This window comes from Micromys minutus (genome assembly GCF_963924665.1).
Source record: "Micromys minutus genome assembly, chromosome: 17".
Classification (NCBI taxonomy): Eukaryota; Metazoa; Chordata; class Mammalia; order Rodentia; family Muridae; genus Micromys; species Micromys minutus.
The window spans coordinates 45,337,649-45,481,827 of NC_137952.1; the positions used below are offsets into that span (position 1 = coordinate 45,337,649).

Below are 144,179 nucleotides of genomic sequence, written 5' to 3' on the forward strand. Positions count from 1 at the left end.
GATGCCAGAATTTGTAAAACATTATTAGAGCTTTTGGTAGACCAGTTGGCTCCTATAACTTAGCAGGGAACTTTTTTGATTCTTTGTTGGTGTTTAAGGGTGTTTATACTAGTAAGCTGAAGTGAATTTAGTCAATGCACTTCCTTTCCCTTTCAATGAGCCATTTTCTAAGGAATGTCTGTTTATGAAAAATAGACCCAACATTGAATAGGCCTTCTACGAGATGCTTCTTGACCTCTTTTTCCTTTGTATTTGTTTTCTTTCTTTTTACTAACATTATCCTCCCATATCTCCATACCTTTAAAAAGTAAAGTCCAACCTTCAACTATTACAGTTTTTCAGTAGAATATTATTCTTGTCAGCTCTTTGAACATTCGATGCTCCTCTGCATCTTCTTTCAAAGGTAACAGATACATAAAATCTTAGCTCTTGTTTTAAAATCTAGGATCTGATGAATACTTGAACTACCTTGAATACATACTTTGATTTATGGCAATCATAATTTTGGAAATTGTGACAATATATGTGTACTCTATTCTTCTAGAACACCACACCCTGCTGTGTAGTGTTCTGTAGATCAGGAAGGGGGTATTTCCCTGGTGCTGGGGAGAGAGCCCATTGGTAAAGCATTGCCTGTGTAAGCATGTGGATCTATCTGAGCTTACTTACACAAAAATTCAGTACTTACATAAAAAGCCAAACATGGTAGTATAAGCTCATGATCCTAGGGCTGGGAAGGCCAAAGCAGGTAGATTTCTGGTACTTTCTGGCCAATCTACCTTGCCTTATTGGGGAGTTCTAGGTCCTTATGAGAGATCTTCTTTCTAAAAAATAACTGTACAGCTCCTGAGGACCAGCACTTAATGTTAACCTCTTGCCTACACACACACACACACACACACACACACACACACACACACAAACACAAACACACAGTAGACTATTTCTAGACAACTACTGTAGCATATCATCTAGTGGTATTATAAAATGAAGTATATGGGGTGTAAACATAATGTTTGTTTAACTAAAACATTCGAGATGACCAGTTTCACTTTCTTCTGCCTGTAAAATGTTACTTTAATAAATAAATCACTAAAATTGACAATATAAAAATCATAAATGTTTTTGTGTTGGTGTCATTTAAGTGAATCTGGGATGTTGGGGTGACTGGAGTAGACATTTGTGTCTAGGAATCTTACTAGAGGCAATTGATAGAGGCAGCTAGGGCTAGAGAAGCATGAGCTTTCATGAGAACCAGTTGTGCACAGCTCCTTCCAGTTCCTTTGGTGACATCACAGCAGGAGCTTGGAAGTGACCACAGTGGGAGAAGTGATACCACAGAAATCAGCAAACACTACAAATCACAGTTCTGGAAGACTGGCTTTTAAAATGTCAGCCATAGACCACTGAAACCACACTCATTGGTACAATGAATGTACAATAGTATGATAAATAAACATTGATTTATAACACAGACCTCAGTCAAGTTCAAGTGGAATCATGAAATTAGGTTGTCCCTTAACACTATCTCATACTGAAGGGGGAAAAAATGAGCTTCCCATTGACCAAACAAAGCTCCCAGGAAGAAGCATAGGATGTGGCATTAGCACAACCGAGTTAATTCTGTTCATTTGAAGAGAATTATCATGATATCTCACCTATTATTTAAGATTTATTTCTGAGATAGCCACTTAAAATTAATAGTGGAAAAAAATAAACAGTAAAATAAAATAGCATGGTGAACCCAATCCACCTATCCCCACGCTCTAAGCATTTGTGACTGGTCTTTTTACCCCTCCCTTTCACTCCTCCTCGAATTAGATTACTTTAAAGTGAACCCTGGAAATCATTTCATTTCATGACTAAGTATTTCCTGGAGTCTTTTGAAAAGGCAGTGATGTCTTAATTTGTTCCTCCTTTCAACCTCATTAGAATACAACTCTTTGCAATAACATCAGCATCAAAATGAATCAGTCATAAACCCTTGCTGTCTCTATCTCCTTAGCAACTCAGGAATTCCATGGTTCAAAACTAAGAATACATTCTGAAATAGCCATATGACGTCCTGAGAGCTAATCAGCCAATCCTCTTTTACACACTGCTAAGCATGTCTATGAACACAGTCTCCTGGGCATTGTTGTATAAGTTAACAAAAATGTCTTGGAAGCCATTCAGTATTCATTCACAGAGCAGAAGGAGGAGTTCCAGGACTCTGGTGGTTGTTTTCCTAGGCACATGCCCTCTTCCTTACAAAAGGGACTTTCTTTCAGGGTTATTTCAGTTAATCTTTGCATATTAGCAAAGGTAACTCAATCAAAAATGAAAGAACAAGTCAAACTAGTTTACTCGTTGGGAAAGGTTGCCTATGCCAGTTTGGGATTAAGGTAAGACTTGTGATTATAATTCTGCTTTCAGCCTTTGGTTCAAATGAGGAGCTGAAAGCCAAAATTTGCAAGTCAACTACACCAAAACCTTATCATCGAAATAAATCAGTAAAATACCTAACAGAAGGTCAGAATAGAATGAAAAGAGAACTTTTTTTTCCTGCAGCATGAAACAGTACAGCCTTTTATTCAGGCCAGATGCTAATTTTTATATCAAAAATATTGATTGAAGGGACTAGTGATTTTGGCACACACCCAAGTTTATTCAGGATCTTTCTTAATTAGGTTTGGGTCGGCTGCAAATGCCCATGGCCAAGGGTAAGTCTGGCTCCAATCACCAAGATGTGTTCTCTACTTCCTCACGGGCCAAGGACTAAGGCAAGGAAATTGCAGCTTCTTTGTTTCTCCAGCCCCAAAGTTTGTTTTTTCCAGATTCAAAGCATGCATGGAGAAAATTTGTAAGGAAGACCAAAATGAACAGAGTGGTAGTGGATTAAATGTGGTGAGATCGGTCTACCCTGCATCTTAGAGGTGGTGAGATCAGTCTACCCTGCACCAAGCAGATGTCAACACCCATTTGACATGATTTGTACAAGTCTTTTTAAAAATGTTGCACACACAAAACATAGATAAATCGTGACCACAAATTATAGACAGCTCTAACAAAATGAATTTTCCACTGCATGTAAAGTAGCAGGTTGATGTTTGTGTATAACTTCTATACACACATATGTATGTGTGTGTATAACTTCTATATACACACATATGTATGTGTGGGTATAAATTCTATATACACACATATGTATGTGTGGGTATAACTTCTATATACACACATATGTATGTGTGTGTATAACTTCTATATACACACGTATGATTGTGAGTGTATAACTTCTATATACACACGTATGTATGTGTGTGTATAACTTCTATATACACACGTATGTATGTGTGTGTATAACTTCTATATACACACGTATGTATGTGTGTATAACATATATACACACATATGTATGTGTGTATAACTTCTATATACACACATATGTGTGTATAACTTCTATATACACACATATGTGTGTATAACTTCTATATACACATATGTGTGTATAACTTCTATATACACACATATGTATGTGTGTGTATAACTTAATTCTGCTAAAATATTCTGACAAAATAGCTATGACTTTTTGACTCTAAAAAAATGTTAAGTACATCTTCAAAATAAAAACTTACAAGATATTTTATTAATAAGAAAATTGAAGTAGGACCAGCTAAACATTATACATTTCTTTTTTTTCTTTTTTTTTTTTAAACGATTTTATTTTTCAAAACAAAGATAGATGTAAAGATTTTAAACATTTTTTGCTTAAAATTATACATTTTTGTCAGTACTGTTTTTTCAGACATTAAAATAAATTTTACATAAAACCATGTGAATGTGTTTTTTAGTCGGTACTTGATTTTTTTCAAGGGCTTGACAGTATGCATTGAAAACGTACTAGTTGCAATAAGCGTAAAGTACTCACTCAGGATGATCTTCTCTAGATGCAGCCATTTTCTTAAGAATTTGGTTAAGTCATTGTTTCTGGTGGCTGAGTAGTATTCCATTGTGTATATGTACCACAATTTTTGTATCCATTCGTCTTCTGAAGGACATCTGGGTTCCTTCCAGCTTCTGGCTATTATAAATAGAGCCGCTATGAACATTGTGGTGCATATATCTTTGTTGTGTATTAAAGTGTCTCTGGGGTATATGTCCAGAAGTGGAATAGCTGGGTCTTCAGGTAGTACTATATCCAATTTTCTGAGGTATCGCCAGACCGATTTCCAGAGTGGTTGTATTAGCTTGCAACCCCACCAACAGTGGAGAAGTGTTCCTATTTCTATACATTGCTTATATAAACAATTCTACAACTCCTACATACCCATACATTGCAATATTTATTATTTTTATTAATTATGCAAACATAAAATATTTTACTAAAGTGGATCTATTTATATGTAGTAAGATGAAAACATTTTTAAAAAATAAACAAAATTTTTCTTACACGTGTTTTATTTATAAGTGCCAAACAGAAGAAAACATGACTGATTAAATTGCATTAATCAATACGGTCCTTTATTATAAGGATAGAAGTTCAGGGACTTTTAGATATTTGAGGGAAATTATCAACAGCCAAATGAGTAGCCAAAGTGAGAAGGAAAAACGTTCACTGGCAGACACAGACAATTTGAAGAAAGGAGAACTTCCCGAATATTCCAAATATGAACCATGTAAATTAATCTTATCAAGATACATCCATAAGGCTGTCTAAAAAGGTAACAGAGCTCATAAAAATAAAAAATAAAAAATACCTAGCATTTAAAAGTGTGATGAACATGAATCAACAGAAAGCAAAGATGTATATTTAAATCTCTCTTAGAATATAAAGCTAAGGACAAACAAAGAAAAACATGGAAAAAGAAAGGAGAGCAAGCATCCATCTGAGGAGTTAAAATGGATGAACAGGAAGCATGGAAAACAGGGGGGAAAATCAAGTAAATAATAAAAGAACTGTTTCCCTGGTGCTGTAACAAAACAAAAAGAAATGGGCTGGGCTAGTAGGTGCTAAGATGGAGACTAAAAGGTTCTCACATAAATATGTGTTCAGGAATTGTTTGCTCCCAAGAATAAACAGAAGGATTTCAATGTTTATAGCTAGAGAAACAGCAAAGCAACCACACACAAGACAGGTAACTGGTTTTACTATTGAACATTATAAGCGTGTCCTCCAGACAGTTCATATCAATGTTTCAGCCCCTTTACCTTGTGTGGAACAGTCACTCCCTCCATATGCACCAGTGCCACTCCCACTTTATAACCATTGTCAATAGAAAAAGTGGCTTTCGTTGATGCCTGGTGGCCCTTTAAAAGGGATAACTTTTTCATACGTATGTTGCCTGCTTGTCTTTTTGCAAGTTTCTTGTTTGTCGTTCCCAATAATATTTGTACTACAAAATCTGATGCTAGAAGACAGGGAAGCGATGTCTGCAAAATTCAGCTGAAGATGGGATTCAATTTAAAATTTTTCATATAGAAGTATTTACCTAATAAAAGGAGGTAAAATGGGAACATGCACATACACTGTGTGCGGGCGTGTTTTTGTGTGTGCGTGTGCACATGCACTTGTATGTATCAAAAAAAATGCTCTAGACCACTACATTCAGATTTCACTTATTTTTATATGTGAACAAAAGTTGCCCAAGCCAGCCTAAAAAATCAGAATGGCCCTGAACTTGCATCCTTCCAGCCTCAACTTTCTCAATAGCTGAAATCACTGGCCTCTGGCACCAAGTTTAGATTTCTAACACAAATACATCCTTCATTAAAAAGATTCACTTAGATATATTCCAATAAACACTTCCAAGCTAGAAGAAGAAGTAGCCAAGATGTCAAGAGTAGAATCCAGTAAAATGCTATATTCAATGTAAAGGTTCCCTCAGAATAATCATGTGTAGTTTTTTTTAAAGGGGGTGGGGCTATATTTTGCTCCAAATGGAATTGTAACTTGGTATCCCTGGTTGTAAATCCTCATGGTCCTCCAGGTCCATGGAATTTCTAGCCTGTGGTACCACCAGCCCTGATGCCTTGGGGCCTCGAGTGCATGACTAAGACTCCCATTCCAGTTTATGGAAAAGGAAACGTGGGGGAGACAGCTGGTTATTCCTTCCTGATGGCTATCTTACCACTGACACTGGGCACGTTTAGAAAGAATAGACCAACCCTGATTCTATGATCTAAAAGGTAATACTCTAGTACCTAGAGATCCAGCTGGCTTTTCCAGTACTGCTGCTAGACCCACGTCATTTACTGATGTGAAACATGAAGGCCTGCAAGTTCCCTCCATCCAAGGTAACTGTCATTTGGGCATGCTCACAACAAAAATACCTTAGGAAAGCTTGTCTGGAGAGGAGAAGGTGACACTGTATCTGTGATATCTTAGTGACCAGATCCACGAACGTACTCTGTCCATCTGGCCCATATGCTCAGTGGGATATGAAAAGAGAGGTGAAAGTATTCTCACTTCTGTGATCTCCCCTCCGCTTCTCAGATTGTCACACCTCACTGCAGACACTCCTGGCTTTCATTAGTTATGGGGAAAGCAAGCAAAAGGGTCCCCCCACCCCACTCCACCCCCCGCTCATGCTTGGCTCTTTCAAATTTCACTTTCACAGGGTAATAGTCTGGAGTCAGCACTCCGGTGAAATGCTAGAAAAGAGAAGGCACAGTCTACTTTATGGCTTGTTTACCCATCTGCATCATCCATGCACACGTTCCTAGAGTGCCCTGCTCCTGGGTTGTGACCTTTCAGAGTTTTGCAGCTGGCTTCAAGCTGCTCTTCAGTGACAGTTTTAGAGCTGGGAGAAGTAGGCACTAAAAAATAACAGCGCATACAAAATGACGCTTCTGCCCCCATCCCTCTGAAGTGCCTTCCTGTTGTCATCATCTGGCGTTCAGCATGAATATATGGGGTTGATCAATAGAATTTCTATGTGTAAAATTAATAAAATTTCTATGGGCCTCACTTTGTAAAAGTAAATATATGGGTGGGTGTTTTCACGGAGTTTCTGCTCCTCATAGTCCCGTGGGCATGTTCAGGTATTTTGGATTTATCCTTCCGAAGTTTATGATGAAACAGATGTTCTATGAAGCGGTAAAATGTCAAAGAAGAGAGAAACAAGTTGAATCCATGAGGAAATTGTTTAAAAAGCTCTCCCATGCTCATCATTATGTTCTTGAATTATTAAATACCACAAAGAAGACAGAGCCTTCTGGGTTCTATGGGATTTATCATTTCTGTGTATAATGCTCAAAGTGTGTCTTTCAAATGTGCAAACCCATTTCTGAACATTTGTTTAAAAATACTCAAGGGGGAGAAGTGCATATGTATGTGTACATGTGTATGTATATGCATATGTATGTAAAGCGGGTCATTATGGAAGAAGGAGTGGGAAGACTGTGAGAGTCAGAGGAACAGGAAGCTTTAGTCGAGGTTATGTCTCCTGGAAATGTCAAAAGCTCTACCTAGAAAGTCTCACCAACATGATGCTCAGTCATTACCTGTGCAAAAAGGACACCAACAGACAGTGCTAATATGAACTGGAGGAAAGTTAGGAGCCCTCAGCCGGACAATTACAGGCAACTAAGGGATGTTGAACATGGGAGAAACAGTCCTCCTCAGAGAAGTCCGTAACAATTGGTCGGTTATCCAATACTGAATAATTAGCCCTGAAACATACATGAAAGTAACATTATATGTACAATTTTTTAAAAAGAGGTCATGAATTTGAAAAAAAGAGCAAGAAGAAGATTTGAAGAGAAGAAAGGAAGGGCAAAAATGACGTAATTACAATGTCAAAAGCCTAAAAGAACGAATTATTTTTAAAAGTGCATTAAATTCATATGTAATAATGAAAGTCTGCTATTTTGTACAACTTATATAACCTATTTTTAAAAGCAATACTTAAGAGCTTTAGCTATATAAAGCAAGTTTCTGTTAGTACTATTGTCTAAATAACCATAAATGCTCCCAGTACAAAGAGAAATACTAGGCCACTGTCACATTCATTTAAATGTGGGGACCTGCAGGAAAGCTGGAAAATCAGTGGTGGTGAGAAATAAAGAAACTAAAAGTTTAAATGGTAGCAGAGGACCAGAATATGAGAAGTTAGGCTCCAATAATTAATTAATTAAGCATCATGAATGTGGTGATAAAATAAAGGGTTTTTTCAGACTAGACTTTAGATTGAGGGGGTGGGGGGAATGACATAGTTTGAGAAACCATAACCATGTGGGTTTGATTTGAATGTTGGAGAAAAATAAATAAATGTATAATATGCCCTATATTGTAATGCAGTTGGAAGAGGCCAAAATTCAGAAGAGAAATAATCCACAATGAGCAAGAGGAGTAGAAAGAGATTTGAAAAATTATCAAGATATCTCCCCGTAGACAGGATCTCTCCATACACAGTTAAAGAAACAAAGAAGAAACAGAATCGATGTGTAAAATAAAACTTAGTAACACAAAAAGATGTGCTTGAAAGCACAGCCTTAATAGGCCTCTAAAACAGAAGGTTGGGCATAGTTTAGTAAAGACTGAGTGCAAGAAACAAATTCATTCAGAGTTGATAATTCGGAGAGCTAGAGAGAAAAATATAAGCGTCTAAGAGAGAAGGAAATATATAAACAAAGATTTAGCAAGAGAAACCACAGTCTTTTTTGCTAAAAGCTAAATGTTTGAAATCAATGTAAGTTTCTACTAATAGAAGACTTCTTTTAGTTTTAATAATTTTATTTAAGATTTATTTGGATTTACCTAAAAGTACTTACCTATGATTTGATAGTTCTGAAGATACACCTATTAGTGTTGACAGTATCATCAGTTTTCCAAACTAAAGATTTCAACTGTACCTAAGGGCTGGGAAGACAGGGCTGTCAGAAAATTGTTTGCCATGCAAACATGAAGAACCTAGGTCAGATGCCAGATCCTTCTCCACACCTGCCCCCACCCCAAAAACGATGGATTTACTGGTGAACTCTTGTGTTCCCAACACTGAGGAAGTAGAGACACAAACATCACTGGGGCTCTCTGGCCATCCAGTCTACCTGACTGATGAGCTCCAGGCCAGTGACAGGCTGGATTTTGTTCCTGAACATAAAATCTGAGGTTGTCCTCTGTTCTCCACAGGTTCATGCACACACTCATGCACACACGTGCACACAAGCACATGCATGCACACTTATACATGTCCATTACAAATAAAAGGGCCTAAGAGATCATACTATTCTTGCTGAAGATTCAAATTCTGTTCTTAGTATCCACAAAGTTGGGTAATTCCCAATGGCCTGTAACTCCAGTTCTTGTAGATCTGAGAACTTCTGGCCTCCACAGGAACCTCTCCTCACGTGTATATTCCCGTACATATACATAGAGACATACACATACAATTAAACAAATTTTTAAATCCTTTAATAAATGAAATGTGTTGATGTAACTACAGAGCGAAAGATCTAAATTTTTTCATTTCCCATTTTCTCTGCATAAGTAGGAAATTGTGTAAGTGTGTGTTCATGTGTGTGTCCCTGTCTTTGTGTATCCATGCACACACACACATACGTGTACCAGTGTGTATGCGACTATCTGCAATTATAAAATAAAACAAATTTTGAAACAACTGAAAATGCTGTCTTCAGATTTGCAGTTCTTTCCTGACCCAAGTGGCTGGGTGTTGAGCCCTGAGGATTGTAGTTTTGTGCTGCTCTTGGTTTTGTGGCTATACATTCAGAGACAAATGAGTAGAAACATTTGTCATGGCTTCATGTGTGGAACCATGCAGACCTCAGATATGGAGTAACTCTCACAAAGAGCTACCATCTAGATTCTGTGGGACGCCTAGCCCTCTGCTCTTGGGAGCCTCCTGTAAGTTTTACAGGATGTGTAGGTTCTGTGCCGGCACTCACGGCCATACCCCACCCTGCTTTGTAGAATGAACATCATTTCCCCAGTGCACTGAGTTCCCCTCATGTTAGAGTCTGTCTATGCGATAGGGGGACAAGAGGGGCTACTTTCGGGGTTCAAAGTCTTCCTGGTAGTCACCACCCCTCTTTGCTATGGCTAGGTTCTTGCACTCTTTCTGAATCCATATTCCAGGCGATGAGGGTACCTCATGAGCAGCAAGATGCTTGCAAGAAAGAAACCTATAGGGGAAAACTGAGTTCCAGGTATAAATTCTGCCTGGAATAAGAAGCTCCCAAACTCTGCCCTAGGTACCTAAAAGCTGTAGCTGCAGTACCCAAGGGTGTCATAAGGGTCTCTTCACTGTGCCCACTAGTCCTTCACCAGCTGTATTTTTTTTTTTAATCTTCAACCAAATAAAACCCAATCCCTGCTTTTTCTTCCAGTTAGGTTGCTGTCATCTCTCAATTTTCTAGATACTGGAATTCTAAAGCTGCCAGAAAATGCTTGTTAACTCATTTGTTTTACTGTAGTTTTATGGAGTTTGTACTGTTTTCTTTATATATTTTATGCCTATTATTATTATTATGTCCTATGATACTGATGATGTCATCATGAGGCCAGATTGCTTTACATACACATGGAGACACCTAAGAAGCACACAGCTAAATATTTTCTCATGGATGTGTAAACCTTAAGATGAAATAATAAGAAGGCCTGTTTGCTCTCATAAGTTTTACTTTAATGCAATTCCCTGGCCATGTGTTTATTAGAACATGATGATTTAATTGGTGACAACCAACCAAGGCCCATCCCTAAGAACAGGAGCCATCGCACAAAGAGAGCACACTGCACAGCTGTTCTGAAGGAGAGGGGTGGGCTGGGGTGCAGGGAAGGCGGGCAGGATTTCCCCCAAAGTCCCTGCATTGCCTCACCATCTGTGAGCACAGTAGGAGTCCTCCTTTATAACACATGACTAGTAAGCCTTACTCAGCCACCCCTCAAGGGCCTCAGAAGGATAAAATAAGACGATCTGCATAGCAGTGCTTGATACACTGTAAAGCACTGAGCAGTGAAGCAAGCTTCTGGGTGGATTCACAGGGTGAGCACTGCACAGCTGTTGGAAGTAACCTATGCAGATACACCAGGTCTTTCTCATTCCTCTGAGCATCAATCAGATGCCAACTGCAGGCACCCAAGTCCCTTTGTCCGGACGCTAGCCCAGTGAGATTCTGTTCATGTGCATTAAAGGTGCTCCTAACCCAGGAGCAGCAAGGCTGTGGCAGAGATAGCTTAGCATGCATTTCTCCAGAGCACAGACAGTCCTGAGACACGATCTGTAGTGGAACAGTATGATGAGGTGCTCATGTTCCTTTGCATGAATTATGCATATATATGTGTATATGTGTATGTTTTTTGTTTTTATTGTCATTCTCTCCTGATGTGATTCCTACCCCTGCTTCCAGGGACAAACACCAAAATCAACTTCTATGCTTCTATTCTGATCTTGGAGTTGGCTTCTGAAGAATAAAAATATATATTTCAAACTAGTCTTACAGAGATAATAGAATGATGATTGGGCATGAACATTGTAAACCAGACGATTAGTCCAGACTATATCCAGCACTTCTTTTTAAGTTATTTCTGAGTGAGTTTTCATTGTCTATGTATAGGGTACCTTTGTTTCTAATTAATTCATTATGTTGCTGGGCTGAGGGTCAGACTTGGCCTGCCTCCAGAGAAAGATAAAACACAAGCAATGGTACCCAGATGTATTTTTCTCAAAGCCCTGTCCTGAAGATAGATAATGCTATTAGAAAGTAGAACCTACAATTAGTATATTTATCAGTAAAATACCCACTAGACTGTGATAAATTTGTGTTTGAAGGTAAAGGAGAAAATACATTCAAGATGCATTTACTTAGCTGCCACTTTAAAAAAAAAAAAGTTCTGCTTTGCACTGAGCTCATTTCTATTGTAACAAGCCATTAAACTATACTGAACTAGCCTTTTAATTGAGGTTCATAAGAAATGATGGCTGGCCATGTTTTGTGAACATTTTAAAGGTACAATTTAATTTCCAGCAAGAATGCAAAGAAACATTGTAAAGTGCTGCATTTATTGTCGTGTTTTATAATTGAATTCAATTTTGTTAAACCTTTATCTATCCTCAGACTGGGGATCTTCCTTCTTGCTTTGCCCTCCATCTGGAGTGTGTGTCTCTAAATTACTGGTTTTCGGTAACAGTTCATCTTTCTACTACCTAAAATTGTGGCCTCCACTATAGTAGTCATTTGCCACATTGGGGGGGGGGCATGGTGGACGTGCCATATATGTTTGTATGTGTGTGCACATAATCTGATGTAGATTGGACTTGGAAGACAATGTGAAGAACTAGTAATGTGGGGTTGGGTTCAGGTGTGTGTATGTATACATGCTTGCACATGGGGACACAAATGTTAGATATGGGTGTAAATGGAGACCAGAGGTTGGCCTTGAGTATCTTCTATTGCCCTTCACCCACCCTATCTCTGGAAGCTTCCCACTGAACCCGGGGCTCACTATTTCATGGTAGCCTAGGTAGCCAAATTTCTCTAGCAATTCCTGGCTCTGTCTCCCATACCCAAGAAACCATCCACAGAACTTATGAAGCTCAAAAAGAAGAAAGACCAGAATGTGGGTGCCTCAGTCCTTCTTAGAAGGGAGAACAAAACAGAGGAAGAAATACAAGGTCAAATAGAGGAGCAGGGATTGAAGAAAAGCTCTACAGAGACTGCCTCACCTGGAGAACCACTGCATATGTAGCCACCAAACCCAAGCACTATTGTTGATGCCAAGAAGTGTTTACTGGCAAGAACCAGACATGGATGTCTCCTCAGAGGCTCTCCCAGAGTCATATAGATACAGACGAGGATGCTTGCTGCTAACCATCAGACTGAACATGGAGACCCCAGTGAAAAAGCTAGAGAAAGGACTGAAAGAGATAAAAGGTTCATGGAAAGAACAACATCATCAACCAGCCAAGGCACTGAGGTGGAGAAGGTGATTGAGAGAGGGAGCATCTTCATGGAAGTAAGTTGAGGGGAAGGAGGAAGAGAAGTGGGGGGAAGGGTATAACATTTGAAATGTAAATACAGAGAATATCCAATAAAATTGGGGGAGAAAAGTGCTGAAATTATAGGCATCTGCCAAGCCTGCTCAGCTATATGTGGGTTCTAGAAATTCAAACTCCAGTTTTCATGTTTGAATAGCAAGTGCTTTATTTAGTGAGTCATCTACCCAGCACACTAGTAAGTTTCAAATTGATTATATGTTGAAATACTTTGGGTTACACTAAGTTTAATATTTATAACCTCATCTCTTTTTTTTTTTTATTGATATGGCCCCCAGACAGTTTTAAAGTGTGGATGTGGTTCTTATTTCTGGGCAACGTCGTATTTCTGCCACTCGGTGCAGACCTTAAGTAATTCCCAAACCACCTTACAGTGTCTTTAGCTATGAAAGCACTGATCTGTCTCAGGAGTGGTGCATATAAATCACTAGTTGTTTATCCATTGAAGTTCCAGGGAGCTTGTCCAACAAACGTATTCTTCATTAGTGACTGGCTCACAGCAGAATGGAAAGTATAGTTCATAAAATAAGAAGTAGACAAAATAAAGGTATGAGTGGCCAAAGGCTGATAGCTCTACATCTTTGATGTGCTCAAGGGTTTAATGGGCTTCTTTACATGTTCCTGGAAGGATAGCGGGTAGTTACACAAAAGAACAACAATGTGTTTTCTGGCCATTAGTGAATTATATTTCATTGTTCTCTTTATAATAACACACTAAAAATGTAAAGCTCTTGACTTATCTGGTAAAACATCACCCATCCACCCAACACATATGCATTTCAGCAAAGACTATCAGTTCTGTGGAAGTCAATGACTCAAAAATCAAAAACTAAGATGATCAATTGGGATCAAAACCTCTCTCTTTTCTACAAAGCCAACAATGATCACAATCACAAAGAAAGGAGAGGCAATAGACTTTGGGCTAGAAGAAGTCACCACGAATTGCCAGCTTATATGCCCCATAACAGCCCTGAATGATCAGCCTCATGTTATGTACGTGATATAAATAAGCCTTCAGAGTTGACACGCCTATTGCACTGAATGGAAAGGTTCACACTCTGATGGGAATTACACTTTACTTTTAGACATTCTAGTCTGCAGACAAAGACTGTCTAGACTAGCTCAAAAACCTACTTACTTACACTTTGTTCCAGTGAGCTCTATTCTGTGCAGAAATAGAACATCCTGGGCTGGTCAAGAGTTCTATATATCACATATAATAAACTCTCCATTCCCTGCCATTATAATCACAGCCTCCCAAAGATGTAAAGTGTTTCAAAAGAAAAATGTTAAGCTTGCCATCTATCCTGAATAAAAAGAACAAATCCTCTTTACAGAGTTTTGGCCAGTTGATATTAGAAGCCTGGAAATTTTCATCCTGTTATCTTAATATTAGCCTCTGTGTAATAAACATTGAATTGCCTGGGAATGCCGACATGTTTTAAGTGTAGGATGAGCATTGCCAGCCAAAACTATTACAAGCACGTACCACAGGTTAGGAGGCTTACAAACACGGAGATTTATTTCTCCAGCTTTGAAGGATGAAAATTCAGGAGCAGGGTAACACTGCTGTCCAGTTTCCATAAAGGCCCTGCTCCAGCGTGTAGACTGCCAACCTTTCATTCTGATAAAGTTTAAAAAAATGAAAGAAAGATAAAAAAGATAAGAAGGAAGACAGAAAAGAAAAGAGAGAAAATAATATGTTCCCTGTGCACGTTCTATACCCCATTTCTCGGTGCTAAACACCAAAGCCAGCGCATAGTATATGCCAGGAAAATCCTTAGTCCTGGGTGTCCACTTTCCAAAAATACGAATCTTCAGAGCTCTTCCCTTGTGAGCTAATTGCCACCAAAAGTTACTAATAACATCACAAGGATGGACATGTGCAATGCCACCTGAATGGAGAAGAGAATACATGCACATGGCCCATTCATACATTGCAAACATTTAATATGGCAGATACCTGCTTGACCAACTTTAAATAAATACTTATGATTTCTACACCATCTCACAGTCTTTATTATAACTCCTGTTTTTTATGAATGGTCTCTATTGAGTAACAACGGGGCATAAATTATTCTATACCTCTATCAACTTCTTCCATGAATGCATCCCCAACCCTAACCAGTCTGCTACCCTAAACCTAAATCTATTCTAACCTTAATTTTACCCTAACCCAAGTCTGATCTTAACACTAGTCCAACTATAACATTCACCTGACCCCAACCCTAGCACAAATGCTAACCTTAACCCTAGCAACACATAATGCTTTACACTTTCATGCATTCAGCCCCACCAGTGAGTATAAAAGACCTGGATCCTACACTCACTAGACTGCTCTATTGGGAAAGAAAAACAAGCCTGTTTGTTTTGTCTCTGCATTTAACTCAATGCTCCTAGACAGGAAGGACCACTTTCCATCTTCCAGGATAAAGATTATCAGAAATGCCTCTGAAGGGGTGACTAGGTAGCTCAGTGGTTAGGAGTGCTTGTTGCACTTTCAGAGGACTTCAGGTCAATTCCCAGACCCCACACAGTAGCTCACCAATATCTGTAATTCCAGTTCTAGGGGATCCATGTCCTCATCTGGCCTCCAAGAGCACCAGGAGTGCCTATGCTACCCATATTTACATGTAGGCAGAGACACACATACATAAAATAAAATAAATATTTGAAAATAATTTTAAGGTACTATCTCTGACAATGGCCAATAACTGATAAGTGGATTTTCCAACTACTTTCAAAACTAATTTTATCTATTAGCCTCTATGACTGCCAATTGAGATTCTTAGGGAAGATGCTGTCTATTGGCACTGGAGTTCCAAGGTGGGTTTCTGTGACAGTCTTCATTTGTTATAAAAAATAAAAATAGAAATAAAAGCTTCTTTGATGAGAGATAATAGCTACCCTTATCTGTGGATAACAGGATAAAGTTTACAATGTAGTTAGGAATTAGGCTCATCAATTAAAGTGGTGGTAACAGATTTTCTTCTACAATCCATGAACTCAGTACCACTGAGGAGTTGGCTAGGTTTCCAGTACCAGGTATGATTTCCCTCCATTGTAGTGAACCCAGAAGTCCAATTAGACAGCTGTTGGTTAACACCACTAGGAGAGTGCCTCTCGCTGCATCTTTAGATAACTTGACATCCGGTTATTGTTGGGGTCCACTGGCATCACAGCTTGGCAGAACTGAGTTGCTTCCTTGGCAGATTACATAGAGTTCTTTCTGATGTTGATGGAAGGCATACCAATGAAGGTTTGCAGATCAGATCCAGCTTGAATCATCCAAGTCCCTTGTCTCTTGGGTCACAAGCATTCATTATCTTCAGCAGTAGAGACTTACCTTCAACTTCTGAGAGGCAATCAAGGGTAACAACAATGTCCTGTCTGAAGCACACGGATTGTCCTTACAATTACTCAAGAGGAGCTCTCTCATGGGTGGAACTTGAAGCTTTGTGAGTATATGGTTCTTATCAGCCCCAGTTACAACATAACTTCATTTAGGACATATATATAGAGATAGACGGATGGTAAATATAAAATAGTATGAGTCCTGAAGGTTTTACCCAACAACCTTGGCGTTATTTGTCCATTCTCACTCCTCCTTCAGTACTGACCTTCTTCCTTCCTGTCCCAGTTGGTGCACCCTCCATGTTTTTAGATACATCTTCAGCACAGTTCCTGCTTCTATGACTCAGACAATTATCACAGAAGAGTGACTGGAAAGACTGTAAGAGCTAGACTTCTGGGAAGTCTACTGTGAGACTCCTACCAATGGCTTCATAAACAAGACAGGAACAATGAGACTATCAACAGACAAGCTAATGAGAATGGGGGAGAAATCTCAGGGAGTCCTACTGCTAGACAGAAGACTACAGGAAATCAATGATCACTGTGTGAGGGAGGATTAACCTCTCCCAAGAATAAACTCCATTATTGGGTAATCAACACAAAGTGGTCAGCCCTGAAAACCATATATAAATAACAAAACCAGACTCAGTAGATTGTAATTTTGAGCATACATACAACATATAAACAATACATATGTAACAATAATCAAAGAAAAAGAGGCTATAAATCTGAGAGAGAAGTGGGAGATGTGGAAAGATTGGAGAGAGAGAGCATAGGAGGGGCTTGGGGCAGAAAAAAGAGAGGCCGAAGTGATGTAATTACATTTTAATTATAAATACATTAAAAATAAAATCAAAACTAACACACACATTATTTGCTTGAGATGGAAAAATATCATTAAAGAACTGAAGGTAAGCCTTGGGAATGGAGTGAGGGATACGGCAAACGTGAAATGGCCAGAGCCTATACTCACAGCTGCTTGGCCTGGACCCTACAGCCTAGAGACTAAGAGTCAAGCTGCTGTGTCAGGGTTTCTAGCTTGCCGAAGGTGTTCTGCACGGGCCTGTTTTGATATCATCCATTCTGATATCATCCATTATGCACTGTTATGAGAGCCCCATCCAAGACACCTAGGAGTTACTCAGCTTTACCTGAGTCACACAAAACAAGGAAGCTCAGTCACCAGCTGACTGTTGCTCCAGAAGTTCTCTACAGCTAAGATTTCCCTCTTCAAAAAGATGCTAAATAAACAAACCAGCAAGATTCCTCGAAGAACACATTATCAGTTTGCTTTCCTAAACTTAAAAGATAGATTTTTTTTTAACTATGGCTTTACCTTTGTGCGGAGCTGGGAAGCAAGCCCCCAGCATCTTGTGCTTGCTAAGCAAGCACTCTAGCGCCTAGCAACAGCCCAACCTTAGCTTTTTGAGACAGGGTCCCACTACACTGCCCAAGCTGACCTTCAACATGGACTCCTTCTGCCTCCACCTCCTGTCATGTTAAGCTGCGCTTCTCCTAACCCAGGGACACCATGAATGTGTCCTCTAATGCAATTAACCTTAAATTCTTTCCTGAAGTTGAGCAATCTCACGGACAAGTATTGATCCTCAGCAACTCAAAAACCATCGCTGTCAGTCTCCCAGCCTCACTTTCAAAGGATCCTCTCCGAGGCCATGTGACTCCCTCTGTCCTGCTAAGGAAGCTGTGGGGTGCAGTATTTGTGACTGAAGAAAAGCACCCTTCATGACTAGTTTGAGTTACTTTGAAACAATCGTACTCAATCCTTCTAAATCTAGCTCATAGAGTAAAATAAATATATAAAAGCGCAATGCATCAGTAAAGTCATCAAAGAAGGGAAGTGTCATTTGGGGTGAATTTGTCCCAATTGAGATTCTGTTGCCCAGGGCAGCTCTAGTGCCACATATCCCAATGAGAAGGAGGAGAGAGGCTGAGACTTCATTAGCCGTAATGATAATTGCATCCCATTTTCAAAGAGGTTATTATCCCCAAGGCTTGAAGTGTGCCATAAACATTAATTAATTTATGCTCTGGATAGCCCAGTACCATTCTGCCTTTTGTAAAGCAGAATAAACAGAAGCAAGTAGTGATCAAAAGTTAAGTGGCTTCCCAGGGCTCATTCAGCTAGCCAGTGTAGGTAGCTGTAAACAAAACCCAACCTGAAGGACAACCCCAGTGGCCTTCAATGGCCCAGGAGGCCAGTGGCAGAGGCAGAGAGAATGAGGACATAGCTGTATTTTAACCAGACTTGGAATAAATGTCACTATTGTATTTAATAGTGAGCAAACACCGTGACCGGACCAATAAAAAGGACCGCCCTTGCTGCTAACTACTACCTCCTTTTTCCAGTTTCTTTTTAAAGCAAGACTTCTCCAACTTGAATCTGCATCCACATCATCTGGGAGTCTTATTCATCTGCAGATCCGGAGTCAGTATACTGGTAACAAGGCCAGCGTCTACAGAGAGGTATGCACCTGACCATGCTGATGTTGCTGGTGGATGCCTTGTGTAACAACTTCCTGTGTTGTTTTCTTTCTTGCTGGGTTTTTTTATTCTCTCTATCCAACCGTGTTCTGTCTTTTTCCAGTATACACGTGCTATAGTTTTATGCCTGCTACCCCTTCAAAACTGGTATATCATATTTATAGAGGGGAGCAGGTCTTCGGAGCTCAGTTCTAAGAGTTTTGACCTTATTTGGAATTTAGAGAGAGTTGCAAGCATAGTGTGCTGCTACTATCAGGCTGAGATCTGGCTCACCTGCCCTTTGATCCCACCGTGAAGACTGCCAGTCCTTTGAGCAGCTCTGCCTTGGCTCTTCCTACAAAATGCACGAGGGGAATTTCACTTTGTGATATTTATTATACAATATAAGTATTTTTAGTGTTTCTTGGTCTTTCCCTTAAAGAGGAAGCACCCAGTTAAAAAGACGCATCAGAGAGTACACAAAGTTGTATTCTTTGAGTAATGAACAAATATTATTAAAAAACAAAGTTTTTAACAAAGCATTTAAACAATCTCAAGGCAAAAAGATGGGAAAATATTTAACAGGCCGGTCATGGTTCTTCTTTTTTTTTTTTTTTCCTACATGAAGTTCATTGTTTGGTCATTTAAAAATATTTGAGTAAAACTTTCCAGTTTTTCACCATACACAAATTTACCAATGACAGAGTTATCTATAACAGAAACAGCTAGTTGTCCAAGATACAGAGTTGACTTGAGCTCAGAAAAAAACTAATAGTCTAGTTTATTATCACATGCATAGAGGTAAGAGCTCTCAGAAAGACCCCCACTGAGGAGTGGGGTGGACCCTCATAGGACACACTGAGCCTAGAATTTCCCAAGCAAGGAGAGAATGGAGCCAGATGAGGTGGAGCCTACTCTCACACTACAGAGAAATCCTTGGTTAGCTGTAGCGGCTCATTATTATGAATCATGCTTCATTCACTACACCAGCAAGGGAGAAGGTAGAGAGGCAGAGTACTGAGGGAATCCAGGTCAGAGATGGCAAAGACCTGGCTTAAGAGGCCAGCCCATGGGACCAGATGATGATGAATTTCAATTCTGTCTAGAAAGAAGCAAATCATGAGAAAGACTTCTCATAGATGAGCTGTGTAGGCTGCAGAACTGCCCCTTCGGGTTTTACACATCATGATTGTTAGCACAAAGCTTTAAACACTGTCAATCAAGTTTAGAAGAAAACCAATAGTACCTGATCGGTATAAAAAGTCTCCACATGCTGCTTGTGCTACTAAAAGAACAAATGGTTATGTGAAAAGAAAGACAATGAGGAGAAGAAATATAACCAGATATTTCCCTGTGGGTGCTCAGAAATATCTCACCAAGATGTGTTTAACCTTCTCTGAAAATATAAACTGTAGTAACTTAAACACGAAGAAAACTTTGGGATGAAGCAGTACAAAATTATAGCTTGTTAGTAAGGTTTTGAAGGTATCCGCCATTCCTGACCAAAGTCTACCTGCAGCCCTGATCCAGACAGACATGTGCCGAACAATATCCAAGAAGGTATGCGGGGGAACACACTCGTGAGCCACGGCTGGTGGCAGTGCTGATTGCTGTAGTACAGTTATCTGAATCTCCCATGACTGACTTCGGACTGTCAACAAGGTATCCCTAGACACAGCATGGGGAAGCAGTGTGAAACCCTGCAACACTGTCTAATGTCTCCCTTAGACACAACAATTCCCAATATGTTCAAGAGTACAAGACAATCACAACATGCAAAGCAATGTGGAAATATGGATTTGGCCTTTGACCTTAATATAATTTATTTAATTGCACACTCTTTGGAATTCAGCTCTGAGCAATGGGGCTGGTTTAAAAGAAGCCTGCCAACTTTGGGGAAATTGAACAGTTCGCCTTCAAAAGTCAGGACACCACTGTAATTTTACTGACAGACAGGATTGTGTGTTGACTAGGTTTCTTTGGACTCCCTCAGCAAATAAAAGTATTAAGCTTACTCTTGGATTCTAGAAAAGGTCTGTCTTGCCAGAATGTTTACGGATAGCACCTGGTCAAATTGAACACACAGCAACTAGTCGTGTTATGCTAAACAAATGTGTTGAATGTTGAGGTCATGGTTTCAGATTAATTCACATTAATTCAGATTCATGCACACAACACCCAAATGAAGCTATTATCATCCCCAGTTTGTGAAGAGAACTACAGTAAAGAGGTTGTTCTGACATTAATAATGCTACTTTGAACCCGCTCTCTAAAGTCAATCGATAAATTAAAATATAGTAATATCTCTTCTATCTTAACTGAGCCTGTATCTGGATCTGCAATGCAAACACCCATTTCACTATTTATGAACCAGGTTTTAGGCTCTTGTAAAGCTACTGGGAGAATTTCCACTTTCACCTGCCTCAGAGCACTTGAAATAATCATCCATTTTAATCATGCGTATCTTTATCAAGAAAAGGGATTGCAACATGACAACGTAGCTATTTGATTCCACTAATGTGGAAAATAGCTACAGGTTTAATTAGGAGCAATTTAACATACATTTTTATGACTGATGCCTATTTCCCTTCATGCCACAACTTGCAGGGAATTAAGTTATAAAAATAGTTTATATGCCTATAAAACCCCGCAAGCTCTGCTAAATTAAAAACAAAGAAGGTAATTTGTACTGTCAAACCATCTTCTTAAACTTCAAATGACGGATGGGGGTTGGAGGTGCCGGGTGCTTTAGAGTAAGAGATTTAAAGTTTGTAAGGATAAGCTCACCTTTTGAAACAAGTTTCGATTCAATTCCTGAAACTCAGTTCTCGACGCTGCAATAAATGAAGTCTCCAAAGGCTGAAAATTTGCAAGTGGGTATGCACAACTTCCCAAGAGACTTACGAATGCTCCGAGATATATGAGTCCTCATGAATATAGTAACTCAGTATTACTCAATATGTTCAAAGACAAACTTAATCTTCTGAGTGCTAATTGCCTTTGGATTCCCCTAGATTTATTTCAGGTGCTTTAATTTCAAGTTTAAAATTACCCCACCACTTTCACAACAGAATCCCTCCCCACTTGAAGGGAGGCAGGTTACAGGAACTCCGCAGAGTCGACTGTCCTTCCTATCTGAATTACTTGGTTCAATAATTTTACATCTACAGCTCAGTCTTCCTTTGCTATTACCAGGATCCCTTGCTGACCTTTCTCCAGGGCCTGTTCCAGCTATTTTTAAAATTAAAAAAAAAAATCTTTTCTTTTTTTTTTTTTGGTTTTTTGTTTTTTGGCTTGACCACAAAAATACTGCTGGAGCCACCTTTAACAATCATAACAGTGTTTTGTATGAGAAGGTATTTGTTTTGTGTGCTGGGAGTGTGGGCAAAACATCTTCATCCTCGGAGATTGTATTTTCTTCCAATGCACATGCATTCCACTATGAAATTGAGAGGAGTGGTTGGTAGGTTAAAGGCCTTAAGTCAAGATAGGGCCTAAGATACTGTATCTGAAAAGCAGTGAGGCACCCTTCATCAACCCAGGGCTACCTTCAGGAGAACCTGACTGAAGAACAGCAGTGAGGCAAAGTAGACACCAGTGGCCATCACTGGGCCCAAAGGCAATGGGCTTCATCGGTTCTCCTTGCTTCCTGGCGAAAAGGTTTCCATATTTTCCAGAAAGCCCTATTCCTGAAGTCTTCTCCCGAGTCCCTTTTGAAACAGTAGATGCCCCAAGGCAGAAGTTCAATTATCACACTTTCTTCTTTTTCTTCTTTTAGGTCTAGACTCAGCACTGTCAGGCCATGGATTCTACTCACATGGCCAGCCAGTGTCATCCAGAGAGACACAGCCAACAGGCTGTGTATATGGTTAGACATTATGGCCATAGACACCGGCATTGGCATACATACAGGTAGAAAACGTGTCACAAGGAATTGAGTCATATAAACATGAGCTTAGAGGTCCCGTTCTGTGCTGAGAGAGCTGACAACCCAAAGAAGCCAGAAGAGGAATGTTTACTCTCTTCTTGACGGGTGGAGCCAGGACACTATGCCATCTGTTCTTCAGTATGGTAGACTGTAAAAGCAAGCACCTCCTCTCCTCTTTTTCTGGATCTATAACGTAACTTCACAGCTCTTCCCTTATGCTGAATGGATGCTGGGAAATCACATTGTAAACCATAAGCCTAAAGCAAAACTGAGCTGGAAGTACGGCACAGCTGTTAGCTCTCAAAACCTATCTCATATCTGTCTCATAACTAACCAATTGCTGTACTTCCCCCAATAAGCCCATACCTCCTACTGGTGGGCTACCTACTGGTACCACCAATTGAAAGCCAGGTGTCCAAATGCCTGAGCCTGGGGACACATTTTTTTTTCTTTTAAGCCACCACATGCTAGTCACACAAACATAGCCATTATTGCTACAGAGAGAATACATCATACCAACCCTCCACCTGTACAATGTGCTAGTGTAGATCAAAAGATGTGATATATGCTCAAGCTTTAAATGTGATAACATAGGTGGAGAGGCCTCTACCCTAAAGCCCAGCTTAGGAAGCTATTGTTTCTTCTCTGTGTGTCCTGAAATGCAGGCACAAATAAGCAGACTTGAAGACTAGATACCTGTAGTACTCCCTGGACCAGCAAGGTAAGTCTGATCAAATTCATCTGAAGGGGTGTGTGTGTTTTTAAAAATGTTTGGCTTTGTAATCTGCTGAGATTTTGCTGTTTTTTAATGTCCCAGACATTGCTTTATTTGATTAAAAACTTTTATATCCATGGATGTTTTACCTACATGTGTGGCTGGTCACCACATATGTGCAGTACCCACAGAGAACAAAGGAGAGAACATTGCATCCCCTAGTATTGCATTTATAGATGGTGTTGAGCCACAATGTAGATGCCGAGAATCAATCCCTGTCCCCTGAAAGAGCAGACAGTTCTGCTCATTTTTACTAATATTAACAAAACAGAAACCTATGTAATGAGAATGGCCCTGTGGGCTTCTGTGTTTGGATGCTTGGTCATTAACTAAGACTTTGAAAAGGATTGAGGGTGTGGCTTTGTTAAAGGAGTTGTATCACTAGGAGTACCCTCCTTCCCTCCTTCCCCCTCCCTCCCTTCCACCCTCCCTTACCCCCTCCCTCTCTCCCCACCCCCACCCCAGCTGCCTGTTGCCTGTGGATCAGGATGTAGCTCTCAGCTATTCCTCTGTATGATGCCTGCCTGCCTTCTGCCATGCTCCCTCCATGATAACAGTGACTAACCCTCTGAAACTCTAGCAAGCCCCCAGTTAAACGCCGTTTTAACACTTGCCTTGGTCATGGTGCCTCTTCATAGCAACAGAACATAAAGATACTAATATAGAGTATTTACTATAGGATACATATTATGATGATCCATAAACTACCAACATCTTTGAAGACAAAATGCAATTACTTAATATTTAAATTCCTCCAAGTGGATCAAATGCAGGTCTTCACACATGCTAGGCCAGCACTCTACCACTGAGCTTCCTCAGCCCCACACTTACTTATTCATTATGCCATAACCGAATTATCCTAAGAATTTTTGGAAAATAAAGAATCCTACTGATAGTCAACTTTAATACCATAGTTCCTGGAACATCCTCAGTTCTACTGGTGTTTGACTTAAGATCTCACACAGTCAATGTTAAATATGTTGTTCTGCTGACAAGGAGGAAGTGTTCTAGTCAGGACTCACCAGCAACTTTATCATCCTTCCGGAGATCAATCATCACTCCATGTACCACTCGGATTCTGTCCTTGATCTAATGTACCAGATTTATGAGACAGAGATCATACATTTTTCAGGGAAAAATATCATTTAATTCAATTGTCATTTTTTAAATGTATGAGCTCATTATATTATAAAGAGCTAAGAGAGAGCAACCAGACTCTTACCTTCAACCAGGAATCACAAGAGTGTTTGCCTTTGTTTCTATGTGTTGAAGTCAAACTTGTGTATGCTCAGTGAAAAGATCTGTTAGACAACTGATTTTCACATATAAGCACATTAGCATTATATCAAGACATGAAACATACTGGGTACTCAGAAAGTTTCTTTGTAGTCCAAGCCAGTTATAGCCCCTAAAAGTCTATTCTGATCTCTCATCTTCCAACTTGCTACACCTTCTCTTGAATTTCACATAAACAGAATATACCAAATGTATTCTGATGTATGATTTTTCCATTAAACACTATGTCTGTGAAAATCACACATACTGTTCTATGTAACAGCCAACTGCTCTTTCATATACACTGACAATTGGTATTTTACTGTGTGGATATATATTGAAGTGTGTTTATCCATTCTAAAATTGATATATACATCTGGATTGCTCCCAGCTGTGCAGTATTATAAAAAAAATCTGCTATGGATATTCTTACTTGTGTCCATTTGTTCTTATAAGCATTCATTTAGTTGGGCATATTTTTCTTAATTATATTTTAATGAAGTCAATTTTATACATTAGTGTCAAAACATAGCAATTAAGCAAAGTAATTCATGATAATCATAAAAAAGAATATGCTGCCACCTTAACAAATCTTTTTTATAAGATTTTAATAGTCATGTACACTAATAATTCAGTCATGTCTTTAGATTATAAAAACATCTAAATATGTATGGGTTCCATACATATTCATATACGCACATAAATGTATGTGTTTAAGGTACCATATACCCAGCATACACATTTCTCTCTATAAGAGACCAACATCTGCTCAGGACCCCCAAGACCAAGTTCTCAGCACAAAGGAGATTGATTTACCACAGCTGGATAGAGAGCAAGGAATGAGAGACAAAGACAAGAGATACAGGACAAGAAAGAAGGGGATGGGAAAAAAAGAGGGGATGAAGTATTTATCCCTAGGAAAAAATTCAGACTGCCTCTGGATAGAGGGGAGATAGACATGGTCCACAGACAAATGGTGGTTTATAAAAGTATAATGGGAAACCCTGTGTTAGGATGAGGTGTTGAATTTTAATTGGGCATATTAATTAGGTGAGTCAAAGGGGGCTTCTGATTGTTGGACTTTAATAGTTGGACCTTGGTAGTCGGTCCTCAGGAGGAGAAATTGGCCAAATAAGAGAATAGACCTTGGGGGCTAGCTTTAGGAATGTAATCTAATGGGTTTTAGCAAGGCAGAGGAAATAAGGAAGTAGTTCAAGGTGCAACAGAACCACATGCTCCAGTGAGCTAGTGTTCTTCTCTGAATCTCCTAGGTATGTAGGAAGTCTGGATCTCCTAAGCATTTTTATAGCTGGGTGCTCCCTCTGAGTCCTGGCTTGAGCATCTTTCCATGGATCTTTGTAATCATTGTGAAATAACCAACAAGTAAGCTCATGGCAAATTAAGGCTTTGAGTTTGAGGAGTTGTTTACTACAATTAGTTTCTCTTCTCTGAATAGTACAATATTTTTTCTAACATTGCTATGCCTTATATTACCACCATATATTGCATGAACAAACACACACATAATGACACACCACATACACGTACAAACACCTACACACACGCTAACATACACCACGCAGACACACACATACAAGTACACTCATGCATAACGTGAAAATAGCTTCTCCTTCAGTTTTCGGTGAACACTTGAAACATCCCTCTAAAGTATTATTTTACTTTCTAGGCACCAAAACTTAAATGTACATTAGAAAGCCCCCCCCCCCGTTTTTTTGGTTTGCCAATAACTCCAGGTGAAGAGCCAGCAATTATCCATCGAACTACACTTTCAGAAGCAAGGTAAACTGAGGTAAATAAGGGGAAATTCTTGACCTTCGTGAGTGACAACCAGGCCACATATCAAAGGTTTCTTAACAATGATGCGGGCACTCCTCCACAGGCTATTTCTCATCTAACATTCCTCCTGCTCAGAGTTTATGAGAGGGAATCTTCCGATTTTAGTTTAGACACATCTGGTACACAAATGAGGCACCAGAGCCCTCTGTCATTGTGAAATCCTTGCCGTAGCCTGGATGATGAGGTCCTGTGTTTATTAGTAAAGATGTTAGAGAGAGTTGACTGCACTGCTCTTTTGAGTGGCGACATCTCAGAGGTGGCATGTTGGAGGTGTTAGTTTTTTCTTTCTTTGCTGAGGAACCACTGGATTCATTCTGCTTTTAACTGCAAGCTAAGCAGTGTCAGCTTTCGCTCCGAGCGAGCCCAGATTATCTCAACTGACTTTACTATTAGAGTTAACATTCCCAGCTTGGGTTATTATCTTATTTTCTTTTCTTCTTTTTTATTTGATGGAGTTCTTAACTCCCATGAAATATATTTAGATTTGCTTTTTACAAAAATTGCAAATATAAAATGCTTTTTAAAATCCATGAACATAACCAATATTAGTAACAACTTTCTCTTTTGTCTAAAATAAAGTCTCTCACTCGTTTCTAAAACTAAGCAAAGAATTTCAGGCCAATTTATTATTCCTATTGATAATGACCTTTGATTAGAACCACCAAAATAGCTGACTCAGAGTTCATACTGAGGACATTCAGCCTCTCCTATGGTCCAAGTCACTGCCCTGAAGGAGCTGGGACAAGGATGACAAACATCTTGGAAGAAAACGAAGTGCATTCCCAGAGAAGTAGATAAATCCATGCTTCCTCTCTTTCGGCACTTGAAAAACTCAAGAGCACCAACACAGTCTCCATCAGCAACACTGCCGAATTTAACCCCCAACAAACAGAACTCTGGCTCTCTGTAACGTGAGTCATATTCCCCAGCAACTGGTAAAATGAGCACCGCAGAGTCCACATGATGTCTTCAGAAGAACACAGAATTCACAGTGTTCTTCTGAAGACATCCTCCCTCAAAGTGCACAGCAAGAAATGGGTCCTGGAGAAGCAAATGTAAAACCTGAAGGTCCTGCTGCACATTCAGCTGCCCATACATAACAGTAGAGACACATAAAAGGGGGAGGGGCATGAGAAACCATTGTATGCACTATTGGAGTGTGCGTTTGTATTTTAAATTAAATGATAAGGTGCTGAAGCGAAATGTCTTGCGGATGAGAACTATATTTTGATGATGGGGAGTCTCCTTGTTCTTAGGAGGTAGAAAGTGAAGTATCTAGAGCCAAGCACTCTCAACAGTTCTGTGCTAAACTATCCCGTACAACAATTATTTATTTAGCTTGTTGTCTATTTAGACTAGGCTCATCTGGGTGGTCTTCTGAGCTGGCCGGGCTTCCTTCTGTGTTTCTGATCAGATATTGTGGCTCTGTTTCTGGAGATGGGCTGTGCTTGCTCAGTTGCAAAGGAGGCTAAGTCCCTGCTTAATCTAACCAGAGATTATTCACATGGAAGAACCAACACATCACACACACACAGACACACACACACAGAGAGAGAGAGAGAGAGAGACAGAGACAGAGACAGAAACAGAGACAGAGACAGACATAGAGATACAGAGAGAGACAGAGACAAAAACAGAGACAGAAAGAGAGACAGAGAGACAAATAGGAGTAAAGACAGAGAGACAGAAATTAATAGACACAGAGACACAGACAGACACAGAGAGACAGAGAGAAAGACAAAGCAGAATTCGCGAAGCCTAGCTGCAGACCTCATGCTTTGCTCCACTATTCAGAGTAAATACCAGGGTCAGTGTGTGGTTAAGGACGATGCTCCCACCTTGTAAGGGAAGGGTCTGCTAAGTTGCTTCATAAAAAGCCGTGATAGAATGCAGGGCGGGGCTACCAGCAGAATGCAAGAATCTGCATTCATAACTTCTCCATGTGTTTGAAAATCTCCAGCCCCTAAAAAATGTGACGAGGAATAGAAGGTAGGAAGAGAAGCCATTCACAAAAGCGTGTGTATCCCATGTATGTTCATTTTTCAAAAGGCAAATCAAAGGCAGGCTTACAGAAATCAGAATACTAGCAACATTTGAGTGCCAGGTTCTAGAGAGAGAAACCTTCTGGATCTGAGTCATGAGGATTCCACCAAGTTACACACCTAAAAGTGCTCTCTTTCTTTTGTATAAGAACCATGTACAGAAAATTACCTGAAAAAGAGGAAGAACATTAGTCATCTGGTTCCTTCTCAGATACTGCCTCTAAGTCCCTAAACTCAAGGCCTCATTTGTAAACTGACCTCTCCACTCTGAGTTTAAACTGTAGCTCAAGTGTATGCTTTCTTCTGGGCACAGACCTTTTCAGAAGTTCGAGGAAGGCACGTCTGATACATAACATCAGTTGTAGTTGAAAAGTGTTTTCTTCCTCCAGCTAGAACGCGTCACTGTCCTGTTTTGCTTTCCAGAATTTATACAGAAAAGTGTTCTCATAAAGCAAAAGCAGCGTAAGGAATTTTGTAGTTCAGGTAAGACACTGAAGGGATAGGTGTTCGAAGAAGCCAGAGTAGGAACAGAACCTAATATATTTTAACGTCATTGTACCAGAAATAATACACATGGGGCCTCCCACATAAGGAAGAATCGTCTCAGAGTTTCCAAAACTCTCAGTCAGATTTGTCACCGGTCAGCTCTGGTTTCTGAGTCCTGACATCCTCAGAGAAAAGTACTCCGTGATCCGTGATCTCTTGAGGTCTTGTACATCATGGTCTTTGTGGGTAAAGCAGAGAGAGCCACAAGTGTCCCCTCAGTATTCTAACATTGTGTGTGTGTGGTGGAGTGCTGGGAACAGTGTCACCAGAGCCACAGGTGTCCAGCAAACCCAGCAGCTGCCTTCAGGGGAGGAGCCCCTGAGTGTGCCTCAGATGGCGTGAGATTTTCTCACTTCTGAGCACTCTGACCCCTTCCCAGTTCAAAGGAGAGAAGAAACGGAACAACATTTCAGCTGTGTTGCTTGCATTTCCTCCAGGGCTTTGAGTTTACCTCCAGGGCTCATTTGAACTGTGATTTCCAGAAGTTTTGTGGAAATTTGTATTCTTTGACTAGCTATTTAAATGCCCTCCACTATGTGTATGTAGAATCGAAGGAGGCAAACCAGCCCCACCAGCATGGGCAGAGCATGGGATGCTTTATCTAATAGAGTCACAGGATGACTTGGCCTTCTTATACCTGGACAGGACAGCTGAACTTCACAGCAGTCCTGAAGAGTCTTAGCCCCAACTTACAGACAGGGAAACCAGGACTCAGTAGAGCGTATGGCTGGTGGATAGAGTCCCTCTGAACTTTACTGTAATATAATGCCTTTAAGGAACCCGAAGTGCTTAGACACACTAGTCTCCCATAACAGTTACAGTCAAACTAAGTCACAGGCCCCACTATCTGTTTTATCAAAACAACTTTACCCATTTATACCCCTTTAATGGCTGTGTTCTTATTGAAACAGTGAAGCCGCATCTTTGAGAACCTTGTCTCCTGCAGTAGTCAATGTCTCCAGAGCAAGCATCTATAACAAACTCTCAAATATCAGTGACTGAGCACATCAAAAGGAGTTTCCTTTTAAATCACAAAATAGTTCCTTCAGCAAACATAGGGTTGGATAAAATATCTGCTCTGAGGACTCAGCTGATAATGCTCTAAAATTACCTGGGCAGAATAAACACACAACCAACAGACAAAGAAAAAGACCACCCCACCTGCTGGGCTTTAAAGTCTAGGTCTGGAAGGGGTACCCATATAACCTCCAGTCACCATCTACTGGCCAGATCCCAGTCACGTGACTAGCTAACTACACAGTACACTGGGGAATGAAGTCAATGGGTGCTAAGGAAGAAGGGAAAGAGGTTGTGGTGAACACTTAACAGCCTCCTCTCATCATTTATATACTCAGAGGAAGACTGGTTTTGATATGACTTCCTTCAAAGCCTAAATAAAATATGCACATTAATTTTTACTCGATTACACACGTTAGATAAATACGAATGTATGAAACGCTATGGCATAGTTTGCTTTACAATAATCTTAAGAAGTTTGTGAGAACTCAGTGATACCTATTTATCCCCCAATGGGTGCCTGAAACTCCAAAGATACCTCAGATGATCTTTCCTATACACACATTTCTACACATAAATTAAAACTGAACAAGTATAACAATGTACAATAACAGCTTCCTATGGACATCATCAAAATACCTTATTTTACCTTACTCACTCTCTCTGGGATGGAGCCAGATGATGCTGTTTCTTACGATTGGACAGGGAGAGGGGGTAGGAAAAAGGAGGGGAAATGGAAGAGGAGCCAGGGGGAAAAAAACGGAAGAGGAGGGTAGTAATCTCTGAGTTTAGACTCATATTGTTTGTTGGAATACCGTTCAGCCCAAATCGCCAGTTTGTTGCAATATTCTTTTCAACCCAAATAAACCCATTCAATGAAAACACAGCTAAACTCAGGGGTTGCTACCCTCCTCTTCCGCTTCCTCTCTTTTATCCCGCCTCCTCTCCCTGTCCAATCATGTACTGACTTAACATAAATCTACACGTCAGATCAAAGACAAAACTCTTGTGACATAGTGTGAGACTGCTTCTAGTACCACACAAATGCTGGAATAACAAGGGAGATGATCTGATAACCAAGAAGAAGCTACTATGTTACTGATGACAAGCAGAGCTTACCCAGTGGTCCAGTGGATAGAAAGATGCTCCACCTCACTTATCACTTAGAATGTAGTAGAACACTCAGAGATTTCACCATGCTGCTCAGAATCACCCACCATTGGAAAATCCTCAAATATTTATTTCTGGACTTTACTAATATTTACTAATATCTTCAGACTACAGTTGATCTGAGATCACTAAAACTATAATTAAAAAAAAAAAGTACAAGCAAGAAGGTAACAAAACCAGCTGTGATTTTTGTTGAAGTTTGTCGAAGTTATGAGAATTACTTCTGTTTTTCCCTTTGCTTCTGCATATATTTATAATATGTGAGATACATGTGTGTGTGTGTGTGTGTGTGTGTGTGTGTGTGTGTGTGTTATAACTGTCTTTAGGAAAATTTAACATAAAAACATTAAACTTTCTACCTTAAAAGACCTTAATGAAACCATGGTGTCATCGATGACAACATCTGCAAGCATTGTGTCTTGATCTTCTTTTACTTTCAAGAATTAGAGTCAGGTGTGCAGAGCTGCCCTGTAAATGCGATTGATAATAAGTATAAAAACAGCTATGGAAGAACATACAATAAAGGCACAGAAGAGTTAGTAGTATTAATATTCCAGACAGCAACAGAAGAGATCCCAGCAAGAGCTGATTCACTAAGCAGGGTTGAAATGCCAAACCTAGAATACCCAATGTCCTTTGCCATCAAAGAAAAGCAAACCAAAACCACACTGACATTTCATCTCACACTGACTAGAATGACTGTCAATAAGGACACAAAGAATATCCTAGATTAACAAGGACATGGGGAAATAAAAGTCAGTCTGACATGATAGCCACCAGTATGGAGACTCTATCAAAAAATTAAAATAGAATTATCATATGATCCAGACATAAATACTTGAAGTGTGTGCATACATGTAAGTCAACATACCATAAAGATAAGTGCATATCCAAGTTTACTGCTGCACTATTAACAACACCCTAGATATAGAACCCGGCCTAGGTATTCACCAACAGATGAATAAATTAAAAAAAAGATATTTGTGTATGTGTGCACAATACATATATAACAAGTTCTATCTAACCACAAAGATACCTATCCCATTAAAGTGAAAGAAGCCCCATTAGGAATGTAAAAAGACATGCTGGTTAGACTTTTGTCAAGGTGAAACAAAGTAGGACCATCTGGGGAAAAGGAACTTCAGTTGAGAAATGACATTCATAAGACTGGCCTGTGCTCAAACCTTTGGAACATCTTTTTCCTTTCTGATTAATGATTGCTGTGAAGTTGGATTGATGTGTGGTGCTGAGATGGGCCCACCATTCCTGTGCCGGTGGCACCATCCCTGTGCCGGTGGCACCATCCCTGTGCCGGTGGCTTGCATAAGAAACTAGGTTTCACAGCCTTGGAGAGCAAGCAAGTAAGCAGCATTCCTCCGTGGCCTGTTTCAGCTGCTGCACTGAGGTCCTTCTCTATCTTCTTTCCGTGAAGACTCTAAGGTGACACGTGAGCTATAAAGTGACATCAACCCTTTCCTTCTTAAGAGGCTTGTGGTCATGCTGTTCATCTCAGCAATGGGAGACCTAACGAGACAGAGATCTTCCTCAAATAATCTGATGAAGAAAATTCATACCCATCAGAAGTTATAAAATCCCACTCTGTGTCAGCCAGTGTCTTCACTTTTAACTGACCACATCCTCTGAGCTTGGGGCTGGAAGTGTCATTGTCACACAGTCAATCTTAGAAAGAGGGCTTGGATTTGACATTCAACAACTTGAGCTGTATGGCTGCTGGGAAGAAGATGCCCTTCCAGGGCACAGTTAGAAACTTTTAGACTGTTTATGTGCATCTGAAGCCAGTTAATTTTATCACAAACCCATTCTTTTCCTTTGTCACTTCATCCCAGATGCTAGAAGCCACCAGCTTGCATCATTAGGCTCCTGGGTTTTATTTTTTTCACAAAATATCAAAAGCTTTACACATGCATAGTGTCACTAGACTCGATCCTCGCAAGAGGCGAATACAGCTCAAGCGTGTTTATCTAGATGGCATCTATAAATACGTGAGATCTGGTGAATTATTTTAAAGAAGCTTACTGTTCAGTAATGATGCATTTGGTTGTCAGGTTGACAAAGACTCAGTTGTGCTAGTTAACTTTTTGTCAACTTGACACAAGTCAAGATCATCTGAGAAGAGGATCATCTCATTTCAGCTGAGGACTTGTCTCTATCAGATTAGCCTGTGGTTATCTCTATGGAATTTTCTTAATTGCCAATTGATAAAGGAAGGCCCAGACCACTGTGGGCTAAGTACCATCCCTGAACAGATGAGCCTAGGTTATACAGCGAAGCTGACTGAGCAAGCCAGAAGAGGCCATAAAGCAACCCTCCTCCACGGCCTCTGTCTGCCTCCGTTCCTGCCTTGGGTTCTTGCCCTGCCTTCCCTTCATTATGTACTGTGAACTGTAAGATGAAATAAACCCTTTATTCCCCAGGTTGTGTTAGTCATGGGGGTTACCATAACAATAGAAATCTAACTATGGAAAGGGGGAAAGGTAGGAGGGACAAAGGATAGAAAGGAGTAACAAAGGTCTGACTATGATCAAAGTATATGTGTGCAAATGTCTTAACGAAGCCCCTTACCTTGAATCACTCCTGTACTCAAACCTAGAAATATTGATGATGATCAGGCAGGTACCTGTGAACATTGCACCTGTCTTGGGAGGTGATGACAGTAGATATCAGAAAAGCATGTGAATTTGAATAAAAGGGTATTTTTTCACTTGAACAAAGTACAGATACTTCTAGTTCAATGTCTCCCTTCTGAACAACAATCTGAATGAAGTCTCCTTCTACGTCTTAGGCCTGCTGCAGTGAAAGGGAAGGCCTACGACTTATTGATAATCATTGAGGAGTCTTGAAACTACCAAGACTCCACACACTCTTACTTAGACTCAAATGCAGCTGAAAAATGCCTTCTCTAGCTTGCAAATTTAGGAAGAAAGAAATAATATACCGGGGTAGAGTGGGCTTCTCAAGTGCTCTACCGCAGAGATGCCCTAATCCAGGTCTTCTGGGAATACAGGCAGAATAACAGACACATTCTGTGGGAATATAGTAAGTGATAAAGATATGAATGTAGTAAGACCAGTGATAAAGATTTGAATGTAGCCTAGCCTTGGAGATTTTAAAGGATGTAGGATTGTTTTCAAACTTTCCTCAGCTCCCGGGGCAATTTCAGAAATGTGCCTGAAACAGAATTTGGTGGTGCATTAGAGACATGGCCCCCTTTTCATATAATGTGTAAGCCAACGTTCCCTAAGCCCTCAGGGGCAGTGACAGGGTGTTGCCTGGCACGTGCTTACCAGAATACACATCCATCTGGAACTTGGGTCGCCCAGACTGAAGAGACTCCCGCAGCATTCACTCACGCACTTGCTCAACATTTAATAAAAGCATCTGACCCCAAACTCAATTTACAACTTTACAACATTTGCAAAGACTTTGATCTTTAAATCTCCATCTATAATTTTGTAAGAATTTACATTTCCCACAAGAGTTTCTTTCCACATTTTTTTCCTTAGTCATTTTTCCTTAGGAGAAAAAAAATTATAACTTTTGGATGAGAGAAATGCAGTTGAGGCTCACATGGGGAGACTGTGTGGGGGGAAAAAAATGACAAAATACAGCATCCCCTTAGCCCTAATCTAGAACAGCCTGCCTTTGGCAATGGGAGTCATTTGTCCCTGTGTGTTCACATCACCACCTGGAAAAAAAGCCCACATTATCAATGTCCACGGGATTCTAGTTTGTCATCTTAATTTATATATTCCACCTGTGCGCTGGTTCTGCTGCCTGATGCTCTTAAGTGATTCTAATTAGAAAACACGCGGGGGGGGGGGGAATCCTCATGGGATTCCAGAGCTGCTAGAATCCCCTTTGATCTCCCATCTGAACCACCAAGGTTTATTGTTTCAATTTCTTCCCTCGCGCGCTCCAGTTGACAATTATTGGTATTTTAGAGCCCGGAGACAGACAGTAAAGGTGATGCCAAGGAACCTAAAAGCTGAGAAAGCAAGCATTCTGCCAGGGATGGGAAACCCACCCTTAATGAAAAGGAGAAGACGCTGCCCTGCACTTTATAAATAGCTGCCAATTTATTAATGAGCTGCTGGGTTTGGCTAGAATTTTAAAGATGTTTCCAGCATTTTCAAAGAGGCAACCGGTGAACCGGATACAAACAGAGGTGAACAGCAGACTTAACCAGGCCTAGTTCAATTCTGTAAAATGCTACGGCGACCCAAGGAAGGTTAGAGTGGCGAAGAAACTCATCCTGGAGTTTCCAAAGAAAAGATTTGAACTCTAAAGACAGTTGAATTAGGAAGCTTCTGTCCATTCCCAGTGGTCATAGAAAGGTAGTAACCGAGAGAAGAGTGGCGTGCGGTAAGAGAGTTTTACTTATTTAATTTCATTCAGCTATGGAGAATCTGAAGGATGTGTCCAAGGGTCCTGGATTGCGGATGAGAAATGGAAATGTGTGACAAGGGTTGTGGGAAAGCATGCTCACGCTTGACTAGGGCTGGGCTCACCGGGAGGGAAGGGCTGGGCTGGCTCTGGGGAGGAAGAAGGAGGAGGGAACACAGTATAAAAGTCTCCAGCCTAACAGAGCGCCCCGTCACTCGAGCCACTTGGGGAAGGCGGGAGCCAGAACCACGCTGGACCCAGTTCACTCTAACCTCGGAGGCAAGGATCCCGCGCTCTCCAAATCCAGGTCTATCCCCCAGCCTTTCCGCTCGTCAGCCACACGCCTTGCAAGGCATGAGTCCCTCGCCGGAGCCCGAGGCTGCAGCGCGGTCATGAGGCGGTGGCGCAGTAGCAGCGGCTGCGTTCCGGCAGCCCCCAAATCCCCTCTAGGCGCAGCTCCCCCCGGATGAGCCCTCAGACTCGAACCTACCAAGCTGAGAGTTACCCAGCGCCCTGCTGACATCCGAGCGCTTTCGAAGTGTCCCTTGCAGCCTCCCACGCGACACCTGCGCACTTAAGTAGACACGCGCGCCGACTGAATCAAACTCACCCACTTTTTTGACGCTCCAGGACGCTGGAGGCGCAAGGTCTGCTGGACCGGGTGATCAGCCAGCCCAGAGCCCCACAGCTAGTGTCAAGACCCTTCTGGACCGACAGACACCGTGTCACCCCCACCAAACTCTCTGCTCAAGGTCAGGGAGCGCAGTGGCGTCGCAGACACCTGGCCCCTCCGTTCTCCACCCCATCAACTCCAGATCTACTTTGCCCATAAACTTTTCTCGGGTGGCCTAGGCGACCCCCACTCGCCCGGAGCCTCAAGCACTTGTGCTAGCAGAGGGTTAGTCCCTTCGCCACAGCGACCTCGGCAGCGCGCACTTAGCACAGCCGAGAAGGCGGACGCAGGCGCCGGCGGGGCGCCCCCAGTTATCCTCAAACGGTGACAACCTCGGTGACCCGGAGCCAGCCCATCCGGGGACTAGGCAAAGCGGGGCGACGAGGCTGGAGGTTCCAAGGAGCTTGGAGTGAGAAAGGTGGTGGCCTCGAGGGTGAGTGGGTAGGGGCAGCGGGGGCGGGGGAGCCGAGACTGGAGGTAACTCGGGGCAGCCTCTGAAGCCCTCCTCCTCCGCCTCTTCTCCGCGCTCCTCTGGCGGCGGCTCCCGCTCCAGCTGCGGCACCGCGGCCACATCTGGGGAGCCCATGTGCGCTCGGGGGCTCGGCTGCGCCCGCCCCGCCGCCGCCCCCACAGCTTCCAGCCCGAAGGGTGGACCCTGGCCGGGCCTGGTTCGCGGACAGCCCCGGGACCCCATCGCCGCCGCCGGACAGCGCCTGGGATTGCTCGGCCACCGGCTTGGACGTCCCCGGCCCCGCCGTGGCTCCGCTGTGGTGTGGCGGCGGCGGTGGCGGCTGCTCCTGTTCCCCGGGCCCCGTGCGCTCGGTCGAGCCCAGGGCCAACCCTGCCGGCCCGGGGAGCGGGGCCCCCGCGGGGGCCGAGGCGGGAGCCGCGCAGTCGAGTTCGGGGACTCCGGCTCCTCCTCCCCCGCCGCCGGCGCCGCCGCCCGCCGCGCGCGGTCCTAAAGCCGCGCAACTCAAGAGGATGGTGCGCCTGGCCGCGGAACTGCTGCTGTTGCTGGGGCTGCTGCTGCTCACGCTGCACATCACGGTTCTGCGCGGATCCGGAGCCGACCGGCAGGACGCGGCCGCCGCCAACGTCAGCGGATCCCCGCTGCAGGTGAGTGCGCCGCCGGAGGGGGCGTGCGCGGTTGCGCCTAGCTGGGTGGCAGGCAAGGTTCTAAGCAAGAGCCTGGTCCACGCCAGGAGGCGGGTCCTCGTTTCCACCAAAGAGCACTTTTGCCCAGGCAACCCTGATTAGGCAGAAACGACTGGACTAACGGATGGGGAAGAAGGGTGGGTGGGTGGAAGGGTTATGTGCAGAGGCCTGCTGCAAAGTCTACCTAGAGAACACCTCAGATCTGTCCCAGGTTTGGCACCAGGAAGAGGTCTAGGCTTGGGAGGCACAAGCTGGCTGGATGATGCCTTTGATTCTGAGCGCTGCCAGAGACTTGGTAATTTGTCTAGAGGCAAGAGAGGACTGAGGTAAGGCGACCCAAAGAGGCCTTATAAGATAAATCTCCAAACTGTATTTAGGAGAAAGAATTCTGATGAGTGTGCAAACAGTGTTAGAGGTCAAGACATAATTTCTAGAGACTAGCCAGACTCCGCCCTTGCCTGAGTGATTCCTTCACCTTTTATGTCCCTTTGTACCAAGCAAAGGGCCATAGTCAAGGCACCTGTTGGTCTGAAGTTACTTGTGACTTTGAAACTTGTAGCACAGGCTTCTTCCAAGGCACCATCTGCTTCGAAGGTTCTTTTAGTAACAGGATTTCATTTTAGCTCCAAATTCGGAGAATTGAGGCGGGGGGAAGGGCATATATTGGATCTTGAGATGACTGATGAATTTTGCTGAATAAAGGTTGCTCACATGGGCTTTTCTACTATGACTTCGGAAAGCCCATCTCATGGTTTTAGAGATAGAGAGGGCATAAAACCATAACCAGTAAAAGTGAGCCGGGATTTTCTCCAGGACACAGCCAAGATCCTCTACTCTCTAAAGAAACCAAGCCAGGCCTACTAAAACTCTCCACTATGCAGTGCTGAGATTTTTACATCTTTATGCTATTGGAAAACCATTAACCTGTTATTGGGGAAAAAAACATATATCTAAACACTTCTACATCCGGTATTTACCATGCTACTGTTTTAAGAGTGTTACAGGATCTAACTCATTTAATCTGACCATAACCCTCATGACAAGATTCTTATTCTTTCTGCCTTACAGATTGTGAGACTGAGGCACAGAGTGATTAAAAAAACAAAAAAGAACTTGTTAGAATTCACACATCCCCACCTGTTGGTTAATTATACCAAGCTTGCTGTCTGCCAGACTAAAGCAAGGTGACCCTTACAAATGCAAATGCAAACCAGGCCTGCAAAAATGCACCCCGTAACCATAAAACTTCTCAACCCCTTCTTAAAAACACAGTGATTTTGTAGGCATCTCTCACATTACCCTTCAGATCACCCTGTATAGCAACAGATACTTCCCCATGCCAAACACTGAAGAAATAATTCTTAATATCATCAAGACTTCTGGAAATTGTATTTTATAGGTGATGCTTTCTTTCCTCGTGGACTCACGAGAAGCTGTAAAAATGATACTCTACGGAAAAGTAAATTTGGCAGATTTCTTTATGAGGTGATTGCTATCATTAGAATGATCTCCGGTTGGCCTTTTCCACCCCAACAGTACTTTAATGAGAGAAGCAGCTGGTACAACTAGATGGGATTCTCAGGAGGCTTTTGCTGAAGAACACCCCCCCAAAAAAAATAACACATAAGAAATGGGGGATTTGGAAACAGTTCTGCTCCGAGGACTCTCTGGGGTCCTAAGTAGCTGCTAATCCAGTGGCTTCAGTTTATCTTGTTACAATGTCCATTTATGGTGAGCATCCAAAGCCTGCACTTAACTCAGCCTACTGATGACTTTAACAGTTTAGTTTGTAATTTTATTCTTTTTGTAATTTCTTCCTATAAAAGTTTTATATTCTTCCTGACCAAAGTTATTTCTTGGGCTCAAGGCAGTATAATTCAAATGGACAGAGCCAGTTAAACCTGCAAAAGACATTTATCTGCTGTCTGCCAGATACAATAGAATGCATTTGCTAGTGGCAGGTGTACTTGAAGAAAAAACTGTAACCTCAGAATTCTTTCTGTTTTCTGGATCTTTTGAGCCCAATCTTAAGTCCCATTTAAATTGTTTGATTCTGTCATGATTCTATAATACCAAAGTCCTTCTTGGTTATCAGAAACTCAGAGGATCCCCTTACATTATAAAGCAGGAACTGATAAGTTTGCCTCAGCTGCTCTGTATGTAGAGTTTATTTAAAAAGAGGCACACCTTTATTTAAGATTTAGTGACTTGGATGGATCAAGGACATCCAACAAACGTCCTCAAAATAGCAACAATAAGAGTTAAGGATTTATTGGGTGCCCTTTGTATGGCAAGCAATGCACCCACCACTGTACACACACTAACTCTAAGCTCACAAGAAGAGCCCCAGGAACTAGTCACCGCCATCATCCCACTTTCAAGAAACCGAGCTCACTCTATAGCTGAAGAGCTAGAAGGTCCTTAATTTGTTTTTCTTTTTTTATAGTATAAAAGAATGTATACCTTATATTTTGTGTGTTGTATTTTAAATGATATATCCATATCCATATGGAATATATCCATATTCCAAGTTCTTGGTAAACTCATGATACTGGCTACAAAAGAGGAGCAACTTTTAAATGTTGCATTTTCAGATGCACATATATAGTCTTACTATGCCAACTACCAGTGCATACATGTATACACAGACATTTGTACGTATATCTATACAGAAACATATTTAGGATCCTTAGCATGATTTCTTTGGTAGTTCCCGGGAGTTCTAGGAAATTGTTTTGTTTTCCTTCATGACTTCCATCACTGGGAGTGCAGCTATGAGGTAGCAATAACATGTTTTTGAGCACATAATCTTTCTGTTGGTTTGTGGGTCATAAAATATCCAGTAAGAAAATTTCGATTGTCAGTACTAGCTGGATAAAAATTTGTGGAACTGTCAAGTTTGTTGACTTTGGAATGACTTTCCCCCCTGGGGAAACTTTACCTTGTATTGTGAGAGACCCTGGTTAGTTTTTTCACATGTCTTTAATGAAATGATAATGAGAAAACAATTGTATGTGATATAAAAGCAGCCTGAAAGACAGAACATTTTTTAAAATATAGGCTCCATGGTCAATAACAATTATAATCAAAATGGTGCTATCTCTTTTTTAAACAGAACTCTTGTGTATTATCTAATAAATCTCACTCAAATTTAGAATTGTCATTTTTAATAGTAAAACCTGACCTCGTTAAAGCAGTGATATTTAAGCAAGTTTAATAAGATGCCAAGTGGGTTATTTTTACAATAGCATGAAAGAAAACTGAACTCTGAGCTTTAATGGAAAGATTCTGTTCTAGATCCATCATCTTTACAAGCAAGTATGCTGTCTCTTTATTCCCCTGCTGCCTTCAATAAAACAGTGTAGCCTCATGTACTCCCTACATTATCTGAGCCATATACACTAGAAGAAAAACCACCCTTAAGAAAAGCTCCTCGGTGACTCCAAAGGACTGACAGCCTTCTCTTTATCCTTGGTGCAGTCATTCAGAGACCCTGGAGAATGCTCAGAACTCTAGGTAGCAGTGAACCTTGCAAACCCGTTCTTCTCTACTCACACACCTGTGATAAAGAAAGCACAGAAACCTTCAATAAGATAGAACCGTTGTAATGATATGCTGCAAGACATCCATCAGTTAGTTAAAGCTTAAATATTAGCTTATTTTTATATTTTTTCCATTTGCTATTTTTAGACTGTGTTTGATTGCTGGCAACTGAAACCAAAGAAGTGAGACCAGAGAGGAGGAAGGACTGATGTCCATTCCTCAGATGAGGATATGGAAAACTGGAAAGATCTAAGCAACTTGCTCAAAGCTACCCAGCTGGGGTAGGGGAAGGTCAGGTCCAGGACTTGGACCCAGACAGGCTGACTATAGGGTCCAAGTTTTTGTTCCCATCTGTCAACAAGATTCCTCCAACTTTGATTCAAGTTAATAGGCGTCTGTCTCCTGTTTCCAGCTTATATCCCCACTTTCCAGTCAGGCATTTGCTCTTATCACTGGAACCCTTTGTAAGAGATGGATAATTGTCCCAGTTCCCTAGTGCAGCATAGCGAGCCACTCTACAATTTAGTGGCTCGAATGTGGCCACGGCTTTATTTGCTCATGAGTTTGTAGGGCAGCATCTAGCTCTGGGCTCAGCTGGGCGGTTCTCCTGTTCACCTCTCCTTAAATTATTAATGTATTTAAGTTGGTGTAATGTGGATGAGGTAGCGCAATGACCTCATTTATAAGTCTGGTGGTTGTTGAAGTTGTCACCCGCCTGTTCTCTCTCCATACCCTCTTACCGTCATCTCCACATGGAGGGCTCAGAGCAGCGAGCAGGTGAAAGCAGGTGTGAGACCCCTTAACAGAGGTTCACGTCTTGAGGTCAGCTTTGCTTCTCAGGGACAGGAAACAAATTCTGATTCTAGTGGGGAGGAGCTGCCAAGTTAAGCTACAAAGGCCTGTGTGGATCTGAAGGAATTCTTGGAAAATATAATGTTGATTTTTTTTTATTCCATGTGCTTTGTAATTGTCTTGGCCAACTTGCTTTGTTTATGCTACTTTTGGCCATGGCTTTCTTAAATCTATTCAATTCCCAAACTTTCCCCTAATGGCTCTTTGTTAAAGATTATAAAAATCTTTAAAATACATTTTGTTCAAATGAGTATGTAGTTACACCATTTTAGAAAAGCAGTCCACTTTGAAGTTATTTCTGGGTTTTAAATATATAACTATTTTTGCCTGAGGGAATAACCAGCTGTCAAACTTGCTAAATGTTCTGCTTTGTCAAGTACTAAACTTCACACGTCTAAGTCGGCTTCTCCATATATCTATTCTATTCACGTACAGATATTTCCATGTTTTGTATAATATAGTCATGTAATATGTTTAATAGAGTGAATGTCCTGCTTTAATGTGTGTGTGTGGGGGGAGAGAGAGAGAGAGAGAGACAGACATACAGACAGACAGACAGACAGACAGACTCAGCAAGTAAAGGCTCTTGCTACCAAGCCTGAGGATCTCTAAGAAGGATTTCCCTCAGGAATTCACAGTTTGGAAGGAGAGAGCCAGCTCCCCATAAGTTGTCCTTTGACCTCCTCGAGCACACTACGGTGTGGGAGTACACACACTACATACACACACAAACACACACAGTCACACACACACATACTACATACACACACAAACACACACACTCACAGATTAAACACACACACACACACACTACACACACACACAAACACACACACACTCATACACACAATTGATCGATCAATCGATGTTTAAGACAATCCTTAAAAATTTATATTAAATATATTTCAGTAAACATTAGAGTTTTCCTGCAAATTACTAAAATTTTAATGAGAATTTTGTTTTAATATTTTAAGACTTTAATTCTCCTAACAAGTAGAGGAGTCATTTCTGGAGAAACCTTTTATCTGTGTTTGTTTTTCAAATTTGATTTTTAAATTAAAAATTATTTTTCTCATATAATGTATTCTGATCATGGTCACCCCCATCTCCTCCTAGATCTGCCTCACCTTCCCACTCATCCAACCCCATGACTTCTCTCTCCCTCCCTCTGTCCCTCCCTCCCCCTCCCTCCCTCCCTCCCTCCCTCCCTCCCTCCCTCCCTCCCTCCCTCCCTCTCTCTCTCTCTCTCTCTCTCTCTCTCTCTCTCTTGGTTTCAAAACCAAACAGGAAAAAAACTTTTTCACATTTTTTCGTTTTGTAGGTCATTTTCTTGATTTGAATGCTTTGGAGAATTGGATAATTTTTGTAATGTTCATCAATGTTTTTTTGGAATTAGAAAAGCAACACTTAGCAATACCGGCTTGCAGATATTTGTTTGCCCTTAGTGTGTATATAGAAGCCACCATTACACTTTGATAATGGTGTCCTTTTACACACTCATGGCAAGAATTCGATTTTCTTTCATATTTTTACTAGCATGTTAAAATTAAATGTCAAGTAAAACAATGTTGGAATACTCTTATTTCATCTTGGTATTTTTTATTGGAATCTCTGATTCATACTCTGGGTATTCCACTGTCAGTGTTCTATTCAAATTATATAATATTTCTTTAGCTGGTTGTAGTGATTTATGTTTCTGAGAAGATCATGCATTCTCAAATAAAATTTAATTCTAGCAGTATAAGCTTTATGCATAAGTATTTACAACTGTTCCATTTTTGTAGTATATGTGTATGTGTATAAATATAAGATTAAGGTTGTTAAATTAAAATATTTGCTCCCCATATCTTGATTTATCTGATGATTCCAGAAGCAAAATCACTATGGTCTTACCCTGCTATTGTGCCCTTTTCTCTGCTTGTAACCCGAATTCTTTTCATTTTTAAATGTATATATCTATAATTCATAGTGTTAGGACACAGATGTCTTCAGGGTGTTATAGTTTTATGGAAATGAAATTTCTCATTGATCTCTTTAATTGTATGTATAGTAAAACTGGCTTGATTTTGATGTTGTTTCTCTGACTCCATTTGGGGGTTTGGAGGCTTTTGGGAAAGTATGATTTTCAACCTTTTGTTTCAAGCATTCTCTGCTTTTAAAATTTTTTAATTTCTAATATTGGTGAAATCAGTGGACAAACCACTCATAATTACATTGCTTCTGGATGGTTTTGAAGTTGAGTTCTTTATTGTGTTCATTCTTCACAAATTTCCAATTGTTTCTACTCACCCACCATCAGTTTGGCTGATTGACTCCAGCAAGAGCTGACCCCTGAAGACTGTTTTTTATCTTAGCCATTCTAACTGGTGTGAGGTGGAATCTCAGAGTTGTTTCATTTGCATTTCCCTGATGACTAGAAATGCTGAGCCTTTAAGTGCTTCTCGGCCATTCTGTATTCCTCAGTTGAGAATTCTTTATCTCTGTACCCATGACTTAATAGAATTATTTGATTCTCTGGTGTCTAAGACTTGCCTTATAGATTTCTTGTGTGTGTGTGTGTGTGTGTTTGTGTGTGTGTGTGTGTGTGTGTGTGTGTGTGTGACTATTGTGAAGGGTGCCGATTCTCTAATTTCTTTCTCAGCCTATTTATCCACTTCCCATCTCTTCTCCTTTCCCTTTTCCAATGGTTCCTTTGTATTCTTCTCTTTCCTTTCTCTCTAAACTTATAAAGTATTTAAAACTGTGTATGATTTTCATGCAGTAAAGTGAACAAATGCAAGAGTTCTGTCACACTTTTGGTAGTTGTATGTGTATGTGTTAAGAGTGTTGAGAGTGTGTGATTGTTGTACGCGGCCATACCTAGGAGGCTTTCAAGTGACTGTACCTTTGTAGGCAATCATCTGCCTTCTGTTACTCATCACTGCAGCTTTGCCCGTCCCAGGGCTCATATGCATAGACTTGTACGTTCTTCTGTGTATCTGTTATCCTTTACTTAATGCACTATTTTTGAGAGTCTTAGAAAAACTAGGTATCTGGGTAGATTTCCCTTCTTTAGTACTGAGTGATATTCCACTCAATTATTTTATGATTTTATCCACTCCCCATCAGTGAATGTTTGGAGAGTTTCCAAACCTTGTATAATGTTGGTAAGATCATATTACTATCTTGTATAGGTTCTTTTGTGAACAAATGTTTTCATTTAATGTGAATAGATTTCTAGTAATTAAAATTAAACTGTTCTTGATACTATTAAAGAGTTTTTCTCAGGGTCTAAAAACCATTATTTTATGGCCTTAGGCCTGGAATATCTCACTTTTGACTGATTGTCACTGTATTATATCAGAAGCCAGTGCCCACTCCCAGGTCATTTTTCTATTTCCTATAACATCTCAGTATAATCTGTAGACCACACAGATGATTGTTTAAATGGATTTAACTAAAACATTACAATCCTATGTCTTTTGTTTTTAGAAGAAGCTTTACTGTTTAAGTAAACTCCTAATTATTTCCTTCCAGCCATGTTCTAATAAGTATATAGAACTTTGAGATTGAAGATGTCCTGAAGATTGTCTGAAGATTGTTGTCTGGGGTATCAAACTTTTCATTGAACCCCAAAACATCATCTTTATGTCATTTAGATATTTTCAACCATTTTTTTTCAGAACACTCTTATTTTGATATGCCTTTGGGTCCCTTGGGCTATAGCTTAGTTCCATGTTCACATTTTATCTCTCTGGTGTTCGTAGGCAGGTAGGTACCTGCTCTCTTTCCAAGTCAGTCCTCTCTGTGTTCCAATTTCAGTCCTCTGCTTTTTCAGCTTGCTTTATTCAGGTTTGTTTGACAATATTTTAGTGGTGGGGGGATTCTATTTTTCCTCTCAGCTCCTATAAGCATTTTTCTTTTCAACCAACCCTTGATTCTGCATTTTGTAGCTTGGACTTGTGGTGATGATGCTCTTCCTTAGTGGCAGTGAAGACTGTTTCTCTCTCTCTGTATTAGAATTATCAAGAGAGTTGAAATATATATTCCATCCTATCAGTCTTGTTATATATCATTTGAGGTAGAATTTATTATATTATATACTATATAGCACATATATAGTGTATAATATAAAAATATATAATCACATATATTTACATATTATAGGTATTATATAATATAATAATATATAATTTTATATAATTATACATATTATATAAAATAAACTCTACCTCAAATGATCCAAGTAACTAAAAATCCCTCAGAGGTGTGCTCAGCAACTTGGGATTTTAGTTAATTCCAGATGTGGTCAAATTAACAACCCAGAAAACCCACCACACTGTCCCCCAAAACAGATATTTTTAGCAGCCAGGACAGTAGCATATAATTAATCTTGCATTAAATGCATAAGTTGAAAGAAATGACAAAGAAGTTTCTTATTGGAGCAAAAGAGTTATTTTGCATCTTTTAAAATTTTATGTATGAAGTACAAACAAAGCTGTAAACCTGAAATATATAAAATTATCATCTGGGATAGAAAATGGCTCAGCAGTTAAGATCACTTGCTGCTTTTGCTGAAGACTAAGGTTTGCTTCCTAGGATCCACATGGCAGCTCACAGACATTTGTAACTCTAGTTCTAAGGGATCTGAAACTCTCTGTGGCCCCCATGGGCACCAGACCACACACATGATACACATGCAAGCAAAATATTCAGGAGCATTAAAAAGAGAAACAATTTACTGTCTTCTGTGCACATCAAGTGCTATGGCAATCAAGCCAACATGGTAGCGTCCAGCATTCCTCTGACTGCTGAGCCTCAGCATCCATACTAGCTCCTTCCTACTAATATGGTCTTATGCCTCTTCCCTTCCCTTCCCACCCTCTCCTTTTCTAGGAATTCCTGTGGTCATATCTGGGATGTATCTCAGGTTTGCTTTTGGAAGAGCCCAAAGATACTATACACCTAAACATTGGCCAGTGGGGTGACTTCCAGTCCAGATAGCGTCTGAGTAGACCACAACTAGAAAGACAGAACAGGGAGTTTCCATGAGACACCTCTGTTTATTGTCAGTAACAAAAATAAGGTCTTTAAGCCTCCAAAAGGGCTGTGTTATGGGCAATAAGAGTATCTGATGTCTCACACCTCCCAATGGCTAGAGAAACTTGTGAATATCAAAGGTCAGAATTAGGTAAAACTACAAATTTCTGATGCTTAGGGATATGGCTGGCCCATTTTTCCCTTGAGAAATTAACCCCTGTGGACATTTACTGTTTTAAATGAGAGGATGGATGGCTATGGAAACACCCCCGAGTTCTGTGCTGCTGTCATCTAATGCCTAAGAAGGCAGGGCAAGGTGACTTGATGAATAGCATCAACTCCCCAAGCATAGACCACCAGATGTCACTGGAAAGTTATTTCTGTAAACTTAGCAGAAGCGAAAACAGTAGGTTAACAACTCCTTCTTCCTGTGGGCGTTGACCTTTGCCCATCTCAGTAAAGCAAATCATCTTGCATTAAGTGTTGTCTGTGACTAACATCCCCCTGGGAGAGAACAGCCTTGCTATATGTCCTGGAAGAAAAACTGAAGCAGGGCCCATGAAACTGACTTGATGTTTGGGTTCCCGAGCTGCTGAACTTACAATCTGAAGCAATCTAATCTCCAGGTATTCAATAGCAGTGACCTGGTAGAAAGAATATAGACCATATCCAAACAACATACTCATGTCAATGAGAATAATTCATACACACACACACACACACACACACACACACATACACATATGCGTGCGCACACACACACTCCATACTTTAACTCAAAGCTACCTTTTGGAGATGATAATGAAAAGAAGAAAAATAGTCATTTTGTTGCTTTCTAAAATATAGCATTTTGAGACATAATTGGTAAGTGATGAAATATGTCTGTGTGTATTCAATATGACTATTTTGACAATATTGACACCTATGATGACATCACCATCATGATAAGCTTCCAGACATTTCTTTGTGCCCCTTTGTGATTTCTTGCAATCTCTAGGCAGCCACTAACCCGCCTTCTGTCACCATAGATTTATCTTGTATTTCCTGGGATTTTTGTAAGTACATTCATACACATTATATGGCTTCTTTGCTCACAGAATAAATTTGACAATTATCCTTGTTTTGTTCGTAAGGCATTTGTTCCTTTTATTGTCAATTAGTATTCTATTGTATGGCTCTGCATACAGTATGCTAATTCATTGACCCACTGAAATGCATTTAAGTTGTTTCCTATTTGGGAACTATTAAAATGGAAATGTAGTGAACATTTGTATAAACATGTGCTTTCATTTTTATTGGGTATATATTTAGGAGGAAAATGGTTGGGTCATATGGATGTTGCATGTTTAACTTATTAAGAAATCATGACAATAATTTTAATGCACTTACATCATGTTCTTAGGATCCAACCCTGTGAAACCTTTAAAGAACCTTGCAGAGTCTGAAGGTTGAATTTTAGAAAGGTATTTTCCCCAATTAAGATATCAGTTTTTGGCTTCCACTGGATTGTGAGAATCCGAAGGAGAAATTAAAAAAAAAAGAAAAAACTCCTGTATTCTTGGAAAGAGTTTTCCTTTCCTTTCTGGACAACCAAAGTACAAGATCCCATATTGCTCTCTTATCCAGGTGACATAATGACAGTGGTGTGTTGGTCACGGTGGAACAAAAAAACAGAATGATCATTGGAGCACTGGGTGCTAGATCAGAATACAGGTTAGAAATGTGGCCAAACTTCCAGGGTGCTGCTGCTACCCAAGTGCCATCCTAACCCTCCTCCCCACTTCCTGTCTGGCAGCTAATTAAGAAAACCAGGGGAAGCCTTTCTATCTCAACTGAGCTGTACCTTAAAGTCCAGTATGGGTTGTAAGCTCAGAAAGAACTGTTGGCTAGATTGAGTCCCTTGAAGCTTTAAGTTCCAAGAAACAGAAAGTGTGCCAACTAAAAGGCAAACAATCTCAAAAGACAGACTGAGGAAATATTACCACAGGCTTACCTGGCCAAGATGGACGCTAGATGGTGGAGTGTCGGACTCTCCAAGGATTTTCAGTGAGGGCATGTATTGCTCTTAGACACAGAAAGTGAACCATCTACTCCCCAAGTGTTCACCAAATGCAGGTTGTGGCCCAGAAGCCCACAGGAGAAGCCCAGGATGACTGTGCAGCCCTAGTACCCAGAGTTGTGGACCAGGGTCATGAGCACTTCCTTGCATCCATCCCAGAACTACTGAATCAGAAACTGCATTTTGACAAGGTACCCAGCTTAATCTCAGGCGGATCACAATCCAAGAAACAGCAGCCCAGAGGTGTGCCTCTGGAAACACTTCCGTAGGTTTTATAGTGTTCCGCTACCTCCCTAAAAACGTTCCAGGACCAGTTAGTTGTACGTTCAGCTCAGCAGTCTGCAATGATTAGCCTGGATGTGCACTTTTATTGACCAGTGTGTCAGCAAGAGTTCGGACTGGACGAGAGCTCTGCCAGTCATGGCTCGGGTTTGTATTTGCTCCATAAGCATCTTTCCGCTAAACCTTTATCTCCTGGTGATAAGAATTTGCAGAAAGCCAGAAAGTAGGCATGCATGTGCTACACAGTTTTGCCTCTTGCTCAAGTTATGCCTGTTAATATCCCATCAACTAAATTAAGTCACAGGCTCCCACAGAGTTGCCAAGGAGTGACTGATGCCTGTTCTTTTTCTTATTTAAGGATATGCCCTAAGCAGAAACATTTGCCTCTGCATCCCATTCAGTAAAACTGAACAAAAATAGCTACATCACTGGGAAGTATTAATGTTGTAATGCCTTTCGTGTCTCAGAGTTAAGTTTTAGCATATAGGTGTTGTTAGTACCGAGAACTCTGTGACCTTGGGCAAATCACATCATGTCACTGGACTTAATTTCCTCATCTAGAAACAAATATTCTGGTGGGTAGGTAGAGTTTTATTAATCCATGGATTTCACTTCCAAACCCAACCATGGCAATGATGATGACACAAAGGCTAACACCGAGGGCCTGCACTGTGGCTAACACCGAGGGCCTGCACTGTGGCTAACACCGAGGGCCTGCACTGTGGCTAACACTGAGGGCCTACACTGTGGCTAACACTGAGGGCCTACACTGTGGCTAACACCGAGGGCCTACACTGTGGCAAGCCTTGCTTTTAGAACTTGATGAGTGTTTACTCCTCCTCCATTCCTTAATTTCCCAATGAAAACTGTCCCCATTTTGCAGCTGAAAAAAACCTGAGAATGGCCATGTTTTGACTTTGAGATTTCACAGAATGCTCTTTTAAGTACTTCCCATGGAGGAAAATACTTGCAGAAGTGATATGGTCCAGGCTGGTCCGTGCAGCTGCCTGCTATCCAAAGGCTCACTATAAGCCTCGTGTTAATGCTGGTGCTTCTGTTGGCTCCTGTGGGGTAAGAAAGGAAGAAACAAGGAAGCTTGTCTTTCTGCCATGTGAAAACAAGGATTATAATTTCCAGTGTTCCCAGCCACCTTCCAGGGCTGTAAAATAAGGCTACTCGGTGTAGTTTGGGGTGAGTGAGAGCAGAGGAAAGGATAAGGCCCTGAGAAGTTAGACACCACATAGACTGGAGTGGGGCTGGAACAGATATTCCACTCACAGGCTGTTCTGCCAGCAGAGGAGTCAACCCAGTGAGTGACATTTCTGAGTCAAGGTATACATGTCCATCTCTTTCCATCTTCCCTGGAGACAGGCATTCCACAAGCTCTGTGAGTCTACATTTCACTTCTCAGTTACTGCTGCTTCCCAGAAGGGTTTCTTCTTGTGACGAGTAAGGTCCCCATTTTCCTTGGTATGCCACAAGTAAATCCTCTCATAGCCTTTTCAGGAGCAGGCAATCAGAAGTTAGGAATGTCTTTTCTACCCAGCAGTGCCCTATTTGCTTTTATAGTTCTGGCCTTATCTATGATTTATAATCAGCTTGTGTGGGCCACATTGATCCTTTACTGCTGTCTTTTCTCTGTCTCTGATTTCCCTGCACCCCCAAGGAATGTTTATCTTTATTTTGTTTTGTTTTTTTTCTCAATGAATTGGGTCCACTCATTTACTGAGCACAGCAATTTGAATTCCATCACATAGTAGCAGTTCTTTCTTTCTATGACTCAACTATGAACTTGGAACCAGTCTCGCACAAGTTTCCTACACAATGTACTTATGTGGTGGTGGTCATCACAGAATTGATCACAGACTAAAGTACAGTGAAACCATGACTCCTATTTTGCACTGCTGGAGGCTAAGCCGTGCACATACTAGCAAACGCTCTACCTACCATACAATGACATTCCCTCCACACCCCCACTATGGGACTTTGGGCCGGGCTTGGTGCTGGGAGTCTCACACAGATCTCTAGTCAGAGATGGGGTGGCTTCTGCCATCTCAGTTGCTGGATCCTGCTGGGCACATGGGTTCAGGCAAAGGGGAGAAGCCAGTGTGCCCTGATTTGCACACTGAAAGCTGAAAAAACTTTGGGAGAGGAAATCTCTTCCCAAATGGTGGTGTTAACAGCTCTTATAACAGAGGCTCTTAGACGACAGAATGATTCTTGCACACCTTTACTCTTAAGCAAACCCCCATATGTATTCAGTTTTTGAAATGGTTTGGAGTCTGACAACAGATACTTCCTATTGGCTTGGCCTGAGGGCTTGGGAAAACCTTCTCTATATTTTTGGGGTTGTAGTCCTTCTGACTGGAGCTCACAGGAGCTGTGGTCAGTCTTCACCTGAGGAGGAGGGACTTGGGGCATTGTCGATGCCCCAAGGGGCAATGTGTTGCTTATGGTGGCGTGGAAAGGCCTGCTTCTCGGGAGACTAGGAAGCTTCCTACCATCTCACTTAATGTTCTCGAGAACCAGGGCACTCTTCACCACCCACCAATTGCCCCACACCCACTCCCAAAAAGACCAACTTCTAAAGGAATATGTGACCACTGCAAACATAAAACCACTACACTATCGCACTGGAATGATAAAATGAAAAAAAAAATCCTCATGTGTACTAGCATTGATAATAACATTGAGCAACCCAGTGGTCTAGTATAAGTGTAGACTGATATAAGCATTGTGAGAAATAGTTTTTCCAAAGTAACTAACTAAAAATCTACACATACTACTGTCCCATTGATTCCAACCTAGTGAAGTATCCACAGTCTGGTGCACTTAAAGATTGGGGAAAGAATCGTCATGATGTTACTAAACTCATGCCAAGCCAACTATCAGCTATAAGCCCTGTCTATATCAAGGTCAAAACAATGACAAACAAGTATAGGAAGGCAGAAGAGAGGGTACAAGTGGAGAGAGGACAAAGGTCACCATTATCAAGAGTGTGCCTACAGGGCTGGCTGTTCAATGTGTTCTCTCCATTGACCCGAGTGCTGCTGGTTACACTGGTGGCCTCTGTTCATGGATTTTTACCAAACATTACTGAAATTCTATATGTACAGTATCTTGTGAATATTATACCCAACTAAAAATATAGCCAAGAAAATAGCAAGCATGGCAAACAGTGTGAAGACTGGCCCGATCTCTGAACTCCCTGTGGCATGCTGCCCCGCAAGCTTGATCTCCACATTTTAATGAATGTAGTAGACTATTTTGTGTGTTATGGGGGTGCTCCTCAGCCTTCTAAGCCCAGTGCTATTGTTAGAACATCAAAGACCAACTGCTGACTAAGATGCTGTTCTTATGAAAAGAGTGACCACCAAATTTACTGCTTAACTTCATTCCGGTTAAATGAAGCTGGCCCCATGGTCTTCTTTGAAAGCTCATCTGTGGACATATATCTTTTTTATAGGACATCATGTACAATAAAGAGAAGCAATAACCTCAGATAATAAAAAAAAATACCTTTGAGAATGCTGTGAGACGGGCATTCCATTTAATAAACATCACCGTGGTTACATACTCCCAAACTGCCTGAAGTCTGTCTAGTGGCTCAAGATCCTTCCATCTGACACAAGGGTTCTTTTGGACTGATTGATTTATTATATTAATGCCCCATTTTTCCCCCTCTGCTCTGCAAGACCTAGGGAATAAAGCAGGCTTATCTACTGCAGAGGACCATCATACAGTAATTTGGCAAAATGGCAAATGTCTATCCTGTTGCACATTAGTTTATTAGGAACTGCCCTTCAGTAGAGTAACATTTATTAAGGATTGAAACCAATCTAGTCTCCCATGTCCATTATATGACGTCTCTTGATAGCCATCCAGACATCACTCCTCATGACCCTGATGTGAAAATCTCTCCATGTTACTTATTAGCATTTTCAGATACTAGGGCAAATTAGAAAAAAAAAAAAAAAAAGGACTGTTCTATACCTAATAAAAAGTAGAGATGGTTACTAATTATGTATGAAAGAAATAGCAAAACTACTTATACAAAGGGTCTACTTGGCATAACAAAGTATGAACCAGGTGGAAGAGAAAGAGACATTTATCATCAGAATCACCAGCTTCCTCAACATTAAATAAACCAGAGTGATCCTTTCAAAAATATGTACTTGCTGCTGAAGTTTCCAGTGCACAGCACATAAAAGCAATCTCTATAGTAACCAAGTCTCTGAGTGTGTTGGTGCACATGAGAAGTGGAGGCAGAAGGAGCAGTAGTTCAAGGATAGTTGTGGCTACACAGTGAGTCTAAAGGCTACGAGACTGTATCACAAAAGATGAAGTACCACTTGAGTCATCCAATTCTGAACCAATCACTCCTGGAGTGGTTTGGTGTTCTGCAATTGGCTCATTTGATTGGAAACAGGCTGTTGACTGTATCTTTGCCTTCTCTCTCTCTCTCTCTCTCTCTCTCTCTCTCTCTCTCTCTCTCTCTCTCTCTCTCTCTCTCTCTTTCTCTCTCTCTCTCTCTTTCTCCTCTCCTCTCCCCCAACCCTTTTGTCCATTCAAGAAAATGTGCAACATACTCAAAATGATTGATACTCCTCTAGTGAGATTTTGATGGAGATAAAGAACTCATTTTTTAAAAAAATCTATAAAATAAAATAATTTTTAAAAAAACCTTCACTATCTTTGTTGAGCAGTAGGACCTCAAGGAAATACTATACTATTACACTCCAAATAGTGTGTGGTAATAATAAGGCAGACTCTGCAAAATATACAGGTGGAGGATGGCTTCTTTGCTCTAGATTCTTCCCTGTAACCTCGCAGCCCTGAAACTTACCCAGAACTTCTTCTAGAGTCTGAGATAATCCAAAAATGAATATCAACTTCTTCACCTCTAATTTTGCTCATCTTGAGACAGGAAGAAAAGAAGGGAAATGGTTGGATCAGAGCTAGCTAATTTGATTATAAAATGACATAGCCCCAAATAAGGATGGGATTATGTGGCATGGAGCCAAGGACAGGGTTCCCACTTTCCTGATGTAAGCAGAGGATAAACAAAGAGGACGGGGTCACAGCTTGAAAGAGCTACCCTCTAATTATGAGGCTGCATCTTTTCTCTTTGCCTCTGTATGGCTGCTCCCAGATTGCTCAAACCATTAACTCAATTTACTTTACTTTACGGGCTCCTGTATGTGTCTGTTGTTCCTCTGGGTTGGCTTTTTCATGCCACTTAGAATGTGGTGTAAATAGAAATGCCATGGCAACCTGCCAGTATGGTGGAGCCTGCCAGATGGGAAGAGCGTCTGGTGGCTACAGACACTCCCTTTAAAAGAACAACTCAATACTCACAAAACCCTACACATTCAGGCTAGAGAGACATCAGGAGGCCATCTGCAGCCCACCCCACATGAGATCTAAAGCAAATTTCTCTCTGGTTATTTAATCATAAGGTGGATGCTGGTGGGAGAATTACAATGGGTGTGGTGAAAGTTCTGCACTCTGTCCCAACTGTCTAAGTGAAATGCCTTTAAGGATGTATGAGCACATGACAGGTACTCTTATGCCCTAAGACAGAGGTAGTAGCCATTCTGCTCACTGGGTGAAATCACACCTTCATCTGGACCTACTACCATGCACGAGTCATACCGTTTAGAAGATAGATTGCAGATATTCACCTAATATGTATATATATTTATATATATATATATGTATATATTTATATATATATATATATATATATATGTATATATATATGACTTTTATTGCCAAGAAAGCCTCATGTTTGCATTTCATTAATAAAAAAAATCTAAAGTCTAAAACAATAAAGGGATTTCCCCCCAAATTTTCATACTTATAATGGTTAATCTTGACTGTCAGCTTGATTGGATTAAGTAATGCCTAGGTGGTTTATAAAGAATGCCTCTGGATGAGAAGCAAAGAGATCATGGGGGCTCTGATATAATTATTGGATTTATAATACACTAGATTATTTAGATACAATAAAAGGTAGATGGTGGGATCTGTTTGAAAGAAGTATGTCAAAGGGACTATATCTTGCTTAGGCCTATTTCTCTAGACTCTGCCTGTGTCCAATACAATATGATGTGTACCACACCCTTCCCACAATGATAGCATTTCAGGAGCCAGCAACCAGAGCAAACCTTTTTCCCTTTACATTGATCACTTAAGGCATCCTAGCACTGTGAAAACGACCTCAAATAATATACTTGATGAAGAGTCCAGAACCTGGAGAAATGAAAGAATTTAGCCAAGATCATGCCAATCATTTTGCATATAGCCAGCATAGCATTGCAGGTTGCCTAAATCCTCAGCAAATCTCCTTATGTAAGCCACATTTCTGAACAGCTGATTGTCCTGTATACATGAAGGGAGTTGCAGTGTATGTACTTCTAAAGGGCCTGGATTCTGTGACATTAGAGTTTCTATTACACTTGATATTCGGGCATTACAGGACCTGAGAAGGAAGGACTGAGCAAGAAGTATGTCTCTTTTATTTCAGAGTATCCACTCAGATAAATGAAAGAATGTGTAGCTAAGGATACAGCATTTGCCCAGCCAGCTCACAACTGAGTTAATTCATCCATCACTGGGTGTATCCAACCGCCATTATGAAGAGGCATTATACTCGATGCTGAAGACTCAAGAGAGAAAACACTTATGCTCTAGAACCAGAAAACTGAGAGTTCCTATTAAGAATCATCATTATAAATTATGATAGGTGTTCAGCAGGCCAGTCACAAGAAATACATACAGGGAACAGTGAAAGAGAATAGCCAAGAATGGCTTGTTCGGGAGTTGACAGTGAAATCCTGAGATGAAGGGTAAGAAAGGACCGGTCCCAGGTAGAACCAGGATGGAGATGTACTTCAGGCCAATATAGTCAGAAACAGCAGAGTGTTGAGAAGACAGGGTTTTACTTGACTAAGACGTGGAAAAGAGAATGAAGAAAAGTTTTTGAGAAAAATACATAGCGAAGGAACATGGTGCAAGTGGCATGGGCTTTGTAGACCCAATGGAACAACCTCACTCTTCTGACACTGAGAAAGAAGAGGCTACTGAAGAGATTTTGAAGGATGCCTCTAGCAATAACACAGAGGACGGAAAGGAATAGCAGAGACAAGGTAGGGAGTTTTGTTAAACCAAGTAACAGATGGTATGATGTAGATGCAAGTGGGGAGCTGTAGATGGACACAAGTCCGAGTTCTAGGACAGACACAGAAGGATGCGCAGATGACTGAACCCTTAGAGTGAAAGATGTCGGTAAGATGCCTTCATGAAGATAATGAGTAAGGAGTTGGTCAAGTGAGCCAGGACTGAAGACTGAAGTGCTGTAGTCAAAATGGAGTCTGGATTCAAAATGGGGTGTGATCATGGGAACCAGGAAAGGAGAATGTCTTAAGGACAAAGGTGCTGCAGTAACCTATCCTGTGATGCTAATGTAACAAAGAGGAAGACAGAGAAATGTATGTGCAACTGGGTAATATATTGATTGCTACTGAGGGAAGCCTGGGGCATTAAGGGAGGACTTGGAGTGGGTACCAGGTAAAGGGATTGTGGGGAGAAATAGAGAAGGGACTGCCTCCTTCATGAAGGATAGAGCTTGAGTATGAGAAACCACTTTTATTTTTAGAATTGGCTTGGGGGGGCAGGAAAACATATTCTATGCAGCTGTTGAAAGATGGACTATAGAGGTGGGGATGTGGATCCATGATGGGAATGAGAAACTGTCCAGGTGGGAGTGTGGACCCATGATAGGAATATGAGAGTTACCAGGAAGTGGCTCCTATTTTATCTGTGAGACTGGGGGTGAGAGCAAGGATTGCAATAAGGAGATGTGGAGATTGATGGGAAATGGTTATCTGTGGCCCTGCTAGAAGTGAGTTTGTAGGAGGAAAGAGGAATCATTTAGGGATGGTGATAAGTTCTCATTTACTTTATGTTTAAAGACATGGATTAAGATTTTTGTGTATTTGACAAATTGGGTGATTTCTTTTTATTTTGGTTCTTCTCCTATTTGTTTAGCTTCCAAGCTTTTCAAAATGTAGAGTATTTTTCCCCAGTCTCAAGAACCAGAGGGAGAGAGAGGGAAAGGAGAGAACTGAAAGTAGTTGGCATAAATGTTAGAGGGCTTGAATGAACACAGAGGGAAATGGAAGTGATCAGAGGCTGAAAGGTAGTGAGGTTGCTGGCAGTTTCCCTGAAAGGGTAAGATCTTGGAAGCGAAAGTGAACTTCCTTTTCAAACCCCCAGAGATGCATTTTCTTTATGCTGTTGGTGGGTGAACAAGAAAATACTCATTTTCAGCCTCCCTCTGCTGACTCATCTACCAGTTAGAGACAATGGACCTTCCTATTGTCCCACATATATCACATATGACATATGTCACATATTATTTATATCACTCACACATCACTGCAAACAAAAGAATGACAGGAGCAATGTGAAGGTTGGAAAGTTTTTTGGGTCCATTAATAGGTTGGAGGCTGGGTCAACCATATATAAGTGGGGCAGTAGTAGATCATTCTCAGTGATTACTAGTGTGGGCTCTGTCCCATGTTCTGAAACTTCTGCAATCTCTCAAAACAGCACCACTTACTGGAGACCAGGTGTTCAAATAGATCATCCTGTGAGGGACATTCCAGTTCAAACATTCTCTTTCCCTTCAGCCAGGCATGATGAATCCAGGCAAATAAACATTTAGGCTCAATCTTGCATAAGCACAAAGGCCTGATTGCATGTTCAGGGAGGCTAAATTAAAAGTTTACCACAACAGGATGCTTGATTCAGAACAGCTTGTTTCTCACTAGTTTGCTGTAGGCAGAGGAACTCTTGGTCACTATGGTGATCATAGTTCTCCATGGGTGTTTAGACACAGTGCAACTGTTCTGTGTGACATCATCATAAAACTGTCTGATATTACTTGCTTGACATTGTGTGCCTCAAGGTCCCACAGGTCACAAGGCAATGCAGTTCTGCAACTGTGCATTGTTTGGTTCTGTTTTCTCACAGTCAGACCATTGAAAAGAACTTAATTTTAAGCAGCACGTTGTACACAAAAACATGTTAAAGAGACTTAGCATGGGGCTTATTCTAATTCACAGACATAGTATTAACTTTGCTGCTCAATCCCATAACTCAAACATTAATGAGGAGATAATATGGCTTTGTTTTTTTCCCAAAATCTCTCATCTGGGTTTTTTGTTAGCCATCATTCACACATTTTGGTACAGCTAATGCATTTGTGGTATGACCTATTATGTATAAAGAAGGTATTTCCTGTTCCTCAGTCCTGAAGAAACTTGGGTTACTGATACAAAAATCACACTTGAGCAAGCTATGTCCAAAGAAGTGAAGTGTGTTTCTCTTTTGTCAGATTCAGGAGCCTCTGCTTTGCCTTCCACAAATGGTGATGAAAATGCTTTACCTGCTCCTGTGAGAGCAAACCATGGACCCTGATTTGGGAGTCCTCATTCATTTGGTTTATTTTGTTGTCCTTTTAAATGTAAAACCATCTGACTTGACCGATACATGTTTGTTGAGCAGTACCAGAGGTTGAGCCTGGTGCCTCACACAGGCTGCAGCCTCAGCCTTAATTTTATTCTAATTTTGAAACAAGGTCTCGCTAAGTTATCATTGAAACTATGAATATTTCTACCTTAGCTTCCTGATGACTGGGATCACAAGTCTGCACCAGCAGGCCTGGCTTTGACTATTTTTTAAGATTCATTTATTTTTATTCTATGCACATTTGTGCTTTACCTACTTGCTTGTGTGCAGTGTACATGGCCACAGAAGGCAGAAAGGGGCAGTGGCTCTCCTGGGACTGGAATTGTAGGCACTTGTGAAACACCATGTGGGTGCTGGGAACAGAAGCCAGGGCCCCTAGAAGAGCAACAAGTGCTCTTAACCACTATGCAATCTCTCGAGACCCCCTAGCTTTGATGTTTTTGATAAAACCAATCATTTAACAACCCTCATAATGTCATTTTTAAAAATCATCCTCAATGAAAAGAGGGAATAAGAGATTTCATCAAAAGAGCTTTATAGCCCAAAGGAAGGCCCAAGTCTGCTACTTCTTGCTTGTCTGTGAATTAACTTTTTCAAGTTAACAAACACAGCAATGTCAGAACGCCCCATGTTGTTATACGTCAGTGTGTCTCCTGCTGTCCTAGACTCACTTACATGCAATGATGTTACCATGTGACCAAGGCCTGCACATTCAAGAAAGCTCCAGAGGCCTAGCTAGAATTATAAGCACTTCTGTCAGCAAAGTGGTGTGTATGTGTGTGTGTGTGTGTGTGTGTGTGCGCGCGCGCGCATGTGTGTGTTACAAAGAGAACTGACAGATGAAGGATAATTACTTCTCAAAAGCCATTGTCCAGACCTCTACAGGCAATATTCTGAATTCAAAACGACTTTCAGCCAAGTCCTGTTTGCACCTGGGAACTATGAACGGTATTGAAAGCTTCATAAAGGAGATGAAATTTGACCGGGACAGGAAGTGACTTACAGCCAGCAGGCTCAGATGTATCGACACAAGGTAGTGAAGTAGGAAATTATGGTTTTCAAAGAGAAGTCAGACCTTAGTTTCTCTTTTATCTCAGTAGGATGTGTGTGTCCTTGAATCAAATCTCCTAACCACAGTGCAAACGTGACATTCATGCAATAGGAGTGGCTGGAATCCCTGGCTTTTGTGAGTCTCATACACAGGAAAGTCAGACTTCCTTTATGACTTGTTCATCTTGTGTCAGTATTGCGGTTTCCAAATGCTCTTGGAAGCTGATTTTTCAAGTTCCAGGTGGGCTCTGGGCCATGGCAGCAGCCAGAAGTGCTGAAGGCATTAGCTTGAGCCAGCCAGTTTCTTGGAGACTAAGGCTGGGACAACCTGTTTTATATTAGCGTATTTCTTTGCACATGAATTATCGAAGTACTTCATTCCCTAGCATTTCTTTACTTGTCTCTCCATTCATGGCATGTCTTTGCTACTCTGCATGAACTGGGATCTCCAACAATAAATGCTTATCCCAAACACTGAGCAGAGACTGCACTGCTAGTGACAACTATGTCCAAGGGAATGTGATCAACTGGGAAATTTGATAGAATTTTGACAGGTTGATAGAACATGATCTTTATCTCTTGAGCAAGTGCCCATAACATCAATTTCTACTGTTTTCTCACATGCCCTTCTTGTTTTATTGGTTTTGCTGATTTTCCCACCTCTTTCCACTCTCTTTTCTCTCTCTCCCTCTCTCTCCCTCTCTCTGTCTCTCACATACATTAATCAGGCCTGATAATGGGTCTCATTCTGACAGTTTCATACATATATATTCACCTAACCAACCCACTCCCCAAGGGATTTTTGGCTCATTCCCTATTGATCCCAATATCTATTGATGCACATAGATATTGATCCCAATAGATGATTCTTTGCCTATCTTCTACTTAGAAGAGACAGAAATAGCAAAATAAATTTATTTTACCTGCAAAACTTGGCAGTTTTGAATCAGCTAAAGATGCAAATGGAAAACAGTGTAAACGTATATGACAAGAGGTGGTTGGTCAACCTGAAAATGGCAGACAGGGCTGTTCCTTAAGCATATGTGGGAGAAATGGCTATCTCTATTTGGATGATATTAGTTCAACTACTTGGGTCAAATCCTAGCTCTAAATACATGTGGTCAGCCCAGGAACCCTGAAAAGAATCTGGCCTTGTTTTAATCCAGATATTAGTCATTGTTGGGTGGGCGTTTGTTTTTTTTTTTTTTTTTAAGGATGATTTTGAAAAGATAAAATAAGGACACAAAACTTGGAAGAAAAGCCAAGTGTCACAAAGAGCATGGTGACACACTCTCTTCATCAGAGACATACAAAATCAGGTGCCCATGAGAGTTGGTGATGAGCCTGCCTTGTTCACACATGAATCTGAGTTTGGAGGCGGTTGTGGCCAGTGAAGACCAGCACCTCCTGATCTAGCCCAGTGACTACTGCTGCCAGATATGAAGCAACAGAAGGTCATCTAGATCCCCTCTTTGACCAAATAGAGAGACACAGTGGAACCACATGGGGTCCATTCTTTTCCCACAAAATAGTGATGTGTTCCAGGCAAAAACCCAATTTGGGATGTTTTGGCCCAAAGGAAACATTTACAACCAAATTATACACCTCGGAAAATAAATGAGCTTTCATTCTGGAAAGAAACCCTGCCGGGTTTTTTTATTATTTGTACCACAATCATAAGGTGGTTTTCATCTCTGCAGAGGAATGCCACTGGGTTGGCCAAGTGGCAAGCTCGGTGGTTGGAGCAGGGACCATTTCACCCTGCAGAAAACACCGTGGGAATTAAAGGGAATTATTTCTCCTGAAACCGTTCTCAGGACCCATTGGCTTGGGAGGCGATATCTTTTTCTGGCATGTTCATTGAAACTTCAGAATTGGTTCTTGTTTTCCTTCTTTTCTTCTCCTCTTCAAAACTTTTAGGGACTTACTGGGGGTGGGGTGGGGGTGAAGTGGGCTTTTGATCTGAATGAAAATCTAGGAGTAGACCCAAGAAAGTCTATAGTGGAGTTCCACAGGACAATGGCACACTGAAACTGCATGACACTCGAGGCAAGGCTGGGAAATGGGCTTCCTTATTTCCCTTAACAGAGAAATTTGGAGAAATCTGATGAGCATCTGTTCCCAGGAGCCATGCCATGAAAGGACCATGGTATAGAGAAAGTGGCCAGGGGTCTACGGGCTTCTGAAATGTCCTGGGTTTTATGTGTTTTAAACCATTATCAGTTAAGATGCTGAATATCTTGTACCGGATTAGTGTAGAATTAAAAAAAAAAAAAACTTCAAAGATCTCTAACACCTTTCCAGAACATAACCAAATAGTCTGGATTAGGAGTGTCTTTCATAAACCTCAGCACTGACTGACCTTACAGGAACCTTCCTACGAGTTCTGAAGACAGAGATGGAGAGTTTTTGTGGGTGTGTAGAGGTGTAGAAAGCAGACCATGACGAGCTGGTATTGGGAAGAAGGGTTCATGGTAAGGCTTTGGCTCATGGGTCAAGCAGTTAAAGCCAGGGTTGTTTTCAAATTCTACTTGTCTTGAATGCCCTGCTGTCTGTATCCTGACCAAGACACCCTGCTTTAAACAGCTTTGTGTTTAAACACCTAGAACACCACTGCTTAGGTTTCTGCAGCCTCTGATTGCCTTCTGGCAATGGGCAAAAGGACCACGCTTGTCTTGCTTTCCCATCCAGTCCCCGGCCCTTGAGTCATTCGCTAAGAGTAATTAAATGAATCAGTGAAAAAGAGCCCTGTAGCTCATCTGCCCACACACCGTCAAAACAAATCCCAGCTAATTAGATGATTTCAGCTCTTAACCATTTGGGGTGGTTGAATGTAGTGTGGCTTAAGTTTTGGGTCTTCTCTGTCAGGCTGCTAATCTTCTCTCTGCCTGTCCTGAATTAAAACATCCCAAGAATGAATTTTATGACCTCCCCGGGCCCTTTTTTATATTCACACCCTGACAGTTTTTAACTTCTGACTGTTGGTCAGTTTGTATTTTCCACAAATGGGGGCTTTATGTCTGAGCGCCTCTCCTTCTGGGATCTCCTTATCCCTTTCCAGCTATGCTTCTTACTCAGCGATCTCGGTCACTCTCCACTAGTCTCTCCCATGTCCCCCTGTTCTGACATTGAAGGCTTCCATTACCCAGTGTCTGCCTTCATTCTATCTCACCCCCTTTCCACAGACACCAAATTCTGGCAGGGGATAAGTCGGCTTTTATTATGAAAATGTTTATGGAGACTGTCAGCTCTTAACCTTAAAACTGAACCGCGCTGTTTGTGACGAAGAGTGTGAGCGACTGATGGAAGTGGAGCGTGAAGAGATCAAACATGGATCTTGGAATCTTTGTTCAAGACCTGGAATAGGAGAAATTCCACTTGTGTGTGCGTGTGGGAGGGGTCGAATTCCAAAGCAAAGGATCCTCTATGAGCTGAGCTCAAAGCCTGATGTGAGAGAAAGTGGGGTGCAGGGAATGAGGGGACCAGCTTGGTATGTGCGGGGTTAGAGTGATATGATGTTCCTAAAACTAAACAAGTTAGATGTTCAAAGGGAGCTAGGAATATGCTTCTTTTGGTCAGAGAGCAAATGAATTCACTTGCTGCAAACTCTATCTTCTGAACCTCTTGAGCCTACTTTCCAATGCTGGGAGCTTGAAAGAAGCCATTCATACATGTGTGTGACATTCTGTGTGGCAGAATGTTTTGTTTACCATGGGACTTTCCTGTGGACCACTGGGGAGGGTGAACAGTTGAAGCTGGGAGTTCAGCTCTTACTAATTGAATACCTAGAACATTGGTTTTAAAAACAAATGGGTCTGGCTGTATCTAAAAGGCTAGCCTCTGTATCTGCAGACTTGGCGGGTAAAAAGAGTCTGAGCTGGGGTAAACAAGACATTTCCACAGGATGAGTTATAAATTGGATGGAGGATAGTGAGACTACAGTTGGTACACACGTGTTCTAGTTGGGGCCTCTGCATTCAGTTTGGCAAGGGTTGGCTCTTGGCAGAATTCCCCCTTTTCTGTGGAGTCTCTTCATGTCTCTCCTCTGTGTTCTACCAGCTTTGTTTCCACTTCTGTTATGTCCTAACGATTGCTATCCCTTCTTAGACTGTCTGAGGCCCCAGGACCCTGTTAGATCTCATGTGACCTGTTACCGCTAAGCTAGGAATACCTTTACAGTAGCCACGGGAAGGCATGCCTGTCCTTTCCCAAGACCTTGGGTTTATGTAGAGAAAGTTGCATGTGGGTGACAGGGAGGAGTTGAAGGACTTTTGGTGCCTTGTATGGGTTGGTTGCCACCTAATCCAGCCCAGAAAGGCCAGATTGTGTTGACACTAGAAAGAAAAATAAATAAATAAACAGAAGGGTGTTCACCTCCATCTTTGCAGGTTGTGATCGCTTGCCTTTGGGAGGTCCTTATCATTCAGGACACGTTAGCTGTGAGCAACAGTTCTGAGAATCTCACTCTGGCTGGGCTTAATGATTTGTGTTTATTCATCAATTGTTTGTTTGATTATATTTTCTCAGGATAAAGCACTTCAACAAGTCAAGAGCCCTTCATATTCTCACAGCCCCATCCCTTTGCTAGACTGCTCCCTGGAATAACAATGCCTTAACTGGTCCCTGGCCACCTGATCCTTGTCCAGAAGCACGCAGGGTTGCCAGTAATATTGTGGGACACTAGCTATAAACCCCACCCTGGAACTCTAATTTCACAGAGGCCTGAGAGTAAGCATTCTAACACACTCCCAAGTAATGCTGATGCTGCTTTTAAAACATCTGGGTTAAAGTGATAACTTGAAGTTACCAGATTTTCCGGGAGATTAAGGAAATTGTGGGCTAGACCATGGACATGGTAGGACGACTGTAATCCCAGGATTTCAGAGGCTGAGGAAGGAGGGCAATAAATTCAAGATGACCCTGGATTATACAGCAAGACACTATATCAAGCAGGAAAAGTTATGACAGTTACCTTAAGTTTAAATAAAATATTAAATAAAAATTAGTAAAGCACAGATATTGCTATCTGCATATATAAATACATGTAACCATTAATAGTTTATATATACATACACACACGTGTGCATGTGTATACAATCACTTATTTGTATGTGCTAATAGACATCAATTTATAAATAGGTAAAATACACATATATGCTTTTTCAACATCTCAAAACCTTGCCATCTCCTGCTGTTCTACCAGAGCTGTTCTTCTGGTCACTAGTTGAGTTTTGAATGTGATGTAGACAGAGGCCAATAGCCACTAGTTCCTCCTGTAGTGTTTTTCTTATCCCTTTAGAAGAGAAGGACGTGTCATCACTTGAAGGCAAATGACCATGCTGTTGTACCTGGACTTGGGGTTATCACACAAGACAGGGCCAAGCCTAGAACAGTGCCAAAAAGTCTTTGTCTTATCTCTGTAAGAACTCCTCAGTCTCCTACATTTCAGGAACCAAATTCTGTTCCATAGATAACGGGATGAGTCAACCATATCCACACCTATCAGGTTTCCAACCCTTGAGTCTTAGGGTTTTATTACTGTGAAGAGACACCATGACCAAGGCACCTTTTATAAGGGACAACATTTAATTAATCAGAGGTTCAGTCCATCAAGGCACGAAGCATGGCAGCTGGAGAAGGGGCTGAGAGTTCTACATCTTGTTCTGAAGGCAAACAGGAGGAGACTCACTTATAGGCAGCTAGGAGAAGGGTCTCAAAGCCCATGCCCACAGTGACACACCCCCTCCAACCAGGCCACATCTCTTAATAGTGTCATTTCCTGGACCAAGTATATTCAAACACCACATCTGGTCTGTTCATTTCTTCCTTCGATCATTAACCCATTCACCTATCTCTCTGCCTATTCAATAATCTATTTATTCATTCAGAGGGCTTTTGATGAGGGCCAATTAGGTGTTGGACTCCTGGCCTTGTACCAAGTATACAGAGTTACAAAAGAAATCTAATATCTGCCTTAAGGAACTGATATTTGGATTGGGGGAAGAGTATCACAAATAGGACATCCCATAAAATATTGACTCATTGTAAAAAGTATCTTCAAAGGGAACAAGCAGAAAGAATAGAGGAAATTACAAAGGGATTGGAAGGGCCACTAATTATAAGAGGTGATGTTGCTAAAATTTCTTCCCAGTGGGAAGACATAAGCAATGTCTATCTCTGTCTCCTTCTAAGATCCCAATGATAACCCAAGGCATAATTCCACCAAAGATCATTCTGTTCCTGTCCAGAGCTTAGGTGAAGGATTACTTACAGGTGTATGGATACCCTGCCCCAACAGCCAGTTAGTTCCTGGATAGCCTTCAGCCAACAGAAATAAGAGCTTCTTCATTGCTTCATAAATAAAGTTCCTCCTCCCTTAGTTTCTGCTGACCTATATCCTATAGCCCTTCCCTGGGGAGATGTGCAATTTAAGCAGCTGTATGGTAGAGAACAGCTGGATATCCAGGTAAGGGTCTCATGACCCTCTGCATGAGTCAAAAACCAACAAGCCTAGCCGGGTTAAGCCTCTCACAAGGGAACACAGCTGAACTCCGAAAGATTGCTTGGCTCAGAGGATAGACTTTCACAACAGGTGATTGGTGATCAGGGAAATCTGTCCACTCCCAAGGTGACATTTAGAGGAAAGGAAAGGAGTGTAGACTGGAGCAGATAGCAACAAAGGAGTTGTGTGAATGGATCCATAGTCATTGGATATGAATGAACTCAAGGAAGTGACTGTGGCTAGTACAACTCGCCCTTTGTACAGCCACTCTGCCATTCAGTAACTGTGGCCCTTTGGCTACAGATGATACAAAAGGGAAAAGAAGCCCTAAGAATGTAAATAAATGCTACAAAAGAACCCAAGTGTCAGTAGAGCAGTAATGCAAATGAGGGACTCTGGCTGCAAATCAAGGAAGGTTTCTCAGAGAAGTAAAACCCTAAGCAAGGTTGTTTAAAAACACATAGTTTTCTGTGGATAACAAAAGGAGCAGAGACAGGCGTGGCATGGAGACATCTGCCAGCATCTAAGGCTCTGTGTGAGTTAGGAAAAGTAATAATGCCCCTTCCTTCAGTCTGTCCCTTTAACAGACTCCTTCCTGGCTTGTACACCGTATACAACATAAAGGGAAGCCCAAATGAAACCATGGAGGGTCACCTCTACCCTGCATCTCAACCTTTCATTTCCTGTTCATTCCACCAGCTAGACATCTGTTCACTCACTGTACAGTGAAATTAGGAATTAAGAAATTATGACTACATCCAGTATGGAAAAGGATGTCAATTCTTGGCATAGATGTGATAGTTCCTAATCATTAAAAGAATTTTTCTACTTTTAATTAATTTATTATTCACTGACAGATTCGTTCATATGAATTTTAGTCCATCTCGACCCTATTACCATGTCTCATTCCACCTCCCTTTCCTTCTGAACCCTTTCTGCTTTCCCAAGTCTCCATCCTATTTTCACACTGTGAATGTGGGTCTGTCCATATCTGGGTGTCTATCCATGTCTGGGTGTCTGACATGTCTGGGTGTCTGTGTATCTGGTCCCACTGAATTTAAGCAGGGTTTAAATGTTCCTGGATGAGTTTGGGCAGAAGGTTATTTACTGGACCATGTACAAATTATCAGTGATTACATTCCCCTGGAAAAAGAAACACCCCCTTTTTTTTTCTTCCCATGATAAATTGCTGATGGGCCAAATCTTGAGCAGGTCTATAGTGAATGTATGAGCCTACCTACCATGTAATGTCCAAAGATACTGTTTCATACCAGTCCTGCCACTCTAGCTATTAGGACTGCCCTCCTCCCACTGCACTTCTGTACCTTCCCCACGACCTGATAGGCAGTCTGATATAGATGTTCCATTAAGAACAAGCACTCCCTAGCCCCTTATTCTCTCGGCATTGTGACTATTCCTTATTCTTTGTATTAACCACTAATGGGGCAGTGGGGTGGAGCAAGCAGGTGGTGGGGGCTGGGGTGGGCGCTGATCTATAGGTATAAAGATAAGCATTTTGATACTCCGTCCACTTAGCAAAATAATGGTAGTGGGTTCTCTGCCTATTGCCCTCTGAGCCACATGTTATTGGGCAGGTTTACAGTACCAGGCATGAGCTTTGCCCTATGGAACAGACCTTAAATCCCACCAAAAAGCACTTGGCTACTCTCATACTATGTACACCATTATTGTACCAATGAGTATATCTTCCCGGGCTGGTCATTATTGTAGCTCTCAGGATTCACAGATGGGTAACACTGTTAATAACGTCTCCCTTAGCAGTCTGGATAGAACTTTCCAGAACTATAAAAGCTAGCCCACAGGGAGGAAGCTCTGTTTCTCTACATCCTTTGGCAAAAGTGTCAAGTGTCTTTAGCAGTAGGGTCTTACAGTCAGGTTCTGGTGGTCAACCAAGAGCACTAGCAGTGGCCTATATAGTCTTACAGCTCCATGGGAGCAGCACTGAGCCCATCAAAGTCTAGGTGTTTTAGGGAGATTACATAATAGAGAAAAAAGACTAGGTTGTGATTTGCTCACAGAAAACTGTGAAGGACCAAGAGCCAGCAAAAGAGATGGGAGAAAAGTACCAGGGTATAAGCCTAGAACTCTGCATCTAAGCTTTGACTCACCTACCTCACTCTTCCTTATCATAGACTGGTAACCTATGACCCAACCCTTCCTCTTCATTTAACAGTTTTCTGACACTGTGGTCATTGGAAAGGGTATTTGTTCTTCACAAGCACAAGCTTCCTTCTGATGTCTTTGCCTGCCCTCTGTTAATGCTTTTAACTGCAAGTGGCTGGCCAGGGTTGACACGGTTAAAACCCCTTATAAACCTTGACCAAATGAACAAATTCAATTGGATGCGTAACTACAACTCCTCATGTGTGCAGTGGGGGGATGGTAATTTTGCCCATTTGATGGGGAACTTTGAGAGGCAGTTAATTTAAAATAATGTATAAAAAGTGTTAGGAAAAAGCTAGTCTAAAAAAAACTTTAAGGGAAGAGGTAGAGTTTGTTGATACTAGAACGAAGGTAGCTGATCCCTAGGAGAAAATCACTGACAAGAAGAACACCAGGAATACAAATGAGAGAGGGGGATTAAGAGAAGAAAAGATGTCTGTTTCTCTTCAAACTGCTATTCGTTTTATGGGTGAACCCTAAGAAAACAATGTTTGCAGTTGTGAGCGACTTATTATTTTCACAGTGGTGACGATCAAACCCTTTGGGCCTCGCACATGCTAGACAAGTGTTTCCAGTGGTGACATCCCTAGTGGCTGCTCTTCTGTTTTCAAACAGTGCATTTACCTGTATTCTTTCATGCTCAGAAAACAGACAATCAAGAATAGAAACTTAGATTTTTTTGGGGGGGGAGGGATTATATTTGACCTTGCCATGTGCCATTTCTCTCTTATTCCTTTTCTGGTTGCTTCTGTGGTCTCTACTTACACACACACACACACACACAGAGAGAGAGAGAGAGAGAGAGAGAGAGAGAGAGAGAAAGAGAGAGAGAGAGAGAGAGAGAAAGAGAGAGAGAGAGAGAGAGAGAGAGAGAGAGAGAGAACAAATTATATGTGTTACTCCAGTGAATCCATGAGTCTATTGATCTCCTAGATCAAGTAGCAGAACATAGCTGTATTCCATGAGCCTCCCAAGGGATTCCTTTCCTTCACTGGCTCCTCCAGGCTGCCACAATCCTGACTTCTAAGACTATTGGTTATTTTGCCTGCTTTTGAATATATAAATAGAATCTTAAGTCATATGTTCTTTTGTACTTGACTTCCTTTGTTCTCTACGATGTTTGGGAAATTTGTCTATTAGATGTGGTTATAATTTGTTCATTCTCATTGCTAGATAGTTATTCATTCTATATTTTAGGTATACATTTTACTTATACCTTCAGCTACTGGTGGCCGATGGGCTGCTGACATTTTTACAATTCAGCCAATGTGTTTAGGGGGTCTTAAGAAAAATGTGATGGCCCCACCTGATAACATCCAAAGCTATCTGTATTTGGGACCCATTATCTCATTTGCCCCTGGAGTCACTCTCCTGACGTTTGAATGAAGTACTGTGTGACATTTTGCTTCTTCCTCTTGTGTTTGGGTTGGTCACCATCTGTTTTGTTTTCTCTTCCACTTTTTTGTATTCCGCTTTTGTTGACTGAATTTAATTTTCCCTGTGAAGTTGTTAGATTGCCCCAGCCAAACATTGGGCAATATTGGCACCTACATAAGAGTTTCTCTATGAAAGGGAGGCAAGAATTTTCCCAATACCAAACAAAATCAGGGAACCGAGTTGAGGATTTGATTTACAGTGTGCTACACTCTGGTAGTCTTCTTAGTGCTGCTACTCTGGATAGGGGAGAATGGTGAATTTAGAATAGCTATAGACCCTCTTATTCTAAACAACCACCCCAGGGGAAAATTAGGAGAGCTTTGGAGCCTGATTTCTAGCAATGACTGAGCGACCTCTCAGCTTCATTTATAGAGTTTGAGTTCTCACACGTAACTCGAATGGAAGATTATTTTAACACACAGTGCCTGGAATGTTTGAGAAATGCTTTCTCTGCCCAAAATTTCCATTATTCTCCAGATTCTCCCATTTTTCTCTCTAGATCCACTTTGTACCTTTCTCTGCTCAAATGTGTGCCTGGACATATGTTCTGTATGCACCGAATCAACTAAGCTTTGCAACAGCCTCTTGCTCCAGCTTCGGGTTGGCTTTGGTCAACGTTAAACATGGCAGGCTTAAGGAGAGACTATTTGGTAAATCTTGTATACCCTCCCACATCAACACACATAGCTCTCTGTTTTCCTTATAGCAACCGTGACCTCTCCCTTTCTCTACATCTTCAGATCTGTTGTAGAAGATCTTCGCTGACTGAGAGATGACTGGTGGTTTCTGGCCACTTTGCCTGGAAATGTATAAGCTGTTCTTTTATTGAGTTTTCTTCAGTTCCCAAGCTTGAAGAGTAATGCCAGTTTTCTGCTTATCCTCACTCAGACTGATGTACCCTAATATGGTAATGTTGATACTTGTGTGATATAAATTCCAGCTTGATTGGATTAAAAAAGCTGAAAAAAAAATACACAACTCCCAAGTGTTCCTGTGAAAATCAGGGATTGCTAAACCATGAGAGCTCAGATCTAATGAGTAGGTTAGTTAATCCCTTTATGGACTCATGATATGACGGCAGTATTGAGTAGTCAGAAGAGGAGATGGAGCTTAGTTGAATGGAGCAGGTAACTGGGGTGGGTGTCCTTGGAGGTCTATCTTCTCCTGGTTCCCTCCTGTACCCCTATTCCTGGGCTGCTTTAACACTCCCTTGCCACCATGACAGACCGAGACCTTTGAGACAGTGAGCCAAAAGAAATCACTCCTCTCCTTAAATAGATCCCCTTAACTATTTGATGACTGTGTTGAGCAAAGTGACCGACACAATGGGCAGAACAGTAAGCTGAGAAATACCTTCACTTCTGCACCCCGCTCTCCACCGCAGCTACCAGAAGGGGTTCAGGTGGGAAATGTCTCTTATGTAAGCACAAAACCACGAACTGCTTTGTGTCTCCAGGTTGTATGTACGATGACAGGGAGGTTGAAAGTAAGTTTCGTGCCTAATGGCGGGCCTTATGTCTTTGGGGAAGAGGTGACAAGGGAAGTTTGTCACAATCCAGCACAGTGCCTCGTGTTTAAGAAGATGGAAGAAGTGCTTGATGAGAGAACTCATGAATTTAACAAACACCCTAGGTTACCTAAACTTTTTCACCTGCAGGGACCAGACTGTTTCCCTAGAAAACATAAACCTAGTCAGATCTGTCTGAATAGACGGGTAAGATGGGGAACAATGCTGGGGCCTACAGCTTTCTACTCAGCTAAGGCCACATTTGGTCTATGACAGCTCTGTAATGAGTTTATGTTACCTGGCATGGCTGTCTAGTAGACGAGCTTGCGTGCTTTCTGGCAGCCACAGAGCTATACAGGTGTGTGGCAAAAGTGCAAGGAAAACTGTTCAGGTTCAGCTCCGACTCTTTTTAATGGCTGAATAATACACCATTGTGTAAATGTAGGGCCCTCTGCACATATGAACAGTAGTGTAGCTGAGTCTTCATGTGGGACTCCTGAAATGGGAGCAGTGTCTGTCTTTGACTATACTACCTGCCTTTGGATCCCTTTCTCCTAACTGGGCTGCCTTGTCTAGGAATAGAGTCTGTGCCTAATCTTACTGCAACTTGATATGCCAAGGCTGGTTGTTATCCACAAGGCCTCCCCTTTTCTAAGGAGAAGGGGAGAAGGAGAGGAGAGGCGGATTGAAGGGAGTGGGAGGGACTGGGAAGAGAAGACGGAGCAGAAGCTGCAGTTGGGATGTGTAAAGTAAATGAATAACTTTAATAAAAATAAAACACATTAAGGCAGTTGAGAGCATGCACTGCTGTTGGAAAGGATCTGAGTGGAGTTGCCAGCATGTAGGTGGAGCAGCCCACAAGTACCTATAGCTCCATCCCCAGGAGGATCCAGTGCCGGAGGCACCCACAAGCATCTGTGTACTTGTGTGCACTACACATACTGGCACTCACACTTACACACACACACACACACACACACACACACACACACAGCCCTCAACTCACTCATTCATAAACACATAATTTTAAAATAGCAAAGATTTTTAAATGTCTAAAACCACATTGCTGTGATATGGCATCCTCCCGACAACTGTTATAAGGATTCCAACCGGAGGACATCAAAACTGACAGACTGAGCCAAAGAGCAACTACATCTAAAAGCACAGGTTCCCTGCTTGCTGTTGTTCCTAAGGACCATGGCCAAACTCACGGTCAGTACGTAGCTTGGTCAAGCTCTGATATATATTGAGCCCCTGCTCAAGACAGGGTCATTTAGAAAGGAAGAATTTGCAGACATCTTTGAAACCATTCCACCATAGATGCAAACCATCGTGGCTTACCAGAACTTACAGTAAGGCAAGGTCAGGCCTGGGATACAGGCCTCAGTCTGAATCCAGCACATCCACAATACCATAAGCTCCTTTCTAAAATTCCAAAGTTAGGGTACCATTCGTCTTAAGTACCATTTATCAGGACTTAGAATAGAGAGATTTCTAGAAGTAAATAGCATTAACCTTAAGTATTGAAAAGACTCTACCATCTTACTTGGTACAGTAATTGGGCAGGGCCAGCCCAGACTCAAGCTGCAGACTCTGAACAAGCATTCTATGTGATATGGCTTAGCTTATGGGATTTCCCTTCCCAAAGCAGAATCCCAGCTTTGGCCTAGGTCTTTCTGCCTTTTGTTCTATATGGGAGATGCTGATGCACTGCCCAAGCCTTCTTGACCTCCTGGATCCCTTCTCCTAGTCAAAGCAAGATAGTTGATACCTGCTGTTCTGGTTTACTCTTCTATTTCTATGACATACACTGAGACCAAACGCCATGTGGTAAGGAAAGGGCTTCTTACATCTTACATTCCATAGTTGCTCATCTACGGAAGCCTGGACAGGAGCTCAAGGCAGGGGTCTGGAGGCAGAAATGGAATCAGAGACCATGATGAAGTGCTGCTTCACGTCTTACTTCCTCTGGCTTGCCAAGTCACCTTTGTTACACATCCCAGACCCACCTGCCCAGGGATGGCACTGTGTATGTGACCCTCCTATATAAACTAACAGTCAAGAAAATGCCTACACAGAGATTCCCACAAGTCAACATGTTAGAGGCAATTCCTCAATTAAGATTCTTTTTCCCAGGTGACTGTGGTTTGCTTCAATGACTGTCAAGAACACAGGCACACTAATTAGTACCTCTTCAAGTTGGGTCCTGGAAAATGAGTCTAGATCAGTGGTTCTGAACCTGCGAGTCAAGACCCCTTTGGGATTGACTAAGACCATTAAAAAGTACAGATATTTACTTTATGATTAATAACAATAGCAAAATTAAAGTTGTGAAGTAACAATAAAAATAATTTTATGGTTGGGGGGTCACCAAAACATGAGGCACTGTATTAAATGATCATAGCATTAGAAAGGTTGAGAATCACTGCTCTAGATAGTCACTGCTTTCTTTCTTTTTAAAAATTTTTGGGAGAATTTCATGTATAAATACTGTGTTTCCATGTGTCCCTCTCCTCCCCAACTCCCACAGTGTCCTTGACATGTCCTCTCGATTCCATGGCCTCTTCTTCTTTGTCATTGTTGACTTGCGGGGGGATGGGGGAGAGAAGGAGGAAGAGAAGAAGAAAGAGAGAGGACCTACCAATTCCATTTAGTATAACTCATGCATTTGGGATTGACAATTTGATGACAGGTCAGCAAGCTCACCCCTGAAGAAGATTGATTCTCCCTCCCTCAGCAGCCATTGATTGTCTATAGCTCTTTATCTAGGGGTACACCTTGTGAGCTTTCTCCTATCTATGTGGGCATGTCAAGTGGTGGCGTCATGATGTGTGTCTTGTTTAGACAACCATATTGTTGAAATGTTAGGAATGCAGATTCCCTGTCACATCCAGACACAATCTAGCAACAAGCATTCAGGTCCTCTGGCTCTTACAATTTTCCACCCCTTCTTCTGAGATTTTTCTCTGAGGTGGGTATGGCCAAACTGCACAAAATCACCCTGTCTTCTTTTCTAGCAATGGGAAAGGCACAATTTGAAGCATCGATAATCCACACTCTGTGACATTTACTAGATTGCAACTCTTAGGAGATGCTGAACTCCAGGGTGACCAGAGAACAGTGACTGACGCCCCCTGGTGGCCAGCCCAGGCCTATCCATTATACTCCTAGGCAAATTAGGTCTGGCCTCAAATTTGAGTGTTTGATGGACCCAGCTTCATGAGAGCTAGCTTTATTATCTGTTTTTCCTCTGTTTGCCTACTTAAGCCTAAGACGAACTCTAGAAAATACAAAATTTTTACCTTATATTTTCATTGATGTTTTATATCATGAGTAAAGATTCTTTCTGTAAAAAAAAAAAATTGCCTTTTTATCCTTGTAATTAAATCCTATATGTTATCTCTGAGTTGAAAGAGTGGTTTCAGTTCATTTTGTTAACTAACAGGACATAAAAGAAATGGGTCCTGGAAAAATTGCTCCTCTGTTTTCAGTGCCAGCAGTGGAGCAAACACAACTTGAAATGCCACTAATAATCTATACATTTTTAAGATCAAAGCAACACAGAAGAATTAGCGATAAATCAGCAACATGCTGACTTCTATTCTACCGCTGGCCAAGAAGCATTAGGAAAGATGCATAGAGTTGGACAGCCCCTCCCCCAGGAGCCAGCTCCTGCCGTGTTGCAGAGAGTGGACTATCCTTCATCTCTTCTAAAGCATCGCCTCAGATCATGTGAGGTCACTCCCATGCCCTGAAGTAAACATCCTCCTGATGCCTTCTTCCACCACAGACATTCCTCAGCCATTAGTCAGACTTTGAACAGAAAGTTCGGCTGGTTCCCAGCCAGGACTGTGACAGTCCTGCGATCTTGAAACTTGATGTGACTGTGTCACCGACTCCCAGGGTTGTCTTCAGGAGCCCCTAACAGAGACTGAAGCATGTGTCTGGCTGTCTCTTCTCTGCCAGGACAGTCCCTAAAGAGCAGTTGCTCTTCTTTCCCACTTGGTTTAAAACAGAGGCATCACTGAAATAATTATTCACTTTATTTCTGTGACCATGTGACCATTGCACACAGGTACAAGAACAAGGAGCCGTCAGCCTTTAGACCCACACAGTCATTGGTCGGTGTCTCCCTAGTGGGTCTTCATTGCCTCTTCCCAGCACCCTCTCCATCCCAACTTCCTGAGCATCGAGAGCCTGTGCCCCTGGAGTATGGGATGCTGAGACCCGCAGCTTATTTTATTTGTTCTCCAGCTTTTCTCTCCCCGGGAGTGCTTGCTCTTCAATCATGTGTGAAAATAATCACTGTGTCCTTTATTCTTTTATCTCCCCAAATGAAGAAGTTTGGCTCTTCCCTTTGAAATCCCACCAGTGGCATTCTTGAATATATTTTTAGCTCTGTGGAAGTTTTCCAGACAAAATCGATGCCCAGCACAGATTAAAAAAAAAAAAAAAATGATTATCCCGGGTACAAGGAACAGAGTGTTTTAATATGGAAGAAGTGTAGCCATATGTCTGGGTGCAGTATGACTTCCTTTAATCTGGAAAAGGGAAACAAGCATTGTTGATAATAATATGCAGATGTCCGGCTGCCAATGAGGACATATTGCTAATTAGCTATATTGTTAGTGTGTTTTTAGGAGAGAGACTCCAGTGACGTTAATTATAATCTCTGTTGTTTGTTGTTCAAAGCCTATGAGACCAAATGCATTGCTAATAATATCTTCTTTAATATCTTCAATAGAAGATTCTTAGATTCCTTCTCTTTCCCTTTAGAATCCCACATTAAAGCCACATTAGGAGTAATGAGGCCTACAGCCTGAGCCTAATTAAAACAAAATCTAACAAGACATAGCAATCATTATCATTAGCAAGTACTTATTTGGTGCCCGCTTAGCGTTGGAATTGGGGGCCGGTGCTCAGAGATTGTAGATACAGCCTTCTTTGCCCCAAGAAATTTGCCATGTAGTCTGACTCTTAAGAAGTATTAATCTGGGAATCATTTTCACAGCCTTTAAAATAAAAAAGCAGTAAAACCTTTCTACCTGACCTGTTTGATACTAGTGTGAGCCTCTCCTGGAGCCTTGGGGAGGGGCCAGAGTGGCCGAGTTCTTCATATAACAGCCGTTGGCTGATGTTTGCAGAATGGAGCCAGTGCTATTTGCAGACAGGGACAACAACTCTTAAGTCATTTTTCCTAGAACTGGATCTACAGCCCATTTCCTCACCATGATCGTCCCCTACTGGATGAGGAAGATCTCAATTTGTCCTGAGGTTCAGTTGGCCAAAGAACCTTATTCTTTCTCCCTTGTATTCATTGCCATCGATGTGGCTGTAGAAATCTACCTTGGCCACAAAGAAGTCACATTGAGCAGCTGGAGCCACACAGTGGCAGAATGCCAAGACTAAACATCTTGGACCAGAGATATACCCAGCATAAGGGACACAATAAAAACTGCCCCAGAAAACAGTCTAGTTATTCCCCATATAGCTCCCTCAGGCTATGCAGGACCAGGTTCTCAGAGCAAAAGGAGACTGAAGAGTCTGGAGGGCTGAGGTGATTCAACAAATCCCCAACTGACCTGTAGAATGCTACCAGGGAAACGTCACCAGACAAGCTGACACTAGTCAGCTGTGTGCAGTAGGGCTACAGCACTCGAGTAGTCTTGGCTCAACTTCCCACTTCCTGTTCCTATCACCTGTTTTACTTCCTTTTTGATCTCAGCTCACAAGTTACCTCCTGAGAGTTGGATTACAGCCACTTCAAGTAATGATAGTCATTCTCCAGGATTTTTTTATAGGTACCGTTATCTGCCCATGCATTTTCAGATTTAGTGCGTCTATTGTGTAGTTTTGCCTGTTTTTTATGTCCAAATTGTGTGATCTCACTGGGAGACCCTCAAGTCAGTTTCTGTTGTGTTTTGTTTTGCTTTTCCCTTTTGGCACTGAAAATATCTTTGCTGTCTATCACAGCAAAGTACTCCAAACTCATGTGCCCAAGACCTCAACTCAGCCATTCGTCCAAGTAGCAATTCATTGGAATGAGAGAGAGAGAGAGAGAGAGAGAGAGAGAGAGAGAGAGAGAGAGAGAGAGAGAGAGCTATACTCATTACTGAGAAGACTCCAGTACAAGTTAAAGGAAATACTGCATAGCACAGTCAGCAAGATTTGAGGGTTGCAATGTGTAAATGCAGAAACAATGAGGTTCGGTAAAGATGCATAGAGGATTGCAGGCTTGGGATGGGGTGTCATGAGAAGCTGCAGTGCTTCTATTCCTGCCTGACATGAGTCCAATGTCATCTTAGGCTCTGCAGTAATTCAGTGATTGAAGGGTTGAGTTCAATCACAAAAGCCGGAAACTCAACACAGTTTATTATCTAAGTAGATTTTCACTTTTTTATTGGAAATAGTGTTTTTCATGTACCACATTCTGATCATAGTTTTCCACTCCATTTGATCCTTTTGATTTTATTAATATAGAACATTTGTGTATACTACCAGGGTGCAGTATGGTAATTTGAAGTATATATGCAGTGTGTGATGATAATTAGCCTCAAATACGTATTCCTGATATATCATGTCTATGTTTTAGGGTTGTTTGGCCTCCTCTAGTCATTTTGAAACGTTTGATAAATTGCGAGAGATATTGTTTCCCTCCTGTGCTATAAAACAACAGACCTAGTTGGCCTTCCCAACTGTGCTCATGTACCCATTTTCTAACATCTCCTTCCCAGTCCCTGACAACCAGTACAACACTACTCCATTGACATTAAGATGCTTTTAACTTCCACCAATGAGCAACAGCAGGCAGTATTTGTCTTTCTTTACTTAGCTCATTTCAGTTAACACAGTTCCACATTCCATCAACATTTCTATAAATGGTGACAGGATTCTTTTCTTCTTTTTCAAGACAAATGCCTGGCCCCGGCATAAATCTGACACATAAACCATAAAAGCAGAGCGTTCAACTTTAAATAATTGTCACAGCTCTAAAAATACAATTGATTTCACAGATGGGAACACATCTACTGCTACTGTATCAAATGACACATGCTAGTGTCATCAAAGAGGAGAGAGCCTCAAGTGAGAAAATGCCTTCATGAATCCAGCTATAGGAGATTTTCTTAATTATTTGATTCATTTTTTAATTATTGAATGAATTGATTCATGGGGGAGAGACCAGCTCATTGCAGTTGGGACCACACCTGGCCTGGTAGTCCCGGGATCTATAAGAAAGAAGGCTGAGCAAGCCATGAAGATCAAGCCAGTAAGCAGCACCCCTCTATGGTCTCCTCATCTGCTCCTGCTTCTGGATTCCTGCCCTGATTCTCTTTGATGAAATAATTTGATATAGAAGTATAAACTGAATAAATCCTTTTCTCCCCACATACATGTGGTCATGGTGTTTCATCACAGCACTAGAAACCCTAACTAGGACAGTTATCAATGATAATGATAATGGGAAGATATTTAGGGAGTCAATAACCAAGGACTGATGCAATGAGGCTGCCAGTACCCTCAATGTGGATAAAAGTGGGAGAGAGAAGGGCGAAGGCATACTGAATCTGCTTTCTTGTTGGCAGTTCAATCCCTCACCTCCCCTTAACCCTGACTGGACAGCCTGTGTCACATAATTACCCCTCAGCTGCAATGGCGTCTGGGAAACACAGTTTTAGGCAGCTGTCTTTTCAGCTGAAACAAATACCAAAAAAAAGCAGACAGGAAGGCTCATTGGGTAGGTGATCACAATTGTCTACCACAGTATGGCTCTCCGAAGCAAAGCACTAATGTACAACTGCGTGTTGTTTTCAGTGCCATCCTATGTTAAATCCAAACACTTGTAGAATAACAAAGGGACTCCTGTGCACAAAGATGGAGTGTATGAAACCATAGCTAGTTCATTTGGCCCACCTAATATTGCCTTCCTCAACTTCACTTGTCCTGGTTTCACTTTTAGTGGGAGTAACAGCTCCACCATTAGGACCACTGAAGGAACATGGCTACTGGGGCTGTTCTACACCAGTGGTAATGGCAGGTCCCAGGTTAAAGACAGTCTATGGAGAAAGGAGTATGTTCCCATGCTGAGCAGGCAAGCCCCTTGGGTCACTTTGATTGTTATTGATGGAGTAAAATTTCATTGCAGTTTAGAGTGACCACTGTTAAATACCTTCCCTTATCCCTGAGTTCCCAGTTTTTGAATAGTTGTGAACACAGCACAATGGTGTGTCAAGGTAACTACATTTGGAAGAGATGCAAATGTAACTCAGATATCCAGAAATTGCAAATAGCATTTTGTCATTAATTCTCATCTGACAAATACTTTATAAATGTTGAGCCAGTGTCTGGGGGTCAGAGTGGTTGTGGAACGATGGAGCAATGCCACAATTTTGTGCAAGACCTAATCCAAAACATACTTGAATCCCAGTCATTAAAGTATTCCCAGCAGAAGTACTTGTGGCCTGGATTGCTCAGCCAATGGTCCTAAGTTTTCACTTCTCTTTTATTGTGTAGCTACAGCCCAACTCTTGACCATCCTGCTGAAAGAGTAAAGGACTGTGATTATCTGCTATGCTTTGTATAGAGGGGCATTGAGCCATAGAAAGTTGAAGGAGTTTGTTTGGGTTGAAGCTAAGCCAGGAGTCACTCTATGGTAGTGAATTTTCTATCAGAAGAATCCAAGGGTCATATGGAGGGGAAAAATCAATTAAATCTAGTCCTTTTCTTTTCAGGTATCTAAGCAAAATATTAACTAGCCACATATGAACATTTCCAATCTCTTCAAAAAAATTTTTTGGAAGTTAAAAAGAATGCTTCTTTGCTTCTATGTGTGTGCATACATTGCAGTACTGGGAATTGAACCTAGGACCTTGAACGTGCTAGGGGACATACTCTACCACTGAGTTGGGGCTTGAATTACAAAAATCTCTAAAGCATTTTGAAGGCAAATACTTAGCCCCTGATGTGACTTACATGCCTGAATCCTTAACAAGAAATTCTCCAGGAGACTCTATCTGTACTCTCCAACACCATCAGGGAGAATCCAAGTGTATTCTCAAAAAGATACGATCAGGGCACTGTAGGGATTGGATGTCCAGTGATAAAGACACAGAAACGACTACATTCGAGTACCTTTTGTGGCAGTTGGCTGAGAGTTCTTAGGCTGAAGAAATCTGTTCTCATCACTTCTCTCTTTCCTATCTCCTTCTTTCATTCCTCTTTCTCTCCCTGCCCCAACTCTCTCCTATTTTTCTTTCTTGCCCCACCAACGACTCGGATCAAACAATAATACGTTTTAGAATTCATTGCATTGAGCAGTGGCTCAGAACCCTCGGCCAAGTCCCTCTCCAGTCAGGCCAGGACACGGAAACCATCGCAGAGAGGTGGCTAGGAAGGTGAAGAAAGACACTGGCTCTGCCACATCTCCTGAGCAAAAGAGAAGGCAAGTGAAAACACGAAGCTTCTCACTTCCCACTCCAGAGATGACAGATACACACCCTGAGTTCATCCTTGCCCCTTCAAACACTGACAAAGGTGGTCTGTGAGTATTTCTGTCTCCAGCTCCTCTTGACCTTGGGTACTCAGAATCAAGAGTGTTTTGATTGTAGACAGAATTGTTTGGCTGGGTCAACAGCCCTGTGGTGGGGGCAGAAAGTGTGTGTGGAGACAATGTGCTGGAACATCACTCCCAAACCTCAAAACATGCCCAACAATAACAACGGCATCAACCACTGACCCAAAGGCTGGGGGAAATTCTATCTCCATGTCTCCTTCCACCAGTAAACATAAAAATACTATCCCTGAAGGGACAGAGGATGCCTTCACTAAGTAGTCCGGAGAAAGTGAAAGGTCAGGGACAGCTACATTAGAAAAGTCTCCCAATGACAAGTCAATTGAGATATTTTTACTGGGTAAGAGAAATGTTTGACTGGCAGTTTTAAGTATAAGGGCATGAAATCTCAATGTTCCCTTTTTGTCTTTCTTTCTGTCTCTCCATCTTTCTCTTGTGTGGCTTTTCAATTCTTATCCCTCTATTACCGGCCTGTACGTCTCTTAAAGCAGCCATCAGTTTCCCTTCTGTGAGGGCTACCTTACTTTCTCTTTGCCATCCCTCTGGATCTCTTCAACGCTTCTCATGGACTTGCTCAGATCTTGTCTCTGGTATTGCCTCATCAGAGACATTTTCTCTGTCTACCCTGATAATGTTCACTCCATCACCTTGTCTTTTTGGTTGTTTCATTTTGCAGTGAGTACTCTCTTGTCTTTCTCATCTATGTATGTTTTGGTTGTCACATGTAGATGTACATTCCAAAAGAGTACATACCGCACAACCATCTCATTCATTAATGTGTCTCTTGCCTAGCATGTGGGGGAAATGTATGTATTAGAGGGATGGATAGAAAGATATAAATGAAATGGATATAGGAATGGATAACTGGGTAGATGAATAGACAAGAAGCAGGGTAGGGTGGGGGAAGCACCCTCATAGAGACAGGGGAGGGGATAGATTATTTGTGGAAGGAAAACTGGGAAGGATGATAACATTTGAAATGTAAATAAATAAAATAACCAATAAAATGAAGAAAAATGAATGGATAGACAGGAATGAATATGTACATGTAGTAGATGTTTATGTCTTACCCTACTTCTGATCATTCAGTTCCCAGATAAAAGACATACAACTTTTATATTTATAATCAGATATCTGCCTTCTAAGCTATTGTAATTTACTTTCCAACTTATAACTTGCTGTGTTCTGCATGGGCTGCTCTTAACTCTAATTGGCCAGCCCTCATGGCCATGTTTCTGTAACTCACCTACCCCATGGCAACTTCCCCCTCTCCACCTCTTCTCCTTCTTCCTCATGGTCCGCTACCTCCAATCCCAAGCCCAGAAACCCCTAAATTCCACCTATCTTCTGCCCAGGTATAGGCACCTTTATTCACCAGTCAGAGAAAACTTGGCGGCAAGGTTACATAGCAAAAGACCAAATGTCAACATGTAGATGAATAGATGAGACAATGAGTGTCAAAAGGTAAATGGAGATATTTAATCAACAGTTTGACTTAAACATTTATCTGATTTAATCAAATCTTTTTCTCCATGGCACACGCCAAAGAAACTTGGACATTAAGAGTATAATGAAAGCCATGGTGGTTGACCAGTTGAGGCTGTGAGAAACAGTTAGTCCCCACTTGAAATGAATAACACTTTTCCTTAAAATTAGCTGTTTTATTTTGATGTGCTTTGGGACTTAATAAATAGTTCATAACTCCCAAGAAAATCCCTAAGTAGTAAACTGAAAGACATTTCCTAACTTGGCCTTTTAAAGATGGAGGAACTAAACCCTGTGCTAGAGAAATGAGCTAGGAATACTATGCTGGCTGTGGTGGTTGGAGTAAGAATGGCCCCCATAGGCTCATACATTTGAGTGCTTAGTTATCAGTTAATAGACTCTTTGGGAAATATTAGGAGGTGTGGTCTTGTTGGAGTAGGCGTGGCCTTGGAGGAGATAGTCACTGGAGGTGAGCTTTCTGGTTTTAAAAGCCCATGCTAGACCCAGCATCTCTCTCTGCCTGAAGCCTGTGATGAGGATGTAAAGATCACTGCTGCTGTTGTAGCACCAAGCTTGTTTGTCTGCCTCCCACCGTGGTAGTAACCCTCTGGACCACCATGGACTAACCCTCTAGAATTGAAAGCAAGTCCCCCAGTTAAATGCTTCTGTTAGAAGAGTTACATTGGTCACCTCATCTCACCAACAGAACAGTGACTAGAACACTGGCTGACCTCCAGCCCCTAGAATGAATTGTGCTTATCTATTAATTTGATAATAATTAATTTAAGAGTGGTGCTTTTAACCACCTGCCTTCTAAGTCTTTGTTCATTACTTGTCTGTCTGTCTGTCTGTTTTAGAATAAACTCAACCTGGAGAGTGACTCTTCATCAGAAACCATCTTTCCTCTGTCCAAAGAAGCCCCAGAGGAGCGCCAGGTTGTCCACCAACCCTTCCCCAGACAGCGATTCCCTCAAGAGACTGGGCATCCTTCGCTGCAAAGAGACGGCCCCAGATCCTTTCTCCTTGACCTACCGAACTTTCCAGATCTTTCCAAAGCTGATATCAATGGGCAGAATCCAAATATTCAGGTAATTCTCAGCAGCTAGCAACTGAAAGGAAAATAGTTCATTGTTTCCCAACCTAATTCTAAGAAGCCTGTGTTGTCCTGTGTCCTTCTCAACCCTACTGTGATTCCTGCCGAGGGTTGTATACTTCCCACAAAAACAGTGTTGCAATACCCTTGTGATTTGTGAGGCACTGAGATAGAAGAACAAAAGTAATGCGTCCTGAAGTTGCTGAGATGTATAGAAAAGGGCCACTATAGAAAAAGGCTATGTGGTTTGTGTCTAGACCAGGTAACCCACAGTCTTGTCTTCAAAGGAAGGTGCTTCCCCTCAGTACCTTGCTAGCTTGCTTTCTATACCCAGAAACTCCTCCAGGAGAAGACAACCTCCTAACAAATAAATGGCTAACAAAAAATTAAATAAAAAGGAAAGTGAAAATAGAACTTCAAATACCAGAGTTACCAGCAAATGGATTTGAGACAGTGCATTTCCAACATGGAGATGTTGAAGCCTGACACCCTTCTGACACTGCACAGTGCAAGTCCCATTCTGCCTCAGATAATCCCGGTCTGCTGTTCTTCACAGACAGTATGAGGACAGGACAGCCAATGTCTATTGATCTGACTTCTTTCCCTAAAGAGAACTGAACTCCGTGTCGGGCCCTTTGTTTCTAGAAGGCCACAAGAAGTTAGTGTGAGTCACTAAGAAAGACATTCAAACAAAGGCAGCTACTTCCTCAGTGTACTCCACCCTTGTCTGTTGTTTGTCTGTCTTTCTGTGTTCTTTCTCCCCTCTCTCTCTCCCTCTCTTACCCTCCCTCTCTTTCTCTCTCTTTCTGTGCGTGTGTGTGCACGTGTGTGCATGCTATACATGCTCATACGCACAGCATTAGCCTGTACTGTCCCATGCACCACTACACTTGAGTCAACTCAGTTCCCTGGTGGTCCTTTCGAACACAAGGTGCTTCCCAAAGGGGAGAGGGTAAGGACTTGGTTGGCAGCTCTCATCTGGGCCTAGGGCATTATTCTTTTGTTGAAAGCCACTGGTCCAGCCCAGCCCAGCCAGGCACACACAAAGCCCTGCTGCTCAGCATGGTTTCCTGAGCATTTCTCTACTGGCCGGTGGTATAAGAATAGGTATGTCTAGTGGGTAGGCTTTTGGGGCCAGATCCTCTGGCCTCCAATGCTCTCGAACTAATTATCCTCAGCTGGAACCCAGAAGTCTAGCAGGAATCAATACCCTTATCTCTGACGACCCCCCCCACCCTGCAACTCCACAGCTCCAGGGGTGGATACTGTCCCTCCTTTGAAAGTGTTTGTATCCCTGAGTTTCTGCAGAGGGCCACGTGTCTTGCACCTTTTGGCTTTTTAGGGTGAAGAATCCTCATAAAAGCCTAACACCTGCCTCTGAAGAACAGCTTTAAGCCATCCGTCTGTCAGGCAGCCTCTCTCCCACGTGAATTAAACTTCATGTTAGCACTGGATTCAGGCTGTCGAGAAGCGGGTGGGATGAGGGGATAGTCTCATCTGTGTATATGCATCTGAACGTAATCCATCAAATAGAAAGAAATCGCCTCTGGATTCCTAGGCTGCAACTCCATGTTAGATTTTAAACAACATAAGATATTAGGTTCTCCTTTAAAAAAAAAAAATCTTTTCAAGAAAAAAAGCTAATTGTCTGGGACAATTTAGACTTGAACTTTACTACCCTTGGCTGCGTTTCTGGTCTTTGGTTGATGGTCAGATAATAAAGACAAAAATTCCAAAATAAACTCATTATCAGACTTTCTGCATCAGTTCATTGCCACAGTAGCTATTTGCCACCAAATATTTCCCTGTTCTGGACCATTCTGAGGTCAGTATCCACTTCAACCAACGCAATCCATTCTTTGCTTCCATTGAGAGAGACTTAAACACAGGGACCCACAGACATTGCTTCTCTATACAGATTGATTTCCATGGCCCTAGGCCTCTTAGGTGCTACAAGATACACGCAGAGTGACTGGTCAAGGTTATACTTCCTTCTACTTCTGGTTTTCCCTCCCATATCCATAATACTTTTTAAATGGCCAGTCTGGCTGGATAAGAGCTGGGAAATGCCTGTGCCCTAGTTCTTGGATAAGAGCCAATGTGCCAATGGAAACCAACCTGTATAGCTGAGATTTTCATGGGTTTCTGCTGTTATCAGGAACTATGTAGCCAAATGGAGCTGAGTTTAGAATCTAGTACCACCACTCAGTCTTCTTGGGTTCTATAGGCCCTGGTCAGTTTTCCAATCACTCTGTACCTCAGTTCTCTTGTCTATAAAACTGGCATAATAATTCTACCTACAATCACCTACATCATCAAATCTCCGAGGACTGATATCATCCATATTAGGGCTTAGCGTAGGGTTGTGTGTATGATAAACTTTCTGTAACTGATTGGTGAAGATGATACAGATAAGGATGATAGAAAAGCATCTATGGGGATAATTAAGTCAGCAAGCAAAGATCCTTACTTCAGACACCTGGTGTTTTATTCAATACCCAAACCCCACGTAAATGTGGAAGTAGAGAACTGACTCCACAAAGTTATCCATTGATATCCACACACCAATTGTAACAAGTGCTCACACACACACACACACATACACACACACACACACACACACACACACTAAATAAATAAATAAATAAGCAGATAAGTAAATTTTTAAAAGATTAGTTGAGAGTCAGAGATTTATCTGGAAACTGTCTTTATGCCTTCTTTGACATTTACCTTGGGAAGATGATTTCCCTAAGCCAAATCTGTGCCTGAAAATTGAATCTAAATTTTGTAGAACAGACAATAATGTCTGGGCAAGCACACTGCTACAAATCTCAGTGCACTAACCGCAATTATGCAGGGAATACCACAGTTTCTTTGGAGCATCATCAGGTCTGAGACAAGAGGATTGAATATCTTCCTGGTCTATTTTGTGTTCTTTCTGCTGAACTTGTCAAGGAAGAAGGGCAGCAAGGACCTTAGCTGTAGACATATTTCTGGATGTTCTATACTCTTGAGGGAATCCTTTTTCTGTCTGGAAAATTATAACCTACATTCATCTACTCAGTCCATTCAGCTTACAAAACTCAGAGGAGCAGCAAGAGCGAAAGCCACAGTCTGTTCACTGGAGCAACACAGCTTCCATATTCATGGTGGCCATGGCTTATTGACAGTTAGAACGGGGACTGTCTTAGACTTCCTGTGGAAAGTCATTTGCAGAGCAAGAGCAAAGTGTTGGGTTCTAATATAAGTTTTTAATAATTGAGCAAAAATCAAAAAGTAGATAAAACCAAAACAAAACAATAAAACAGAAAACCAAAAAGCTGATGGGGGTTATGCCTATTTCCCAATTTTGGACAGAATTGAAACCTATTTTTGCATAACCTTTGGAGCTGAGAGCTTCGGCCTTACTTTTGGACTGGAGCTTAGAAAGAGGTCTCTTTCTTTCACTAGGTATTCTAAGGGACTTCAAGGATATATAATCGAGCTAGAAAGGAGGGGGCGATCTAGAGTCTTTGTCAGCTTCAAGTGAGCCCTGCTCACTCCGTATCCTCAGCACATTCACGTTTATTGCTCAAGAGATCTTTCCAAAGGTTTCTCTGACTCTAAAATACCCGAGTAGAATAAGGGAAACAGGAAACGAGAACGAACCCCAGCCATTTGAGAAGGCATTTGCCATGCTTGTTTCGTCTTTTTAATTGGATGCCTATAAAATTTCAGGTTCAAGATTAGATTTCTCCTTTTGATATCAGGGTGAGGTTTCCACGTTGCTGACTGTGGGGTAGGGTGGGTCCTAAGATTTGTTTGTGTTTTGTTTCGTTTTGTAATTCATTTGGGGCAGTGGCTAGAAATTAAAGAGAAGAAAGAAACCTCGAAGCTGTTGAGATTTAGTCATTGATATAGTTTTTGGAGTACATTCCTATTTTGCTACCCATTGCTTCGCCAGGCAAGGATTCTATTTTGTTTGGATCTGAGCAACAATTTTGGAGGGGAAAAAAATCATATTGACGGTAATAGCTTGAAACATGAAATTGTTTTTATTCCCAGCTTGGAGAAATTGCAGGGCACGTTTTGTTTAAGCAATCCCTTTGACTCCGGTCTGAATACAGACGGAGTGCCCACACGGTTGGGCACGTCCTGCCTTATCTCCTAGTCAAAGACTGATCTCATTACCATAATTGCCTGCTTGCCTGGCAGCCTTTCCCCTCCAAGACCCTTAATATCCTTGCAGACAATTGTTGCAGCTCAGTAGTTTTATCTGTAAAAAGAGGGGGATGGGGCTTCAAAGGAGAAAGCCTATGTATTCAAAGGCTCTGCTTTGTCCCTCCTCCCATGGGAGTTCTATATTCACCACCCAGCAGTGTGCTCTTTCCTTGCTTTTCCTTCCAAGGTTCCATGGGGGACCCTGTAGTCATTGCTTCCTAGCAACTGTCCACTCTGCCAAACATCAGTGGTAGAACATGTGTGTTGTGTTTCTTTTCTTCTCTTAATTTTAAAATTGTAGCTGAATTACATAAAACCTTCACAATTATAAGAATGCAGGAGATGCTCACAAATTAAGGCAATGGTGAGCTAAATAAAGTTCATGGTGCTCTTCTATGCATTCCACAATAGAGGAGAGAGATGCACTTGGCCTGACCCATTCTCAGCATCCTATGGGATCTACAGTCATCTTCTGGATCGTATCTAGATCTCAAGCCTGGGTCCACTATTGACTTGGCAGCTTCTTTAAGTGTCAGACCGAATTCGATTCAAACAATCCCCAAGCTGTTTATCTAAAGGATGGGCACACCCCAGTGCAATTTGGCAGAGTATCTTAGCAACTCCTCAGATGTCGGGTCAGGGCAAAACTGGGATTGCATCTGCCCAGTACATCTTGCGCTGATTACTTGGAGTGTGTGTTTCTGATTCATGTGCATGTAACTCTTCCAGGACGTGTTGCAAGAACTATGTGATGGCCAGAGGAGCCCAATGAGTCTTTTATTAATTTTTAAACAAGTTTTTCTACGCTGATTGTCTCTCTGAGCCAAGAAGCTATGTTCTTCCAGAGCTGTGACAGATTTCAAAAGTAGGCTTCATTAATCCAAAGAACAAGTTCTAACCATAGCCCAGGGACTGTGTACTTTGACCCTGATGTTGGGGATGAACAATGGGAGGAGTGAAATATCATAACTGGAAAAGCCTTGTCCTGAGGGCCATGCAGTCACATCTATGTAAGTCCTGCAGCATCTACCCTGCCCCTGGTACCTGAGGTTATCTGCTCCCTCAGTCCTGTGAGCTGGTCCTTACCCATCAACACCTTTGTGCGGTTCCACTAATCTATAAAAAGCTGCCTCGGGTGGCAATAACTACGACACCCAATTGCTTGGAGCAATGACCATTGGATGGCCCATGGTCCTCTAGGACTGGAATTGTGACAGAACTCAACCAAGAGAGGTTGCTCAGGTTCCACGTGGTATCAGTGGGGATGACCCAACTAGGATGGAAAGATCCATAGTGCTTTTAGTTGTGAGTACTTAGCCTCAGTTTTCTCCCACACAGTCTTTCTCTTAAATCTAGACTGTCTTTATGCATTGATCAAGGCTGAGTTTCCTTATGTATCTGTGAGAACATTCCAAGGAAAAGAATAGAAAAACTGCAGTACATCTTTATGGTACCTTCAGTACATTATTTGGACATATGCATGTGCATGTGGTGTGCATGCTGGTGTATATGCATGTTCACATCTATGTGGGTGCGCTTACGTGTGCAGGTATGCATATGTGCAGAGGCCAGAGGTCATCCTTGTTGGTGTTTTCCTCAAACACTTGCTACCTTTTATTTTGTATCGAGGCAGGGTTTTCCATGTGAGCAGAGCTCTCCAGTTCAATTGATTGGGCTAGCCCGTTGGCTTTGGGGCATGCACTGTCTTTGCTTCTCTAGAGCTGTGACTACAAGCAGGTCACCATATCCACCGGGCATTTATGTGGGTGCTTAGGATTTGAAGTTCAGTCCTCACAGTTACTCATGAACAGCAGACCACTGAGCCATCTCCCCAACCCTCCCTAAATCATCCCCCCTAACCCAAGGAATGTCACTTACTTCCATTCACCTGGACCAAGGGAGTCATGAGGCTATTCCCAGAGGACAGTAAGTGAAAATGGACTCCGCTTGTGAAGTGTGGCCCATGTGCAGGAATGTGGCTTGTGAGGGTTTGATAAATGCACGTGGACAGAGCACTTAGAAAAGTGCCTAAGATGACACCTGCTCAGTAAGTTGTGCTTTGCTGTGACAGTTCTTCCAGCACCTCAGGGACATAGACAGTGTCCTTTCAGTGAAAGGCTTCTCAACAGTTTAGTCACCAGTACACAAAGAACCTACTCATGCCTATCCGAGGCCATATTTCTTCTAGTGATGGAATTCATGCGGGTCATGTCTGGGTGTTTCATGCTCTCTAGCACCCTGTAATTGCATCTTTCTTTCACAAGGGATGCAGTCACCCTTTCCTTAATCTCTCTCAGACCTTCTTCCTAGCTTGAGGCTGACAGTTACTCATTGACCTGGCCTGCTCTGAATTCCTCAGGTCACCATAGAGGTGGTCGACGGCCCTGACTCTGAAGCAGAAAAAGACCAGCATCCAGAGAATAAACCCAGCTGGTCACTCCCAGCTTCTGACTGGCGGGCCTGGTGGCAGAGGTCCTTGTCCTTAGCCAGGACAAACAGTGGGGACCAGGACGACAAGTATGACAGTACCTCAGATGACAGCAACTTCCTCAGCGTTCCTAGAGGATGGGACCGTCCAGCCCCAGGACACCGGACTTTTGAAACCAAAGAGCAGCCAGAGTATGGTGAGTCCACTACGCAGTAATAAAACTGGGAGAGTAAATGGGGATGATAAGGCCTCAAGGACATGAGGCCAAGCAAAACCCAGTTTACAGTATGTGGTTTTTTCATCTTCTCTGAGGCAAACCTCATGAAGGCTGTCTTCACAGAAGCCCCATGGAGCTGCCCACAGCCACATTTTTTTTCCCAAAATGGTATAATTTTAAAATTATACTGAAGAGATATTTTTTAGGGTCTTTGGGGTTCTTTCTTGTTTTGTCTCATCCAAAATTTAATTTTATTTCTAAAGATGGATAAATCATTAAATCGCCTTCCCTGTATTTTTTTAACTACAAAAGGAAATCTATGCTGAAAAGCAGTTTAATTAAAGAGACGTGTGCAGTTGCTTCCTGTGACCAGGCGGTCACGTCTCATCTTATATATTAGCACTTCAGAATCCACATGTACAAGCTGTATCACAGGCTGTCAACGGAAGCTTCCCCCTCCACAGTAAATGTTACAACCCCAAGGTGAGACTAGCGGATTTGTGTTTGGGAAACAACAGGGAGGTAAGGTAACAGGAAAGTTCCAATTCAGCGAGTTACAGTAAGAGAAGTTCTGTCTTACTTTAGTGGAGATGAGAGACAAGATGATCGGATCTCAGATCCGCTCGCTCCCACAACCATCCACCCTTCTTCTCCCTTCAAATGGATGTTGGCCCTGTTGTTAAGTCCTATGGCTTCCCTATCAGCAGACCAAGGGACAAGTAACACATAATGAGGAGTCTAGTGGCTTGGATGAGAAAACTCCCTATAAGTCTCAGGAACTTGAAAGCTTGGTCCCTAGTTGGTAACTGGGGGAGAATTAGGAGGTGTGACCTGGTTTAAGGAGGTATGTGACTGGGGACGGGCTTGAGGTCACAAAAGCCACCACCCTCCAGTGTGCTCTTTCAGTCTCCTGTTTGTGAGCTCTCAGCTGCTGCTCCAGTCACCTGCCACATGCCACCTCCACTTAGTGGACTCTCCATCATATGTGTTAACCTTCTGGAACTGTGAGCCCCAAATAACTTCCATTTTCTTTAAGTTGCCTTGGTCTCCGTGTCTTATCACAGCGATAGAAGAGTCCAGATACAAGGATGACACAGAACATTTCAAACAGAGATCCAAGCAACTGTTTTTCTACCCACAGTATTTGCCCATGCCCTAAACTGACCGGAGTAGAGTTGGATAGGTACAGATTATTGGTACCTTAATTAGGTTTCAATTCTTTGAAATTGTCTAACTTGTAATGGTCTAATTTTAGCAGACTATTTTGCAGTGAGTTTTTTCCTCTTCCATTGAATGTTATGATAGTTGTGCCTTAAAAAACAAAGGCTAACTTTGGCCAGAGACAATGTTGCTGGAATAACAGCATAGCTATCAGGATATACCGGGAGTAGGTAGATTCAGATACAGTTCCAGATGTGCTGAGTCTGAACTGTGTGAGCATCCACATACACCTTAACGTTTAGGATAAGCCTCAGTTTCCTTACCCGTAAAAGGAATTCAATTCTTCCTGACATAGACTTATCATGCAAGCTAAATCAACATCCGGGACTTGTGGTTTGTGTTTCCCAGTGACCAGTTCCAGACAAACTCCAGTCAATTCCCTACACTAGAATTAATCCGAGAAGCTCTACTAGCCCAATGCTATAAAAGGAAGATTTTAACGTCCCAAATAGCATCTTTGAACAGCAGTTCTCACCTCATTGCAATGCAGAGCATTGTCTTCTCCTCTTGAGCTCTTTGATGTCACTGGGGCTGTCAGAATGCCACAGAAGTATTCTCGGGGACAGACTGTTCCTGTTGTCTTTGTAATCACTGCGGCTCAGGTTCATTTTCTGCCCAGAACCACACTCCCTCCCAGACAGTCCTCACTTGTGTTTCCAGCATCATAAATTAGGTTTACCTTCTGCTACATGTATTACAACTTCTTCCATCTGGCATTAAAACAGAGAGGATTTCTCCCCAGAAAGATGTGTTCCAGCCAGAAATCCTTATTCTGCCCTTTGACCTCACGTAATAGGAATCTCCTGAAAGGTCTTTGCTGGATGCTGATCTGGACCAGTGTGTGACAGAAGCCCGGGACAAGAAAGATTTTCCTAGGAGATTGCTCCCTGATAAAAATAATTCATCATGTGGCTAATCTGTGAGCATTTAAGGCTATGAAGGAAGCCACCTGCTGGTAGAGAGGATGAAGTCCTTGTAGATAACATTTTAGGATAGATTTTTGTGATGTATTTCTAACAGATTTCAGAAGAATCTACTTTGTGAAAGCCCAGCATTCTGGAAGCTGAGGCAGGAGAATCATGAGTTTGAGGCCAGCACAGGTTACATGGTTAGCTCAATGTCTCAACAAACAAATAAACAACAACGAAGAAACTACTAATACCCCAATTTAGAGGCTTCAAACAACAGAAGAAGGGTTCTCCCTCAGGAGTCTTCAGGCTGACTGAAATGTTCATCTGGGCTGAGACGGGCTGACTGGGTTGAAGCTGAACAGTATCCAGTGACCTCAGTAGCAATGATGGAGCTCAGCTAGACAATTAGGAGTGCTGAGATGACCAGAGCGTCTCTCCTCCTGGACCTGAGTTCTCTTGAGCTCTTTACATGGTAGAATAGTTCCCTTCAGCTAAGCAAGGCAAGTCTACATGCTTAGACATTTTACAGGCCTTTGCTTGCATCCTATTTGCTATCATCCCATTGGTTGATGAAAATCATGTGGTTGAGAACCAACAAGAAAAAGGTGTAACCAAGGAAATAGACATAGAGAGAGGATTTATGGGCATCATTTCTTGCATACTCTAATGCAGCATTAGCATTTAGTCATTGTGCAGTATATTTTTTGTCAAACTGGTCCAAGCTAGAGTTGACTTGACTTGGAAACAGAAAACCTCAACTGAGAAACCGCCTCCATCGGACTTCCCTGTGGGCAGGGTGTAAGGGCACTTCCTGACTTATGATCCATGTAGGAGAGTTTATAGTGCAGGGGTGGTTCTGGACTGGTTAGGATAGCAGGCTGAGTGAGGCATGTAGAATGAGTCAGGAAGCTGCTCTCTACTTCAGTTCCTGCCTCCAAGTTCCTGCCACGAGCTCCTGTGCTGACTTCCCTTGGTGATGGATTACAACCTATGAGTCAGAAGATAAAATAAATCACTTTCTCCCCTAAGTTGATTTTGTTCAATGTTTTTCCATAGCAATAAAATGAAACCATATAGCCATGTAGATCTAGAAAACCAAAGGCAGAAGTCTAGCTTATACCAAGGTTCAAATATGGGTCTCACAGTGAGCTAAGACCTCAGGTTGAATGATGTTCCCTCACAGAAGTTGTTGCCCTTACCGAAATGAAAAGGAAAGGCTATAGGACATTTCTGTGTAGCAGAAGACCTCTCTTCCTCTTACAAAGTCAAGCAGTACAATGTTTGGACTCACTGGATTTTATCTTATCCCGCCCTTCCCTCCACAAATGGCATGGCTTCTACTTGTGTGACTTGTTTGCTGTTCAAACTTACCCTCTCTCTTTTTATGTTGTAAAAATATGAGACTCTTTACTTGTACCTCTTCTTTAACTAAATCTAGCCATCTCTGTGTGCAGGATAAAATTCAGTGTGTGCACATACAATATAATTCATTACACATAGATGGCCTCACTGTCAGGCATGCAATCATGCAATTGTTCCGAGTATGTCTGAAAAGGTCTGGAAGGGAGTAGTGACTATTCTGTCTCAGGCTTTTCTCCCTCTGGAATCAACTTGACTATCCAGCCATGCTGGGCAGATGCCTCCGAGGAGACAACACAGAGGGTCACACTGGAAAAATGATGCCCAGTTCCCTAATGTAAAACATAAGCTTCAGACATCTGTTTGGCTGTGTGGTTGGAAAACTGTTTCTTAGAAGAAATCAAAGTTTGGAAAAAGTCAGTTTGATGGAAAGGAGATAGAAATGGGCAATGCTTCTGAGGGCAGGTATGGCATGAAACAGTTTTCTATTCAGTTAGGGAAGAGGCCATCACAATGTCATGCATGTGTGTGCATGCGCGCGCGCACACACACACACACACACACACACACACTCATACATACCCATCAATTCTCAATAGTAGACGGAGAAGACTCAGAAGCCCTGTGATAGTCCAAAATGCCCTCAGAGAGAGCAATGTGTCAACAACAGCCTTGACAACTGGCACAGGACCCAAGGCTCAGGTGGAAACGTGTGGAGAACATTCTTTCTGGGTCTATGTAATAACAACTACCACAACCTATTATGAATGAAGGGCATCCCATCATTTCAAGGTACATGACTGTAGCCCCATGTTTGGCACTCACAGAGGCCCTCTGGCTGCTGGAAGCTGTGTATAAGCCAAGAGAAATTATTATGGAGTGGTGTTACTGGAGAAGAGTCATCTTTTAGAGAACAAGGGAATAATGCTATGGCCCAAGCTTTCTTTTCTCTTAACTTGAGAACCCTGCGCAAGCCCCACACTCTAGGACTTTGGTTAAAATTTACTTCTGAGAAGAGAAATTCAGTCTTAACAATGTGACTAACTCCAAGCCCCCCCCCCAGTGTGGTCTACTTTCCTTTTCCCATGTCATTCGTAACTTCTCATATACTATATCATTTACTATTTCATATTAATTGTTCATTCTGCCACGGTGAGGAGCCTTGATAACTATTCTTAACAATATACCCCCCTTACCTAGAATTATGTTTGACATGTAGCGAGAGTTTGAATAATGACTTCAAAGGCTATTTCTACATTTTCTATTAACATATTGGTTATTTACTACTCTGCAACAAATCATCCTATTATTGGCACCTGAAAAAATAGCAGTCATCATTTTTTGTGATTTAGGGGCCTAGGAAGCACAGACCACTGGGCAGTCCTACTCTCGATGGTTTCAGCTACATTCAGTTTCTATAGGAAAGGATTGGGGACCTCCATTACACTGTCAGATATCTTTGTAGTACTTCACATGACTCCGTTCTTGGTAACATCTCATCGTTCTTAAATTTCCTTAACATCCTTCACATAGTTGAATTTACCAGATCAAACTAGACTGTAATCCAGTGGGGACTGTAAGGTCAAAGTAAGGCCATATTGTGTAGAACCCTCCCCTCTTCTCCTCTCTCCTCTCCTCTTCTCCTCTCCTTCCTCTCTCGCCTTGTTTCCCTTCTTCTCTCTCCACCCCTTTTCTTCCTCTCTCTCCCTTTCCCCTCTCCCTTTCTCTCTTCCTCTTCTTCCCTTTCCCCTACCCCCTCACCCCACACAGAAAGAAGAACCCAAGAGTTAGGTTCCAGTCACACACAGATCGACCCGGTGCTGCAACCCTCTCACAAAGGTCTTCACAAAGCGGAGCTCTAAAGTCAGCCTGCAGCCCTGAACCTTTGAGCTCCGGCTATACCCAGTCCCTTCCAGAGTAAGATACTGGATGTGGAAGAATGTGCAGGCAGCAGGCAATGTGAGCAGGAGCCATGGGAACTCCTCAGGCAGGGATGATGACCATCTCCCTGGCTCCCTTCCAGATTCCACAGACGGTGAGGGTGATTGGAGTCTCTGGTCTGTCTGCAGCGTCACCTGTGGAAATGGCAACCAGAAACGGACCCGTTCTTGTGGCTATGCATGCATTGCCACAGAATCCAGGACCTGTGACCGTCCCAACTGCCCAGGTAATTGTGGGGCTGTGGCTCCAGGTTCAAGGGAAATCGCCTAAAAGATAACTTGTCTCCTCGTAAAGCTTTTGACTAAAGTGGGACAACTAGAGACAGCAGATAGACTTGGTGGATGAGAAGATGGATTGGCTGAGTCTCTAAAAGTGCACTGCCTGTGACTAATGCTGTGCCATCTTGTTCTCATTTAACCTGAAGGGGTGACTATGGTCAGTTTGGACCTTTGATGTGAGGTTGTCATGACTTGAAAAACTCATCTGAAAACAGATACTTATGTCTGATAAGGAAGCCAGCATGAGTGAATTCTCATTCTCAGGCAAACCACGAAGTTATCCCTGTCAATAAGAACTGAGATTTGCCCAAGGCTTCCCAGAGAACAAACTGTAGGCAATTTAGCATTTAATCATAACCTGATAGTAACCTGTAGTACCAGTGCCTTGAAAATTAAAGTAAATCGATAGCATGGTGAGCAATCATGTTGAAACTAAACAATAATTTTGACCGTGACTGTCAAAGTTAATGTGGTCTGTCAAAATGTACTTTATGGCCTATTAGTATAGATGCCTACATTGTTAGAGGCATCAAACAGGAGGCAGAGGAGTAGCAGAGGCAACCAGGACCATGAGTGGTCCACAGAGAACTATGTGCCTCCTGGTCCCTTGCGCAAAGCTTATCTTCCCCTGGCCTATAGTTTTACTGTGTTCCCAATTGCCCATCAGAATCCCAGCCTACAATAACACCTTGGGCCCTTTCAAGGAACCACACGTTACAAGTGGCTTCCTCTAAAAGAAATTTCAGAGACAGACAATCTGATCCCCATAAACCAGACCCCTTTTTCTACCCCCAGACATTCTATTCTCAATCCAGAGACATTTGGACCTAAACAAGAGTGGAAGCCCAAAGGGGTTTCTAAGGAGACGGGGAGGAGCAACGGGAATGAGGTGTAAACTGGCAAAGGGCATGTGAAGAAAATGGAGTTGAAATGTAAGAAGGGGTGCCTCTGGCTCCAGGTCAGCCCTGCAGACGTCTTGCCTCCCCAACTTCCTCCCCCCCAACTACCACCTCCCGTGCTCACTGCAGTGAGCTGGGGCGGAAGTCTGACAAGTGGGGTTTGGCTGGGTATGAACACAGTTGTCAGTGATAACAGGAGCAGGGGAAGAGACGCCCAGGAAGAATGTGGGGAAGAACAGGAGCATATGGAGAAAAGGATCAAAAAGCTATTGGGAGGTAGAGAAGGAAGGCTGTCTCGGGATGTGGCTGGGAATGGAGTGCTTTCTACCCACGTGGGGGGCCCTGGTTAGAGCACTGGTGCCAAGTAAGAGTAAGAGGAGGGAAGGAGAGAAGAGAAAAAGGATGGGAGAGGGTGGAGAGATAAGAACACAAGGAAAAGGAGGGGACAGGAGAGGAGGGAAGGGGGAGGGGAAACGAGGGGAGGGGAAGGGCAGGGAGTAGAGAAGAGGGGAGGATAGGGGAGAAGAAGAGAGGGGAAGGGAGAAGAGATTGGTGAAAGGGAAAGATTAAGGAGTCAAAGAAAAACAGGAAAAAGACGGTCATAAAGAAAGACCAGGAATGCTCAGGGTAATTAAGTACCAAGCAAATTTCCATGGATTTGGCGTATGTAATTTCATTTAATTCTTAAAACTGCCCCCATGCAACAGAAATTTATGAATGTATTTGTTTAGCATTTGTGGAAATCGAGACCCAAAACCAGCAGCAAATAATATTTGTGCAGTGCAGTGTCCAGGGCCTTAACTGGCTCGCTCTTTTTCTCCTTCGCCGTGAAGACAGGTCTCTGGCTCAGCCTCACACAGACACAGGCAGCATCTCACTTGGAGTGAGAGGGGTGTGGCTGGCATTTCAGTCGGAGCTGGCGTTCAGAGCCAAGGCAGGAGATGTGGATTTCAGGAAGAGAGGGAAAGTCTCATCTCTGCTGCTATTCTGCTTGTTTCCTTCTTGGTTACCAGGACCACTAAGAACAGTGCAGCCAGCATCCCTCGTGCATGCATGCAGTTCTCATCTGTCCCTGCCCACTGCAGTCTTTCAGCCCTTCTGCTTTAGAGGATGCCAGTTTCAAGGGTCCCTTTGGATAGGAAGGATTACGTTTAGTGGGGCCTCTTCTCTTATTCGGTGTGTTGGCTCTCTGATTTGCAGGAAATAACTATGGAATAGACAAGGTCTTGTAGGCTTGGTAATGATCACACTGTAAAAACATGTCCCCCTGAAGGCTGGAAACGTGGCTCCGGGGCTCAAAGCAGCTGCTGCCCCTTCAGTTCCCAGTACCTACGTCAGGCAGTTCACAACCACCTGAAACTCTAGCTCCAGGGGACCTGCTGCCCTCTTCTGTTCTTCTCAGATACTGGAATGCACATCACACACACACACACACACACACACACACACACACACACGCACACGCACATGCACACGCACAGTCATGCCCAGCAGTGAAACTGAAGTTCCCCAACAGTAGTGCTACCAGCCTCTGATCTCTCCTTTCTCTCATGAGTCAGCTTGCACAGAACTCCTGTTTGTAAGGAAGCTGAGTGTGCTGATTCTAACAGGTTTAAGGGATCTGAGATGTTTGCAACAAACTAGGCTCAGCTCCTTTGAGTAAGTAATGGGAGGGGGGGTCCTCTGTCTCTGTGCATCCTTTCTGAAGCATCCGTAGGAATAGAACTAAATGATTGAGGAAGCAGAATACACACATTTCTACTTCCGTTCTGAGAGAAGCTCACTCAACACTTCATTCATGTAACTCAATTGACTCTTCAAGGGAGAGGTGTCAGACCTGAATTTAGAGAAATGAATTCTGAGGCACACAAAGATGACATGTCCTGCCCGGGTCCGAGCAGCTAGTAATGATTTAGACCCAGACAGTTAGTTGGCCATTTAAAAGAAGGTTATTGAGCATTCTGCTGTCTGAGGCTTAGTTTGTCACTCACCAAACAGCTACAAACACCCTACCAATCTTTACCCCTCATCACCAAGGCAAATGGCTGAGTCTGAGGAACTTATGCAGCCACATTTGGATCTGATTTCAAGCTGTGAATAGGATCTGGGGTCTTAATGTTTTATGCTCCGCTACCTGCTTTTTACTGTTTCCTCTGTTGGCAAGTTTCTACCTGTGAGGAGTAAAGAATACAAAGAGGCTTTGTTCGGGTGTTTTGTTTTGTATTTGTTTGGGGGAAGAGATGGTGAGTTTTTCCATATAACTAGGAGAAAATGAATTCTTGTTCTGTGTTTAGGAATTGAAGACACTTTCAGGACAGCAGCCACTGAAGTAAGTCTGCTTGCGGGAAGTGAGGAGTTTAATGCCACCAAGTTGTTTGAAGTTGGTAAGAGCTTTTTATATTTTTTCTTTTTTTTTTAAATCCAAATATTGGTTCAGTGCTTTGGAGATTCGTTTTGCTTTTGCAGTGCCATCCTTGGACCCATGAACATGTTTCATTTTCCCTGTGAGGTCCACTGCTCCCTGAATAGACTCCAAACAAGTAAGAAAGCAATCTCATCACTCAGACACCAGACATAGGACACGTCTGTGTGAAACTTGCAGAGCCTCCTAAGTGAGAGACAGGCTGGAGCCCACCCTCCCCCTAGCAAAAATTAAACCCACTACCCCTCTGTCCCCACTGAGCATTCAATAAAATGAAGTCTCCAACAGAGGAAAGGAAGGGGCAAGGAAATTCTCTCAATATTTTATACTTCCTTCCATTGCAAGAATTTTCCAGTAAAATTTTCCAGTAAAAGAGAAATTCAGTATATTTGTGTGTGTGTGGTGTCTCTCTCTCTCTCTCTCTCTCTCTCTCTCTCTCTCTCTCTCTCTCTCTGTGTGTGTGTGTGTGTGTGTGTGTGTGTGTGTGTGTGTGTGTGTGCGTGCATGTATAATTTCTCTACTAGAAAGTGCAGGCTCAGAAGCAGCAGCCGGAATGAACACAGCAGAAAGCATCAATTCAGGTGTAAGCTTGCTTTTCAGCACAGCCTCAACCACTTCTGGATGCCAGTCTGTGTTGTAAGAGTAGAATTCCTTCCGTCCCCCTTCTTTTATCTCTGAAAATTCTTTCATTATCTCAAGTCTGCCATAGCTCCTCAGACAAAATGGAGCAGTCCTAAGTCTCTTTTAGTTTCCTCACAGAGCTGTGTTGGGATGTAATTTTCTCTTTCTTGGAGAACTACAGGAGTCAGTCAAGGGTCTAAGTAGAATAGTCTAGAAAACAAAGAATAATTTTAAAAAATGGTGCAAGCACTCTGATGAAAAGATGCAGTAAACAGAATCAGCATGGCTAGTGGTGGGTGGGGCAGTCCTCCTGCCTCATCCCTGCAGCCCCAGTGGAAAGCTGCTGGGACAAAAGACAGCGGTCTCTAAGAGGTGGCCTCTGGTAAGGTGAGCATGCCCCAGTTGAAGACCACACAGTCAAGAACATTTGGATGACACAAGTTGGTCTTGATGGGAGAGGTAGGGGAGTTGAATGGTTAGGAAGGAGAGTAGCTCTGAGAAGAGTGGGGTTGTGAATGTAATAAAAAAAATATTGTGCAAAATCCTCAAAGAACTAATATTCTTTCTGAAAGATGGGGTCAGTCATACCTTCACCACCTTGAGATGTACACCAATTTGTTAGTCTGATTTTCCAAGACAAATTATAGATCTTGGTTGAGCTAGAATATACTTTGATTTTTACAGTGCTTGTTAATAATTTATTTTTAAAACAAAATCTATCCAAACATCTCTGTAAGCCAAACTCAGGACAGTTTAGAAATTCTGTGTTGTTAGGAGCTCCACCTCACCCTCCCCTCACATGCACAATGAAACTGCATTTATTTAGCAAGAGCCTTCAGAAAGCACAGTTCCCTGGAATGATTTTTTAAGCTGACTTTAAAGGTCTGAGGTCTTTGGGAGACAGAGAAACCTCTCCTGTCTCCTCTTACCACACTTCACAGGCAAGCACCTTTTACCTTTTTCTATAGTGCAAGGCATAAAGCCACATCCAGTGCATGGCTAAAGATAGCAGAATGGAGTAGACCTATTGCAGCCAGAGTCCAGGCAAAAGTGAATTGAGTACATAGCTAACTGGCGAATATTTGGTGAAGGACCATTTGTAAAACTATGAGAAAAGTTGACAAAAACCAAAAAGGAAAACCCAGGGGTGGCAACACTGAAGAACTCTTACTATTCTTGATCTAATGGAACCTAGATAGGAGCAACAAGCACAGCTCAGAGGGAGAGCTACCTGACCACAGTGCTGGCTCCCCAAAGGATACAGGCAATGTGCAGTGAGAGGGAAACCAGCAAAACATTCTAGCCTCAATGTCTTCTCTCTGTATGGTCCATTGATGGGTCCTCCCATTGGGCAATTCAATCAAAAAGCAGGGGTAAGAAGCCTATTGATAGTCTACGTGTATCAGGACAAGAGCATCATGGGATGCAGATACAGAAAGGCAAACAGAAAATGAGACAAACAGAATGGAAACACTGGATTGCTGCATGGTCAACTTACTTAGGCTAGCACTGCCTTAGTTTTCTCATCTGTAAAATGGCATGAGGCAGGAGTGCATCTTACAGAATGTCTGCAGAATCCAGTGAGTTAATTATCTTCCAAACTCAAGCATGCCCATCACACTGAACACCCTGTATAAGTACTTTGTTAAAATGAAAACAGGTCAACAAGTGTTCAGTAGGTACATGAAAACAGGTCAACAAGTGTTCAGTAGGCACATGAAAACAGGTCAACAAGTGTTCTATAGGCACATAAATTGCAGTAGTCTCCCACCTTGGAAAATATGCCATTTCACCAGGCTTTCTAAAGTTTGTTTCTATAAGTCCTGCCCTTCCAAGATGAGCCTGTTACTTCCCAGAAAGGAACTGTCCCACTCTGAGTGACTGACAAGAAGACAGAGCTGAGAAATCCTAGAACTCAGAGAAAAAAGGAGCCAGTGTGCATGCCAGCTGGTTCCACTCAGGACTGTTCACATCACATCCCCTGCCGCTCACACCCATCCCAAGTGCATTGGAGAAGTCCTGCTTTGAGGCCAACTTGACATTTAGACAGCAGAAGCTCATCAAGTTAAAATGCCTTGTCATAAAACTTCTAAGACGTTGGGCTTTTATCTCAACAAGTTAAAGTGAGAATTTAATCTCATACGAGAGCTCTGTGTGTCCCATCTCTCCCTTCCCATCTAACTGATGGGACACATGCCCCATCCCAGCTGACCATGCGATTCCATATATAACCATCCAGCCTCCCAAGCATTTGATCCAAAATGGTTGGAGTAATTTCTCCTTCCTTACTCTCATTACCCACAGACTTCACAGCCGCTGGAGTCGAACAGTTCTGACTCCTCTTGATCTGACTTGCTGTTACCACCAAGAATATTTTTCCTGAGCTCTTACCATTGATATTCTATATTGAATTCAGCCCTGGATCAATGTTCTTGCTGCACAGCTCAACTGATACATATTTCACTGAGTGCCATGGCTCCCTAGGGACCTCTGAACAACCTTAAACTGAACAAGTTCTCATCACATGATACCCAATAACCTTGTTCTCTTGTACATTCTACTCCAGGGGAAAAGAAAGTATCCTCAACCCCAAGCCAAGCATCCTTTCTTTCCTCCCTCTCCCCTCCTCCTCCTCCTCCTTTCTCTGTATCTTTCTGTCTCTCTGTCTCTGTCTCTGTCTGTCTGTCTGTCTCTCTCTCTCTCTCTCTCTCTCTCTTTGTGTGTGTGTGTGTGTGTGTGTGTGTGTGTGTGTGTGTGTGACTGGCTGGCTTGAGATTCCTTATGACCTGCAAGTCTCTACTACCCACCCCACCACGAAGTGCTGGGGTTACAACCATGCTGACTGCATCCAACTTTTCATCAGTCCTGGGGACCCAAACTCATGCTTAACAGCAAGAACTTTATGCACTAAGCCACCTCTTCAGTCCTCCATCAGATTTTTTTTTTTTTTTTTTTTACTGTTCAAGTTTAGTTTCAGTTAATGCTTAGCTGAAGGCCTTCCCCTGCTACTGAAGCTTGTATGAGTCTAGGTTCTGCACACACCAGACTGGAATGGACATGAAAGGTGACCCTAGGATACCTAAGGAAGGAGAAAAGGAGAACTGGGAAAGATGAAAATCAAGTCTGAGCCCAGTTCTACACAGACTCCTCAGCTGAGGGGACCCAGCAGGAGAGCCAGACAGCAGCGCTTCCTCCATGCTCCCTTGTTGGCCTGCAGGGCAAGTCTGGCCCTGATGATGGGAGGTAGTCAGCAAAGTACACAGAGAGACTCTCTTCTAGGAGCTCTGAAGACGAAATCAGGCCAGTACCAGCCCTAACATGGCTCATGACCAGCATGATGTGACTTGTACCCAAAACTATTCTCGACTTACCTACTAGAAATAACATGTTGTTTCGCTTTTGAGGTGTTTTGGTTTTGGTTTGGTTTGTTTATTATTTTTTTTAAAGACAAGAGAGCCAAGTATTATGTGGTACATGCCTGTAATCCTCATTTTCAGAGGCTGAAGTGACTTCCAGCCTAGCCTGGGACACGCTGTGAGACTGTCTCAAAAACAACAGAAGAATGTCTAGGTTTAGGTAAACAGGGTTCTCTGTTATGGAGAAGTAAATAAGACCAGAAAGAACCCAGCAGTGCATGTGTTGGTCACTGTGGGGGAAAAAAAAAACTTGAAAGAGAAAACAACTTAAAAGGAAGAAAGATTTACTTTGGCCTCTAGTTTCAGTGCATGGAATGTGGCCTGTTGCCTTTGGGCCTGTGACAAAGCTGAACATCACAGTAAGCAGGTGATGGACGACGTTGTTCACCTCATGGTAACCAGGAAGGAAAAGACAGGATGAACGGGACTGTAGTCCTAAGACTACTGCACACACTGTGATCTTCTGTAAGTCCCGTCACCTCCCAGTATTGCCACAGGCTGGGGACCAAGCCATCAATATGTGGGCTATTGATGGGCATTTAAGATCCAAACTATTGCAGTGGCAAATGGGACAGACGTGTGGCAATGTGGAACAGCAGATCTAAAGGGGTTTTATCCTCGGGACTGCCAACCTAATATCAGAAGGAATCCTGGTGGAAGAGCTGGATGCTAGCTCAGTGGAGTGACGGACTAGGCCTGGGAAAGGGGTGGGGCTTGAGGAAAGGAGAGGGGTTTAGTGCTTGATGAACACGTATTCTGTCCTGATCAGTCAGTCTGTGGGCAAGCGGTTCAGCTGATCCTGAGCAAAACGAGGAAAGTCGGTGTTTGAGCTTATAATTCATAAATGGAGACAGAACATCCATGAGTCTCTTCTAAATCTAATGTAAAGGTGGAAGGGGATTCAGGAAGGTAAAGATGGGAAGAGGACAAACATTCTTAATACTTTTTGTTTTCCAGGACCAAGTTCTTTGAAGCTCTTGGCTTTGGTCCTGCTCATAGCCCAACCCTCTTTTACTTTCTATTTTAATGTAAGGTCTCACTAAGTTGCCCAGACTGGCCTTGCACACCTTTTGTGTATCAGGCTAGCCTTGGATTCATTCTCTATACCAGGTTTGCCCTAAATTCTGTAGACCAAGCAGGCTTTGCACTCATGATACTCCTGCCTGGGCCTCTAGAGAAGCTGGGATTAGAGGCTCTTGTGCTCACGTTTTTAAGGATGCCATTGTTGTTGAGTGGGAATCATAAGAAGGGTTTTCTGAGTCACAGTTCTAGGTTACAGTGACACTGTCTGTTTGTTCCTCTTATCTGTTTGATCCCTGCCTTGTACCAATTTCCCTCCCATCTCGCTATTGTTTCCCGGTGTTCATGACTCCTGGCATCTTGTCCTCAGAGTCTGATAAAGACCAAACAAAAGCATACACTCATCTTAACCCAAACAACTGGAGGACTCTGAGAAAGACTGTGAGTGGTCAGTCAGGGATTAGGCTAACTTGGGAACCTCCTGTCTTGTCCAAGTAGAGTGTCACTATCTACCTACACCCTAGCCAGTTGCTCCCCGGGGGGTGGGGGAGGCAATGCAAGAACGCATTGTTCAAATTTCAGTTCTTAAAGAAAGCACAAATTGAAGTCCATAGTGAGGGGTGTTGTAGCGCACGCCTTTAATCCTAGCACTAAGGATGCAGAGGCAGGAAGATCTGTGAATTTAAAGATAGCCTGGTGAGTTACAGGGCTACACAGAGAGATACTGTCTCAAATACATATATACATACATACATACATACATACATACATACATACATATATACATACATACATATATACATACATACATATATACATACATACATATATACATACATACATATATAAAATCTATAAATTATTTTTATTATTTAAAATAAATTTTAAATTTAAATATATTTTGATCATATTCTTCCCTTCCTCCAAGTGCCTTCCTGCTCATCTTTGCCTTCCTACCCACCCAAATTTAAGTTCCATCTCAATAAACAAAAGTCAAATACAATAACAAAACCTATAAAACCAAAAAAAAAACTAATTAAGACCACACCCAAAAGAGAAAAAAAAACAACAAACTAAAGCCAAATAGGAATATTTGACCAACATATAATTGGAATCCATACATTATTAGGGGTTTGGAACTAATCAAGTTTTTTTTAATGCTTTCAAAACCAAACATGCACCCCTGGGTTCCGAGTCACACTCTCAGCCCCTCGGAGGCAACTTAGCCTATGAATTTGCACATAGTGACAATTAAGGTCCAGCAGTTGAAAGGTGGATTATGTTTTAAACAACCCCGTGAATGGCAGAAACAAAATAAACTCAACTCTACAATGGTCCTTTGAGGCCATTTGTTTTCCCAAATATTACCATTTACTTGGGAAATTTAATACAGCTCTCTGATTTTGTTAGGATGCATTATTAGGCCATGGTTATCTAATTTTTTGTTTTATGCTTGAGGGTTTTATTGTGGGGGGTTGTTGAGATCTGGTTTAGTTTGGACATTTTTCTTTGAAGATGCTTTAAATTTGGAGATAATAATGTGCTTCTACATTAAAATTGTAAAAGGTGTATCGCATGAACAAACAGTTAAATATGGATGATGGGATGCTGGTAGTCATGCCATCAGTAATTCAATGTCTGTTCTGTGTTTGAAAATGTCTCATATTATAAAGTGAAGTATTGGGGAAATGTCTTATAAACAACGCTGCCAAGTTCAGGGGAGATGAGAATGGCTACCATGCCTGGTGGTTATGGGTACCTGTGGAGTCGCTGGTGCTAATGGAAGACACTGTTGGTATAAGTTTAAGCGTCATCCTTCTGAAGAGTTTAGCATGTGCTAAGAGGTTCTTTTTTGGTTTTGTTTTCTGTTTTGTTTTGTCTTTTTCAGACATGGACAGCTGTGAGCGATGGATGAGCTGCAAAAGTGAATTCTTAAAGAAATACATGCACAAGGTGATCAATGACCTGCCCAGCTGCCCCTGCTCCTACCCCACCGAGGTGGCCTACAGCACAGCTGACATCTTTGACCGCATCAAGCGCAAGGACTTCCGATGGAAGGATGCTAGTGGTCCCAAAGAGAAACTTGAGATCTACAAGCCTACTGCTCGATACTGCATCCGCTCTATGCTATCCCTAGAGAGTACCACACTGGCTGCTCAACACTGTTGCTATGGTGACAACATGCAGCTCATCACCAGGGGCAAAGGGGCAGGCACACCCAATCTCATCAGCACCGAGTTCTCTGCTGAGCTCCACTACAAAGTGGACGTTCTGCCCTGGATTATCTGCAAGGGTGACTGGAGCAGATATAATGAGGCCCGGCCTCCCAATAATGGGCAGAAGTGCACAGAGAACCCTTCCGATGAGGACTACATTAAACAGTTCCAAGAAGCCAGGGAGTACTAAAGCACCACTGGTTTGGGGACACAAATGCACTGCACTGGTCTGCCAACTGTCACCCGGTTCTTTTTACCCTCATTTTTGTATATCTGTATATCCCACATGAATATTTTTGTAAGTATAGTAGGGTTATGCACCAGGTATGGGGGGCTGCTATGTTCAGTACCTACAAACCATGGTGGAAGCCCTTCTAATTGCTGTGTGGGCAGGAAGAGGCACCTGGGAGCCATAGTGGGTATGATTCTGTTCCCACCTCCATCCAGTGCACAGAAACACTGAGACTGAGGCTGTAAACATTATAAGCAGTTTTATAAATATATATATATATATATATATATATAACTTATTTAATACAAATGTGACTTAAGCTTAACCTTTTCTCTGGAGTTGTCCTTATAAAAATTATTTAATTGCTTCTGAGAGCATTTAAAAAGAAAAGGACACGGGGGAATTATGAGAAAAGGGATTTTGCATTGGAAATGCATCAGAGCAATAAAACACCCACCTTACACCAGGTGTTCTTTAGTTGTGGGGTACTTGCTGCTGTCACAGACTCCAACACTTCCTTGCCTTAGACTAGGCAAGGGGTGGGTAGTTAGTGAATGTGTAGAGTCAAATCTAAGACCTGGTTTTAAATGGCTTTAAAGGAAATGTACTGAAGAGCCCTGGCAGTAGCATTTCTGCTTTGTCTTTAGAGGCTCAGAAGACTGAAGGATGTTCAGGCATAAAGCCAGGAGTGGCACTTTCCAAAGAAAAAGCAAAACAAGTTGAAAAATAATATGGGCCTCCTTTTGTCTATTTTATCTTAATAGGGCAACTTGTCTCCACCAATATATTCCCAGTAAATAGATACTAAAGGGGTGATTGGAGCTGAAGTCTAAAAAAATCCTAGTATTTTTTATGTTTTAAGAAAAAAAACTGCATTATTTTTGTAAAGTATTTATTGAGTCATTGGATATTATACACTGTGCAGTTATGAGATGATCCACTTCTATGGGGTAGAACTTGAGGACAGATGAAGAGTTGGTTCTTATGCAACCTTTTACTGGCAAAACTCCAGGGAAAGAGATATATAATAAAATCATAATAAAATGTGTTACCTGCATCTTTGATTTATGATCCAAATATTGTAACTAATCCAAGTGAAGCAAGGCTTTCATGAGAAGAAACCTTCAACTTAGGTAGGAATAAAAGATTCACAAATGGACTTATGGGAAAGTAAAAACATCTTTAGCATTAAAAACATCTCTCTGGCCCCCAGTTAGCTCAAGCTAATTGGAACACATTTTTTTTTTTCTCACCCAGAACTAAGAAAATCAAGCTAGAGCAGACTTCAGATGGGAGAGGTTACTTCCAGACGAAACAAAAGAACACAAATTATAAGCAGAGCTACTTACAACGCAGGTTATTATTTTTCCAGATGAGAGAAACCAAAGGTCCGAAAGGATAAACCATATTAGACATGTCGTCTGTGAAGTGCTGGTTTGGTGTCTTTGTATCCCCTCTTGACCATAATACACTCAAGTTCTCCTGGTAAAAGTATGTTCTTACAGAAAAGCTCTTGTCAGAACTTTATAATGTTGAAGGGTTTACTGAGATACTACTCATGAAATTGTTTATATTTTGGTTCTGCATCTAGCAGAATAGTAAGTCTTTTTCAGTACTATAGCGGTTGTTCCATTGTAATTACAAGCACTTACCACTCTTGTAAAGTCTTGGGTTTGTTTTCTAGCACCCACATGTTGGCTCACACTTATTTGTAACATTTTCAGGGGATCTGGCACCCTCTTCTGGCCTCTGTGGACACCAGCTATGCATGGTACCCATACATCCATGAAGACACACATACACATAAAAATAATTCTTTTCTTTTTAAAGGTCTTGTTCACACTGAAGAAATTCTAAAGGAACCAGTAGAGAGAATAAATGACCCATGTATCAGAGGAGAGGGCTTGGTTTGTAATACTAGCAACCAAAAAAGTCTTCAAAAAAAATTGGCTGGACAGTTCATAGTATGGTTCCTTATGACTTGTTTTTAGTCACTTGACTATTATTTTGCGCTCCTCACTCCTTCCATGTTTATCTCCCTCCTTGTCTTTGTTAAGAGTCCCTAATCTTCCCATTTTCACACATCAGATTACTTGAACCCTGATAGTCCCCTCTTTATTGATCTTCATTCCCAACCCTAGCAATGGTCCCTTTTTACTTTCTCCTGGTTTCTAGAGTTACTCCAGGGTATATATACTCACTTCTGGAGATGTGGAGTTAGGAGCTTCAGATGGGAGAATATATGACCTCAGACTTTCTAGGTCTGTATTACTTCACTCAATATGATATTTTCTAGTTCTTTCAATTTACCTACAATGTTCATGCTTTAAATTTTCTTTATAGATTCATAGTATCCATGGTGTATGTGTGGCCATGTCTTGCTTATCTGTTCATCGGTTGAAGGACATTTGGGTTGTTTCCGTTTCCTGGCTATTATGAATAGAGTGGCAGATGAATGTGGCTGAGCAGGTATCTGTATAGTGGGGTATTCAGTCCTCTGAGCATGTGCTGGGTCATGAGTTAAATTCTTCACACTGATTCCCACATGGACTGGACTAGTGTGAGGACCCCCATGCCCTGCACTCCAAACAACATGGACTGGACTAGTGTGAGGACCCCCATGCCCCGCACTCCAAACAACATTTGCTGTAGGTTGTCTTGTTGCTTCTTGCCATGTTGACTAGGGTAAGACAAACTTGATTTGATTTGAATTTTTTAATTTAATTTTTTTTAACATATTCATTTTACAACCTGCCTACGGCCCCCCTCTTGGTCACCCCTCTCGTAATCTTTCCCTTATTCCCTCTCCTCTTCTTCTCTGAGTGGGTAAGGGCCACCCTCGGTATCCCCCCACCCTGGCAGGTCAAGTTGCTGCGAGGCTAGGTACTTCCTCTCCCACTGAGGACAGACAAGGCAGCCCAGCTAGTAGAACACATCCCACAGACAGGCAACAGCTTTTGAGACAGTCCCTGTTCCAGTGGTTCAGGACCCACATGAAAGTCAAGCTGCACATCTGCTACATATGACTGGGGAGGCCCAAGTCTAGTCCATGTGTGTTCTTTGGTTGGTAGTTCAGACTCTGAGAGCCCTGAAGGTCCAGGTTAGCTGATTCTGTTGGTCTTCCCGAGCAATTCTCAACTTCATATGAGAAAACAAATTTCCCAGGATAGCCAAAACAATCCTGAACAATAGAAGAACCTCAGGAAGAATCACCATCCCTGACCTCAAGCTGTACTACAGAGAAATAGTTATAAAGGCTCCGTGGTATTGGTACAGGAAACAGTAGATTAATGAAATCTAATCAAAGACCAAGAAATAAGCCCACACACCTTTGGACACTTGATTTTTGATAAAGAAGCCAAAACTATACAATGGAAATATGAAAGCATCTTCAACAAATGGTGCTGTACTAACTGGATGTCTACATGTAGAAGAATGAAAATAGATCCATTCTTATCACCCTGCATAAACCTCAAGCCCAAGTGGGCTTTTATTCCTTTCCTGACTCCATCTTTGACTTATTCTCCATTCAGTAATAAGTTGTTTATTCTCCAGAAGTTTCTGTATTTATTAGAGATTCAGTCATTTAATAGTTGACATTTTGGTAAAGGTGCCAAAAGCAGATACACTAAATCTAATATAAGAGAAAGTGGGAAATAGCCTTGAACACATTGGTACAACTTCCTGAACAGCAATGGCTCAGGCTCTAAGATCAACAGTTGATAATGGGACCTCATGAAACTGAACTTTCTTAATCGCTAGGATTGAAGAATATTTTTTGAGATATTTCTTAGACTTGTTTTTTCTTCTTTGAAGAATTCTCTGATCAAATCACAGGCCCATTTTTTGGATGGGTCATGGAGTCCTATTCCTTTCCTACACCTGTGTCGTATACGGTATGACTAGGTTCTCTTTCAGCTGTTCCAAGTTTCTCATTTAGGTCTTTGGTCTACTTCGAGTTGGCTTTTGTGCATAATAAATGTAGGTTTTATGTTGTTTTTCTGCATGTGGACATCCAGTTTTCCCAGCACTTTTTATTGAGTTCGCTTTCTCTTCTCCAGTGTATGGTTTTGGCATCTTTGTCAACTATTAAATGACTGAATCTCCAGTAAATACAGAAACTCCTGGAGAAAAAAACGACTTATTATGAATGCTGAATAAGTCAAAGATGGAATTGGTAAAGGAATAAAAATGTTCCTGGAACTAAATAAATAGAATAAAACCTCTGAGACACAATTAAAGCTCTTTCCCATAAGGAAAGTGTGTACTTCTAACTGCTTGTCTTTAAAAATATTATAAAGATGACAAATAAATGATCTAATGACGCAACTTGAAAATTTGGAAAACCAAGAATACACCAAATCCAGTCCATAACAAAAAATAAAAGATAAAAGTTATAGCAGAAATCAATGAAATACAAACATATAAAACAATACAAATAATCTACTACTCTAAGAGCTGGTTCTTTTAGAAGATGAACAAAATTGACAGAATTTTGGCCCAAATAACCAAAAGAAGGAAAAAGAACCCAACTTAACAGAATCAGAAATGAACATGGAAACTTACAACACACAACAAAGAAATTTAAAATGTTATAATGAAATATTTTAAAAACCTGTACTTCTTTAGGTTGAAAAACCTAAAAGAAATGGATGAATTTCTAAATTCTGCCAAGCCACCAAAATTAAACCAGAAGGAAGCCAACAACCTAAACAGACCTGTAACAAATGAGATTGAAACAGTAATAAAACCCTTCCAACTAAAAAATATCCAGGGCCAAAGAGTCTCAGCAAAATTCTACTTAACTTTCAAAGAATATCTACAGCCAATTCTTCTTAAACTTTCCAAACTAATAGAAACAGAAGGAATAATTATCTCAGTGAAGCCAGTATCATTCAAATATCAAAACCAGGTAAAGACACACACACACACACACACACACACACACACACACACACAAGAAATCTATAAGGCAATGTGGTTGATGAGCATAGGTTTAAGCATGATCAATAAAATACTTTCCAAAAATGCAGACATACTTCACAAAGATTATCCACCATAACCAAGTTGGCTTTATCCCTGAAATACAGGTTTGGTCAGTCCAACATCCAAAACACTGTAAATGTAATAAACCACGTAAGTGGATTTAAAGACAAAAATCACATGATTGTCTCAATAGAAAAAACAAAAGCTTTTCACAAAATCCAGTATGCCTTCATGATAAAAGTTCCAGAAAATGTAGGGCAGAAGGAACACATCTCAGTATAAGAAAGTTATACATAAGGAACCCACAGCCAACATCATCCAAAGGAGAACAACTTCCAGAACTACAAGGCTGTCCACTACCCTGCTCCCTCTTAATACTGTTCTGAAAGCACTGTTGGAGGAACAATGCAAGAGAAAGAAGATAAAGGAGTGTGATGTTTTCATTAACAAAAAAAAAAAAAAATGAGGAAGGGGCAAGTGATATATTGGCAGTAAGAAAATGAGCTGGGAAACCAATTACTGTTTCTAAAATTTCAGGCATGTGATGATGATGTTGATGATGGTGATGGTGATGATGATGATGGTGGTGATGGTGATGATAGTGATGGTGATGATGGTGATGATGATGATGATGATGATGATGTGTCCTAGAGTCATAGACAGTGTTTTTGTTAAGGATTTACCATAGAATTGAAAAGAATTCTTTCACACTTCAATGAAAATAATGGAGAAGCACCTTCTCTTCCCCATGAGTTATAGGCCTTTTAAACTATAATTTTGCTGACCTCATGAATTATGGATAGGAGAAGTTGTGTAGGCTTGTAGCATATTGAGACTGTTATCCTCTATATATCACTGGGATTATCCCACACCTCTGGAAATTTGATGAACTATTTATTAAACAATAGTCTGTTGTTCAGTGTCAAACTGAGCTAATCTTTGCGCCCAAAACATAGAGGACCAATGAGCAAACACCAGGTCATTTGATAGACACAATGACTCACCTAGTTTAGCTCAAGGCCCTAGGCAGCCCAGGTATAACCTCAGGCAGTTATTTTCCTGGGCCACTGAGGAAGATGGCATGGCCTCATCTGCAGTCTGTAAGCCATGGGCAGCATCTCTCTAAATGCTTGGCTCCTCTGCGTCTTCTTGGAAAGAGTCCTCTTTGCGGTCACCCATCAGGCCTCTTGAGGGCCACACCTGGATGGTGCGGGCAAACGCGGATATTCCCGGGGCTTTCTTGTGGTTGCATCTGGAACTGGGGTGCTGGAGGTGCAAGTTCACCACTTTCTCCTCCACTCCCAGGTTCCAACATCTGCCACGATTGCGTTCTCAAAAGTGTCTCTAGCTTCATACTTCCGTAGCTGAGAGGGTAGGTGTTCCCGGTCCTGAGACCAGGGATCAAAGACTAGAGACTGCACCGATTTGCTAGTAGCTTCATGGGCAGGATTACCTAGTTTTCAGAGGAGGCAGTAAATTCCATGAGGTTAGCAGCTGTGCTGAGGTCTCTCTGCTTGGAAAACAGCAGTTAAGTGAAGACACTTCCACATTCACCAAGCCCAGACCCTTTATTCCTTCTCTGCTCTACCTCCAAGTCTCTCTGTGCCTTATTCTGCGTTTGCTCAAGTAGATCACCAAGGATCTGGCCTCATCCAGGTTTTATGTTCAGTTCTCAGTGGCCCCTGGGAAATTTCTTTCTAATTCCCAAGCTGAGCCTTTGCTCCTGCTAAGCAGCAGAAGTCAACAGTTCAAGGCCAGAGCCTGCTCCCATAATAAGAACAGCAATGGCTCCATCTCTCACTACCGATTCAGTCTTCGTCTCTTTCCCGGTTACTGTGACCAAAAAAAAAAAAAAATAGAAGGAAGGCTTTTGCCTCGAAGTGTAGGGGTTAAGCCCATGATGTTGGGAAGCTTGTGGCAGCAGCATCGGTGATTGAACCAGCAGGTCACATGGTCACATCGCTTTCACTGTTGGAGGGCTGAAAGGGAGGAGGGCTCACTCTTGCTTAGCTCCCCTTCTCTACGTACACACTTCTGGATCCCACACTGGAAGCGATGCCACCAAGAGTCGGTGGATCTTCCCACCTCTCCTAAGACAATCAAGACAATCCCCGCCCCCCACAGGCATATCCAGGGGTCCATCTCGCAGGTGATTCTAGCTCCTTCAGGATGACAACATTAGTGATCACGAAGTATGTCAAGCAAGGAGAATATATGTGCGGCCTTTTGAAGGTCGGGCTTCAAAACACCGGACATCATATCTACACTACACAGCTTCGTTCCTGCAACACCACTCTCAGTGGTTTAGGAAACAAGCCAGTTAGGGCCTAGGAGAGATTGTCTGTGGCAGCCTATTGTAACTTTCCTAATGCTGTAACACTTAGCTCCTCAAGCAGTGCTACTGTGAAGCGCGTTTTGTACCATTTCTGGAGCCCCATGGGACTGACTCCTAGTCACTGAGTCACTCAGTATGAGCCTCCTTGGTAACGCATAGGCTGTAGGCTTCCTACTCCTCCTCGCTTCCCTTCCCCATTTTCCTGCTGGTACTTGCTGGACGATCTCTCAAAGTTGCTACTTTCTCAGACTCCTCCCTCGTTGAAGTTTTGTGGGATCCTAGGCCAAGTCCTCCTTTTATACTTCAACATTTATTGAACTACTTAATGTAAATTTATTGTTATTCTCATAGTGCATTGCAAAACATGAGATTTTCCCCCCCATTGGTGATGGGTCTACCAAAAAGTCAAACCAATCTTAACTTGCCCAGCTGCATTGTTTGTTGTTGGATTAAACAGCTAGAAAATTACTCTGTCAAATACCTCTACAGGTTTTCAAACCTTGTCCTTTACTTTCCAGAATAATTTTCATACTGACTGTGAATATGAATATGACCAGAACAATCCCAAGGACCACACTTGGGCAGAGCTTAGAGAGAGAGAGAGAGAGAGAGAGAGAGAGAGAGAGAAGAAGAAGAAGAAGAAGAAGAAGAAGAAGAAGAAGAAGAAGAAGAAGAAGAAGAAGAAGAAGAAGAAGAAGAAGAAGAAGGAGAGGGAGGAGGAGGAGGAGGGAGAGGTAGGGAGAGTGAGAGAGAAGAAGGAGGAGGAGGAGGAGGAGGAGGGAGAGGTAGGGAGAGTGAGAGAGAAGGAGGAGGAGGAGGAGGAGGAGGAGGAGGAGGGAGAGGTAGGGAGAGTGAGAGAGAGAGACAGAAAGAGAAATATCAAAACACTCATGAGAATCTATTCCGTACCGACTTTCAGAACTTCTCAGGAAGCAGGATGTGGAGGGGTGGGGTAGAAGTCCCCCTTTGTTGGCCATTTACAATTTCCAATGGAAAACCGTGTGGGTTGTCACCATGATGCCTGCACAGTTTCAGATAAATTAAAGGCTTGCTTCAGTAATTATCGGGCGGGTATATACACAAACATACACCCGCATGTACCGGCCTTCCATACAGTAGTATAAATTAAGACAGAAAGTTTAAAGTCAGATGTGTCTCTGTGATGAAGAATTGGTTTACTGTATTGGATTAGAAAATGGGGAAGGAACATTTTCTGGGATCAGAAGGTAAGCTTTTTCTGGAACAAATTCATAGGACTTGAAACTCTTTTATTAAACCCCACCAGAAAAACAAAGCTTAGACACAGATAATTTTGTTAGATCTCCGTGTAGAAATCTGGAAAGCCAAAAATACAAAGCCCCGTGCCCTTGCATGTAATGGCAAGAGTAACATCATCCCTAACCAGTTTTGTGGGGGAACTGGTGGGGGAGGGGGTTGAGACCCAGCTGCAACAGCAAAGCTGGGTATGAATTTTATGACTTTGTTAATTTTCTATCTGTTCTGGGAGTAATAAATGTACCCTCATAGATATTCATGATTGCCCTCAAAAATGAAAAAAAATGTTTAAAAATTCTGAAAACCTTTTATATGGCACAGAAAAGCCTTTCATTCTTGAAGCATGTAATTCATGGATGATTTTCAAAATGTCATGTTTGAATTGGGAGAAGTAACATTTCTTGAATTAATCAGCCAATTGCTTCAAGAATATGACTCAAAGGATATAAAAATTTCAAGCCTAACTTTTTAAAGGCATTTTTTTCCTATGCAGTGAGTTTATTTTTCACAAAGGTCATGGCTAAATCCTGAGTTTATTTGCCATGGATGAGAACTGTCTAGATGAAGTGTGCCTTTCATTCCTTAGCAGGAGAGAATCAGCCATTCCTAGCAGACACCGTTCAATTTTTTATACTGCCAGACAGGCACCTTCATACTATGCAGGCCTGTTCTCCTCTAGAGCCTCCCATACCTCACTCTTCCAGTGTTTAAGATTCTTGTTCGTTTGTCTTATTTTTAGATTTCTTTCATAACCCCTAAATTCTATTTATTTGTAACATTTTAATTCATTCTTTGAGAACCTCATACAATTTATTTTCATGATTTTTAAATCCTCAAAGATCCTCCCCCACTGCCTCTAACTAATTCTGTGTCCTTTTCTTTCTTTTCTTAAATGACCAGTCAATTCCAATTTACATTGCCTATAAGCAGCTGAATGTGGATCTTCCTACTGTGAGCCACACTCTCAAAGAAAATTGACTTCCTCCAAACAGAAGATAACAGTTAACCGCAGCTTCTGAGTTGGAAATAAGAGCTTGTGTGTCCCTTTTCTCTCCACACTAGGATGTGGAGTGGTTTGATCTTGTTAAGGTCTCATGCAGGCAACCACAGCTGCTGTGAGTGTGCGATCCCAACACTCCTGTAATCTTTGGGGAATGATTTGGGGAGAGGTGTGTCCTTTGTGGCTGAACACGATCAACATTTATTCTTTCTTCTTTCACCCAGTTGTGAGACTCCATTACACTGTCCATAGAGAAACAAAATTTGCCTGATAAGGTTTCAAAGCTGCTGGCCTTAAATACAATCAGGAAGCAATTAGTTTAGGTACCCCATCACACTCCTGCAACTATGGTACCCATGAACATATCTTTCCCCAGGGATCATTATTAAAGTCCACAGGTTCACAGATGGGTAAGATCACTGATAGCTCCCCACCCCTCAGGAGCTTGCTAGCACTTCCCAGTACTATGAAAAGCTAGTTAACATGAGAGCATTTATGTGATCAGGTATCTAGTCACAATGATAAGAAAATTAACAAAGTGTTTTTTCAAATAGTGCTGCTGTAAACACTCCAGTGTCTGTCTTTGGGTTTGCCTTCATACGAACTGTTCCAAGTGGGGTTAAGAGGTCACTGGCTGTGGTGGTTGGAGTGAGAATGGCCCCCACAGGCTTATATTTTGAATACTTGATCTCTAACTGGTAGAACTGATTGGGAAGGATTAGGAGGTGTGGCCTCGTTGGAGGTGAGTCACCGCGGATGGACTTGAATCGTTCCCAGTGTGTCTTTCTCAGCCCCTTACTTGTGATTACGGATGTGAGCTCTCTGCTGGTCTTGCTGCCAGGCGTTTGCTCCACCATTATAGACTTCTCTTTAAAAGCATAAGCCCAATGAATTGCTTTCTTTTATAAGTTCTCTTGGTCCCTAAGACAGTCACTTTTCTATTGCTAAGATATAACACCATATCTAAGGCAAACTGTGCAAGAAAGTGTCTATTTTGGGCTGATGGTTCCAAATGAATAAGTGGCTACCACCATCATGGAGGGAAAGCCAAAGCAAAAATGCAGGCAAAGCACAGGGACAGCAACTGAGGGTTCACGTCACTGTCCACAAACAGGAAGCAGAGAGAGAGAGAGAGAACTTGAAGTGACACAAGTGTTTTGAAATCTCAAATCTGGCCCCAGTGACTTTTTCCTCCAGTAAGGCCATACCTGTTAATCTTCCCCAAACAGCCACCAACTAGGGATCAAGTATTCAAATACTCCAGACTTATGGGGAACATCTTATTCAAACTCCCACATGGATGAAACAGATGAATTACTTTAGAAAGGATGAGACATAGCTCTCACAAAGAAGAAATAGAGCTGAACATGTTAATATCTAAAATTAAACAATAATTAATAAGTATTCAGAGCAGGACATGTGAGTCTCACATGGGATCACTAATGAATTTCTAAGCACTGAAAGGAATTCTCACATCTTTCTTACAAAATAGTTCAGAATCCAGAAGAAAAAAAATAATTGGTTAATTTCCAAGTTAAGCAGAGCAGGGAGCCCATGTCCTTAAACTTAGTCTTATGTGTAGAGAATTAATTATGCTTCTACTATGGACCTCATTTTCCTGATTATCCAAAAAGACAACCCTTCCTTGTATAGAGTACCAAGGCTCACACGTTCCTTTATTAATCCAATCTTCTCATTTCCTTTATCTATATCAGTGGAGAAGAGGATGGAAGGCCAGGAAGGCAGCCTTTATAGTTCCTTTATCTATTCTAATTTCCAAGTCCCTCTAAAGTCTGAGTCCTGGGATGGCCTGGCAGTGGGTGCCTGAAACTTGGGTCAGGAGTTGGAAGGTTTCTGTAAGGTGCAGATTAAGAGCATGTTTAGTGATGAAGCCTTTGGTTGTCAAGTGTCTCCTCTCCTTCCAGATCACTGCATGCAGACAGAGACTGTGGAAGGTTATTTAGAGTCTGTGCGCATATAGTGTCTTGTCCTTTTCCAAAGTTATAGTGACAAGCTCTACCTTTAGGACAAAGGTGTCCCGGGTAAGAGTAATCTTTCCATATTCTGATTTGCAGTAGCATAAAAGCATAGCCCGATTTTCTTACTTCACTGAGGATAAAGTAACTGCCAACTATAAACCACATACGTTTGTGATTTGGGAAAGAAGCGTCTTAAGTCTAGGCCGAGTGCCCAAGACCATTCTAAAGCATCTGATTAAAGGTATGTGACAGGTTTAGGAATTTCATGTTCTGCTTCTGCTACAGCATCTTCCTGGACTCCTGTCATTTATCCTGTTGTTACCCTGTGTCGTATAGATCCTGCAGCTTTGTGTCCGCAGGCCCAACATTTTCCCACTCGTTAGCGGTTCATAGATGAAGTAGATTTGGGGATGGGCCAACTCAAAACCCCAGCTCTGGATCTGGGTGGTAGCTGAGTCCGTCAGACCAACAGCTTTCCGACACCCTCGCCGCTAGGGCAAGCTCCCCGCACTGCCCCGGCTAGCTCACCCAGTACTGCAGCTGGCAAGGTGCAAGGTCAGCTCTCCTGCTCTGTGTCCCTGGGTCTCAGCTTACCCTCACTCAAGCCACCAGATTCAGCTCTACTGGCTGTCCATCAGGGATGCAGGACTGATTCCCTAAGTACTGCAGTGGTTGAGGGGTGGATCCACCTCCAGTGAGGGGCGGAGCCAGCTTCTCAGAGTACCACCTCCAGTGAGGGGCGGAGCCAGCTTCTCAGAGTACCACCTCCAGTGAGGGGCGGGGCCAGCTTCTCAGAGTACCACAGCCAGTGAGGGGTGGGGCCAGCGCTTGGATATCAAGTGGCACCCCAGACGGGACATCTGCCTGGTCTTTGGTGGTAATATGAGCTACTGACATTGATACTGACCCCTGTTGTTGCACAGCCATGGACCCAGACAAGGCCCTCAGCAGCAGCACAGGCTGGGACTTCTCCATAGCCTCAGGTGGCAGGGAGGTCACAGCAGGCTGCTCCTCTCCACCCTCAGGTCTCTAGTTCTACCTCTCTACATAACACTCAATCTGTCCTACTTCTCTTTCTCTCCAATATCTCCACCAAATACACCACAGTTTCACCACAGAACTCTTAGGCCTCTACCAGCCAAATGCTGGTGCTCTGGCCTCTTGGGTGTTTTCTATTTTAAAGGTTGCTGGTGGAGGGGGGGGGTTGTGTTTTATTTGTTCCCGTTTCAATCCCTTCATTCCTTTACTAAACTCTCTTTATACATTTCTTTCATTGAGCATCTTTTCTCCTTTCTTCCACCCAACTTCTCGTTCCCTGTGTTTTTCCTTTATTTTATTTTCTACAATAGTTTTAGTAGTTGGACGTTATTTTTGAACTTTAAAAAAAAAAATCTCTGGCATATTTACTTTTTACTATTCTTCTACTATTCGCCCAAGTTGAGTTCTGAGCTTCCCTATTATTAGGAAAAACACTTTGGTTGTTTTCAGTTTACTTCTCTTTCTGTCCTGATTTGTAATTTTTCTCTCCCCTTTTTCGTTTCATTTATGTAAACTTGTTTACCCTTTCTGTGACACTCTTGCTGCCGTCCACTGTTTTCATATTTCACTCTTTAAGAAGATTCTATCATCCTCTCCAAGAAGGGAACTCCGTCTCTCACTACCTGATAGTCACAGGCCCCACTCACCTTCTTTTCCCCAGGGAGCCCAAACTCCCAGTGAGAGTCCACTCAGCCCCACTGCCTGAGAACAAATTCTATGTACCTCCTTCACGCTTGTGGGAACCTCCCAACTCTAAAAACAATCCGTTCTCAGCTAAGAAGTATGTGGTAGGATCTTCTAATAAATAAACATTATAAAGGGATCAATCACTAGGCGAGTAGGCAGGAAAGAGGAAGGAAAAGCTAGGGGGCAGACAGACTGTGGGACGCCAGAGGCTGTTGTTTCGAGTGGCGGACCCAGGATCCACCACCGGAGGATTTCTAACATAGAATGGTTTGTAAAATTAGGACGCTATATTCTGCACCCAGCAATCGTGCTAACTGTTGATTCTAAACTAAGATTGGGTGGTGTTTTCCCTCACGCTGCAATTCAACTGAGCTCCAGAGAAACGTATAGCAGAGAAATGCCACGGAAATGTGGAAGCGCGGGGTGTGCGTGGCAACAGCCAGCAATGGGAATTTAGTGGAACAGGAGGAAAGACCCTGGTTAAAAGGAAAGAATGCGGTCTCGGCCTGTCCACCGGGCTAGAGACCGGCAGAGGCAGTCTGCTGGTGCTAGCCAGTATTAGCGTGGAATGTTTTTATTTAATATTTCACGGAACAACTAAGGTAGGACCACATCTGCTACGCCATTTGAACATTCATACCCCATTGCACTAAATTGACTCCTAAGCCCATTCAACTGGTCTACAGCCTGAAAAGTTAAGCTAACAGCATAATAGGAATTTAAGCACCACTTGACAAAGAGTTAAACAGATTTCCATACCAAGAAACACTAACAATGACCTAACTCCAGATGCCTAGATCCTATCAGAAAAACAAACAACGTGGGTAATCAAGACAGTCTGTCTCCTCCAAACATTGGTTCCCATGGCAATGTTCTCTGATAGAAGCAACTTAAATGATGTGCAAGACAGTGATTTCAAAAATATCAATAATATGCTCAAGGAACCCAAAGGAGATGTAAATAAATGCTGATGTGAAAACACAACTAGTTGAATTAAAAAGAAAATAATGCAGAAAATATAAATAGAATTTAAGGACAAGAAAATCTCTGAAGACTAGCCAATCTGAAAGAAAACTTGAAATGAAAACTTTAGTAACTCAAACAAAAAAATCTAGGGGACACAATGAAGGCTGTCTGAAGAGAAAAGATTATAACACTAAACAATTATAAGAAAAAAAAATTGAGATGCCCTAAACTTATAACTTACTGATAGGCATGAAGGCCTTAAAAAAAATTAACAACACCCCAAAACAACATTTGGGAGAGACAGTCAACTCAGGGCTGAAATTTATGGCACGGGAACAAATTAATACAAAGAATCAATGAACTAAAGAATTGGTTCTTTGAAAAGATTAAAACGATTGAATTCTGGGCCTGTTCCTTGGAGGGATTCATACTTAGTACTGGGATCTTGGTCTAAAGCCTATGTCTGGGCAGATTACAGACCCTAATGGGAGAACCTCCTTCTCGTGCCTTGCTAAACAGACACGTGGGTCAGACTGTCTCCCAGACAATATCTGTGTGTATTCCATAGATTAATGCTGCTCCCGGCCTGTTGGAAAAGCTTCTTCTCCACTGGCCCGTGGTTAAAGGACAGACAACGGGTTGGAGTGCTAAAGTGGCTGCTGAATGCTCACCCCTACACAGGACATCTATACCAACTTCGTAAAGGCTCGGGAAACATCACAGAAGATGAAGAAGAAAGGATGAAAGAGCCCAAAGATAGGGAAGACGTCTGTGAAATGCTGCCTACTAGATAGGGCATGGCCATTACCCTCATAAACTCAGAGAAGCTATGGTTACAGGCATAAGACCTTTACAAGATCAAGCTAATAGATAATTCTGGTATCAGTGAGGGAGTGGATAAAGAGGGTCCTCCCCAGCTGAGGAGCTACTAGCAACTGGTAGCTGTATAGTGGAACATTGGTAGTTATAAGAGGAGAAAAGAAAGCAAACAAGACTGGAAGATAGGGAGAAGCGCTGTGAAACACCATCCTCTGGCAAGACACAGCCATCAACAAGTATCCCATAGCAGCTGGGGTTGCTTGCACTGGGCCTGCATAACACTGGACCTGTCATCAGCTAACTACAGGTCTGAGAAGGGACTGTAACCATCTGTGTTCAACTACTGGCAACTGATTGCGGAGGAAGGACATTCATTGTTGTCAGTTGTGCACTAAATTGTGAACCAACCAGGCTCCTCTGGTCATACACAAGTGGCCCTGATTAAACTCGGGGGAGCACGAAATAAAACAAAAACACAGGAATGTGGACTAGGAACCAGCAGGGAGGAGGGAAGATGACAGAAATGGAAGGGAGATTACAGGGGAGGGAGGTGGTAAGAATACACAGGATGGGATGCTCTCTGTAGATGAACAAATTGCCAGTCCAGTGTAATAAATAAATGACCAATAAATACGTGAAAAAGTATTCAGCAATGTTAGCCATCGTGGAAATAGAAATTAAAACTACTTTGAGATTCCATTACATCCTGATCAGAATGGTTAAGAAAAACAAAAGCCAATCAACCAACCAACCAAACAAACAAACGAATCACTGCTCTTCCAGAGGTTCTGAGTTCAATTCCCAGCACTAACATGGTAGATCACGACCATCTATAAAGGGATCTGATGCCCTCTTCTGATGTCTGAAGACAGATACAGTGTACTCACATACATAAAATAAATAAAAATTAAAGATCAAAAACAAAACACCCCCCAAGAACAAATAAAACAAATGCCAATAAAAATGGGGTGGGGTGGGAGGAGAAACCATTATTCATTGCTGGTGGGAATTTCAACTGGTATAGCCACCTAAAGGTTCCTCAGAAAACTAAAACTAATCATGCCTGGGTAAATAGACTGAGCCAGTCTAAGGTACTTATATGCACTATTCCTGATAGCCAGGAAACAAAACCTAGATGTCCAGCCACAGTTGAATGAGTCAAGAATACACATATACACAGTGGAATTTTATGCAGCCTCAAGGAAAAAAATGAAATCATGACATTTGCATAAAAAATGATATCGATAGAAATCATTCGCCCAACCTAAGTTGCCTAAGCTCTAAGCTCCGAAAGGTAAATATTAATTCTGTTTGCTCTCATCTACAAAACCTAAACTGAAAAGCGTGCTTGTGTGTGTGTGAATGTGTGTCTGTAGGTCATAGAACTTGAAAAGGGGTCACCTTTCTACGCCTTTCTGGAGGATCACCACCTACAGGTATGTAGTCACATGGGCCAAACTACTTTTAAGACATGGCTAATGAAAGGCAGGGAGGCAGAGGACGAATTATATTGGTTGGCAATGGCCGTGTTCCCATAGTTTAAAAAAATTAAGAATTCTTTGACAAAAAGAGATGAGATGATGCTGGCGCAAAAACTTAGCAGTCTGTTTATGAGGGACCAACTCCCGCCACTTGTGAATGTTAAGTGTAGTCAAAATCGTATGCTATGTGTAGCCAGACCACAGCCCACCGGAGCCCACCGGAGCCCACCGGAGCCCACCGGAGCCCACCGGAGCCCAGGCTGCTTTCCTTCGGCAGGGCCTCCCTTCAAGTGGTAGTTATTGCTTGGATCCAAAGAGTGAAAAGCTGTAGGGAGCTCCAGGGTTCAGTACAAAAACAGTCCTTGCCTCCCAGCCGGAGCACCGACAAAGAGTGTGTTTTCTCCACCACTTGATGCTCAGCTCCCGCCCGGGGCTGGCACGTACCGCCGACTCTCAAAGAAACCTTTGTGGGGCCGATGAATGAACCGCTGCATTCCACATAGCTACGTGACTATTTTCATGTGTTCATAAATGTTTTCTGAAAATAACTGAATTCCTACCTTTACGTTCTTCGTGTTTTCTTGCTGAATGTCTAAGTGTGGGCAGAAGGTGTTCAGACAGCAGAAGAAAGAGATTCTTGGGCAAGCCTGTTTGAATGGGCTCTGGGGTGAGCCACATGTCTGCTATGTGACTCTGGACAGGGTGCTCTTTAGCCTCGTCCCCTGCTGTGAGGGAGGGCTGCCGTTGCTCATCTGGTTACCTTAAGTCACAGAAACTGTGAATGCACTGCGCTTTAAACAGTGATGAGCACAAATGCGAGGAATCGATACATCTTTGCAATGCCATTCTTTATCAGTGCAAAGCTCTGTTTTGATCTGAACTGATCGGGAAGCTGCAATCTAGTCTGCCCAGTTCTTAACTGGGCAAGTCTTTGTATTGAAGCAATTCATAAAAATGCCCCCAAGCAAAAATGCCAGCTTATTGTCATTGAAGACATCTTGTGACACAATTAACTCTTGGGTGTCTGGATGTAGCCAAAAGAAGACAGGTTCCCTTTGAGAAAACATATCCCACCCATCCTCTTAGCTGGTGACCCAGTGCAGGTATGTTGTCTCCAAATGACCCACCTGCCAGCTTGCCCACTGCACAGCGTCTCTATAGCCGCTGCAAACAGAGATCAATTCCGTTTGATGCCCAGTGCCAGATAAGGTCCAGACTGAACCTCAGAGCACTCGTGTTCTTTCTCTAAACAACTGGAGATGAATTCAAAGACTTTGCTTTCCTTCAGAAACAGGAAGGAAAACCCAGGGTCTCCAAAAGACACCCAGTGAGACTGTGTCAATCTTTAAGAAGACGGAAACACAGGGCGGGGAAGGTAGCAAAGCATCAATTCCTTGCTAAAGGGGGGGGGGGGATACATGATCTTTATCTAATCAGACAGTCTGCCCAGGAAGTCCCTGAGATCAAAGCGAGACGCTTTTTATTTAGTATGGTGTCAACTTAGAAACAGCCCTGGCAAAACCACAGATCTGGACAGACTCACACCTCTCCCTACACACCCACCTCCTTGGCCCGTTCCTCAGCATCTGAACCTTCTTAACATTCCATTTGGGATAAAAACCTGGGATGAAAGAGTCTCGAGATTCCAGGAGGAAGCTGCAACACTGGACAAGGCAGAAAACATCACACTCCTCCCTGGCTCCCAAACCACAGAGAAATTCGGGGGACACTCTGAAGGCGTCAGCATCGTCTGCATGTCTCTAGGCAGATTCTGTGGAGGGCAAAGGGAAGGTGTGTGTGTGTGTGTGTGTGTGTGTGTGTGTGTGTGCTTTCCTCAGCCACTTGTCACACGCATTTCCCCCAGTTTTCCAGACACTCCATTAGGACAACTGTCAGGCAGGAGCAGGTTCCCAGGGAAGCCCTCGGCGGAATATAATCCCCAGAAAGTCCTTGTTAAAGGGATGCTCTGGTGACCAAGGTGTGCACAGGGTATTCATGTCAAGTAGGAGATGCACACTGAAGAAACATGTCAGAGAAAAGGCAGGGCCTGGGGACCTGTCCAGATGTAAGAGGTCACTGCTAAGAACTGACAGGAGCTATGGAAACAGGCAGGCAGATGCTCCTTTACTAGTGACAGTGAGTAGGAAATGCAGGACCCACAAGAGCAGGAGCTTGGGACTTTAACACTGTTCCTATCTCTCATAGTCAGTTACAGACGCCAGCTGTCCTGCTCTGGCACAGCCAAAGAGTCCATCCTCCACGCTGAGCACGTGCCAATGCCATGCTCTTGAACTTTGAGAATGGCAAACCCAACGCTCCAAGATTGGTGCCGGTGGCACAAATCGCACCATCATCACCACCGCAGAAAGCACGGATTAAATGTATTGCTAGGTGTTTACGAGTTTAAAGCCTCGGAAGCACGCCTTACAATAGCCGAATTTACAGTTTTCATCTTTCAGACAAGGAAATCAAAGCGCAATGAGGCATTCACAGAGGCTTGACACAGCTGAATGAAAATAGCACAAGGATTCCCAGCCCAAATGATCATATTTTCACAGCACTCCATCAGAAAATGATGTCTATCTTCAGCCTCTTCTCTTGGTTGGCAGCTATCTCTTTGTAGATGCTCCAAAAAAAAAAAAAAAAGAAAAAGAAAAAAAGTACCAGAACATTTCTGTGTATTTTATGCACAATACTCCAGCAGGCTACGGCGCTCCTGAACCCAAGGAATAGAGAGCCACTCAACATACATGACCACCAGGGGGTGCTCAGAGGACGAGCTGAAACATGGGGGTGGCCCTGGCGAGTGGCCCCTCTCATGGGAAACACGTGATAGTAACAATGGAGACTATTATAGTTGGTGCCTAAGTGAAGGGTTAGAGGTCTCAGGTCCCTTCTGCAAAGCATGGTTGCACATCTGTCCCGAGCAGGACAAGTTGCAACATGTGCCGACCTTGTGCTGAAGATCTATTTTCCCAGAGCTTGCTGTTTTCTGTCTCCATAAATAATGAGGACGGCCATGCCACTGTGATGCCCAAACAAGATAGAGGAGAGAGCTACGGCTTGGTGTGATGAGACAATCAGAAATTCCAGCACGGGGAAAAAGAATAAGGAGGACTATGGTAGCCACCTTGTGGCCAGCCTTACCCATAAAGTTACCCGGTTGTCCTCAGAGATTTGAGCATGGGTTTAGACAAATCTCACTGTGCTCCTCAGAAACGCTTTCTTCCCTTAAGCAGGAAGCAAGATTCAAGGTAAGGCTAGTTCTCCCAACAATCTCACCCTTCTCAACATTATGGAATATGGGCCATGTCTGTCTGGTCACAATCCCCATTTGATGAACAAGGCTCAACAATCTAGACTTGATTTTTCTCATTCATACCTCCCATCAGCTACTCTAAGAGTGGCTTATTGGAAGAAATTCTCACGAGGAAAGTATTTCATATTCATCTTGACAGAAAAACCATGTTGGTTAAATACAACAGTTAAAATTGAAGATTTCCTTGGGATTGGGAGATGGCTCAGTAGTAACAATGCTTACTTCACAAACATGAAGACCTGAGTTCAGATCCTCAGTATCCACATGGTACCCACCCTTCTATAACCCCAATGTTTGTGAAGGATAAACAGACAGATCTCATAGACCAGCCAGTCTAGCTGAAATGAGACGTTTCACATTCAGCTAGAAATGTATTAAAAATAAATAAATAAATAAATAAAGAAAGAAAGAAAGAAAGAAAGAAAGAAAGAAAGAAAGAAAGAAAGAAAGATGGAGCATGATAAAGGAAAATGCCTAAAGCATATATATGCATATACCATACACCACACACAAATCACGTGTGCACACACACATACACACACACACACACACACACACACACAATGGAGGGTTTTCTTCTGGATACAGAACTATTTTACCAATTTTTTTCCTAAAAAGGATTACCTACAAGGATATGACCCTGGTTTATTACTTGATACTACCTACCAAACCTGTAGAAACCATCGATCTATTCTCTTCACCACACTGTTCTTTTTGGAATGTAATCTAAGTAGAATTACATAGTGTCGTTTTTTTATTCTAGAGGGGTTATCTAAAGTTCACTAGTTCACTAAATGACATTAAAATTGTGAATTATTTTACTATAAGCATTTACATACAAACTCACAAACTCACATGCACATAGTCTTTTCTTTCTCTATCTAGGAGTAGGATAGCTGTGCTTCTGATAGGCTAGGCAAGCGCTCTCTCTACCACTGAGCCACATTTCTACCCTTGTTTGGCTTTTTTTTTTTTTTTTTTAATGACCGAATGGGTTTTCAGGATGGTGCTGTATCACCTAGACTTCCCACCAGCTACAAGTGAATATCCCTCTCACATCCAAACCTGTACTTGGGAAGGCTTTACATTCTTTTTTTTTAATTGGATATATTTTATTTACATTTCAAATGTTATCCCCTTTCCTGGTTTCCCCTCCAGAAACCCCCATTCCATCCCCCCTTCCCCTGCCTGTCACAGAGTGGCATCTCGTCCTACAGATTTCTCTGATGGTAAACTGTACCGGGAGTCTGCATGTTCCAGTGCGTTTCATGGATCCTCTTTGACAGGACGCTCAAGTAGCACGATTTTTAGTTTGGCTGTTTGTTGTCAAACTGATGAATTTCATGAGCTCTTTGTCCACTCTGGATATAGAATTTCTCTTTCTCTTTTACGAATTTTATATTGTTTTCTTTTACATTAAGGTCAAGAATTCAGCTTGGATTGACTTTTGAGTAATCAGAGGTTCAGGTCAATGTCCCCCTTTGTGTAAGATGCCTCATTAGGTCATCAACATCGGTGAGATGAGGATCTTTCTTGGATTGTCTTTGCACTTTTGCCAGACTTGTGGGCCTATCTCTGGATGCCTAATCCTGTCTTGTAATCTGCAGGTCTATCTGCCCCAATAATGTATATTGATCATTGCACCTTTAATGTGCATCTTTAAATCAGGTTTAGAAATTCAAAAGATAATATAGTGTATCAGCCTTATTGTTTAAAAAAAAATGTTTGGGTTAGGCTTTGAACAGGCTTGGCAAACACTCCCCCTCAGACCTTTTGTTCCTTGATAACTTCTGTAACATTCATATTCTTTAGTGTCTTTAACTTTGACATCATAAAGTAAGACTTGAATGTGTTGACTTTTCTCATATTTACAAAGCTGAACAGCATAGGCCCAGCACACCATCTCTTTTCAAAAATTTGTAGAGAATGTCTGTGAAGTGGTCTAACTATGGAATTCATTTTGTAGAAGATTCTAAACCATGGATTCAATTTCCTTCACATGACTATTCAAGTATGAGTATTAGGTTGAGTCAGTCTCCATAGTTGGTTTTCTTCTTTTATTTTTTTCACAAAATTGCTTTGCTCCATCTCAGCTATAAAATTCATGTGCATTCAACTGTTCATCTATCTTTAGTCTGTAGATTTTATTCTTAAGGTTGGTACAGTTTGTCTTGTCTCTTTTACGAAATTTCACTTAATTGGTGTCATATCATGTGTGGGGATGTGCAGGTGGAGGTCAGAGGACAAGTCCATGGAATTGGTTCTTTCTTGATGAGCAAGCACAGTAGCCACTGAGTCATCTCTCCAGCTCATTAAACACATCTTCTTTTTGCATTTCCCGTGCATGTGTGTGTGTGGTATACATGCATATGTTTATGGGAAAACACCTGTTTGTAGATGCATAGTTGGACGTGTGCATTTAAGTGTAGAGGTCAGAGGTTGGGGTTCAGAACCTTCTTTCTATCCTATTTACTATGGCAGAATTGTTCAATCAATTTCAGAGCTCTCAGATCTGTCTAGTCTGGTTAGACAGGTTGCTCCAGAGATCTACTGTCTACATCTTCAGAAGATAGAATTACAGTCACATAATAGCTTCACCCTTGAACATTTATGTGAGTTTTAGCAATCTGAACTCAGGTCCTCTTGCTGATGTGGCAAGAACTTTAACTGATGAGCGATCTCTCAAGAACCACTCCCAACCCCCGTCAGTTTTCCCAGGCTTATAATTTGTATTGCTCATTCTGAAAAGCCAATTCTGACTGTCTGGGTTTGCTCCACTGTTTTCTTCATTCCAAGTCTATTCATTTCTGCCCATATGTGGACTCATGACTTCCTTAGTTTTGTATTTTTTAAATTATGTGTATGTCTCTCTATGTAGGGTGTGTGTGTTTGTGTTGGGGTGTGGCACAGAAGTACAAGCACCTGTAGAGGGTAGGAGAGGGCAGTGGATCCTCAAAAGTTAGAGTTACGGGTAGTGTGAACCACCCACCTAAGTGCTAAAAACTGAGCCTTAGTCCTCTGTGACAACAGTACAGTCTCTTAACTGCTGAGCCATTTCTCCAGCCCTGAGTCCTTTTGTTTCCCTGTCCCTTTTCTTTCTAATTATTTTTAAGCTGACTTTTAAATGAAGTGAAGATCTCTCTTAGTACAGGCAATGTGCTGGTTAATTCCTTCAATATAATGAAAGTAAAATGGTTTCAATGTTTGTGATCATGTGTGCTCTGAATCTTAAATAATCATCAACATGACTTCTTTCCCTGGCCCATGGCCATCCTAGGGTATATACCAACCCTGTCCTTAGAGACACAGCACATTTACCTTCTCACAGATAAGTCTGGCACGGGTGTGTACCATTATAATGATGACCACTTACTGAAAACTATACCAATAGGTAATAGTTTTCTCGTGGGTGAAATGCTACTGAAGTTACTAAAAAGGAAAGCCCCCTTCTCTCTCTCTCTCTCTCTCTCTCTCTCTCTCTCTCTCTCTCTCTCTCTCTCTCTCTCTCCCTCTCTTCCCCCTCTCTCCCTCTTCCTCTCCCCCATCTCTGATGTTCTCCTTCAACACATGTCAGGATGAATTTTTAAATTGATATTAGTATTATTTTAAGCCTAGAAAAATTAAATTACAGCATTAATCTGTTTTGGAGTTTATCATTGATTTTTGATTGTACAATTCCAGTTTCAAATGAAACCTTAAGGGCATTTGTAACTTGTGACACTATTACATACATAATAAATAACAAATATACATAGTTTGCATTTTATTCATGGGGAGGTATTATTCCATTCTTTCTAAGACCATGGAAAGACCAAACAAACTGGACTTCTTACTTCCTCATACATTCCCACTCTACAAACACTCTAGTTTTTAGCTTAGTGATGAATAATGAAGTCTGAAAGGGAAAAGACCTCTGGATTACCCCGCCTTCCCCTCTGTGACACGTTCAGCCTGTGTGCAGTTTGGCTCCTATGAGACACTTAATTGTCTTAATTGTCCAATACCAATTCTTCCTACATTTGCAGAAGGATCTGGTTTGGATCCAGAACAATTTTAGTGTTCTACCTTGCTTTCTATGCTGTAGATGTAATGTGAGTTGAGTCTCAGTGAGTGCCCATGCACTGGAAATCCACCAGAGCTCTGTGTATGTGAACCAGTGTAAATTCTGCAAATGGGCCTCACAGAACAGCAAATCTGTACACTGTATGCATATTTTCTGTTTGTGTTCACGCTCCGTTGACCTATCAGGCTCAACTTAGACGACACAAATTAAGAGATAAATGATCAGGAATGCCAAGGGAGTGGAGGAGAGCGTTCAAGCAAGCACAGTGGCTCCCTAAGCCTCTTTTTTGCGACTGTCTGCTCGTAGCTCACAAGTTCATGAAGCCAGAGTGGTGTGCATGCCCAGAGCATGGTGTGTATGCCCAGAAACCAAGCAGGTGATTCTCTGTTCTCCATTTATTTGTCATTCAATCCATGTTGGACTCCGTGGGAAACCTGAAGAATGCACTGTGACATTTTGAGATCATTAACTACCTGACAGGGGAGGAGAGAGAGATTTAAAGCAAATGTGTCAGAAGTCACACCTGATTAAAAGGCAATCTGGAGCAAAGATAAAAGCACCTTGAAAACTGCAACATGAGTTCCTAGCTAGATAGGATTTGAGCTCAGATATCTGGGGAGTAGGTCAGTTATGTCAAGAAACACGACTCGCAGACACACACCAGCAGAGATGTTTTCCACCTCCCACAACCTGTCAGCACCCTTTCTTTTTGAAAGATGAAGCTGATAGCTAACACTTAAGCCATGATGCTCAAACTTAAAAGTTTGGTGGCATACCAAGGCTGTGGTTCATGAGGAAAACATCTTGCTGTCCTCTCAGCGTGCGCGTTTAAGGTAAATTACAAATGATAAAATTCTCTTTCACTTTTAAAAACACATCGCTCACTTAACCTTGAACCAAATGTATGCAATTTTTCCTGGGAACTAAGGCTTGTCACACTTTTCATCAGATTCCATGATCAGTATTCATGCAGGAACACTTACAAGGAAGGCGTTATTTCAGGTGTAATGATCCTTAGTCCTTGATGCTCAGGATCTGACTGCCAATCAAAATTCCTACTGAAATGTAAGATTTCCTCTACATTTCTGAGGAGACACAAAGGAAGGAGAAAACATGCCAGGTAAGAATTCAAATTGGTCTTCAAGCATTTAAAAGGGTTTGGGATGGTAAATTCACAGATCTGAAGGAGAAACTCACAGGTATGAAATAGCCAGAGATGCTCCACTGGAACCAAGGATCCCATCTGCCAACAAAGAAATGAGAGAACATGGAACATCGGTGTTCACACACTGGGGAGATGTGCCAGGCTTGATCAGAGGGCGTGGAGGGTTGGTTGCACTTCCATGGAACAATATTTTTAGAACTCGTAAGATAATGTCCCCTCGAAAGTCTAGTGCTGTCGTGTGTTTTTCAGCAGCTCTCTCGTTTGGCTCACCACCTATCCATTTACAGTCTCTGGAGTCAAGCCACACCCAACCGTCTACCAAAATTCTGCTCTTTGTCTATTTAAACCGTGGGAGTTAAGTGACCAGGATTCTTAGAACTGTATGTAGACCAGAATTTGGCAATGAGAAACAGAGTAAAAGATAGTATTTTTTCTAGAACGTTCTTGTCTCACTAACTACAAAGCAAGGCTTCAGCTAACAGTAAAGTGAACGGGTCTGCATTCCACCAGAGATTAGCATCTCTACGTGTCTCCAGGTTGCAAATATAATGTCCATGACTATCATTTCTTCCTACGCCAAACCCACTTAAGGTGACAGTAAGTCTTTTAAAACAAACTAAGAAGCATTGCCCAAGAGAATGAGCTATCATTCACCATAAATACATTCAACACATTTTTGGAAAGTGAGAAATGAGAGAAAGAATGCTAATTATCTTGGCAGAATGCAGAAATGGGGAAGCCAAATGCTTTCAGACAAGTAGAAACACAGACGCTTCTCCCGGAGGAAGCGCCAAGTTGCAAAGAATGGTTCAGAGGAAAAGCAGATAAGGCCTGCTGTGGAAAGGGTTTTGGTCAAAGTCCTCCCTTAGTGGTTAAAGCCATAAAGTCTCTTCTGTCATGGTGAGCATCATGGAGTTAGTTCATGTTTGTGGAACAGGACCAGAAAAAAGCAGAGATAAAGCAAAGGAGAGCTAAAAGTAGAAGCCATATCATTCCCAAGACCCGACTCAAACTTTCATACCTACATACACAGGCACACGTACACACACACACACACACACACACACACACGGATGGACGGACGCACGCACATGCTCACACTCACACACTTTCTGGAAAAAGGTTGCACTTTCTTCCAAAACAATTCAGAACGGACTTACAGATAGTGAGATATGAGAGGTCTTCGATGCATCATTGATTGATATATTATTATTCTCTGAGTGGTGAAGCTTATAAAAGTTCTGATCCATGATCTTAAAGCACCCAAACCTAGAAAGCACCAGATACTGCAAAGAATTCCACCATGGACGAATAAAATCAAAGAGAAAAAGACCAGTGTTAAGACATGAATTAATTAAAAACACCCAGGAATTAAAACCAGATTACATAAGAGCAGGAATCCAAAAGCAACCAAGAAAATTCTTGATAGTTACTGAGCTATATATAGTCACAATGAGAGAGAATAATTTTTGAAAATTTTACTATACACACACACACACACACACACACACACACATACATATATATTCTGAATGTGAGTTGCTATGTGCGTACTGGGAACTAAACCTGAATTTTCTGCAAGAGTAGCAAGCATTCTTAATCGCTAAGCCATCTCTTCAGCCCAGAAAAGATTCGTTCTCATAACCAGAATACTACAGACTCAGTTTAACGTTATGGTCACTAGCATTTTGAAATTCTCAACCACGTGTCTTTGACTCTGGGTTTTGTAAGTCGGTAGAGCAGTGGTGTGTGTACCAGGCAGTGTTAGCATTTGTACAACCCCACCCTTGCTACTCTTGTTCCTTTGTATGGGTTCTAAACTTCCCAGATGGAGCCAGCACGCCCTGCTCCCTGATGCTGTGGGATGACTTGGTTGACAAAGAACCATCATTACTTGTAAGTGCCTATGAAGGGTTACACTCACCCTCAAGGAGCGTATCTTGGGAGCAGGGCGCTTAACTAGCATATATGAGGCCTTGGGTTTGATCCCAGAAGCACAAACAAGCAGCAAAATACTATGAAATGATGAGCTCTAACAAAAGTAATTTTGTTATGTCTTTATCTACCTGCTTTTTGGGAAAAAATTAAAAGATACCATATTTTTACTTGTATAGATTATGGAATAAGCCTTAATTTCAATTTAATATTGCTTGAGAAGTGAGAATTATTTTCTGGTTCACAAATACTCAATTGTGACTAGCAAAGTTTTTTTTTTTTCCCCTCAAATGCAGGAACTCTACATGAGCTTCCACATAACCTTCCATTCAAAATTCCATCAGAGTGGTTCAGATTTGAGCCTAGGACCCCACAACTACAAGTCCAGGTTCCTTCCAGTGCCTCGTCTCTAAGCTACATCTTGTCTCTTGGATGAGAGGGCACTGCATTCACATCTAGCCAAACTAGACAATTTCTGACCATAGGAAGACAGTTTCATGTAGACATAGACCCTCTCCGAAGCAGCCCTGATGTATTTGGAGGCTTAGTGGAGTTGGGGCCAGAAGAATAGAGGCCCCTGTATCTAAGTTCAGGTTAGAGCTACACCTTTATAAGGCATGAGACCCCCACAGGTGGATTTTGGGAATGGGCATGCCTTTATTCTTGGGAGTGTGTACAGGAAACAGTTTCTTTAGAAGGGCATAGAGAAGACAGAAGCTCCTGGATAGGGGCAGGGAGCATTCAGAGGAAGAATAGGGGCAGGGAGCACTCAGAGGAAGGATGGGGCAGGGAGCACTCAGAGGAAGGATGGGGCAGGGAGCACTCAGAGGAAGGATGGGGCAGGGAGCATTCAGAGGAAGAATAGGGGCAGGGAGCACTCAGAGGAAGGATGGGGCAGGGAGCACTCAGAGGAAGGATGGGGCAGGGAGCACTCAGAGGAAGAATAGGGGTAGGGAGCACTCAGAGGAAGGATGGGGCAGGGAGCACTCAGAGGAAGGATGGGGCAGGGAGCACTCAGAGCAAGGATTGGGGCAGGGAGCAATCAGAGGAAGGATAGGGGTAGGGAGCACTCAGAGGAAGGATTTGGGCAGGGAGTGTTCAGAGGGAGGATGGGGCAGGGAGCACTCAGAGGAAGGATTGGGGCGGGGAGTGTTCAGAGGAAGGATGGGGCAGGGAGCACTCAGAGGAAGGATGGGGCAGGGAGTGTTCAGAGGAAGGATAGGGGTAGGGAGCACTCAGAGGAAGGATTGGGGCAGGGAGCACTCAGAGGAAGGATGGGGCAGGGAGTGTTCAGAGGAAGGCCTTTCTGGTGCAGGAGTCTGAGCTTTATTTTCTAAGGCACCAAGGTCACTGCCAGCATTGAAAGTAGCCAAGTCTGGGCTTTGGTTTTTGAAGTGCTTCTACTTGTTTCATGCAAGACCACATCTCCCTACCCCCCACCCCAGGGATGTTTTTTCTTTCTTCTTCCATTTTCCTCAGGCTGTCATTCTCAGAACCAAGGACCTCACTGGATTTGGTGACCTGGCAGCTGCCCTTACATGGGGATCTGTATCATAAGTTCCCACTAAGGGGCCCCTGCTCCACATCTTCCTCACCAATTTATGCTGTCCTGTCTTTCAGACAGAAACTGTGTTCACATGTGGCAGGGCTGGCGGCTCTTCAGACAGGTTCCGTGAACTTGGTCGCCAGGTGGTAACCATATTATTCCGTGCTTCTTGGTAACTTCTGTGCAACACAATTACCTTTGACAGTTCTTGAGTGGGACAGCAATTTTCAGCAAATGTTTTCAGTAAGTAAAGGCCAGGAGGGAAGGAAACGTGAGCATTTCAGTTAAGCTTTGAGCGTGGCTCTGACAGGTCATCAGCACCTCTCTCGTGTTATAAATAGGAATTCCGTGGAAATTCAGGACACATGGAATCTGCAGAAGGGAGTGTGGCAAGGCCGATGGTTTCCATTGTATTTGGAAAAGAATGTGTCCCGACACAGGATAACAAGGTCTACCGTGACGAAGTTCTTTCCAGCCCGCTAAATACCATAGGCTGCAAGGATTTTCTTTCAGTGAGGTTTCATACTCAAGAAGCTTTTTCTTTTTCTTCCTTCACCCCAATTCTTCATGGCAAAGATTGTAACATTCACTTCTGTGGTGTGGGTTTTTTTTTTTTTTTTTTTTTTTTTTTGGATTCACAATGGCCTCGGCATTCCACGGAGTTATCCAGTGCACTAATCTTGCTATGCATGTGCTGGTTTCCAGTTTTAGGAGAAATAAGAGGCATAACTATTACAGGTGGGCTGTTCGAAATCTACTTGTACAAAACGAGAGTCTGAAAGTCAATTGCTGTCCGTGCTCCGGTACCATGAGGGCATACATTATACATGCACGTGGACACATATACATGCACATATATACATTCACAAGACAAATACAGGAGGCTTTTTAAAAAGGAAAACCTAAGACAAATAACTGTATTAAGGTCTCCAGCCACACAGCATGTGAAATAAACTGAGCCATTCAGCCACCAAGTCACAGGTATGAAGAAGAGTGGTCAAACACAATTCATACATCTGTAGTTCGCAGGGCTAGTGGGGTAGAATATAAGGCCACATGGCCGTAGCCACACCCATTGAACATACTATGACTCACTTGCCCTTGGCCCCAGACCCAGTAACATTTCCCTTTGACACACCCAAGAGGAGCCGGGTCTCCATTCTCATTTCATTGGCCATGTTTTACAGGCCAGCTTGCTTTTGATCTCGGGCGACTAGACACACGATATCATCAACTTTAAACCAAGCCACATTTTTACTCCTTTCTCCAAACTGGTCGCCTTGGTGAGGACAAGAGCAGCTAATCCCTAACATGTTGCAGATTGTGACATCTCCTAGTACGTCATTTTTATCTTCTTTATTTACTTAGCAGCCACTTTGTCAATAACAGCTGTTGGCCTTTCTTTTAGACACAAATAATAAAAGATAGACATTTGATTGTAAACTCAAAGTTTAACATTAGATCATTATCAATTTTTTCTTACTTATCTGTAATTTTAAAGGGAGGGAGCATTGAACTAAATATAATTCAGTGGTTAAGAGTATCTGCTGCTATTGTAGAAGACTTGGCTTAAGTTTCCAGCATCTACGTAATGGCCTATAATACCCATTCCATGGGATCCAGTACCTTCTTCTGCCCTCTGCGGGTATCTGCACATGCACGGAACACATACAGACAAATAGGCACACATATAGGCATGGGGAAAAAAACTCCCAGAAATAGAGACCAACAATCCAAAAGCTGATCTACACAAGACATTATGGTAGTTTATCTTGATTGGCAACTTGATAGGATGTAGAATCCCCTCAGAGACACACTTCTGGACAAGTTTAGGGAGTTTCAACAGAGATTTAACCAAGAAGGAAGACCCACTCTGAATGTGGGTGATACCATCATCCACGGGGGTCCTAATCCAGATAAAAAAGAGAAAGTAGGCTGACTATGTCTCTTTCTCTTCCTAACTTCATGCTTTCTGCTACCACAGCTTCCTCTATGACAGGCTTCAGACCATGAGCCAAACTAAACTCTTCCCTTCTGCAGTTGCTTTTGTCAAATGTCGTATCACTGCAATGAGAGAAATAGTGACACACACAAAAATCCATGGATATGGGGTCCTTGTTTCATGTTTGTTGACTATCCACTTGGTTTGGAAGTGCAAAAGAAGGCCATAGGCAGACATCACACACTGTTAGTCAAACAGTTCCCAGACCCTACTCAATACAAAAGCAGGCCAAAGTCTTTTATTTGACTTTTTTAAAAAGTTATAGTCTTTGGTGTTTACTTTCTTGTAAAGAAGTAAAATATGTTCGTGACAAAAAAAAAATCAGGAGTCATAAACAAACCAAAAGAAAGGACAAAAAAAAAAACCTTAAAGATTTAAAATTCTCCTGTAAGAGCTCTGTTAGTTAGGCCAAGACATTTCCTAATATTCTTTTATTTAGCGCTTTATGCTGAAGACTCTGAAAAAGGCTAATACTATCATATTAGACAGTCAAGATGCATTTCTAGCCAACTCATAAGGGAAAAAATTAGCTGAAAAATTCAAGGTTCTCCTACTCCCCTTTCCTGACAGGTACCACGGCAGCTGTCCTGAGACCAAGAAGCACTGTCCATGAGGACAGAAGCCACGGTGACAAAAGCGTAAAGTGGGACAAAGGGAAGGACTGCACAGCTACCATGTCAGCATGTTCTTACTTTCAAGCGGAGGAAGCAATACCAGTGCCCGTTGAACAGAGCTAATTGTTTTGGTTTTTGTTTTTCCCCTGCCGGGCTAAGCACTGTTTGTTAGTAGCTCCAAATGCAGAGAAAAGTCTCTGTGATGCTGGTGTTCCTGTGGTAATTTCAATTTCCATCATCTTGCTATTCTCCATTTTGAAAGCAGAGAAACAGAAGTGCTAAGAGGTCCAAAGTTGCTCAGGGAGGCGTTAGGGCTGCAACTCAAACACTGTGCTTATAAATACTTCCCTCATCCAACCACTATGACACTGGGACTTCTATAAGGAATAAACATCTATGTAAACCTATAGGTTGAGGAATGCAGAGACAGCTCTCCATTCTCAAAGCCAGCTGTGTTATTAAGCAAAGGCAGTTTTTCCAGCATCACACCAGCCTTAACCTTAACCCACATTATCTCGGTAGCAGGGACCTAAGCTACGAGCCTTTGTCAGCCTTCTACAAGCAAATTGTGTTCATCTTCCTTTCCTCGTTGTCATTCATCCATCTCAGAGAGCAGGCCACAACTATAGTCTTTAAATATATGCACCAAAGCTTTTTTTTTTTTTAAATGTGGCCTTCAGTTTTACACAGGGTTAAGTTCAATCCAGCTACAGTAGTATTAGCATGAACCTTGGACAGATAACTCTTGGATCTCAGCCCTGCTTTCAGATAGGGGTGGCAATCTCAAACTATTGAAAACACGTTTTTAGAACTACATGAGATAATGGGAGGGTAGGAAGTGAAGTTCCTATCACGTGGTTTCACGCATGCTCTCAGCGATCTCTGAAGCTTCCAGTTCTGTAGCTCCACGGAAGGATCCATACCTCATTCTCTGCAGATTTACGCTGATACATCATTTTGGATAATCTCCAGAGTAACCCTAAGGAGCTGGGACAGGATCCCTAGTGGATTTAAACAACTACCGTTCATCCCACCTTAGCATCTTGTGGCTGGGTAAGTTGGGCCTTTCATCTAACCTGCTCAGCTAAGGTAGCATGCCTGTGATCAAATGAGGGGTCATCTGGTACCCAGCTGTTCTGGGATGACCACTTGCCTAGAGGTTGGATGGCTGTCGGCCTTTGCAGCAGGATGACTAGCCACATGTCTGTCACCTCCCAGCTGACTACCTTGTACCTGTTCACTTAGTGGTTACAAGAGGGTAAAAGAAAGAGTGTGATGCTCCTTCAGGCCCTGGCTCAAAAACTGGCAAACATTTAACTCATCCACACTCCAGCCACTAAAACAAGTCACAAGACAACCTACATCCAAAATATGAGGAAGCAGGCTTATCTCTTGACAAGAGGAGCTGCAAAGTCATGAAGAACATACGGCCATTTTAGTAACAAATGGCAGTATCCAGACAGTTTTCCAGAAACACATATGGCTGGCCTTCCCAAATACTCTGCCCCAAACCCAGACAGAGTCTATATCTCTATCACATACTGCAGGTCTGCATGGGTTCCTCGTTTTGCTGTTTGTTTTGACTGTTAGCCATTTCCAGTTTATGCCTTTCAGAGATAGATAGATAGATAGATAGATAGATAGATAGATAGAGAGAGAGAGAGAGAGAGAGAGAGAGAGAGAGAGAGAGAGAGAGAGAGCTATCTGTCTGCAATATAAATTAAGACAAGTTAGGGAGCATTGCTTGTTAGAGACCTTGGAACCTGCTGGGGATAGTCAGCAGACACTGTGGTGTGTATTTGAGACACTGGTAGCCACTCTTCCTTCTTAAGTGGGAACCCATCACTACCAAGGTTGGACAAGGTCACTGTCGTAATTTCAGCTCACCATCTAACAGGAGAGACTCCTGGCTCACGGATGACAGTATCTGGCTCACACTTACATGTTTGAAAGTTTGACACAAGTTATGAGAGGTTGCCAAAGGGCTTGGAATGTCTGATTTTTAGAACCGTGTTGCTTCCTCTGGACAGGAATGAGGAGGGGCCACATGTCCTAACAGGGTGCTTCCTTAGGATGTGTATATTGGAGGCAGGATAAAGGAATGGCTAGTGCTCCGTTCTAGTCACTTCTGCCCTTTACAAAAAGTCATGCGGGGCCAGGACAATGAGAAACTACAGGATACAGTTGCCAGAGATGCAAGAAAGAATGTCTCAAAGGGAACAAAAACTGGCCCTCATGTGCTTTGCTGGCAGATCCTCTGGGAACAGAGCCTTCTCTTGAGGAGATGTTGTAACATGGTTCAGCTGCTGAAGGGTCAGGGAAGGGTCCTGGCCAGCTGTGGCAAGTGTTCCTTCACTGGCCCTTGCCTCAGACATAGTCACAGAGTCCCCGAAGCATTCTTGTGTGAGTGGGCAAAAGCAAGTCCATACCCAAGAGTCTCCACCCACACACAGGTATTAAATAAAGTCCGGCAAGAGGCCAGTATCTGATGTGCCTGGAGGCCCCCATGGGGATGCCAGAGCCTCCACCAAAACAAGCCACAGCCAGCTCAACCACCATTCTCCAAGAAAGCAGACTCAGCAGAGCCTCAGGGAAACACAGCCTGGCTTATAGATGAAGGTCCTACTGGGCCTTGTTCCCCAGGTTCTTGTTTTTGGCTCTAGAGACAATGCTGAGTTCAGTTCCTTATAAAGTTTCCAGATTTAAAAGCCAAGAAGACTCCCCAAACCATACCTGGCTCAGAGAATAAGCAAAAGAAATGCGTGTACTTTCCAACTCGGCACTTCATCCTGGAGGCTCAGTTCTTTGATCTGAAGCTGCGGAGTGGGACCAAGCACTGTGGTCCCCAATTTTCTTGCAGGAAAGTTTTCATGTGAAGGTGGCTCACACAGGTCCTGAGATGGAACGTTCAGCCTCAGGCCTCTGAGCATTTTCCTCAACCTCCTTATAGTTCCAAATCCCTTCCCCACTGGCAAAGCATCTGCTCTGGCCATCCTAGCAGATGACTGTGTCCAATCCCGACCAACTAAGTCTGGTCCTGCTTCCAGGATCGGGGTGAATTTCCAAGCCTAACCAGCAGCCCCTTTCCAAGCCCAGTGTGCTAATTACTTTCTTGTTTCTATGAGAAACTACTTGACAAAATCAACGAAAGGAAGATTTATTTTGGCTCACAGTGTGAGAAGATACAGAGTCCCTCATGATGGCTAGGCAACAGACGTGTGACAGGGGTGTCCATTGTGTTCATGGTCAAGAAGCTGAAGGAGATGAATGCTGATACCCAGTCCTCTCCATTGTACCGACCTTAGGACCCAGCCATGGGAAGATGCGTTCTGTATTCAGAGTGAGTCTTCTTCCCTTAGGCAAACCCACTGGACTTCTATGCACATACATTCCAAGAAGTGTGTTTCCTAGATGATCTGAAATACTGTCCTGTTGTCAAAAAGGATTAACTCTAGCATGTCCTCCACGGGCCCTGCCTCATACCTTACTCTGTGACTTCCATGGAGAGACCCTGCTAAGGAATATTGTCACGGGTGGTGCTGTCATTGTAGGTATCAACAATTCTTTGTGTTTCTTCACAGCTTCATCCTAGATGAACTTCGTATCTGTTTGCTTTTTATTGCTGTTAGTTTTTGTTTGCTGTTTTTAAGAATGCTCTCTTCTCTGGTATTCAATTGACTTTTTCTTTGCACCACACCATCATGATGTCACTGTAGGCCGAAGAGAAGTGTGACTTATAGAAGGCCAGGAGGGCCCTGGATTTTGACCTTCAGGCTCTGGGAGTCAGATATTGGGATGGTTTCAAGCATACGGAATGTCAGCACTCCTCCGCGGTCTCTGCATCAGCCCGTCTTCAGGATAATGGACAGTTGTGGAAAGCATAAACCAAATAAACTCTTTCCTCCTCAAATTGCTTGGGTCATGGTACTGTATTATAGCAATATTACCCCCAAGAAAGATCAGACACAGACTGACTTTTTAAAGTAGCAGTAATCGGAGAATTGTTTTTGGCTGACCAGCACTGGAGTCCACTGATGGCCAGGACAGGCTAACACAGGCTACGTCACATTAGATTTAAAGACAATGGATTATATAAAGGTTTAATAGTTTTGTGGGGGTTGGGGGGAATGTGTGTTTGTTCGACATAAAATATTCTAATTTATGGTTTAGGGAGCTGTAGTTTTTTCTATAGTACTTGACTTTAATTACTTGATGTATTAATCAACCTATAAGAAGTTTATAAAGCATAATACAATTTCATTTTGAAAACACAGGCTGTTGTTTTATAAAATATAATCAAACTCCCTTTATTTATTTATGTTTGAGTTGGGGTGTTTTCATTGACCTTACACTTCCATACAGTAGTTTATGATCCAAGGAAGTCAGAGCAGGGAGTCAAACGTGGTGGCAGGAGCCTGTGCAGAGGCCATGGAGGGTGTGGCCTGCCAGCTTGCTCCTCATGACTTGTTCAGCCTGCTATTTTTTAAAAAATCTTTTTACTGGGTATTTTGTGTGTTTACATTCCAAATGTTATCCCCTCTGCCCCTTTCCCATGCCCTTCCCCCCCTCCCCGTGTTTCCATGAAGATGCTCCCACTCTCAACCTCCCACTGCCACCTTATATCCCAGGCATTCCCTACACTGTGGAAACAAGCCTTCTCAGGACCAAAGGCTTCTCCTATTGATGCTAGGCAATGTCATTCTCTGCTACATATTCGACTGGAGCCATGAGTCTCCATGTGTACCCACTGGTTGGTGTTTTAGTCCCTGGGAGCTCGGGGGGGTGGAGGGTGGGGTTGGTTGATAATATTGTTCTTTCCATGGGGTTGCAAACCATTTCAGTTCCTTCAGTCCTTTCTCTAGCTCCTCCATTGGGGTCCCCATGTTCAGTCTGATGGTTAGCTGCAAGCATCTTCATCTGTATCAGTAAGGCTCTGGCAGAGCCTCTGAGGAGGAATCCATATGAGGCTCCTGTCAGTGAATAATTCTTGGCATCAGCAATAGTGACTGGGTTTGGTGGCTGCATATGGGATGGATCCCCAGGTGAGGCAGTCTCTGGATGACCTTTTCTTCAGTCCCTACTCCACTCTTTGTCCCTATATTTCCTCCCATGAGAATTTTATTCTCCCTTCTAAAAAGGACTGAAGCATCCACATTTTGGTCTTCCTACTTTTTGAGCTTCATAAGGTCTATGAATTGTTTCTTGGGTATTCCGAACTTTTGGGCTACTATCAGCTGATCAGTGAGTGTTCTTTTGTGTCTGAGTTACTTCACTCAGTATGATATTTTCTAGTTCCATCCATTTGCCTAAGAATTTCATGAAGCCATTGTTTTTAATAGCTGAGTAGTACTCCATTGTGTAAATGTACCACATTTTCTGTATCCATTCCTCTGTTGAAGGACATCTGGGTTCTTTTCAGCTTCTGGCTATTATAAATAAGGCTGCTATGGACATAATGGAGCATGTGTCTTTGTTAGATGTTGGAGCATCTTTTGGGTATATGCCCAGGAGTGGTATAGCTGGGTTCTATGTCCAGTTTTCTCAGGAACCACCAGACTGATTTCCAGAGTGGCTGTATGACCTTGAAATCCCACCAACAATGAGGAGTTTCTCCACATCCTTACCAGCATAGGCTGTCACCTGAGTTTCTGATCTTAACTATTCTGACTAGGTGGAATCTCAGAGTTATTTTGATTTACATTTCCCTGATAAGTAAAGATGTTAAACATTTCTTCAGGTGCTTCTCAGCCATTCAGTATTCCTCAGTTGAGAATTCTTTATCTCTGTACCCCATTTTTAATAGG

At 42.2% G+C, this 144,179-nt stretch overlaps 1 protein-coding gene across 1 annotated transcript; it reads left to right on the plus strand.

Annotated features, from left to right (window-relative positions):
- Positions 1–37,460: 37,460 nt before the first annotated feature.
- Positions 37,461–107,250, plus strand: ISM1 (isthmin 1). The gene is made up of 6 exons (XM_080931557.1): positions 37,461–37,627; positions 83,549–83,779; positions 90,344–90,608; positions 96,144–96,287; positions 99,533–99,622; positions 106,606–107,250. The coding sequence occupies exons 1-6, from the start codon at positions 37,493–37,495 to the stop codon at positions 107,121–107,123; spliced, it is 1,383 nt and encodes a 460-aa protein (XP_080787683.1). The 5' UTR covers positions 37,461–37,492; the 3' UTR covers positions 107,124–107,250.
- Positions 107,251–144,179: the final 36,929 nt, after the last annotated feature.

What these genes read in the sequence shown, in the direction of transcription:
- ISM1 (XM_080931557.1), top strand. Translation starts at nt 37,493, where the DNA reads ATGGTGCGCCTGGCCGCGGAACTGCTGCTGTTGCTGGGGCTGCTGCTG. An exon ending in GGCAGAATCCAAATATTCAG is followed by an intron (nt 83,780 to 90,343) that starts GTAATTCTCAGC and finishes TGAATTCCTCAG; the next exon opens with GTCACCATAGAGGTGGTCGA. An exon ending in TGACCGTCCCAACTGCCCAG is followed by an intron (nt 96,288 to 99,532) that starts GTAATTGTGGGG and finishes TTCTGTGTTTAG; the next exon opens with GAATTGAAGACACTTTCAGG.